The sequence below is a fragment of the Protomyctophum bolini genome (assembly GCF_963924005.1).
Source record: "Protomyctophum bolini genome assembly, chromosome: 18".
Lineage (NCBI taxonomy): Eukaryota > Metazoa > Chordata > Actinopteri > Myctophiformes > Myctophidae > Protomyctophum > Protomyctophum bolini.
This window is the reverse complement of record NC_137879.1, coordinates 22,008,305-22,152,483: the sequence shown is the minus strand read 5'-3', so window position 1 is coordinate 22,152,483 and position 144,179 is coordinate 22,008,305. Positions and strand designations below refer to the sequence as shown.

The 144,179-nt window shown below is 42.7% G+C and overlaps 3 protein-coding genes and 1 pseudogene across 10 annotated transcripts; 3 read left to right on the top strand and 1 right to left on the bottom strand.

Annotated features, from left to right (window-relative positions):
* The first annotated feature begins 12,965 nt into the window (after positions 1 to 12,965).
* LOC308333194 (actin-binding LIM protein 1-like) lies at positions 12,966 to 53,904 on the top strand. 7 transcript variants are annotated; one of them, XM_080789415.1, is made up of 24 exons: positions 14,887 to 14,961; positions 19,278 to 19,367; positions 20,212 to 20,349; positions 23,505 to 23,688; positions 24,041 to 24,150; positions 26,819 to 26,945; positions 27,041 to 27,134; positions 32,479 to 32,566; positions 32,972 to 33,030; positions 33,358 to 33,423; positions 38,855 to 38,923; positions 40,197 to 40,367; positions 40,462 to 40,497; positions 41,408 to 41,540; positions 42,686 to 42,760; positions 44,206 to 44,253; positions 44,504 to 44,650; positions 44,840 to 44,922; positions 46,248 to 46,350; positions 46,467 to 46,531; positions 47,146 to 47,214; positions 49,386 to 49,460; positions 50,738 to 50,818; positions 53,310 to 53,904. In XM_080789415.1, coding segments are annotated over exons 2-24 (2,136 nt in total). In that variant the 5' UTR covers positions 14,887 to 14,961; positions 19,278 to 19,366; the 3' UTR covers positions 53,424 to 53,904. The 7 variants fall into 7 exon arrangements, with proteins under 7 accessions (XP_080645536.1, XP_080645538.1, XP_080645539.1 ...); XM_080789410.1 differs by lacking the exons at positions 14,887 to 14,961; positions 19,278 to 19,367 and adding an exon at positions 12,966 to 13,066; XM_080789411.1 differs by lacking the exon at positions 19,278 to 19,367 and having other exon boundaries at positions 14,899 to 14,961.
* On the top strand, positions 28,003 to 28,893 carry LOC308333066 (uridine phosphorylase 1-like; annotated as a pseudogene). The gene has a single exon. The product of its transcript is annotated as a uridine phosphorylase 1-like (transcript).
* Positions 53,905 to 58,241: 4,337 nt separating the features above from the next.
* On the top strand, positions 58,242 to 126,566 carry LOC308333191 (myosin phosphatase Rho interacting protein). Its single transcript, XM_080789404.1, has 25 exons — positions 58,242 to 59,132; positions 63,692 to 63,769; positions 66,788 to 66,853; positions 92,752 to 92,903; positions 95,319 to 95,403; positions 99,224 to 99,455; positions 99,825 to 100,365; positions 102,192 to 102,333; positions 102,944 to 103,060; positions 108,613 to 108,669; positions 108,805 to 108,873; positions 108,961 to 109,050; positions 110,822 to 110,931; positions 111,095 to 111,133; positions 112,876 to 113,656; positions 114,159 to 114,275; positions 115,269 to 119,000; positions 119,651 to 119,798; positions 119,931 to 120,036; positions 120,356 to 120,515; positions 121,271 to 121,378; positions 122,098 to 122,184; positions 122,492 to 122,654; positions 122,942 to 123,012; positions 125,014 to 126,566. Exons 1-25 carry the CDS (start codon positions 59,013 to 59,015, stop codon positions 125,083 to 125,085), a joined length of 7,443 nt encoding a protein of 2,480 aa, XP_080645530.1. The 5' UTR covers positions 58,242 to 59,012; the 3' UTR covers positions 125,086 to 126,566.
* Positions 126,567 to 128,220: 1,654 nt separating this feature from the next.
* Positions 128,221 to 130,607, bottom strand: prr35 (proline rich 35; the record flags this gene model as incomplete). The annotated part of the gene is made up of 2 exons (XM_080788682.1): positions 128,221 to 129,031; positions 129,199 to 130,607. The coding sequence occupies 2 exons, from the start codon at positions 130,605 to 130,607 to the stop codon at positions 128,221 to 128,223; spliced, it is 2,220 nt and encodes a 739-aa protein (XP_080644808.1).
* Positions 130,608 to 144,179: the final 13,572 nt, after the last annotated feature.

Here is a 144,179-nt window from a genome sequence, read left to right as displayed (position 1 = left end):
TTGAAAAAAAAAGTTAGCCTCGTTTCTCATCATTTTGGACCGTGGGCTATAGCCCATATCGTACGGCATACTATAGCGCGCCGTTTTTCATCATTTTTGAGGATTTGAAAAAAATGACGAAATGACAAAAACGATGGGTTATAGCCCATGTTTTTTGAAATTTTGAAAAAAAAGTTAGCCTCGTTTCTCATCATTTTGGACCGTGGGCTATAGCCCATATCGTACGGCATACTATAGCGCGCCGTTTTTCATCATTTTTGAGGATTTGAAAAAAATGACGAAATGACAAAAACGATGGGTTATAGCCCATGTTTTTTGAAATTTTGAAAAAAAAAGTTAGCCTCGTTTCTCATCATTTTGGACCGTGGGCTATAGCCCATATCGTACGGCATACTATAGCGCGCCGTTTTTCATCATTTTTGAGGATTTGAAAAAAATGACGAAATGACAAAAACGATGGGTTATAGCCCATGTTTTTTGAAATTTTGAAAAAAAAAGTTAGCCTCGTTTCTCATCATTTTGGACCGTGGGCTATAGCCCATATCGTACGGCATACTATAGCGCGCCGTTTTTCATCATTTTTGAGGATTTGAAAAAAATTACGAAATGACAAAAACGATGGGTTATAGCCCATGTTTTTTGAAATTTTGAAAAAAAAAGTTAGCCTCGTTTCTCATCATTTTGGACCGTGGGCTATAGCCCATATCGTACGGCATACTATAGCGCGCCGTTTTTCATCATTTTTGAGGATTTAAAAAAAATGACGAAATGACAAAAACGATGGGTTATAGCCCATGTTTTTTTAAATTTTGAAAAAAAAAGTTAGCCTCGTTTCTCATCATTTTGGACCGTGGGCTATAGCCCATATCGTACGGCATACTATAGCGCGCCGTTTTTCATCATTTTTGAAGATTTGAAAAAAATGACGAAATGACAAAAACGATGGGTTATAGCCCATGTTTTTTGAAATTTTGAAAAAAAAAGTTAGCCTCGTTTCTCATCATTTTGGACCGTGGGCTATAGCCCATATCGTACGGCATACTATAGCGCGCCGTTTTTCATCATTTTTGAAAAAAATGACGAAATGACAAAAACGATGGGTTATAGCCCATGTTTTTTGAAATTTTGAAAAAAAAAGTTAGCCTCGTTTCTCATCATTTTGGACCGTGGGCTATAGCCCATATCGTACGGCATACTATAGCGCGCCGTTTTTCATCATTTTTGAGGATTTAAAAAAAATGACGAAATGACAAAAACGATGGGTTATAGCCCATGTTTTTTTAAATTTTGGAAAAAAAAGTTAGCCTCGTTTCTCATCATTTTGGACCGTGGGCTATAGCCCATATCGTACGGCATACTATAGCGCGCCGTTTTTCATCATTTTTGAAGATTTGAAAAAAATGACGAAATGACAAAAACGATGGGTTATAGCCCATGTTTTTTGAAATTTTGAAAAAAAAAGTTAGCCTCGTTTCTCATCATTTTGGACCGTGGGCTATAGCCCATATCGTACGGCATACTATAGCGCGCCGTTTTTCATCATTTTTGAGGATTTGAAAAAAATGACGAAATGACAAAAACGATGGGTTATAGCCCATGTTTTTTGAAATTTTGAAAAAAAAGTTAGCCTCGTTTCTCATCATTTTGGACCGTGGGCTATAGCCCATATCGTACGGCATACTATAGCGCGCCGTTTTTCATCATTTTTGAGGATTTGAAAAAAATGACGAAATGACAAAAACGATGGGTTATAGCCCATGTTTTTTGAAATTTTGAAAAAAAAAGTTAGCCTCGTTTCTCATCATTTTGGACCGTGGGCTATAGCCCATATCGTACGGCATACTATAGCGCGCCGTTTTTCATCATTTTTGAGGATTTGAAAAAAATGACGAAATGACAAAAACGATGGGTTATAGCCCATGTTTTTTTAAATTTAGAAAAAAAAAGTTAGCCTCGTTTCTCATCATTTTGGACCGTGGGCTATAGCCCATATCGTACGGCATACTATAGCGCGCCGTTTTTCATCATTTTTGAGGATTTGAAAAAAATTACGAAATGACAAAAACGATGGGTTATAGCCCATGTTTTTTTAAATTTAGAAAAAAAAAGTTAGCCTCGTTTCTCATCATTTTGGACCGTGGGCTATAGCCCATATCGTACGGCATACTATAGCGCGCCGTTTTTCATCATTTTTGAGGATTTGAAAAAAATGACGAAATGACAAAAACGATGGGTTATAGCCCATGTTTTTTTTAATTTTGAAAAAAAAAGTTAGCCTCGTTTCTCATCATTTTGGACCGTGGGCTATAGCCCATATCGTACGGCATACTATAGCGCGCCGTTTTTCATCATTTTTGAGGATTTGAAAAAAATGACGAAATGACAAAAACGATGGGTTATAGCCCATGTTTTTTTAAATTTTGGAAAAAAAAGTTAGCCTCGTTTCTCATCATTTTGGACCGTGGGCTATAGCCCATATCGTACGGCATACTATAGCGCGCCGTTTTTCATCATTTTTGAGGATTTTTAAAAAATGACGAAATGACAAAAACGATGGGTTATAGCCCATGTTTTTTGAAATTTTGAAAAAAAAAGTTAGCCTCGTTTCTCATCATTTTGGACCGTGGGCTATAGCCCATATCGTACGGCATACTATAGCGCGCCGTTTTTCATCATTTTTGAAAAAAATGACGAAATGACAAAAACGATGGGTTATAGCCCATGTTTTTTGAAATTTTGAAAAAAAAAGTTAGCCTCGTTTCTCATCATTTTGGACCGTGGGCTATAGCCCATATCGTACGGCATACTATAGCGCTCCGTTTTTCATCATTTTTGAGGATTTGAAAAAAATGACGAAATGACAAAAACGATGGGTTATAGCCCATGTTTTTTGAAATTTTGAAAAAAAAAGTTAGCCTCGTTTCTCATCATTTTGGACCGTGGGCTATAGCCCATATCGTACGGCATACTATAGCGCGCCGTTTTTCATCATTTTTGAGGATTTGAAAAAAATGACGAAATGACAAAAACGATGGGTTATAGCCAATGTTTTTTGAAATTTTGAAAAAAAAAGTTAGCCTCGTTTCTCATCATTTTGGACCGTGGGCTATAGCCCATATCGTACGGCATACTATAGCGCGCCGTTTTTCATCATTTTTGAGGATTTGAAAAAAATGACGAAATGACAAAAACGATGGGTTATAGCCCATGTTTTTTGAAATTTTGAAAAAAAAAGTTAGCCTCGTTTCTCATCATTTTGGACCGTGGGCTATAGCCCATATCGTACGGCATACTATAGCGCGCCGTTTTTCATCATTTTTGAGGATTTGAAAAAAATGACGAAATGACAAAAACAATGGGTTATAGCCCATGTTTTTTGAAATTTTGAAAAAAAAAGTTAGCCTCGTTTCTCATCATTTTGGACCGTGGGCTATAGCCCATATCGTACGGCATACTATAGCGTGCCGTTTTTCATCATTTTTGAGGATTTGAAAAAAATGACGAAATGACAAAAACGATGGGTTATAGTCGATGTTTTTTGAAATTTTGAAAAAAAAAGTTAGCCTCGTTTCTCATCATTTTGGACCGTGGGCTATAGCCCATATCGTACGGCATACTATAGCGCGCCGTTTTTCATCATTTTTGAGGATTTGAAAAAAATGACGAAATGACAAAAACGATGGGTTATAGCCCATGTTTTTTGAAATTTTGAAAAAAAAAGTTAGCCTCGTTTCTCATCATTTTGGACCGTGGGCTATAGCCCATATCGTACGGCATACTATAGCGCGCCGTTTTTCATCATTTTTGAGGATTTGAAAAAAATGAAATGACAAAAACGATGGGTTATAGCCCATGTTTTTTGAAATTTTGAAAAAAAAAGTTAGCCTCGTTTCTCATCATTTTGGACCGTGGGCTATAGCCCATATCGTACGGCATACTATAGCGCGCCGTTTTTCATCATTTTTGAGGATTTGAAAAAAATGACGAAATGACAAAAACAATGGGTTATAGCCCATGTTTTTTGAAATTTTGAAAAAAAAAGTTAGCCTCGTTTCTCATCATTTTGGACCGTGGGCTATAGCCCATATCGTACGGCATACTATAGCGCGCCGTTTTTCATCATTTTTGAGGATTTGAAAAAAATGACGAAATGACAAAAACGATGGGTTATAGCCCATGTTTTTTGAAATTTTGAAAAAAAAAGTTAGCCTCGTTTCTCATCATTTTGGACCGTGGGCTATAGCCCATATCGTACGGCATACTATAGCGCGCCGTTTTTCATCATTTTTGAGGATTTGAAAAAAATGACGAAATGACAAAAACGATGGGTTATAGCCCATGTTTTTTGAAATTTTGAAAAAAAAGGTTAGCCTCGTTTCTCATCATTTTGGACCGTGGGCTATAGCCCATATCGTACGGCATACTATAGCGCGCCGTTTTTCATCATTTTTGAAGATTTGAAAAAAATGACGAAATGACAAAAACGATGGGTTATAGCCCATGTTTTTTGAAATTTTGAAAAAAAAAGTTAGCCTCGTTTCTCATCATTTTGGACCGTGGGCTATAGCCCATATCGTACGGCATACTATAGCGCGCCGTTTTTCATCATTTTTGAGGATTTGAAAAAAATGACGAAATGACAAAAACGATGGGTTATAGCCCATGTTTTTTTAAATTTTGAAAAAAAAAGTTAGCCTCGTTTCTCATCATTTTGGACCGTGGACTATAGCCCATATCGTACGGCATACTATAGCGCGCCGTTTTTCATCATTTTTGAGGATTTGAAAAAAATGACGAAATGACAAAAACGATGGGTTATAGCCCATGTTTTTTGAAATTTTGAAAAAAAAAGTTAGCCTCGTTTCTCATCATTTTGGACCGTGGGCTATAGCCCATATCGTACGGCATACTATAGCGCGCCGTTTTTCATCATTTTTGAGGATTTGAAAAAAATGACGAAATGACAAAAACGATGGGTTATAGCCCATGTTTTTTGAAATTTTGAAAAAAAAGGTTAGCCTCGTTTCTCATCATTTTGGACCGTGGGCTATAGCCCATATCGTACCGCATACTATAGCGCGCCGTTTTTCATCATTTTTTAAGATTTGAAAAAAATGACGAAATGACAAAAACGATGGGTTATAGCCCATGTTTTTTGAAATTTTGGAAAAAAAAGTTAGCCTCGTTTCTCATCATTTTGGACCGTGGGCTATAGCCCATATCGTACGGCATAATATGGACTAATTACGGAAAATTGCGGAAAAAACGATATGTTATAGCGAAAAGTTTTTTGAATTTTTTAAAAAATTGCGGAAATTGCGGAATTTTGAATTTAGAATCTTTTTGATAAAATTGCGAAATTGCGGAAAAAAACATGGGTTATAGCCCATGTTTTTTGAAATTTTGAAAAAAAAAGTTAGCCTCGTTTCTCATCATTTTGGACCGTGGGCTATAGCAGTTACACAGTTAACAGTTTTGTATTGAGTTGTGCTTGAAATGTACTTTAATTCTCCAATCTGTAAATACATTCTTCAATCTATCAATCTATCAATCAATCAGTTTTGGTTAAAACATAACGTTTTTTTTTTTTGTCAAAGCGGTTAAATCACTATGTAAGGGATATGTCTGGCTCGGTGGTCATTATCCCTTGCATAGTCTTAAAGAATAGATTCTTCAATCATGAATGGTGAAAACAAAACATGGAAGTAAAGATACAGGCCTAAAGAAAAATAAAACCAAAACCCAAACGTATCAATCCAGTTAAATCACCTACATACTCACAATAGGAAGGAGCTGTGGGACAATAAATGCAGAAACATACACATTCATCATGGCTATAATAACATAAAACGTGTAGGAATAGAATAGTAACTATATGGCAAGTGATTGGATTAGTTAGAAATATAAAAACAAAGTTAATCAAAGGACAGTCAATAAATGTAGCCTATTGAAATCCATTGGCTTTGTTATTGATGAACAACTAGTGCTTTTTAACTCTGCAAGTTGTGCATGTATGTATGCATTAATGTATGTATGTATGTATGTCTCTTCACTCAACCTATAGTGGAGGATACAGTACAGCTACAAATCCTTTGATGAGCCAACTTGCCCACTAGATGGCACTGCTGTCCTATCATCTGCTCTCATATTCTATCATCTGAAAGGAGGTGTGTTTTTATAAGCCAGACACATTCCTGATGGTTATTTTAAGTTACAGTACAGTACAGTACAGCACAGTAAAGTACATCCGGTTGCCATTGGAGAGAAGTTTAGGAATAAGGCTATAGTTTAACCATTGCTTTACTGAGGTTAAGGTTAGGAATAAGGCTATAGTTTTATCATTTTGATGCAAGTGAACAAATAGATTCACACACCTCTTATGTTGCAACACTTCCAATTCCTGAACAAAGACATGATGATAATAGCCTAATAATTAATAGTTAATGCAGTGGAGAGGCTAAACACTGTTAACACAATATCCTGTCAAAGTAAAGTCGCTGTTCTGTTTTCTTTCATTTTAATAAAAACATAATAAGTTGGTACAATAAATGTACAGCATGAAAATATACATTTAATGTCTTCATACAAATACTGTGGAATAAACAAAAATATCATATATGTTGGGAGGGAAGCATTCACACAATATACAGAGAGAGAGAGAGAGAGAGAGAGAGAGAGAGAGAGAGAGAGAGAGAGAGAGAGAGGGAGAGAGAGAGAAAGTAGGACGTGCGACATTGCTTTGGTCTACTCACAGTGGCGAATATATATTTCAGAGCGAACATTTTTAATCAAAATATTGGCTTCTGGCGAGGTCCCTGGAACTACATATTTTGAGATGGGGGGTCCGTGGCCCAATAGAGATAATTCTGGGGGTCCTTGACATGAAAAAGGTTGAGCACCACTGACATAGAAACATGGGTTTTCAGAAAGAAAATAGGATTTAGAAGCCATTTTTTATCGACCTCAGTCCAAAATGGGTTAAAAACAAAAAAGGACTTCAGCGCCAGCGGAATAAAAACATCGTAGGCTACTACAGCAGCTGCAGGTAATCAAATGAATAATAGTCTGTTAGATCTAGGTGTGCCTAGATCAGTGGTCCGGGGAACACATTGTTAGATCTCGGCTTACACAATGGAATAAAAAATAAGTGGTCTCGAACAGGTCGGTTACCACTCATCATCTCCAGAAGGGGAATATTGAGCATCATCGTCTCCATAGTCGTAACCATGATACCTCGGCAGCTTGAGAGACACACATCTGATAGAGAAGCGAGCATCCGGCGTCTCTCCCGCTTTTTCCCACGTGTCCGTCTCTTCGCAGTAGCACTCGATCGTTATGGCATCTCTAGACACGAACAGAGAGAGACCGACGGGTGTGAAAGAAATGTCTCGTATGGACCAGAAGACACTTTTCCCCCTAGCTCTGGTCCATAGCGTAAGCTATGGTACTTTCAACTTCCTGCGCACGCATGAAAGGCTGCACTGCCTGTTGACTGCTGCTGACATAAAGATGACACTACTAGTCCATTTGTGGACCAATTTTTATGGGTCACTCACGAGTCACGACTGGACTCAAGAAATGTATTTTATTTTTTCAAAGATTTTATTTTTTTGAACATTTAAAAATGTCAAATATTTGTATAAATAAAAAATAAAAATAAACATCTATGAAATCCATGAATATAATAAATAATTAAGAAGTAGTGAAAATAGCCAATCAACAAGCACGCGTCGCAAGCTTGTAGGATCCCCTATTTTCAGAAGTTTGGGTCCTGGTGCAAATGTCTAATCTCTCTTCTGGGCTAAAACGATTTAGGGCTCCATGTTCGTCACCGCTAAACCCCTTATCCCTAAACTTATTTTTTTACCATAATAAATAAATAATTTTTTTTTTCTTTTTTTTTTTTTCTAACCTTAATTTTATATATTCGGTTATTAATTTTAAAAAAATGATTCGAAACTATATTCGGATATAGAATATTCGTTGGCAGCACTACATACTACCAGTGCTTTTTTTGCTTTGCAACACCATGCCTTTACTTGCATGTGAATTATTTAGTTTTGACTGTACTTGTAGTACTGTTCTACATTTGTCTAATAAAATATTAATTTAATCAATCAATCAAACCAATCAAGAGAGGCCAAGTAGGAGCCTGAGCAGTTTGTTTTGGGAGGTCTGGAGCCTTGTTTTAAGGGCCCTTGAGGTGCATGGGAGGTCTGGAGCCTTGTTTTAAGGGCCCTTGAGGTGCATGCATAGTCAAAGAAACCTTGTACGAGGGCTCCTGTTAAGGAGGAGATCCTATAAAGGAATCTTGTTCTTTGATTTACTTTTTTGATTACGTTGGTGGCCATTTTATCACCGGAAAGATTAGCCTTCGGGATGGAACCTAGGTAGGTAATTTCATATTTTTGTGTGATAATATTGTCACCCACTATACTGACTGACCTATAATCATAATATACAATAGCACAGTGAGTCTCAGACTAGGGTCCGGGGACCCCAGATTTGTGTTTTGTTTTTGAAACTAGCCGATCTACGAGCTTGTTGGTCAGCTATTTTCAACAAATCAGACCTTTAAACTCAATCAAATACATTTTCATATGAAATATAACATCGCTTCTTTTGTAGGGTCTAAGGAGTAAACAACAAGATTCCTAGTATACAGGATCTCCTCACTGGTCGACAAAAACACCTTGAAGACCCTAACAGGAGCCCTCGTATAAAAGAAATTCGACTATGCATGCACATCTTGGTACCACAGCACCTCAAAAGCCTATAAACAAGGCTCCAGACTTCCCAAAACAAACTGGTCAGGCTCCTACTTGGCCTCTCTCCCCGAACCCACCTCACCCCTGCCCACTTTGACAGGCTAGAATGGCTTAGGGTCGACGACAGAGTACAGCATCTTGCAATGGGTCTGGTCCACAAGATTCGATACATCACCAAGATACCCATGAGCCTAAATACTTCCATAACACCAGAGGGAGTTCAACAAACCAGGTGCAACCCAGATTCGGCACAAACAAGGGACTAAATTCATTTTGCCCCTATGCCACCAAAATGTGGAACGCCCTACCAACAGTCATTAAGACGTGCAAATCTCACCCACCCCCCCTCATCCTATGTTTTTTCCCCTTTTGCCTGTATGATTTCCTGTTTTTGGCTATAGACCAGCAGCCGACAGGCTTCTTTTGTTTAAAGAGGGAAATTTGGTATATAGTCTTTTTTTATTGGCCTAAAATATTGTCTATATACATACATTCATGAATCCACTTGCTGATATTGGGCAATGCTTTATAGGGGCTTCTTAATTGTGACCGTTCCATTAACATCCTATGGTAGGCAAAATGTCAAACTTCCCTTATGCCTTTAAGTAGCACGTGACATGTCAAACTAGGGGCTTTTCGTGATACTGAATACATTTAAAGTTTTGCACAAAATTCACTCATTGGGCTAAAAACAGCCATAGCCACCAAATGTGCTGACCTCATCAGATTTTGTGCTGATCTTCTAGGGTCGGGTCCCAAGAAACCCCTATAAAAATTGCCCAATACCGACAGCCGGGTCAGCAAGTGGATTCATGAATGCATGTATATAGACAATAATTCAAGCCAATAAAAAAAGACTATAGGGTATGCTATACCAAATTTCCCACCCGTCCACCCCATCTGCCGGTGTATTTGTACATCTCTAAATGTTTCGCTGAATTGAAAACGGTGGTGGGCCCCATTGTAAACAAGTGTAATGAATTTATGGTGTCGTCCACTCACAAAGACAGCTAAGCATTGAAACGTTTCCTTTAATGGCAAGTCAGAAAGTGATCTATTCGTGCCCCATTGAGCCATACATCGTATGTTTACGACGATGCTAACACGCTAATTCAATTAGCATCCCTCCCTTGGTCAAAGACGTCCAAATTCCAAAATAAAAAAATCGGACAATTTATACACAATATGTTACACGTCTTCGCGTTTCTGTGGTCAAGAAATGGCATTTTACCTGTCAGCTGCTGCTGCTCGCCGTGTCTCCATCTAGTCTCCATGTATGTGGCATAAACACTAACAGGCAGCGAGACATATACATGCAGTCCTCCCTTAATGTCGTCCAAAAAATATAAAAAGCCGAAACATAAATGCCGATAGTCAGCTAGTCCTTACAAAGTATCTCAAAGACCGTGATTTGATTGTTCGCTGTGATAAAGGAACAAAAATGTGATGATGAACAGCAGAGAAATAAAATACCAACGATAGCAGTCAGTCAGAGAAAAAAGTAAACACAGGAAGTCAGTTGGCAGTGAAATTCAGAACAACTCTATGTAACAGCGCCACAGCACATTGACACCCACGTTGTGGCCAGAAATGTCATTACGTCCGTAGTGGTTCAACAATGTGCAAACACAGCAGCAAGATTTGTGAGTTGCTGTGATAGGAGAAGGATATCAAATGAAACACAACCACCCTGAAGACTAATCATTGTGTATATTCCTGCACTATACCTGCATCGAGTTATCTTGGTACACAGAAGTTGATCTATTGAAGATTCTGACCTTCAAAGTACATAATTTTTGTTTTGATTGTATTGCTGTATTGTTGTATTGTTCTTTCTGCTTTGGCAATGTAAACGTATGTTTTCTCATGCCAATAAAGCCCTTTGAATTTAATTGATTGGTTCAGCCGCTTCAGCACTACCATAGAATAAATGGGAAACCGTTTAGTTTTGGTGTCTAAAAAGGCCCCTCTTCGTCGTTTGAGATTGGGTCTACAACCAGTCAACCACTGTGTTGTCACTGTCCCAGGTTTGCCAGCTTGCCAGCCTAGCTGTTGGGGACAGTGGTGTTAAAGGCATAGCTCTACTCAACAACTAACAGCCAAACATAGCCCACATCTTTGTTGTCAATGTGGGAGAGGGTGGCGTGCAGAGGGTGAAGCTTCACAATTCACATGGTTGAGGTATACCGTGTACTGTATGTGAAACTACATTACTACTAGTGTTGCTGTAACCTATTTTTTTGTGGTGTGCTCATCAGGCAGAGATGGGCTGTATGTATTGGTACATTGATACTTGTGTTGCATGAACCACTGTCCCGCTCTGCCAACTGACAGCAGTATGCCTGCATCAAAATAGAAATAGACATACAGTATATAGGCGGCTACTGTAGACGTATTGAGTTACTATTACTGTATAGAAAACTATAATAACAGTGTTTCAGGCTTACTCTCTAGTGACAGAATGCAAGTGTAATCTTGAGAGAATGGTAGAATTATAGGAGTGTTCTGTCCACACAAAAATCCTAGAGTTAATTTATCCATTTGTAACTCTAGAATATCAAATGCAACAAACATCAACGTACAAATGCAGCCAAATGGGTCTATTATTTAGTTATATTTGTACACGCTGATATCCCTATTCATGAAAATGTTTGAATGAAAATGTTTTAATAACACTTGATTTTATCCACCAGCGTTAATTATTTCTTTCCTCAGTCACCAGAAGGACTTATTGTGGAGCATGTAGCGTTTTGCTGCATATGTAACAAAACGGTTGACATTCATACCGCTCATAGTCAAGCCTAAGACCATGAGTGATATTCTAGCTGAGTATTTTTCAAGGACACAAAGAACAGCTGTCATGAATGTGAGCAGCTCCAGTGCGCGCGTGCATGTGTGTGCGTGCGTGCGTGTGTATGTGTGCGTGCGTGCATGTGTGTGTGTGTGTTTGTGTGTGTAAAAATCACACCTGTGTGAACTGAGTGGTGCAACTCCCCTCTCCCCCCCCCCCCCCTCTCCTCTCTCTCTCTCATTAGCAGGCAACAGTGCAGCACTAATACTATCTCTCTCTCTCTCTCTCTGGCACAACAGCGCCCCTACTGGTACCCTATAGTCATATACTGGTGCTCATGGCCACATAGGCGCATAGGCAGACACGGACAAAGCTGTTCCTTGGAGTGGTTGCACCACTCAAAAATGAGATAGTACCGGAACCAGTCCACTGTGATGTTACCATTAGTGAATAGTTTGTGGGTTTAGTGGTTACTGGTTATGGCCTCTCATTTGCTGTTTTCTTTAGTTTATATTTTTCTTGTCTTTTACTGTGGATGGGAAAAATACAATAAAAAATATTTTTTATTTAATTGATAATAATTAATAAAGAACTGTTCTATATATATTAAATGTTTTTATGAACTGTTCAAGAAAAGCTTTGGTCCTAATGCTGTTATTAGGTTACGGTCCATGGTTAAGGTGCTAATCTACACACTAAATTGTTGGTTAGTAAAAAAATCAGTTTTGATATTTCATCAAAATAACTGATTCATTATAAAATAATCTCTGGTACTGCTGTGGGTTAGCCTATAAAGAAGCTTTAAATATGAAAACTACAAGGCTGTAGTTTATAATCTTCCACGCAATCACAATTAGGTATTACTGCAGGGACTACTTTTTACACGACACACTGAGCCTGAGATAAGCCATGAAGGCTAAAGGTAGGCTGATATGGAGTGTATGGAAACACTTCCTACAGGTCAGACCCTCTGTTTGCCCTGCAGATAAACCCTAAAAATATCCCCTTTCTTAATCTTCTTAAAGGGAATGAAGTAGGAATTAGGCCTTTACAACCTGACAGTCAACTTGACATCCAGTCAATCAGTGTCACGCTCTTAGAGAGTAGCTTTAATACCTGGCGTTCGAGGAAAATAATTGCCTTTTCGCGAGACTATGTTTTCGTAGTTTCAGTTCCACTTCCAGTTCATGTACGATGATCGCTAAGTGGGAGTCAGCATGCAGCCCCGGCTGTTGGACACAGGGCCTCGGCGGTGTCAACATGCCTAACCTTCCCAACATCAACAGCCTTGGCAGGATCTGTGGCCCCAGCGACGACGAAGAGATGGTGGTTTTGGACCGGGCCAAATGGAAGAACTCGGTCAGGCGCAAGTCAGTCATTGAGAATGGCGAACTGGCACAGGTTATTTACCTCATCCCCAGGCAGGCCATGATGGAGCAACTTCCTTTCCTCAACCCCGATGACTACATCCTGTGTGAAAGCATGCATCCTGACAACATGCCGTTTAGTAAGTATCATCTATCTCTGATCCTGCTTTCCTGTTTTACTCATTACACACGTGTTGTGTTGTTGCATAATAAACAATGCAGTGACAGTTGTCTGACCGGATGCAAGCAGAGTGGGAACAAAGGAAGAGTGAGCACCTCAATGTAAAATGTTCTAAAATGTCCAAAATACAATATTTGGGGGGGGGGGGGGGAAAGAAGAAAGTTATTTTAGTATAGATAATTGATTAGTTCATGGAGTACGCTAGGTGAAGACCATCTGAAGAGGACCTAATGATGCCTACCCTCCATTACCAGTATTACTGTGGATAAATGTAATGCATATTTTGACTGTGTCAGCTTGTGTCAACCATTTCAAAGTGCTAGAACTTATTTTAATTTATTCAATCGTACAATATTGTACAATAGTCAGCCCCAAGCCATTGAGTTTCAGAACAAGCCAGCTTTCTATTGCATGTCTCCCTGGCTCCCCATCACTTGTAAATCAAAATCTTCACTAATAGTCACTAGCAAAACAAAGTAATGCAAAATTAGTTACTAACATCACTCTTTTTCAATGTGTCAAGTGGCAGTTTGTCCAGAAATTGGTTATTACTTATTAGTATTACTTTTTGCAAGTATACAGATAATAGTAAAGCCATTCAAACAAATGCAGCTTGTGCTGGAAAATCCAGCATAATGGGTAGGGGAATGCATATTTTAGGTGCCAAGGTTTTCCAAAAATCTTTTTCCTCGTGGTACTCACCTTAATACTATGCAGCCTCCTGCCCGAAAGGAGGGGGACAAACAGACCAGGTGCAGTGTGGGTGGCATCTTTCACGATGCTGGTAGCCTTATTCCTGCACCTGCTGGTGTAAATGTCACTAATCCAGCCTTCTGCCTGGGAATTAGTGAGGAGCTTTTCTGAGTCTTTATTCATAGGTACAGTGGAGAGAGTCAATAAACGTATGGAGAAAGAGTGTAGGAGAAAGAGTGACATGCAGCAAATGGTCCGGCTGGCCGGGAATCAAACTAAAAGAATTGCGGTCAAGCATTTGAGGCCATGTAGTATGCTCTCTAACCACTGGGTTGCCCCCTCAAAAGCTGCAATTCTGATGGATTGTCATCAGTATTGTCATTCTGTGTGATGAAAAGAAGACGTCTCCGTCTCTTAATAACAGCAAATAATGTACTTCAGGGTAACAGTCACATCACAATTTTAGGGAAGGTATGAAGGAGTAGGTGAACGAATTAAGTTACAGTAAATAAAGAATAAGAATGAAAAGTGTAAGAATAATTAATTTTACGATTCGATGCACAGGATACATTACATGGAACTTAAGTACTGTGTCAGGGATGTAACTCGATACGTCTTCAACCCATATTATCATTCAATATGCAACTCTGGATCCATAACACTGTACTGTACGTGTGTGTGCATGACTGTGCATGTGTGTGTGTGTGTGTGTGTGTGTGTGTGTGTGTGCGCTTGTGTGTGTGCGTGCATGCGTGCGTTCGTTTCATGGCACATATACACAACATGTAAGAGAGGCTGTGATATCCCTTGTCGCCCCCCCACAGCACTCCCACTGTTTCTGCAAGTGAGATTCCATCTCTGTTACGCACGCACGCACGCACACACGCGCGCACACACGCGCACACACACACACACACACACACACACACACACACACACACACACACTTGCTGCATACCTTCTTCTTCTGTTTCTTCCTCACCTCCTGCCCCTCTCTTTTGCTCTCTCTGTCTTCATATTGTCCCTCCCCCTCTCTCCCCCCTGGCCTGGCTGTACGTAGTGTGTTCTTCCCCTTGCTCAGTCCGTTGTGATCCACTGTGGTGGGAGTTACCCTAGAAAAGACAGACGTACAGGAGCCACTGGTCATGGTGGAAGAGAAAGGTATACCCACATTTTCTCAGGGGCTGAGCAGCATGGCTGGGAGAATTGCTGGTTTGTTATTGTGCATGATGTGTGTGCTTGTACGTTTGGACCCTCACGGTTCCATATTTAGTTAAATTAATACTTAGTATTTGTGCCTGAATCTTTGTTTGTGTTAAAGTTTGTGTTTAACTTAACATTTTATTTGTAATCAACTTGTTTCAAAGTATGCAGTTTTATGGTGGTCAAGTTCCTTTGTTGCAAAGTCTTGCTTTTTTGTTTGTTGTACTGTATGTTATAATCATGACTCAAAGAAATAGTTGTAAGAGACACCTGGATAATTGATGGCATTTATCTTTTCAAATAATGAATTGAGACATTAGAAAAAAACATGATTGTAGTTTCTTTCACCTTGCCTGTGATCAATGTTTCACAGGTTTATTTGTATAGCACATTTTTTACATTGACCTAAGACAGGTCATTAATTGGAAAAAGTAAAATCATCATTGTTGATTTAATCTCAATGTTTACACTTTCAGAGTTAAATGAACACTGAGGATTTGTATGTTCTTGGCGGTGTCTTGTCTATGTAGAACAAATGTTTGCCCTTGCTGTTAACGTTGTTACGTGGTTAAGGTCTATTAGTTGGCTGTGAACACTTGTCTTATTGTGGTACGGCTAATTGTTGAAGGCTGAGTGGTGAAAGAGGTGAAATGAGTGCAATGCCTGTAATAGAATACGTAAGACGTGTAGCACTGTGACTGACATAGCTGCAAAGTGCTACAAGTAATGGTAGTCATGCAAGCTATTGCAGAAGGGACCACATTTGTCCTGACATTTCACTTACAGGTCCTATAGCATTAACCACTTACGCCCTATTTAAAAAATAGCAGATCTATAGATCTGCTATTTTTGAAAACCCTGAACCCTCTAGTCTATTTTCTTTTCTTTCTTTTGACTGTCAAACATATTTGAGAACCTATGATTTTTTCCCCTTTTTTTTGGGAAAACTTTTAGAAAATCATTGCCTAGAATGACAAAGATCCCAAAATAGGGATGGCAGGGTTAAAGTGGCTAAACTGTGATCTTCTCTACCCAAGTATGATTGGAGAGGTAGGACATTCAGACACTCCATAATTGTAAGCATCTCAAGCTTCTACAGTGTTGTTTAATTACTAGGAAGGCTTTGCAGTACGTGATTTAGTTTTTTAACTGTATCTGAGTTGCAGTCTGAGCTGGCCAGTCATTGGACAGTGTGATGTGAGAGTGTCTAGAGCAGCACATCATATTCTAGTCGATGATAAGAAGCAGTTGAGACGAATAACAGTCCAAGTCCAAATTTTATTCTGACCCCTTCCCGAAAAGGCCTAGCTGTCCTTATCCATCATTTATACATTATGGATAATTAGTGTAGACTTAGACTGTTATTCGTCTCAACGGCTCGATTATCCTCAAACACTTTGTTTAAATAATGCAGAGCAAATTAACGAGAATTACTCCCAATCAAATGGGACACTGTACGGCTGTGTAATATACTAGATTAGAATCACTCATTGGAGTGTGTGTTTGCCTTTAGGGGACTATCGGTTTGCAAACACATGTTGCCTGAAATCCCTGAAACTGAGCAGTATGCGAGACCTGAGAAATTCAGGCCTCATATAGCAAGGCTATACACAACTATCAGAGGTCAAAGGGCGTGTCTGTGACAATACCATGAGATGTCTTCAATCTTTGATCATGTGAGGAATGCAACAGGCTCATCCCTTCACATTATTATCTGATGAATTGAAAATGGAGGACCATTAGGTAAACAAGTCTTAGTGCTTTATCCGCTTAGTAGTTTTTGTATTGACCTGCACTTTCCTTGAACTGTGTTCTGCAAACTGTTAATACAATTTTCAATCAATCAATCAATCAATCAAACAATCAATCAGTAAGTTCTGGAATGTAAATTTAGGATTGTGTAAGAGAGCGCAGATTCTTAAGAAGTCTCATCATTTCTTGAAAGTCCCTATTCATTTTTATATCGCTTCATTGCAGTTCCAGTAAGCAAGTCCACTGCACGATGCACATACTAGTTTTTTGTTCAAAATAAATGTCTTTAGTTGTTTTGTTGATGCATTAATAAAGTTGACACTATCCTGCTATTAAATCAAATCACATAAAACTGGGGGAAAAAAGTTACGGACAATCCTGTAGGTAATCCATGTCTTAAACATCAGCTATTTTCAGCCCGCGACATAGTTGCACGACAATAAGGCTAGATGCTTATTATAGTCTGCCCCATACCTCTCACACACACAGGGTTTACAAGCTATAGTGGTATCCACGATTAGCTGTCGCTCTCGTGTTTCTCCATCCTTCTAAATGTACCTTTTGCTAATACTTAACACTGTCGCAGCCTTGCCTTGCTTCTAGGAGAGATCAAGAAAGGCAGAGTGTTAGGACTGGTATGCTGTACTGGACAGAAACCGATGTTTGAAACCTCCATCAGGGGGCCTGCTTTCTAGTTTTGCCTTTCCTTTCTACAGAAAATAATTAATGTATTGTTTTCGTGTGAAAATAAACTAAACTAAAAAATCTACTATACTGTTATACATAATGTAAAATAATGTAATAGTACAATATACAGGCACTACAATAAAAACAATGCAATATATGAAGGGAATACAGCTAGTTGAAATAATAAGAATAAAATAATTAAAACACAATTGATGGTTTTCCTGGACAAGCTACCGAAGCCAGAAAATATGGATGTTGTCAAATGGATGTTGTCTCTCTATGTAGCCTAGAGCTAATACAGATTGTACATTTTGATCAGTTATGTATTTCTTTTCGTTTATAATATTTGTTTCACACTGGCATGATTAACAGTGACATATAATGTCTCATCTCAACAATGGATTCTGGGTGGATTCTCTCTGTGTTCATCGGGGGTGATTTTGTGTCCATGTTTTTCAAGGTACTTCCCTAATGGCAAAACAGCACTCATCCATGAGGCTTGGCATTGTGTAGATATCCACAGCCGTGCACAGTAAAAACCTGTTAACTCTGGAGTGCGATGGAGCTAACCCATAGACTGTGTGTGACTGGCTGGAATGAACCTTTATCTTAACATTTAGGAATGCAAGGCCTCTTAATCTAGTTTGTTGGTACTTGCGTGTCACCATGGCAACAAATCTCTTAAGGGGTGGGGTACACAAAGAGGCCCACATACCAATAATACTTTCTTAGCAAGAAGAAATAAACTTCACGTTCATAAAATGATCTTACTTGCAGTTTGCCAGTGCGGAGGGAACACCTTCCCACGTAAGAGGCCAATTATTTTCAGCACAAATGGCTATTGCAGCTGAGTAAGTTGGCCACTGTTAGTTGGCCACTGCAAGTTGGCCGCCTGTTATACATCTCTGGATTCCATTTAGGAATGTATGGGAATTAATGAACAGGTGTTGACTCCAGCAAACCTTGTCCAAGCCAGACTGCAGCAGATAACCTTAGATAAGGTGCATCCGGGTGTAGAAGCGAGGGGAAGGGAATGACAAAGGATTGGGACAGAGAGAGACGGAGAGAAAGAAAGAGAGAAAGCGAGAGAGGGAGGTTGAACATTTATCACAGACCGACTGCATAATGTGTGTGTGTGTGTGTGTGTGTGCGTGCGGGGAGGAGGTCGGAGCGCTCTTCAGTGTGCCACATTCTTTCCTCTCCTAATCACATTCAGGGCCTTTCAAGTGGGCGGTGATTAGATTATGATGGCATCCACCGCCTGCCATTATAAACACCACAGAGATAGAGAGGTGCGTTAGGACAGCCCCCCTCAAAAAAAAAAGAACCATCCTCAACCAATGTTTTTTTATTTTGTGGTGTATTTTCCACACAACTATAGCTGATTAATCTAGAAATAAGACTGAAAAAGCTCTCTAGAACAAACTAAATAGCAAACTGTACTGTAGTAAAAACCTTGTCAAAAGCATCGGACGATCAGATGAAAAAGCACGCAGGCAGAGAGGTGAATTTTACGAGACATATTATACAGTTTACATCAAACAGTTAAATTCTGGGTGGGGTTGAGATTTAACATAGGAATAGCAGATGGCTGCCTAGTAGTGCCTACGTGTGTTTTGATTCACACCTGAGAGAAGCTTCAAAGGAGTAATGAAAAATGCAGAGTACTTGACTGAGTGATTGCTTTCAGACCTGCAGTCAGACAGACTCCTTACCAGCCATGATTGATTTACTTCAGAGCTAAGTAACATTTGTTCACGAACATGCATGATATACGGTAGTATGAATTATTGGTACCCAGATACGACAATTTCAACCCCTTGACTCTGTTACAGATCTGTAAGGGTCCGTTTGGAACCCCCTCAAGGAACCCAGAGAGTCCCTGGACCGGACCGCACTTTGAGAACCACTGCCATACACACACAGTAAAATCTTCAGTTTTGATTTAACTCTGAGAGTATACAAAAGTTATCAAGCAGTCAAGTTGGTGTTACTTTTGTAAACTCTCTGCTTTACAATTGGATATGTTAACACTTTGTACTGTGTACAAAAGGAGCTATGAATAATATTTATATACTGTTGATTTGTGAAGTTAGAATTCATTTAGAAGCTGAGAGTTCACAATATGCTGCCCGTGTTTACGACCTGTTGGTCGTTTTGGCAGGAGAGGCCACTGAACAGCCTGCAGGCCTCAGAACATTTATATAGCAAAGCACTCACTGTGTGAGCATGTGTGCTTGTGCGTGTTATTGTTGATAATTGTTGTGCGTGCATGTTTGTATGTGTACGCTTGCATGCAAAAAAGAGGGGGAAAAAGGCAGCAGGCTTGCACATTAACCTCGGTTATGTAAACACAATGAGGAGCACATCTCTGTGGGATCATTGTAATGAGCTGCTGAGGCAGAACGAGTATGGATCACAGAGAGAGAGACTCAGGGAGCGAGAGAGAGAGAGAGAGATAGTGCTACTATAATGTGTGTGGACGTGGACGGTGGATCAAACTCCATCTTTGGTTTTGATAATTTCTCATTATTCTTCAATCCTCATGCACCCGCAACAAGTTTCACCACATTTGTAATGAACTCCAACATGGTATAGCCTACAGTACAAGTGGTGGCTTGTGTAAAATTGTAACTGTTTCTAATTGCTATGCAGATAATCATGAAAGGTAAGGTGAAAGGCACTACTGGCTAGGAATCGCATCTTTCCTGTTACTGTCTATGACTATATTATACAGATGGTGTACTAACTGTACTTCCTTTTGTCCAGTGGCACAGGATGGGTACCGCCCGTGTCTTCCAGCAGAGAAGCGTCTCATTCTTTGTCACAGATGTGGGGAGTCATGTAAGGGAGAGGCGCTTCGAGTGCAGTCCCAACACTTCCATATAAAGTGTTTTACCTGCAAGGGTGAGTAGTCTTTATACTGTGTGGCTTCTACAGTATGTTATGTATCTTATTTTGCTCATTATATAAATAATGCCCACCTTTTAGCCAACCAGAAGAACAAAATCACAAGGCAGGCAGTAATAGCTTAAAGGGTTATTTCAGATTTTTTTGATTACTTGCCATTAAAGTGGTTGCAAAGATATTAATTGATTCCCTGAGTCCCGTGGTCGGAGTTCTGGTCTTGTTTTGGTGAATATTAGGTAGGCTATTAGTAGGCTAGTTCTGGTCTTGTTTTGGTGAATATTATTAGGCTAGTTCTGGTCTTGTTTTGGTGAATATTATTAGGCTATTAGTATGCTAGTTCTGGTCATGTTTTGGTGAATATTATTAGGCTATTAGTAGGCTATTCTGGTCATTTTGAAATAGGTCAATTACAAATGACGCTAGTTTTGTGGAATCATTCATTTTTAATGCATGGCCCCAGTGACCCCCACCAAATGCCTGGAACTACTTAATATTCACCAACACCAGACCAGAACTCCCACCACGGGACTGCAATCAATGAATACCTTTGCAACCACTATATGAATGGCAATTATTTCCTGCAGCTTTAAGTCCAGAAATCTGAACTAACCCTTTAATACTACTTTTTTTCTTTTCTTCTAAAAGCCCCATTAGCAGTGCCTAGAGGCTCTGTTGGTCCTTACAACCATGCAGAAATAAAACGGTTTGTACCAACCATCACCAACATTGCGTATTCTATGACTAGGGTACGCAATGTTGGTGATTGTTGGTACAAACCGTGGGGCTCTAGGGCCTAGAGCCCCACCCTCTCACTAGTGGGGAAGAAAATGAAAATAGACAACTTAAGTGTATTAGTGCCATAATCAAATTATGGTATATTATATGGATTATCACATATAAACAACAGCAAGTACTTCTCTGCATTTGACCCATCCTATTAGGAGCAGTGTACAGCCACACGGGGCGCACAGGGACCAATAAGTGCTTCAGTGTCTTGTTCAGGGACACTTCGGCTTTGAAGCCTGGAGGAGCTGGGATCGAACTGAGTGTCTTCTGAATCCTAGGCAGCGGTTCTAACTCCTGATCCACTGCTGGGAGGGAGAAAAAAACCCTGAAAAGGCCATATGGCCACCAAGATCAGTAGGGTTCGTCTTGCAATTTGCCTCTTAGGTGATGTGTACAGTGTACATACTAGGTCTGGACAAAAGGTCCATGATTCACACAAATGGTTCATCCTCCAGACAGCATGAAAGCACTCTGCAAGATTCACGGGGCAATTAGGGCCGTGCAAATAAAATCGATAGAGTATGACGACGCCACGACGGTATGAATTTTCAAAATACAGCATTGAATATCCATCCCCGGCTACACCGCTAGCAGGTTTGTGTTAAACTGTCGCTCAGGCTTTAGCGTTTATCAAGCAGCCATGTTTTTTCATGCCTTTCAAAAGCGAGAGCACCCAAATAGTAGCCTAATAATCACTCAAATAAATCAAAAGTTCAATCAATCAATATGAATGTGACATTATGTTTTTTTCATGTAATGTGCGGTACATATGGACTACTAGTAGGTTCAGCTCTATTTAAACATTTTATATCCTTGCCAGCAGCCTTCCCAGCCCTAATGGCAATTATTAGGCAATGGTAATCCTCACATCTTTTTGATTTCAAGATATCTTTTTGTGTGCAAGTGGAAATGTGACGGGCGGCTAGAGGGAAGGCAGGGGGTACAGTACCAAAATCAGTAGAGTTCATCATGTGGGGTTCAACACTCACATGATGACTGATGAAGGTTGAGATCATCAGACCATTTCTAAACCTTCTGGTCCATATCGTGGTCAGTCTAGGAACAGTATCTTACACACTTTACTGACCTCAAACACCCTGGTGCAAGGAGAACATCTCAGTGTTGGACAGTCCTCAGTGCAGGCAGGGTTATGGTGCTGTGAAGAGACAAACAATTGTCCTTGCTAATGGACACTGACAGCCCCCTTGTGTTGTACCTCTTTAATTTCGCAGCGATGCTGTTTACGGCTTCAGAGAACACAATGGAGGCTTTTCACAGACCGTGGAGCCGGCAGACATTTTACAATGACATGATTTTGTCTGCTCCACCAATTCTGTTCATGGAGCTTTTCATTTGAAATTGAAAATGAAAGAAAATCTGTTTTCAAAACAGTTTTTGATTTCAGTAGGCTTGATCAGTCTCCTGTCGGTAATTGTCTTCATATGCCAAGAATTATCCATGGCTAAAACATCTTAATCCCCCAGTTCAGTTGAAAATAGGAGGAGAAAATGGGAGAAAAACAATAGCAACAAAAACTATAAAACAACAATAGCAAATGGAGTTCATAAAAATGTAATAATGAAAGATTAGATATAGATTGTATTGTGTTCTTACACATCATGGCTTCTTTAGTGCATTCTTCAGCAAAGCCAAGAGATGACAAGTTTTCATTATTATTCTTATAACAGGCCAGCTTTATTCAATCTTTAAAATAATAGCAGCTTTAACAGACACAGTCTGCGTTGTGATTCGCCGACAATAAGACAGGAATAGAACCACGATAGTCTGTCCCTGGCGTCAGAGTGCATTCTATTGTGTCAGGAGGCTTTTTAGAGGGACGGTGCCGGAAACGAGCACCATCAAATGACTCTGGACAAGCTGAGAGATAGCTGTGGCTGCCAAAAACCAGTGCTTCCAAATCTATGCTTGGAAATACACGCTCAGACGTGGCCATATTACTGTATACAGACCGCATGCACACGCACGCACTCGCACACACACACACGCACACGCACACGCACACGCACACACACACACACACACACACACACACACACACACACACACACACACACACACACACACACACACACACACACACACACACACAGTACATTCACTCCTATCCAGATGTTCACATACAGAAAGCAGTCTCACACACTCTATGGTTCAGACGTATTACAATGTTTTGGATCCATATGCACTTATTCTGGATTTGAAATGATATGATACGGTTTAACGATGTTAACTCACCACACCCAAGCACTGTAATTAGAATTTAAAGCAATTTAAGGTATACAGCTGAGAAGAGTTTACATTGTGTTGTAATGTGTGTCAGATGTGTTATTATTTCTGTGTACTTGTAGTGTGTGGAAGTGACCTGGCCCGCGGAGGCTTCTTTGTGAAGAATGAAGAGTACTTGTGTACAGTGGACTACCAGAGGCTCCATGGCACCCGCTGTACCAACTGTGGGGAGTTTGTGGAGGGGGAAGTGGTCACAGCCTTAGGAAGGACATATCACCCTGCCTGTTTTGTATGCACCTTCTGCAAGTAAGGATATGTGTGTGTGGGCACAAATAATGTCCAGTGTGCAAAATGTATGTTTAAATTAAATTCTTAAAAAAGTCTGAATCCTAAAATGGAAATTTACAATTTACATAAAAAAGATAAGGGCACAAAAAAGCAGTCCCTCCATCTAGCTAAGATGTAAAAGTAATTTCGTCAACTCAACTCAAACTTTATTTATATAGTACGTATCACAACGACCAATGGTCAACCAAAGTGCTGTACAGGTTTATAAATAGGGGAAAAAAAGAACAGTACATATGCAAACGTAACATAAGTGCATGCCAACAATATGGAATATTGAATATGAATATCGTCTTTATGTCTGCACTTACAGGCGGCCCTTTCCTGCTGGGAATCGTGTCACGTTCACTGGGAAGGACTGCCTCTGCCATTGTTGTGTCCAACCGACCATGTCTCCCACCCCAAAAGACATCAAATCACACAGTGAGTGTTTCAAACAGACAATAGTGAAGTGACAATTTAAGGACTTTTAAAGACAAAGAAAGAAAGAAAGAAAGAAAGAAAGAAAGAAAGAAAGAAAGAAAGAAAGAAAGAAAGAAAGAAAGAAAGAAAGAAAGAAACCATTACTTACAAAATGTAATGCCTCAACTGGACTCTATTATTTTGGGGGCGCCCAGTTCAAACTGATTAATTTGCGGGGTTGCAGCCTGAAAGTTTGAGAACCAGAGACCGTCAGTGTCGGATACCAGACTCGCAGATTAATAACTGTCCTCCTTAAGAGTCATGGGGGAAATGTTTTATGTTTCTGTATGTCATTATTCCCAGTTGCTGTTTTAAATGGAAGCCAAGTTCAACGGGTGTTGGGTGTTATGTATGTATATTGCAAGTGGTCTGTATCATTTTCAGTTTAATTCCGATTTAATTTTAGCTTGTTCAAATGCAACAGTGGCAACATTTGTGCTAGGGTTGTGCTGAATTTCGGAGCTTGTCCACTGCTAGTTAACAGGGCATTGATTAAAAAATAAGTGTGCAAGGGAATTAATCATACATCAAAAGACTTCAACAGGGATCTTGTAAACTTGTACAGATCCCTGTTGTAGGTTTACCTGCTACAGGTAAAAAAACAGTTCCAGGTCAACATAAATCTGTTACCTCATAAATCAGGTAAGTCTCCATTGATCCCTGTTGGTCAATGAGAGTTACTGACTCTGCCCGTACACTTTACCTTGATATTATTATGGTAGGGATTATGCAAGTTCTCAGTCACAAAACTAATAGCCTTGGAAACCCAGACGTTTTACAAAACTAATGGCCCAAGAGGGTCTCTCTCTAGCAATCATTTAAAATTACAAGGCAATATTAATGATAATAGCAAAACCATGCGACACGAAAGGACCTACAAATATTTCTCTAAGCTTTGGAAATAATAGGTTTTGGTGTTTTGTGTGTTGGCTTTTGGAAGCTGTGCAGGAAACCATAACAGAGGTAGCCAAGACACAAATGACAGAGTAACCCAAGAATAGGAAATGTCTCCAGCAACAGCTGTCAGATAGTAACTGAACTGTACATATCACCTAGGAATGGAACTGGGGGACAGACGTATAAACACTTTTATGAGATAGTGAGGCTCTTAATTTATTTTAATTAACTAACAGAATCCCATTTGTTATAAAGGTTGGATTAATTGGCAAGCAATGAAATAAAGTCCACTCTTGATGCCTAATTTAAGCTCCATCGTTCGAAAATGTAAATGAAAATGTAAATCTGTAATGTAAATTTTGGAGCATGTAGATTAGCTATTTTAAATTGCGGTTTCTGTCGAAATGCGTTGAACAAACAGGCTGAGAGATGCTCTCATATTATCGCCCCAACCACAGAGATACTAACTACGCAACACACGCACGACACGCGCACATGCGCGCGCACACACACACACACACACACACACACACACACACACACACACACACACACACACACACACACACACACACACACACACACACACACACACACAAGCACATTCTTGTTGAGCTCAATGGGCTCTTTGTAGCATGCCTCAGTAGAAATGCTCAATCAGAAGGGGAAGTGATTATCAGATAAAAGACTCCGATAAGTCTTTGGTTTTGAAATGCTGAGATTTCCTGCAGTTTTTACTGCAGTTCTTTATGATCTGGTTTAAGATAATCTTCCTATTACCATTTGGTAGAATTCAGTAGTATATAATTACGTATCAGTCTATAATTATGGGCACATATTAAACTATACACCTTTTGTAGTCCTTAAACCACAATGCTGAATACTCAGTTATTAACTCTACTAGAAAGTCAAAGTATTAGACTTGGAATGCCATCTACTGGTAAAGGCTATATAAGGAATTTAGGCTGCTACCATTATTCGAATGGTTTCGTTTTTGAATAAAATATATTTTTTATTACAAATAAACGTGAAAGAATTTAAATAGATTATTTTGTTATGGACACAGAAGCAAATGCATGGTTCCTTTTTAACTTGTGTAGATTTAGTCTGACTGCAGTGGTAGATGAAAATAGCCTATAACCAGCTCACAGTTGCGGGACATTGTATAGATGGTCTATTTTCCGTACTTTTAAGTTTAATTTAATAACGCAGAAAAGTTTGAAAGTTCTTGCCTACAATAATGACATTGCCAAAATAGAGGCCCCAGGTTTAAAGTCGTTAAACAACATGTTCCAGTTGAGTATTGGTGTATGTATATATTACCAGTAAGACGCGCAAACGCGGGAAGCGAACGCAGTATTTGCGAACGCAGTATTTGCGAATGCAGTGAGCACTTACTATGAGACCTAGCAGATCATGTCTGTCTGTCTGTCTGTCCGTGTGTAACGCTTTTGTGCCCATATATGGAGCTGCTTTGGGGACTCCTTATATGGTTATGGCTGAGTCATGGTGACATGAGTGTGATGGTGTGGTCCAACTTGTGCCCATATATGGAGCTGCTTTGGGGACTCCTTATATGGTTATGGCTGAGTTAAAAACTTAACTTAAAAATAACTTAACTTAAATATGTACGAGCTGCGTTCGCTTCCCGCGTTTGCGCGTCTTACTGGTATTAGTGTATTTATTGTTTTTTATCCAATTTCCTTTTCCTCCTTTTTCTGGACTTTTCTAGACTGTGCAGGTTGTGGTAGAGACATCAAGAATGGCCAGGCCCTATTAGCCCTGGATGGACAGTGGCACCTGGGCTGCTTCAAGTGCAAAGTCTGTGGCAAAGAGCTGAGTGGAGAATACATCAGCAAGTGAGTTTCTATTCTATTCACAGCCCCTTCATATGGTATATACTGTTGTAAGGACATCTTGTGACATTACTCTGTAAATCCCTGTGCTCCCTCAGAGATGGTGTGCCTTACTGCGAGAGAGACTACCAGATCCACTTTGGAGTACAATGTGATGCATGCCAGCACTTTATCACAGGGAAAGTCCTAGAGGTAAAGACATGTTTCCAGCTGCCTTAAACCTAATTAAACATAATGTGAATGTCAAAGTTGAAGAGTTCAGTTCAGAAATTCCAGGCCTATATCTGAATTGATACCTGAAATGCATGGTTTTGGTTTTCTAAAATATGCATACCCCAGCCCCTTAATTACCATTCCTTACCAGTATTGTTTTATGTTGTAATTATTGTGTGACTTTCTTCAACTTGTGGATATCACTTCTGGATTCTACCCAGTTTGAAGCTTGGTCAAACACACTGATGGACTCTGTGCCACACGATGTTAAAAGAAAAGAAAGGAAAAGAATAACCGTTTTTTTAAACGGTTTTGTGGCAGCATGATTCTACCTCATTTTCATTCCTGCTTTAGTATTGTTACCATGTACAAGTATCTTTACTCATATGTGGAGATTTCTGTAGGCCTATCTATCTATCAGTCCTTGTCCCTTTTTCCCATGTCATTTTATGCCCATATATGGAGATCCCTGATGTCATCAGTACTGTATATGCCTATATATGGGCATGTTGATCATATAAGGAGATCTCTGTATGTGTCAGTCCTTGTCCCTTTTATGCCCATATATGGAGATCCATGATGTCATCAGTATATTGGACATTACCCCTTTGTGCCCCTATATGGAACTGACTGATTTGTTTGCTGATGCCATGGCAACAAATTGAGTTGTGCGCAGTGCAGAGTGTAGCTCGTGTGCGTCACGCGCACATTCTCTGGTGTGTGCCGCCTGATGTATGTGATGTCAGAGAGGTCCGCCCACTGCATGGTCAGACTCTCTGACATCAGCATACGGAGATCCCCATATATTTGGACAGACCCATGGAAAACATAAATTAGGCCAAGTAAAATGGCGTCAAATGATAAGCGTAAAGCGTCTTTGGTTCATTTAAGCAACCCACACCTGGACACCATGAAAGATGACGTACTTTACCACTTCAATCTTGGAACCTCCTCTCACAACTTACCAGCTATGTTTGGCGATTTGTGTGTGTTGCGGGAAGTCCTCTGAGGATGAAGGAATTCAACGAGTACATTGCTGGTGTGCTCGGTTGTGAAGGGACCGACCGCTATGCCATGTATAAAGTTGGCCCTGTACTTTCAGTCAGCCATGGAATAGGCGTCCCATCCACTTCCATAATGCTCCATGAGCTTATAAAGCTCCTTCATCATGCACGTTGCACAGATGTTACAGTCATACGCATTGGAACCTCAGGCGGAATAGGTCTTGAGCCCGGCACTGTTGTGGTCACCAAGCAGGCTGTGGATGCCCAATTCATGCCCAAGTTCGAGCAGGTGATCCTGGGGAAGACGGTGGTCCGTAGCACCAATCTGGACCATGGCCTGGCTGAAGAGCTCCTCCGGTGCGGTGAGGAGATGAACCAGTTTGACACGGTCATTGGAAACACCATGTGTGCCATGGACTTCTACGAAGGCCAAGCCCGTTTGGATGGCGCGTTCTGTTTCTACACGGACACGGACAAACAAGAGTACTTGGCCAAAGCCTCAGAGGCCGGAGTCCGCAACATTGAGATGGAGTCTACCGTCTTTGCTGCCATGTGCGAACTGAGTGGTCTACGAGCAGCTGTGGTCTGTGTGACGATATTGGATCGTCTAAACAAAGGGAGACCAGGTGAACAGGCACAGCTCTAACGAGGTTCTCCACAACTATATGCAACGTCCTCAGATCCTGGTCGGTCACCTCATCAAGAAGCAGCTGAGTGTGTCTGGCAAACCATAATCTCAAGACAGATTCGGGACATTGATAATATTGATGTTATCCAATGCAAACATCCAGTGGAAAAATCACACCCTTGTGAAGTGAGGGGCGCTTGTAGTAAATTAAACACCACTTAAACTAACAAACCCAGAGGAATGGAGTTCTTAAAAACAAACAGGCATCAGATGAAGAAAAGGCAGGCAGAGAGAGATTATATTCTTTTACACTTCAATTTCCCCTCGGGGATTAATAAAGTATATCTCATCTCATCTCATCTCATCTCAGTAACACGGCCTGGAGGCCCACAGGCTGACCACACCGTAGTGACACGGCCTGGAGGCCCACAGGCTCTGACCACACCGTAGTGACACAGCCTGGAGGCCCACAGGCTGACCTCACCGTAGTGACACAGCCTGGAGGCCCACAGGCTCTGACCACACCGTAGTGACACAGCCTGGAGGCCCACAGGCTGACCTCACCGTAGTGACACGGCCTGGAGGCCCACAGGCTGACCTCACCGTAGTGACACAGCCTGGAGGCCCACAGGCTGACCTCACCGTAGTGACACGGCCTGGAGGCCCACAGGCTCTGACCTCACCGTAGTGACACAGCCTGGAGGCCCACAGGCTCTGACCTCACCGTAGTGACACGGCCTGGAGGCCCACAGGCTCTGACCACACCGTAGTGACACGGCCTGGAGGCCCACAGGCTCTGACCACACCGTAGTGACACGGCCTGGAGGCCCACAGGCTCTGACCACACCGTAGTGACACGGCCTGGAGGCCCACAGGCTCTGACCACACCGTAGTGACACGGCCTGGAGGCCCACAGGCTGACCTCACCGTAGTGACACAGCCTGGAGGCCCACAGGCTGACCTCACCGTAGTGACACAGCCTGGAGGCCCACAGGCTGACCTCACCGTAGTGACACGGCCTGGAGGCCCACAGGCTCTGACCACACCGTAGTGACACAGCCTGGAGGCCCACAGGCTGACCTCACCGTAGTGACACGGCCTGGAGGCCCACAGGCTGACCTCACCGTAGTGACACAGCCTGGAGGCCCACAGGCTCTGACCACACCGTAGTGACACAGCCTGGAGGCCCACAGGCTGACCTCACCGTAGTGACACGGCCTGGAGGCCCACAGGCTGACCTCACCGTAGTGACACGGCCTGGAGGCCCACAGGCTGACCTCACCGTAGTGACACAGCCTGGAGGCCCACAGGCTCTGACCACACCGTAGTGACACAGCCTGGAGGCCCACAGGCTCTGACCACACCGTAGTGACACAGCCTGGAGGCCCACAGGCTGACCTCACCGTAGTGACACAGCCTGGAGGCCCACAGGCTCTGACCACACCGTAGTGACACAGCCTGGAGGCCCACAGGCTCTGACCACACCGTAGTGACACAGCCTGGAGGCCCACAGGCTGACCTCACCGTAGTGACACGGCCTGGAGGCCCACAGGCTGTTAAGCAACAGTGCTAACACTAACACTGCACTCTGCCGCCTTGTCGGCCAATGTGGCAACTAGTTAATCTATTTTCTCTCTTCCTTGTACGACACCGTTGCACCACCTGACCACCATGAGGCTGATTAGAACAATTGGAATCGAGGTTAATCCTTGGCAACGTTTTACGCCATTCTGTGCAGCTGTGTCTGAGATTAGCTTCTCACAGACACACGGATGGACAGGGGAGAAAACATCATCCCCGACCCCTGCCCTTCCGGCCTGGCTGAGATAACAATTTGAATCTTTGACCAGGGTTTGGAACGGTTTCATCATAAATCCACACAATTGTCTGCATGCTGGTGCCCCACCTCAAGCACCTGGTACCTCTCAAACAGTCTGAGTTTACCACTGTTTATAAAATATAAAGAACATCATGTGTTAAATGATTACATTCCTTTAAAACAAACGATGACAGAGCTGCATTTTTATGGAGTATTTTAATGTGTTGTGTTTTCATGTGTGTTTATGTAACTTTAAAATGCGGTTCTGCCTTTCTTGGGCAGGTCTCCATTGAAGAAGAAATTATATCTAATTTTGACTTTCCTGGTTAAATAAACTGAATATTCTGAATATTCCATAGCTTCCTCTGGACGTGTGGCTTAACCCATATAATTGACTAAATGCAATGACTGATGGAAATGACCAGCAGACCTTGGTATTTTAAAATGAAGCCAGCATGTTGTACACATTACTAAATACTGGTGGATGTTGTTTCAGAGGAGGGGTGGGCCTAGATGCTGTCATGTCGCCAAGCCCCTCCATTCCTTGTGTCTGAAAACATCTGGCATCGATAGTCCATTGGGAGATGGACTGTTTGCCCTTTTACATATTCTCAACCACAAGCATGCGTAGCATTCAGACATTTTTATACATATCCGATATTATGGCAGCATGTTGGACATCTAACAAGAGACTCAATTGATCTCCTCCCCCTTGACATTGATACTGAACGCATCTGTTGACAGACTCAGAAGTGCTATGGTAGTCTGATTTAGAGGTCTGCAGCTCTTTAGAATCAGAAAGTTATATACTGTATAGAGGGGGAGAGGAAAGGTACAGTACAGGCCAAAAAGGGGAGTGGTTGTGGGAAATAGATTCTTATTTTGGAGAAAGAGGCATTCTGGAAATGGACATACTCTAGTCGAACACACAAGCTGCTTGTTGGAGGTAGGATTATTATTTTCTTTTTACAGATTGTATGAAATATTGCATGGTTTAATATTTTTTTCTACTTTCTAGAGTGCTTTTGGTATGACAGTATTACTTTTGGTATATGTTAAACAGGCAACAGCAGTGTTCATTGAAGATGTGGTGACACAGTTGATGCATACTCTGTCTGAGGTTAAGGATATTTATTGCTTTTAACAAAGATAACTGTTTCCGTTTTCTTCTGGCACTGCACTTAATGAGCGGTGTGGAGCTACTGTATATTGAAGTCTGTTGAATTTTTACGTAGACTGTCACAGCCTGTCTTAAATTAACGTTAAACATGAAATGAAACATTGTGACATAAATCTGTTGCAGTAATCATTACTGCTACTCATTACTGAGTAATATAGCTCATGAAATATACCCAAATTGAGGGAGGAATCTCTTTCCTGAACGGTTTGTTTACCAGAGGAAATGTCTTGTTGTACATTACCACGGCAACATGACGAACAAGGGGTGACGTAGGGTCACATCTGGGTGAAGTCATGCGTTTCTCAAGCATTGCATCAGACACTGGCAATATGACTTTTGTAGATACACCCGAAATCTCTCTTAATATCTATCCTCTCTGTTGGAGGAGTTTCTGGGGTGCTGTTGGGTGGATGTGGGTGTTGAGGTGGTTTTGTCCACGATTTAGACAACTCATTTCACTCCCAAGATCCCTCATTAATCATTATATAGTTTTGCAATTAAATTCCGGAGTTCTGGGCTCAGATTCTATGCAATGTGCCAATTTGTAAAGAGATGTACGCGGAATCAGTGCAGACCTTTCAAAGACTGTTTACACATTTCCTCATCTATTTCTGGCCGTTATGTGAATTTACACATGTAATGTCATCCATGCACTCATCAGAGGACTGTTTTATTTGTACTATCATCTGCAGGCAGGAGACAGACACTATCACCCAAGTTGTGCAAGATGCAGCAGATGCAAAAACGCATTCAGAGAAGGAGAGGAAATGTTCTTGCAAGGTGGGTGTGAAGAGTGTGAGGTCTTATTTGACACTGGAATAACAAGCTTTATCTCTCTGGAACTGAGTTGTGTCTTTGCCTTGGCTGACTTGACTGCTTCTTGGTTGAAGTTTGTTACAGAGGTCACGTTTCAAAAGGTCTGTAGACAGGAGGTCCTATTCATGCTTCAGAAGATGAAAGCATACTGTCTTCATAGAATTTTGACTAAATACTTCTCAACACACTGTTATGTAAACTCTGTCCTCCGAGTGGTGTCACCCTGAGGGGCTTGGTGGATTAAACATTTGTTGATTCATTCTTTGGAAAGAGAAACGAGTTTTCACTGTTTGACTAATATGTTATCCCACAGCCATTTATGTTTTCAGGCTATATTTGTATGTTGTCTAACTCTCCCTCTGTCTACAGGATCCACAGTGTGGCATCCAGACTGTAGAAGCAACAGCAGAACTGAAGAGCGATACAGGGTGAGCTAGCTTCAGTCAACCTTGTTGACATAAAACGTATGAACAATGAATGCATTTGTACTACTACTTTCATATTTTAGTTTTTGTGTGTTAAATAATATGATATATTGGTATTATTGCATGGGAGGACAATCATTTCTAATATTAGTAATATAAATATCTCTAATAATGACTGACCAACTTATTATCAAAGACAATGCATATTTATTGAAAGGTTCCCATCTAACCATTTCCATGTTTACATTATAGTACTGATCTGAACATGTTGTCCATAAGTACATTAAACATTAGCAAATGTCATGTTTGTACACATTTCTCCTCTTCTAGATGCCCCAGTCCAACAGATCCAAAACACCCGTCCTTGATTTCTTTTACCCCCCATCTGAACTACAGGTCTGAGAAGGCCTGAGCTTTGCTTCCAGAGTGAACAGGCTGTACGGTCATTGCTTGAGCTTATTTTACTTGCTTGAAAGCAACATAAGAACACTTTGAGTTCTCTTATAATCAAACCAGTCGATATCTTCAGCTCTCTCTCATTGGTTGCTGTGCTGTCACACAAACCACCCTACTAACAATCACTACACATGACGCAGTAAAGGAAAACATAGCCAGGTGGCATGGTTAAAAGTGCTTTGTTTGGTGTTGTTCCTTCCTAAACAGTAATGTACAGCATATTTTACCGTGTAAACACATGTCTAGCTCACCATCATGGCATCATTGGTCACGCTGTGGTTTTGTAGAAAACACATTGTGTTTGTTTCTAGTCTGTGTTTCTTGTTTTTAATTGACGCTGTTGTTCTGTTGAGAGAATGTCTATTTCTGAGTTGTATCATCAGTTTGTTTTCAATTAGTGGTACATGGAGTTCTCTATCGTGTTCGAGACTGGCTCTCCACTACATATTGTTCAATATGTACGGGAACTGACCCCACAGGGCAGTGTTCATGGATATCTCTTTAAGACACATCATCTATGGTGGCCCTGCCCAGATGCCAATCAGCGGGCTATTTAAGCCCCATCTGTGCAGTGCCACTTCGATTTTTTGATTTCCACGAGAGCAGACGTTTCGTGTATCTCAGCAGTTTTGACACTATTAAACAACATATATATATATAAATATATATATTTAGAACATGACGCTGCGTGGCACACAGTCCACTTACCTAGGTAAGAAGAGAGCCGGTCGTCCTGACGACTCCTCTCTGGGCGCCGCGTAGCTGCACAACAACAACGACAACAACAGCAACAAGCTGAGTGCCGAATCTGTCTTGCGGAGGAAGCCTCAGTTTGTCCGTGCGACCGCTCCTTGGTGAAACCTGCTCGTTGGGGGAAACCTTGGAGACGGCGTTCGGTCCGTGCGTCCAACCCTTGGTGAAACCTGCTCGTTGGGGGAAACCTTGGGTCGGCGTTCGGTGTGGCCAAAGGGTCCAAGCGTGAAGCCAACCACGTTGGTGGAGCCTGGGTTCCCTGGCTGCAGAAGCGCTGTGAGACCCCGAGCGAAACCGACCTCGTCGGTGAACCTCCTGGTTGATCATCGCGGCTGTACACCGTGGCGGCGGGTAGCGGGGTAGAACCCAGAGGAGCTGACCTAGTCGGCGTACACTGAGGCCATCTACGTTCGCTGATCGTTGCCGCCGCGGTCCGGTCCGGCCAGACCACACGGCAGAGAGTGTAAACAAACAATTCCAGCGTGTTCCAACTTCCTCATTGACAGGTTGACGTGAGCGTCATAGTGTAGGAGGTATGCTCGTCAGGGACGGCTGCCCAGACTGCACTGTGCCTCACGGTTCACAAGAGGGCGGTGTGGCTCAAAGATCAGGAGACAAAAACTCCAGATGACCCACCGTGTTAGGCGCTGCAATTAAATCGCTTACTCTGTCACAATTGGTTCTGGTTAATATATACTTATATGCTTATATATATATACCTGTGTGTATCAATACAAGCATACAGGTATGTGTATCACGCAAGCTGATACACTACCAATGTATTGTACAGTCTGTACAATACAGTACAGGCATATATATATATGTATGAATGAATGAACCATTGTAAAGCGCTTTGAGCACTTGGAAAAGCGCTATAAAAATGAAATTCATTATTATTGTTATTATTATAAGTATGATAATGGCTACAACAACACACTATGCATGTGGACTTGTAGGCCTACTGGTATGATATACAAAAGTTTGGAAGCCTCCAGTGTGCTTAATGTCAGATTGTTTTGTGCTAGAGCACCTCAGAGCGGCCGAGCAGTTTATGTACAACCTCTTCCAGAGGTCCATAACTCTGCTGGTGACACAAAACAAACTGTGGACATTGATTTGGGGACTCTGTCCTAACAAAGAGAGAGCACACTGAGAATCCGCGTCATGGGGATGTCTTAGGGTACCATGTTGCCTTGATTCGTTTATGCAGCATTGTGGCTTACACCCCGGTGATGTAGTTCGGTATTGTGGATCTGGGTTCAGTGACACAAACAGAACGTGCTGGGTCAGTCGAATGTTTCCCTTTATGTTGGGCAGTCATCATAGCGCACTATACTGTCGTATTTCTGGCGGGGCGTCAGCTCACGCGACAGTGGTGTAGTTCTGTCACAGACAGGACATGCTGTGTCTGTCCGACGTTTGGTAACATAGACATGACATGCTGGGTCTGCCAGGAAGTATGCCTGAATCTCAGCCATTATCACACTATAGGCCAGGGCGTATTGCTGACGAGGTCAGCTCATGCGTCCGTGGTGTAGTTTCACGGTGGAGCCGGGCTCGGTGACACAGCCGAGCGTGCTGTGGCTGTCGGGCAGAGCACACGATACAGTGTACAATGTGTCACGGCGAGCCGTTTATGCACCTAGGTGTGACTCTGCGAGGTAGAATCCGGTTACCGGTCTGAAACCACAGAGAAAGCTCTTCTCATCCAGAGAAGTCACGAAGTCATGGCTATCTAGGCACAGCTAGCCAACAACAACAGCAACAAGACTGAGTGCCGAATCTGCCTCGCGGAGGAAGCCTCAGTCTTGTCCGTGCGTCCGCTCCCTGGTGAAACCTGCTCGTCGGGGGAAACCTTGAGACGGCGTTCGGTCCGTGCGTCCGCTCCCTGGTGAAACCTGCTCGTCGGGGGAAACCTTGAGACGGCGCTCGGTGCGGCCAAAGGGTCCCAAGTGCGAAGCCGACCTCGTTGGTGGAGCCTGGGTTCCCTGGCTGCAGAAGCGCTGTGAGACCCCGAGCGAAACCGACCTCGTCGGTGAACCTCCTGGTTGATCATCGCGGCTGTAAACCGTTGCGGCGGGTAGCGGGGTAGAACCCAGAGGAGCTGACCTAGTCGGCGTACTCTGAGGCCATCTACAGTCGCTGATCGTTGCCGCCGCGGTCTGGCCAGACCACACGGCAGAGAGCGTAAACAAACAATTCCAGGGCCAACCGGCGGGGTATGGCTAGAGGTGCTCAGCACACCGAGCCCACTCCTCAGACCTGACAGTTCAGGGTACCCAGCCCCCACATGCTGTCTCTCGAGACAGTGGCGGTCAAGTCAGGTGGACCCCTGAGTAGGTTCCACCATGTCATGGGTTGTATCTCTCTCGAGGTCGTCCTCAGACGAGCCCTCCTTTGTCGTTTCCGGTGATCCTGGTTCTCCATCTGGCCAGTTTGTTGGTACTTTGCGCTCCTGCGTCGTTCTTGAGTACATCCACGGATGTTGGCGTGGGACGTCCTCGTGACCGGTGCCCGTTTGTTGGATCCCACAGCACTAGTTTGCTGGCTGGCATCTCTTGGCAGTGAGCCAGCTGGTGCCTCCGCCCCTTAGGGCTGAGGGAGACCACGGTGCACCGGGTGCTCGCACATTAGGTCGGCAGCCCCCCCACGGGAGGTGGTACTGTCTGCCTTGCGGCATGAGCCAATTAAGCGTGGACACTTGGGTGGCTTCTCGCAGGACAGCATTCTTGTTGTTAGCAGTGTCAGCCACAAGAATGTCCCTATCAGTGCATGAAGGAGGCTGCCACTTCCTACATGGCAATGGTTAGGTGGTGCTGGCACCAATCCCTGCACTATAATAATAATAATACCATACGGCCTGATCAGAGAGTGCATGCTCGGGTAGACCATGGTCGAAGGCTGGACTGTCCCACCGGATCACAGGGGTGATCCAACAGGGACAAGCAGGCAGGAGTGCCAGTGTCGCCTGGAAGGCGGGGACACTCTGCCCATGGGACGACAGCCCCCTGGTTGCTGTAGAATGGTGTATCTCTGACAGAGATCTACACAGCAGTGACATGGGCGACTGTCTACATTCACCCTGTCCTACCGATGGAACGTGGTGGCACCCGCTCCCCCTGTGGGAGTCGCTCCTGCGTGCTACTCAGCGGTAGGGTCACCGCCACCTTGACCGGTCAGGTCGGCCGGGCATCTGACGGGCTGGCTTGAGCAGCCCTTCACCCCGGTGGTCACTGGCCTAGCATCGTGCTGGGCCAGCGGAGCCTAGGTGGCGTCTTGCGCCTAGGCCACGAGTATTACTTACTTGGTATGAATACTGAAGTTTTGGAGCATTTTGGCAAGCGCCTGTGACTCATGGCGCTCACCACTTATAGGCTCGGATGGAATTCAGGTTTAACTGCCTCGGGCTGCCGCGGGGGCAGCTGGTCTGCTTATTTCCTCGCGGTGTGTCTTATAGAGTTCCCGTACATATTGAACAATATGTAGTGGAGAACCAGTCTCGAACACGATAGAGAACGGAGGGTTACACTCTCTGTAACCCAGGTTCTCTGAGTGGAGAGACTGGCTCTCCACAAAAGAGCCGCTCCGAAATTCGTGTCAATCAAGAATTAATCGAAGTGGCACTGCACAGATGGGGCTTAAATAGCCCGCTGATTGGCATCTGGGCAGGGCCACCATAGATGATGTGTCTTAAAGAGATATCCATGAACACTGCCCTGTGGGGTCAGTTCCCGTACATATTGAACAATATGTAGTGGAGAGCCAGTCTCTCCACTCAGAGAACCTGGGTTACAGAGAGTGTAACCCTCCGTTTTGTTCACATCTGGCAAACTGTGAAAGAAAGACCCTCAGCATAGTTCAGCAATCATTATTGGAAATGTCAGTAGACAACTGTCTTTTGACAGCAAGTGACATTTCAAGTAACGGAATGTGCTGCATGACAGGATGTATGTGATTGTGTCCTTTCATTAAACCAGGACTTGGCTGTCCCTAGCATGATAGTCTTGCTTTGCCAACTCTTCCTCCTGACTTTGTTTCAGGATATACAGGAAGAAAATCTAGACTAGTTGAAACTGTTGTCAAGTGGTAATGATGCAGATAGAAAAAAATCACACCCGTGTGAACCGAGTGGTGCAAGTCCCCTCTCTCTCTCTCTCTCTCCCCCCCTCCTCTCTCTCTCTCTCTCTCTCTCTCTCTCTCTCTCTCTCACATTAGCAGGCAACAGTGCAGCACTGTCTCTCTGTTTATGGCAAACAGTGCCCCTACTGGTACTCATTATACTGGTGCTCATTAACGTCACATAGATAGGTGAACACAGACACACACGTCACATAGATAGGTGAACACAGACACATGGACATTGCTGTTCCTTGGAGTGGTTGCACCAACAATGGGCAATTTTTTTTTCTTTAACCAGTAGCAATGCAATACTATTCAAACCTACGGGGGGTTGGTTAATTGTTGTTTGTTTGCCTAGCTGTAGAATACAGAATGAGACTGATAGAGAGGAGGGAGTATCATGTTCTGGGTGTACTGTACAGTACACTCCATCAGATCCAACTTCATCATAACTGGACTTCTACAGTTACTCATTTTAACATAAGTCATTTTCTTGCAGTCTACCAGAAGTTCATCAGAGAACTCCAGACCAGGCTCAAGCATTGGGTTTCCTGGTCACTCTATATATGTAAGTTCTTTCTAATGTCTTCAATGTCAGTACAATTCACCATGCGCTTGATTTGATGTTAATTTAATTTATTTAATTACACTGGGGATTGCCATATTATGGTGGATCATTTGTGCCACAATTAAATAAATAAACACAATTAACCACTTTAACCTTGCTGTCCCAGTTTTGGGCATGTCATTCTAGCTGAAAATAAAAAGATTTTCTTTTGTCTTTAAATGGCTAACTGGTTTGTTGGTTAAGTGCCTTCCATTCTTCTCTTGGCGATGCAAGAAAGATGTATTGGCGCTGCACTGCGGCGACATGGGCATAAGGGCTACGCTTGCATGCGGGCCCTTTGTCTAAGACACATTTCTTCTCCTTGCATGCAGGCCCTTTGTCTAAGACACATTTCTTCTCCTTGCATGCGGGCCCTTTGTCTAAGACACATTTCTTCTCCTTGCATGCAGGCCCTTTGTCTAAGACACATTTCTTCTCCTTGCATGCAGGCCCTTTGTCTAAGACACATTTCTTCTCCTTGCATGCAGGCCCTTTGTCTAAGACACATTTCTTCCTCAGTAGACAAATAATAAAGAACCTTCCTTCCTTCCTTCCTACCTTCCTTCCTTGTTGCCTCTATCTTTCTTCTACACCTCTTCCTTCCTTCCTTCCTTCCTTCCTATCAGAGAGGCAGATTCCTGTTTGACATTGAGCTACTGTAGGTGTAAAATAAATAACATATGGTGAAGTCGCAAAGAACATTTAACTGGCTCTTCAAATGCTATTAAAGTCAACATTATGTGATTAACATCAATATTGACTGAAAAGTATATATATTTTAAATATACAGTATATCAATTGTAGTGTCTGCTCAGAAAGTGTAAGTAAGTAAATAGGTGGTTTATTGTCGGTATCAGCCAAGAACGAGGGTGTCTATCACCTTTTCAATACGCCTGAGAGATGGATTGCCGAGGTGACGCACAACACTACCATCAGCTCCCAGTATTTACCACAGTGGTAAATCTTGCACAACTTAGTCAATTCATGCTACTCATACACTGAGTTGGCGGTGCCTGGGATCAAACCCAGAATCTACTGAGCTACCCAGACATACACTAGACAACACCCAGGTGTGAATTGGATCCTGTGCTTTACAATAACATGATTTATTTGTTTCATGCCGAAATCCAACAAATGGCACTGGACAGACCCTTGACTCCTCACCCTGCCCTAATTAACCTTTGCCCGTCATTGTATTTGTCTTTCCCATCGCTTCCCTCTCTTCCCTGCACAGGCAAAAGTAGACAAAGAAGTCATTGATTACAAGGACTTAGCAGCCATTCCCAGAGTCAAGGCTATATATGACATAGAGCGTCCTGATTTGATGTCCTATGATTCTAAGAACAAGGACTCAACTGCATTGGATAGCAAGGAAAACGGACTGTGGGGGCAGAGCCCTGTAGAGGTACCATCCAAGTCAAAACAACTGATTTAGATTCTCTTATATTTATGTCACATTGTTATGTATAAGAGAATTCTGTATTTTATTTTTGTTTCAGTCACAAAGGACATCAACACTAACTCCAACATCAGAGGTAAGTTTGATTCATTTCTTAATATTTGCTTTTGGCATTGAATAAATTAAGTAAAAGCTTCTAGATTAACACTATGCACGAGAATGATACGCACACCAGAGTCCATGTAGTGGTGCCGGTCCACGGGAGAATAAACTGAATCGTGGTCTTCAAGGGACAAGAAGTGGCTACACACACTGGTAGCCAAAGTGCCAACATTATATTACAGGACACAGAATGAATAAACCAACATTTATGTATGGATTATGTATTGTGTACTGTATGGTATCATACCAAACATTGGTTGGAGTACTATAATAAAATATTGGCACTTTGGCTACCAGCGTGTGCGACCACTTCTTGTCCCTTGAAGACCTATTCAAAAGCTTCTGGTTTACCTCTGTAAGAGGACAATTGATTAAATATTGTATATTACTTACAGCAGGGGTTCTCAACGTTTTTGGCCCGGGGACCCCCGGAAATGCTTTGGCAATGTCTCGGGACCCCCGCCCCACCCCTCCCGACCCCCAATATAAATTGACTGTTACAATAACCTTAATAATAGAGACAATACACCATAAATAATCATTAGGGAAGGTGTATGCATGTACTATGTGTACTATATGTAAACTCTTCATTTCCACTTTACAGCCATTCAGTTGCAATATATATATATATATATATATATATATATATACACACACACACACACACACACACACACACACACACACACACACACACACACACACACACACACACACACACACACACACACACACACACACACACACACACACACACACGGGTTGAGAACCCCTGACTTACAGTATGCCATCATACTGGCCCCCAAATAATATGAAAATGATTTATGCCAATATGATTTGCATAAATGTTTTATCTTGTGTGGGTGTCTTTTTATTCTTTTAAGGAGAGTTATGATCTGAAGAGGATCATCATGTCTAGATCCAAAACCCAGGGATCGTTTGGAACGTCCACAATGAATAATCGCCAGGGTTACACTCCCACAGTATCACGCTCACCACAACACTTCCACCGGCCAGGTGAGAATACCTCCTCAGAGAAACTCATTGATGTCATGTTTCACAGTGCTCGCCTCACATGCAGAGTTGTCAAGTCTGCTTAAGATAAACGACTCTGGGCTTGTTTTTCTGTTGCATTTATTTCCTTTTTGTAATTGTAAACCAGTGGCTTTCATCAATATTTTCCCATCTGATAATATTTAGTTTAAAAAATATTCCAAACTTATAAAATAAAAAATAAATATGATTTAGAAAATAGCAATTACTCACAACGCAATGCAATGTATTGTATTGTGAGCTTGTAGATCTGCTATTTTCAAATATCCAATCATGTATGTACAGTAAGTGCTCATGTGGCCTAGTCGCTTCTTTTGGGATTTTCATAGTCCTGGTTGCTTGTTTCTCTCACAAAATCTAGCAACACTGGTGCTCACAGTGTCAGTTCTAATAAGTACAACTAATCAAGAAGAAACAAGTTGTTCTAGGCACAACAACATGCCCCTTCCCCCTTAAATAGAACAAAAACCGGACGAGCTACAACTTTTCTGGACATTGATCCACTTTGGGAAAAAATGGTGAGCATGAGTGTGAGCTTTCAAGGCTGCTCCACTTCAAAGTGCCAGATGATTACATGTACGGTAACTCACTATTATTTGATAATATATTTTCCACAGGGGTGGAAAATATATCATTCTGGCAGATGACCTTGACCCCCAAGACTTTGAACACTACCAATCTTCAATGGTAGGAGGATCATAGCTCCAAAATAGAAAGAAGTAAATTGGACAATTTGTGACACAATTATGTCTGGGAAAACTTAAAATCGTGACCTCTGACCATGACCATGACACAATTACCACAAACATGTAATTATTTAACCTAGTAGGGACCATTGCCCACATTCCTGCAGCCATTTCCCCACAAAAATGCAAACAGACAGACAGACAGACAACCAAATTAAATTAATCCTTGTGGGCGGGGTATCAAAGAGTGTGACTGCGTCTGGCTTCTAGAAGTCTATTCAACATTTTTCTACGAGCTTGCTGTTCCTTTCACGATGACACCGAATCGCTGATTCTTCTCAACTGCTCCTGACTAAACAACTTCCCACCTCCTTTTCCTTGCCTTCATTAATCTTGCTCCACTCTTTTGGAACTGGTTGGCAGGCTCTTTGCTTCCTGGCTGTAATGACACCTGCCTCACTTCCCCCTGTAATCACCACTTCCTCCCTCACAGCAACGGTAAGCCCCCACTCCCCTGTGCACATGTCTATCCTCCCCTCTTCGCTCCTCTGCTGAATCATACCAGAGTTGTTCCTTAAATGCATACATGTACATTGATATATAATGGCCAGCAGCAGTAGAAGAAGCTTAGATTATAAATATATAAGATTATCATCCTTATATGCAAACAATAGCCCGAGTCACTCAGTGCCAATTAAGGTACCATGGCAACAAATATGTCTGTGTCCTTAGATCAGGGGTTCTCAACGTTTTTGTCTGGGGACCCCCGGAAATGCTTTGGCCATGTCTCGCGATCCCCTCTCCCCTCCCCACCCCAATACAAATTGACTGCTACAATAACCTTAAAAATAGAGAAAATTCATCATAAATAAATACTGAAACTATATATAATCATTAAGGAAAGTTTATGTTTAGTTTAGTTTGTAGCTCACTAAGGGATGGTTTTGAAGTTCAGTTCCTGAGGCTTCAACAATTATTTAGCTATACACAATAACACAAGAAATCATTGCCATTTCCCAGGTTCCCTGCATGGCTGAAGGAAGGCAGTATGTGCAGGGCTGGTAAGGGAAATGTGCCTTTGCAGACCCCTTGCCTTTGGTAGAAGACTATGAAGACAGCCGCATTTTTTTTCCTGAAAATAATCTGGGGACCCTCCAAAATAATTTGGCAACTCCCCGAGGGGTCGCGACCCCCAGGTTGAGAACCCCTGCCTTAGAATGGCAGTGTGATATGAAAAGGTGTTACAGTATGCATTCCAATCCAAATACATATATTATATGTATTGTATTATGTGTATTGTGAGTGTGTTCATGTTTTGACTTTTTTGAGGCACTGGGCCATCTAGTGGTCAACATTTAGTAGTCTGCTCTCATCCTTTTTACTGTATACTTCAAGATGTTCCTTCACATCCTTCATACATCTTCCTTCTTCTGTTTCATGTGATTCGACCTCCTCCCAAATTCAAGGTTTCAGTGCTTTCAGTGAGAACTGATTTATTATGATAATTACATTTTATTTCGGTTTAAATGGACTTAGTCCCCAGTGACTTTCACGCCTTTCAACAATATACTTCTCCTCTCATAATTTTTTGTTTAACCTCTACTGTTTTCCCATTCTATGTTTTAGTTCCCCCCTCTCTTTCTGTCCCTTTCTTGTCATGTTCCTCCCTATCTCAACCGTACAATTACATTCCAATTGCCTCCCTTCTCCCTCCTTTGGCTTTTACCGTAGTACTACTCCCTTGATGCATGGTATCAATCTGATAATGTGATGTCACTACTGTTCACAAGACATTATCGTAATCTTTGTTGTTTTTTGGTTGCAAATTAAATTTGTTCTCTCCCACGCTGATCTTAGTATTGCTTTCCATGGCACCGGTTATCTGTCATGATAACATCAAAGAACATGCAATGTTGACTTTACTTTTCTGTTTTCATCTGCAGACCAAGGCATGCACATGTATAGGAAACCTCCAATATACAAACAATATGGTATGTCCTCTATTTTTCAAACATTTTCAAGACATTTTTGAATATTGAAGAAATGGTTTAGAAAAGCATCATAAAAAGCCAACTCTTTCCCATCAGCGAAAGCATAAAATTACAAATTTCATTGGTATTGTGAAAGGTTTTTTGATTCAGAGGTTTCTGATGATGGCCATTGGGGTGACAGCCTGACCTATATCCACTCACGGCTGCCCAGTCACCGTTAAATCACTTATTTTAATGCCTAATCCTCCAGACTCAGCCACCATGCCAGCCCAAAGCAAGTCTGCTGATGACATCATCAAGTCCGCTAAGTTCCCTGCCGCTTACGCTCCGAGCCCAGACACCACACCAAAGATTGAGACCGACTCCTGGCCCTGCCCTCCGTCCTTTCACACCTTAGGTAAAACCCTTCCACTGAGTTATTCCTCTCTATACCATTCAGGAAAGACCCACCCTTAGACATACCCTACAGTACCTGCCTCTTATTGGCTTTCAGGCAGAAACTGTTCGAATTAGATACTGAAACTATTACATGAGAAGAGCTCAAAGGGATTACATTGTGACTGTCCTTTGTAACTCTGTTTGTTAGGATCAAAGGAGCGAAGTCAGTCACCACCAGAGGAAGATGAACACCAGAAACGCAGACAAATGCAAGACGAACATCTCAAGAAGGCAAGTCAGTCATAATCACAATGACAAATCCAACAATAAAGCCCTCATTTATCAATGGAGTGTAAATTCTGTCTCTGTCGAGCGTGGGCCACATCAACGTCTCATTTATCAAGTGATCCTTAACAGCCGATCCTAGCTTGAATTTGGTCGGAGCTTTGATTAATATTGCGGGTGAAACCGAGCATCATTTAAACAACACGTCATGAATAACCGGAATACTACCAAACATTCGAGCATCGCGTCGGGTTTATCCTTAAACGAGGAAGTTGCACATACGATAACTCCTACCTAACTACTGTACTGTAGGCTACGTGTATATCTATTCTACATCCGAGCATAGACATGGTAACGCCCCGCCTGCCTCTGAGTGGCCTACCGACACTGCCCTTCTAGCCCGTCTATCCCCCATGGTCTCACCAGACTGTCCTCCGATCCTTGAGGTTACTCCGTGGTGGGAAATAATAGAATAATAAAAGTACAAGAGAATTGCAGCATTATTGGCACACGTGACAGTAACTTGTAACTTAAAATTTTGTAGAAGAGGCAAACTAATAACTAAACTAAACTTGTGCTGTTTGCTTTGATTGAATGTACTATGGTTGGATTTGGCTGTGTTTTAAATTAAAGTGTTAAGTGTTAAACTAAATACTATTATACTAAAAAAGATAAAGATCAGGGGAAAAGAGAGTCACATTATTACAAGAACTTTACACTACAATAATGTTTCAAGTTTACACATGTATACAAATAAACAGGCCAACGGCATAAACAATATTAGTTTGCCTCTTCTACAAAAATAAAAGTTACTGTCGCGAGTGCCAAGCTGTCATTCTCTTGTATTATATCGCACTTGTATTATTTATATATTTCCCACCACGGAGTAACCTCGCGGCAGACTATCCAGCATGTATCTTCCACCTCGGAGGAAACTCTGGTGCGGTCGGCAGTGTCGGTAGGCCAATCAGAGGCAGGCGGGGCGTTACCATGTCATGTCACCATACTATGCATATAGTAGAATAGATATACGCGTAGGCTACAGTACCCAAGGGATACTTCTCTCTCGATAGCTCCCGACCACACATGGTGTACGTCAAAGTCCAAAGTCACGTTGGAATGATAAATGCAGAAAATTGCAGTGATTTTGGCATACGCCCATTTTTGCGTTTGATAAATAAGGGCCTAAGACTCACTGAAAATAACCAGCAAAATGGTTGACACACCTGCTGAATGATACTCCAATAACCAAAACTATGTTATGTCTCAAACAAAGTGGTTAATTTAATATTGCACAATATTCTTATATGCTATGTATTTGTGTTTTACAGATACAGTCTGGTCTGGGACAACTCATTCTGAAGGAGGAGACGGAGAAAGCAATGAACAGAGAACATTACACCTGTACTTCATACTCTCCTATCTCCAAAAATGGTAATACTATTATAGAATAGATTGCGACTAAGCTAGTTATAATGCTTTTGTTTGAAAGTAATTAAAGTGGCTCATCGTAGCAGAACCTATTGCTGAAATGATTAACTTACCCCTAGATCAAAATACCTTCACGTCCAAAACATCGTCTTTGCCTGGCTACAGTCATAACGGTCACCGTTGGGTAAGAGCTGTCTGTCATTATTATTGTTATTGTTGTTACAAATATCTCACTCACTGACAACATATTATCACTGCTTGAATTGAGTACAATTCTTGTCAATTGTCATAATTGAATTGAGATGTCACAGCTAGAGTCCTGCTTTTCCACTGGTTTTCAAGGTGCTGGTGTGGTGGTTTTCCAGTTCTAACATAAATAAATAAAGTCTGCACACTGCTAATGTGCTTTCGATAGATCTTTATCAGAAATAAATCAGGAAATTGGCACACAGTACACTCATATATTCTATATATTATATGGAAATCATCAAAACTCTGGTTGGCTGAACCATAATTTAAGTGAAAATAATTGGTTGTAATGTTTAGGCAAAATTGTGTAGGCCTACCCACTTCCTAGAAACAACACACAACAAATATAGATATATACCCCCAAGAAACACGAGAAGTCGGTGAAGACAATAATAAAGAGGTACAATAATGAAGTAAAACAATACAGTCAGCTCAGTCATTTCTCACCAGTATAAGAAATGTATTGATCTCTGTATATTACAGTTGATTTGCATATCGTATCTTATCATAATCCCTAATTGCCTCTTAATTCATCTGTTTCTCTAACAGCCACAATCAACCAATTTCACCCAGTACAACAGTCATGGGGACTTGACTGGTGGAGTAAAAGGTATGCAGGTCCTGTCCTGTTACACTAGATACGATTCATGTACTTCTGTTGTCATTTGTCATTTTAATGACTGCTACTATATTTAGTTTCTCTACCTCTCTTCTCTTTCAGATTTTAAGGTATGTGCAGGAAAGTATATATTCTTAGAGCAATCCTGAATGCTGTGTTCTGCTGCCAATTCCTGTTGTCTTTACAGCATTTTGAATGGATTGATTTAACATAACAATCATTGTCTGTGCTAGAATGTTTGAAGATTAATTATAGACTTTAATGGCCAACTCGATTTCATTAGACCACTTTTTTTAAACACATCAGAAATGTATCTACGTACCTTAACACATTTATGCAGCATTTTGCATTATGACATTCTTAATGGTCACACTATTTATAAAATGAACCATTGGTCTAGTATTGAGTTGAGTTCTTTATAAGTCTATAGTTCAGTCAGGACAACTCATGAATGGATGGAATATATATTTATTGAATATAAAAAGAGCAATATATTTATTATGGTTAGGCGATTAATTGGATCTGCTTTTTAGGTACTCAGATCAAGCGCATCAGCACCATAGGGACTCCGAATCGTACCTAAACAGCAGATCCAAAACGACAGGTGGTAGCTGGTGTGGAGGAGGGTGAACAGCAAAGGTTTAGGCAGACAGCAGTGCTGCAGTATCAGTATGTGCAGCAGCAAACAAGCAACCAGATTGAGCAGTGCAAACCTCCAGTTTAAATAGCCGGTATGAAGATGGAATGAGTGTTTGTTTGGATGAAGTGAATCATGTGCATGAGAACGTGATGCTGAGGCGGCCCAATGAACGGCTGGCAGCAACAGCACCGAGTGTCCTGACTGAACTTGCTCTGCGCATGTCTGTGACAGGCTGCTCATGTAATTAGTGCTGCTTAACAGTTAACATTAAATCAGACAAAACTAAAATTGTTAAAAGAATAATAAAACACAAAAGAATAATCGTCACACATAGCCACCAGATATCACTCTATACAAGGATACAGTGTGTGTGTGTGTGTGGGGGGGGGGGGGGGCTTTTTGGTCAAATCCAAGCCTACAACACCTTCAGATATTTTAAAAAACAAAGTTAGGTTACCAGTGAATAGCAACATGCCTATTCACTGGGGACTATGCAAGGCAGAGGCGTCCACCCCCCTGAGTCCAGTGTTGTTTTTGGCGGCAAATTTCTATTTTAGTTTTAGTCATAGTCTCTTGAATAGTTTTCACTTAGTTTTAGTCACATTTTAGTCACCTGGAATGTATTAGTGTTAGTCTAGTTTTAGTCGACTAAATGTCATGCAATTTTAGTCGACTAAATCTACAGGTGATTTAGTCGACTAAAATGTGTTTTTGGCGGGCCTTGATGCCATCGTAATGGCAGATTTTATAATTGCTGAAAATAGCCGATCTACAAGCTCACATCATGTCGCAGCGCGACGCGTTGTGAGCTTGTAGATCGGCTATTTTCAGCATGCAACCAACCAAGTGTAAAATTACTTATACTGGATCTCTTGTCCACTAGTCCCTTCCTAACATTTTAGTCTCGTTTTTATTTCATGACGAAATTGTCAATATATTTAGTCTTAGTTTTAGTCGTCATAGCTTAGTTTTCATTTCGTTTCCATTTAGTTTTCGTCAGTGAAAAAAGGTAGTCGACGAACATTTTTCGTCTTAGTTTTAGTCGACAAAAACAACACTGCCTGAGTCCAAGTTAGACTAGACAGCTAAAACACAATGCACATACATGTATGTATGTATGTGCACAGAAGTACCCTTTGTTCACCACCAAGTGTCACTGTTGCACAGCCTAACACACGTACAGCACAAATATTATCAGATCTACAAGCTCACAACGTGTACAGTACTACGAATAACAGTACAGTACAGTACAGTACAGTACAGTACAGTACAGTACAGTACAGTACAGTACAGTACAGTACAGTACAGTACAGTACAGTACTACAAAGTACTACGAAGTACAGTACAGTACCAACAGCACCACTCACTTCAGACAGGTCTGATTTTGTCTTGTAGACTACTTTGTGTTTGATGTTGTAGCAATTAGGCTTTTAGTTGCTTACAGTAGCTTCAATTAATCCTACTTGGACATTAATCCAATGTGGATATCCCATTACATGTGTTTGCTCCGTTCTCGCTCCATTTTTGTAGCTCATCCATGATGACCAACGTCCATTAGCACGAATGGACAGAGGAGTGTCTATGCCTAATATGTTGGAACCAAAAGCAAGTATTGTCCATGCTGTTCTTTACTCCACATTTCTTTGCATCACTTTCTCACATTCTCTTTCTCTCAGTATCTCTCTCTCTGACACACAAACACGCTGTTAAGTTACCGTGACTAAGACTACATTTCCTGTCAATAATAATACGTGTAAAATGTAGTTCATTGGGAGGTAAAGGGGAGACACTTTAGCGTGCAAGATCGAGGACCTGTACGAAATAGCCTGCATCGGGGCCTGAAGGTATATGCTACTCACTACAAATACTTAAAAAATACAAATAGATTACAAATCTTGGGCTTTCTTGCAAATCTTTTGAATAAATAATAAAGTGTTTCAATTGGCCCTAAATTATATCCTTCAATGCATGTCAATGGGATTTTAGTATACTAAAATGAACTAAAATGACTAACCATAGTTTGTAGCTCACTAAGGGATGGTTTTGAAGTTCAGTTCCTGAGGCTTCAACAATTATTTAACACAAGAAAAACTGATTATCATTGCCATTTCCCAGGTTCCCTGCATGGCTGAAGGAAGGCAGTATGTGCAGGGCTGGTAAGGGAAATGTGCCTTTGCAGACCCCTTGCCTTTGGTAGAAGTCGATTACAATCATATTATGAGGAGATGTGTGTTGCAGCTCCTTGCCGACTACAAAATGTGCCATCTGTGCCGTCTGCCTTGGTTTGGAACATGTCCAGCAAGCAGTAAACTGATCCCACCTCGTACAGCAAGTGCTCTCACTTGTGGAGGAGGCAGCTGCTTCAAGACTTTGACACTGTGGCCAAACCAAAAGGGCCTTCATCCTCCCCCCCATGTGGTTGACACAGTGTCAGCATGGCATGACATCCTGAGCCAGCTTGTCTTTGGGTGAAATTGTGGACATGTAACCATTCTGTCTTTTTCAGTACAAACACTACGACCCTTGGGAAACAACCCAATGGTGTCTGTGAATGCACATTTCTCACATCACCATTGTGTGAAGTGAGTGACATGAGTGAAAGGGAACTTCACTGGAGGTGGTCATTGCATTGTTACATTGATCAAAACCGAGGCTAATGATTGTTTTGTAATTAATTAGATTTATTAAAAATAAAAACTTGACTGTGCACAGACCATGTACTTTGCATGCTTTCCAATTACCTTGGTTATCTTATCTCGTTTTGACTGATCAAATTAAATCGTTACCTCATAACATCTTGAGAACATTCATGTCTTAATGAGACATGTATGTCTTGCAAATGCCTTGCATAAGATTCTCAACCAAGTCTTTCCCTTGTCCAGGTCTATCCATTTGAAATGCTCACTGTGGCCAACAGAGGGCGTGTTAAGCTTCCCCTGGATGTTGACAAAACAAGGCTTGAGGTAACACTGTATAACATTATAGTCAGACAACTCCTCCAGCAGCATGTTTCACCCATGATGTATATATTCTAAGCTTTCACCAAACTGTAATCTTTTTTTGGATTAACCACATGAACCCTAGCATCGCTATTCTTTCTTAAAATAGATCTACAAGCTCACGACACATTGTGAGCTTGTAGATCGGCTATTTTCATAGAAGAGATTTGGTGTCGAGGGAGAGGTCAAGTTAACCCGGGCCTGCATGGGTTGGCAATCCGGCCTTACAGAGACATGTGTGCACTTTTCTATTTTTTTAGTTAATAGTAATTAGTGTATTCTCTTGACTCTGGTTTTATGAACAATTGAACATTAGGTAACAAACACATCAAGTAGTCATGTAATTTGACAATGCTGTACTACTGTAATAGAATAGCCTACTGGACAACTCACCCCGGTGAGTTGTCTTCACTTTCTGACATGGCGGGGTGAGTTGTCTGTACTTTCCGCTGGGGCAAGTTGGGCGAGTTGGTAAAGGGAAAGGACGGACAGCTCACCCAGAAAGTCCAGACAACTCACCCCGGTGAGTTGTCTTCACTTTCTGACATTACGGGGTGAGTTGTCTGTACTTTCCACACATTACAGTAATTCAATTTCGGATCTAACTATCGGTTCCTACAGACGTGCGCGGTCACGCGCTAATTATTTATTTAACAGTAGAATCCGGTGAAACACTGTTGTAAGTAAGGAGTAGTGCGTGGCGGCTCTAGGTGATGTTGGTTGGAGGGGCTGCCTAAGAAATCTTATGCTACGGGGCCAATATACGATAGTATATGCTGATTGATTGATTGATTTATTAACAGTTTGCAGAATTACAGTACAACTCAATACAAAAACATGCTATCCATTGTTCACCCTATACTACAGCATGTTCACAGAATACTGGTCTCTACTCTACAGCAACAACAGCATCAGCATCACATTCCACAACAACCCAGTACCCATGCAGTGCTACTCAGAAAATCTATTACACTATGCTACCCAACTAGTTCAACCTGCAGCAATAGCATCATATTCCAGATATCAAAGTACAGCAATGACACTACTACAGGCCTATACTTTGTTACAGCAAATGCTCCACAACAACAGAAGTGCATCATGCCCACAACAAACACTCCACTGAACATGTATTTGTATGTACAGATAGCTGCTCAGCCTACTGTCATTAATAATAACAGTACACATGCACGCACGCATGCATGCACGCACACGCACGCGTTGCGCGCCCGCACGTCGGTGCCGTTTCGAAACAAGCAACTTGCAAGGCACACACATGCACGGCTCCGAAACAACACTAACACAGCCTCTCTCTCTCTCTCTCTTCCCAACTCAATGAGTGATCGAGCCACTTTCAATGTGATTAAACCAGCGATTATGTTTCTTAACTTTGTGAGATGAATGAAGCAGACCACTCTACCTTTCTGTAGGTCCGGTGTGCGGTCACCGGTCAGCTGTCTGCCCCAAGCAAGAATTTCAAACTCACAAAACGTATTCTTCGTATCCTTTCCTTTTGTTATATGATCCAAAATGGACGATATGCTCCCAGTCTCTTAACTTCATTTTCCCCTCCACGGACACGGGACAAAACGGATTATAAAGTAAATAATAAACTTATTTCATTTAAAATACCGCCATTCTTTCAGTTTCACATCATATCATAAACAACCACACACGAGCAGGTGCTGTGATTGGTCAATAGCCAATGACCTCACGGTCTGAGGCGGGCATTAGGGGTGAGCACAGCCCTCTATTGGCTCGGGGGCTGAGAGATTTTAGCCCCAATGGCAAGTAAACCAAGCAGGCGTGTCTTGGCAGCTGTCAATCATTCAACGCAATGAAAGCCAATGGAAGCATTTTGGGCTGTAAAAAATCAGCCCATTTTGACCTATTTTGTGTTTTTCTTGTATCTATTTGATGCTGTTGCTGCTTTAGATTATACCAGAATATAAAAGTATCTATTCTAAAACATTTTAATAATAATTTCTCATCTTTACTCCATAAGATAGGGGGGGCTCAGCCCCCCTTGCCCATACATACGAGCCATCCCTCTCTCTCACTCTCTCTATGCAGCATTGAGCCCCCCCCATTTTCCCCTCACTGTATATGTATCTTTTCCCTTTTTGCTTCCTATATGATGAATTCCTGTTCTGTTTTTTAACTACATAGAAGTGTCTATTTGTATGTCTCTAAATGTTTTGATGAATTGAACAATGTGGACCCTGTTGTAAACAAGTGTAATGCTTAATTGGGTCGTCCACTCACAGTTAACAGTCTTTGTATTGAGTTTGTGCTTGAAATGTACTGTAATTCTACAAACTGTTAATAAATATTTCAATCAATCAATCAATCAATCAAACGTGGGGGGATAATGTATGTGCTATAAGGTGAGTTGTCTTGTTACCCTGTAATATTACTATGCAATCAATAAATCATGACTGTCTTCTCTACTCTGCAGCGTCACCTGGCCCCAGATGTGTTCTTTAACATCTTTGGAATCGAGATTCACGACTTTGACCAGCTTCCACTTTGGAAGCGTAATGACATGAAGAGGAAGGTCAAGCTCTTCTAGATGGATTTTTAATGTATTATTTATCCTCATTTAAAATATATGTTGAGTTATTTTGTGTGCACCTGACACAAAGAATTTATTCTCTTTTGCCTTAACAATGCACACACTTCCTTTTTACTTGGGCATATACTGTAATTTATATAGTAGCTACTGTAAGGTAGCAGAGTCAAATTAATTTGACTCTGCTACCTTACAGCAGAGTCAAATTCATTTGACTGTGTTTTAATGTAGAATTCAAACATAAAAAATATAAATAAGAAAATATTAAATGGGGCTTACTAAGTGGTAAGTATGCATTATGCAGTACGTGGGCCTATACTGTAGTAGTTTATAAGCACAGAAGTTATTGAAAGTACTTTTAGGGATCTCAGCAGGATAGAGATAAAACTACTGCATGTACACAAAGGCTGCATTTTCTATTTTACTTTATGTCCCTTTGAAATAATGTAATGCTTTTGTTAAAAAATTAAAAATATTAATGATCTGAGAATTTATCTCTTACTGTTTTCATTTCACATCCCTATAGAATCAATGTTTAGTGTTGCTTTTTTATTGGGGCATTTTAAACAGTAAAAAGGCATCCAATAGCAAAGTAGTTAAAAATGGCCTGCCATAATCTCTGGCTGTCACGTGAGATTACTTGGTCTTTGATTTTATCAGTGTTTTCAGTTCAAGCATTGTTTAATATGGTCCACCCAGTGGAATTGTATGCACTTAAGTCTCTCAGTGATGCAAAGTAACTGGATACATGAACTAGATCCCCAAAGAACAAAGCAATTGTGGCAAATTTAGGCGGTTACTGTAGCAAGTGTGGTACATTTTGTACATAATATTTTAGGTGGGGGATACTTATTTAAGTTATCCATTTCCCATCTCAGAGGTCAAAATGTGGGTCATCGGACAGTTCTTAATTTAGATTACTGACTACATTTACCCTCGATTTTCACAGTAAATAGTAGCCTACCTGGTATTTCCTAATGTATTTTGAAAGTGGTACTCGACACCATGTTGCTATTTGTAATTCATGTGAATATATAAGAATGCACAGCAACACAGAATTAAAAAGAAATAGCCCATGGTAACTTGGACATTACACACTCCTCAAAATACCTTAATGTGGTTGATAATTTCTTTGTACAAAAGAAGTAGCTCTCTTCAAATGTCTTGTTCAGTTCCTTTAATCTCCTCTCTACTATACTCTAAAGCTGAGTATAACGTAATAAAGGCTTTGACTTGGGGTCAAACAATGTGAAAAAGAATACCACAAAGTGTCTTATTGACAGTGTTGGGCATCGTTACTTTCTAAAGTAACGTCGTTAGGTTACTGGATTACTGCCCATAAAAATAATCCCTTACCGTTACAGATTACCTTCTGAGAAAAGTAACAAGTTAGATTATTTTCCGTTATTTTCCGTTACCAGACAATTAAAACCCATTTTTTTATGCTTGCGCAAGTTGGTTACATTGTATTAGCCCTACTGCCTACCGTCAATGCGCCGCACGGCCCGGTTAAAAACGAGAATGATACACATGCATGAACTGACCATAGACAATATCCCCTTTACAACTCTCTTTATTAACGAATATAAGTCGCCACAATCGCCAGCCTATACACGTAGGACTGGACAGAAAGAGCTATAGTGCAGAGAGTACAGACAATACCAGACTAGGCTGTTGCGCTGCGCTCTGATGCCCTCTCCACGCCGCGCACCGTGGCCCATGAACAACAATAACAACTCCACGTGGACCCACGACGACCCACGTATGAATTAGATAGTTTATAAGAAATGGCACGGCGGCCATCCTTGCAGGCAGTGACACTGTGACAGTAACATAATGAGAATCCTGTAGGCTGTGTAACCTGTTCATTTTGGGGGGCATCATCAACAACAGCCTGTTGATGAATGATGAATGATACTATGAAACTTAACAATTCATTTACTAGTACTCACCTAATGACGCCGCCACGGTGGATCATATACCATGTTTAACGTAATTCCGAAGTGTTTAGCCTACATTGTTTAAGTCATAGACGCATGCGGTTTTTATGAACTTTGGCTAAAAGCGTGTTGTTTTTATTATTCCACTACCACCCGGCACCACTGTCATGGTAACTGGCTACAACCGAAACAACTTCCTCTTCCTCTTCAAAATAAAAGCTGCTTGTAACAATACTTTTATTTCTTAAGTGAACTAAATAAACTCCGCAGACAGATCGGGGCTTTATTATTTTTAAATCTTGCCAACAGAATGAACAGGGACACATTATAGTAACGGGATTACTTTGTTGTAAATGTAACTAAGGAACTAACTACTAAATTGCAAAACTAACAAGTTACTTTATTCCAATCCGTTACCAATAAAAGTAGTCCCTTACATAACGCCGTTATTAATAGCGCCGTTACACCCAACACTGCTTATTGAATACATTTTCAGAATTAATTAAAATGTCTTGAAGTCATTAATTCCTCTAAAACATTATAACAGATGACATACTAACAAAGGTAGAACTTAATTTACTGTGAGAGTACATTAGTACTACTAGTTCAAATTTGATGGTTCTCTAAACCAAACCTTTTCATGTCAAGGACCCCCAAATTCACACAAATTAGCCCGCGGACCCCCATTTGAAAATATATGCCAGGGACCCCCATAAGAGAAGATATTTACGGCTCTAACAGTGATTCTCAACCTGTTTAATTTCAAGGATCCCCAGTTTGACATGCATTAAGCTACGGACCCCCACTAAATGTCATTTCCATCTCTGGGACCCCCAATTTATATTGTAAAATCAATGTTAATTTAACTCAGAGTTACAGACCCATACGGGTCCATTTGGTTCCAAACTATCATTTAGCTGGGGAACCCCTGGAAATCCCTCAAGGACCCCTGGGGGTCCCCGGACCCCACTTTGGGAACCACTGCTCTAAACATTAAATTCTCACCAGCAGGTGGCACAAGCAACCTTACAAGGCAAGAGGAATTGTTTGTGTTCTATCTTTATCATGACCATCTGAGACTCTGACCATCTTCACTTGAGGTTCAACATGAAAAGCATCCCAGGTTCACCGTCACCAAGTTCAAATGTCAAAAGTGTAGTGATTTCAGTGTTGAACTTTAAAGCACACTCCACACCAATGGTTTGCCATGCAACTCCTTGAAACGTGCAACTATTTGTAACTATTTTGCAACCATTATCCCCAATGGCAGTTGCAAGGAGTTGCATTGGTGTGGTTGACCTTAAAACTGTGTTGTTGCAAGGAGTTTTGACTATAGTTGCATTGGTGCGGTCCAACACAAACGGCATAAAATAAACAATGATAAAGTACGCAGATGTGTTATACGTTGTATTACTTCTGTACACAGAATAGCCCGATATTTTAGTCATCTGTTATGGATGTCATCAAATGTTTACAGCTATCAACATTATAACTGAACCGTATAATGCTGTTGTGTTTTTGTACATCCTCTTCAGTATTGGTTTCCAGCCATGTGTTTCACATGAGGCCAGCCGCCAAAGCACCATTGATCTTTCATGATGCACCGACATGCTCTACATCCAGAAATACTGTATTTACAATTTTACACAGCTCCATCATTGACCCAAACCAGTTCCTTGAGTCCAAGGTTGAAAGCTAACCCATGCAAAAAAAGGAACTGACTTGGAACTACGTACTAGACCAGAGAGACCAATACCACACAAGCACTGTGTACAGTTAGGGTTCATGTCCTGGTCGATGAGGACACCGATTGAGATACCCATAATAAAACGCTGGAGACAATGATTAACTTTTATCCCTAGTAATGTTTTGGAGTCTCCCACGCGCTGTCATAGCAGTACAGATAGACAGCACTGTATGGGAATGATCCAGCATACTGTATGCATTCGACTGCACAATTCAACCACTAAATTAAGTGGTTTGGCAGTATATCTCCATTGGTATAAATTATTACTTTGCCCTCTAATTTAATAGGAATTAGATTGCCACTTCTATGACATAAAGACAAAAAGGGTTGCTTAACTTGCTTATCAAAGTGAAATGTTGAATATGGCTCACATTTAATTTCTACTAAACAGCTCGCGAATATGATATGATATAGTAGGCTACTTTGTCAGTTTGCACTGAAATTTGTTTTGCGACCCAGCGGCCTATGCAACACATATACACATTTGACATAACACAGGACAAAAAATAAAATATAGTTACATACATAGAAACATAAGGGCAGAGAGCAATGTCCACAGCTCAGTCTAGTCCTGGCCAAAATCCTGATTAAGCCTCAGAGTCAATTGATGGACAAAAGACCTCTTCAGTCTGACATTATTGTATGCTGGAATAAATAGTCACCTACAAATACAATATTCACAAACAGCTCAAGGCTCAGACACGATCGAGGCATGTTGCATTAAATAATAATATTTATTATTATTATTATTATTATTATTATTATTATTATTATTATTATTATTGAAACTGCTCAATCCTCGGGGCTCGTTGGGGGGATATGCTTTTAAAGCCCACCTACCATGATCCATTCCAAATGAGTAGAGACCACAGAATATCTCTGAGCTTTTCCATTGGATATGATGACAACACGGGCCCCACTTTGTGGGCGAGTTGCACGTTTCTGGTTGGCTCACGTCATTGACACTCACCGCCTCACTCTGTTTTTTTCCTGCGCCCCCCTCGTCCCCGCGCTGACTGGCTGTCCTGCCTGTCACTCACCGCGTCCAGTTCGTTTCAGCCCCGCCTCGTCCCCGCACTGACTGGCTGTCCTGCCTGAGGATTTTCACGAACAAATACACAACGACAGAATGCGTCCAAGTTTGCTGTGCTGCTGCTGTGTATCGCGTCGGACCTATAACACCATGGACCTATAACTATCACTGCATGACCGCCGACTGCACGGCGCTTCTCAAGCTGGACCGCAGCGGTTGGTCTGGATGGAGCGTGTAGAAGGATTGTATTAATGATGCATCATCCAGTATTACTTCTCTGAGAGAGAGAGATACAGCCTCAGTGAGAGAGACGGAGAGAGAGGTGAAAGTGTAACTACTGTGTAATGCCGCTGCGCTCTGCGTGATGGAGGCCGGAATGTCACCTGTGAAGCCTCGTAATATCCACAACATCTTCCTGGAAAGCGTCAACGAGGAAGACTCACTCGTAGCCTAGCTAGTGCACGCCCGTCTGCGCTTACATAAACTCATTGAACAACTTTTGGGGGAGGCATACCTAGCATTTAGTGAGAGAAAAAGTTGCAACATAAACATCAGCTGAGCGGTGGGAGGCACCCCTCTCACAACATGACTATCCTCGATGTTACTTAGCTCATATTTTAGTGGCACATATTCACGTTTAAAGAGGTGAGATTGCCATCAACGTTGACATTCTAGACAGGTGGATGACGTACGAAATGAAGACCATCTCTTTGGTCATATGATAAATTATTATTGTATCATATGTTCATGATCTTATCATTGGGATTAGGGAACTGGGTCGTTTCCAAAGGAATTTTGAGTGGATATTTTCACCAAGTTGGTGCAACTAGGAGCACCACCAACTGGTGCAACTATACGAAGATATAACCATGTCCACTAAAGATAATCCTTGTCGGAAATTTCAAGCCAATATTTTCAACAAAAGTAAATGTCAGAACTGTTTCAAACCCAGGGAATCCCACTTGCTGAACGACGAAGACTTAAACAAGGTAAATATAGTCTTACTTTGCACGTTTAATTTAAAGTATATATGACTTACTGGTATATGAAATCTCCTGCACAAACCATCCATCTTTTAACGTGAAAAGCAGTGTAACCTTGAACGTGATGTTCAAAACAATCTTGATGTGTCTAGCATTATAGTTGAACTTGAAGTACAAAGGTTAGGTTAATTGGACATAATTGGTTACCAGCTCGAGAGGGCGGATATGTCCTAATCATGGCCCTAATACGTTTCCACCAGGTCCAGATGTCAACCATGTGAGATGAATCTTGAAATGACATTTTTGGATTATTGCTCCCGATAGGACCTTCAGTAGGCTAGCTAGTTTACATGTTTGAAATATCCTTTCAATACAATGTTCTATCATTTTATTTAATGACTTGTTGTCTGACTGTTTTCGTGTTTGATGTACGCACTACGCACCCCATCCACACCAGGCAAAAGTGTAGTTGTCCTGGTGGGGGTGGGGGTCCTGGGGGGTGTCGGCGGTGTAGGAAAAAAACACTGTTTTCTTGAACCAGGGTGTGAAAGAGGTTTGCTTCAGTGTATGTTCTTTGAAGTGACAATGGCAGCCTCCTCATATACTGTAGTGTGTAGCCTAGGCTATAGATGGAAATATGTACACAATGGATAAGTTATACAAATGTAAACACAACTTGTTTGGCTTCAAAGTTAACCAAAGGACAGGCTAGACATGAGCTTGACTCACACACACACACACACACGTTATGCTAACTGTGGGAGTGATATCTTGAGCACTGATTTCTTTAAGGGATTTGGGAGGAGAGCTCGATCCATTTTAGTATTTCATGACCAGTGTTGGGCAATATTACTCAAGAGAGTAATATGTTACTTATTACATATTACTCCTTAAAAAGTAATACTATTATATTACTTGGAATCAAGACTAATATATGACCTATTATATAATATTACATATTACTTTTGCGCACCCCCCCCCCATAGAAGAGTCACTAATCAGCCAAAAAGGCTATAAAATAAAGCAGCAATCTCAATGTTTTCAAACGTCAGCCAACAAAACAAAAAAGTATGTAATATGTGCTATTTTTTTTTACAAAGTAATATGGTATAATATTACTGTTTTGGCAAAGTAATGCCTTACTTCACTCTTTAATAATATTACAGTAATATATTAGCCTACTAGTAACTTGTTACTGTTCATAACAAACTGCCTCCCTGCATGAATGGAAAATCACACCCGTGTGAACTGAGTGGTGAAACTCCGTGTGGGGGTCCCCGGGGGGTCCCCGGAACTTCCAGACCCACAGGAACATGCCCAGGGTGCTGGCCCGGTTCAGGCGAGCCGCCCCACGTCCGGAACAGTTGCGAAATGACAGTTACTGTGTGAAGGTCCCCGGAGGGTCCCCGGAACATCCAGACCCCCAGTAACGCGCCCAGGGGGCCACCCCGCGTCCGAAACGGTTGGGAAATGACTTGGTTACTGTTTGAGTCGCACTACTGGTTACCGTTATGGTCCCTCTACTGTACTGCACTGTACTGTACTGTCACTGTACTGTCACACCCGAAATCATGTAAAGGCTGCTAAAAACTCAGCTTCCCATCATGCAGCTGTGCACAGTGTGAAGCTCGGCACCAAAAATCACACCCGTGTGAACTGAGTGGTGCAACTCCCCTCTCCCCCAAATTTGTGCATGTACAACTTCCTGGTCTCAATTGCACATGTTTCTTTTCTTCCATGGAGCAACATGGAGTCCACAGTACGGTCTTCGCTTCCTAACCTTATTTAATTAACCTTGAATGAAGGCAGGAAGTCAAGCGGAAGTGCAGTGCTGAAGGCTTTTTTTTTTTTACAATACAATACAAAACAAGACAAACAAACAAACACAAACAACATTATTAATACAACAATACATCAGAGCCAGGGGGGATTACTAACAGAAAACATTAAAGAGTGAACACAAAGCAACAAGTCACTCATGCGACTACTGGCCAATCACAGCACGTTTTTTTCCGGGACTTCCGTTACGCAGCTTCCGCTCATTGAAGACAAATGCTTTGCAAGGAATCTTGAGAAAATTGTGCCTTCAATTGTGACACGCACCCCAGAGCCGGAAGCAGCGGCTACGTTTATGTCTATGCTCAGCACCGCCACATGGCTGCTAAAAACTCAGCTTCCCATCATGCACCTGTGCACAGTGTGAAGCTAAACAGCGCCCCTATTGGTACTAGACAGACAGACATACAAAGGGACACACATTGCTGTTCCTTAGAGTGGCTTCACCGCTCAAAAAGATGGGAGGTTTAGCTTCTCGCCTGGTGGAATTCTTGACCCACAGGCTATCAGACTTTGTCTCGAGGAACTGCAGTCAAAGAGAGGTTATCACTTACACTCACTATGACAAACCTGACGGGGAATTCATGTCGCTTGTTATTGTGAGGGCCTACTACACACCGTGGCTCTGTAAATCTCATTCCACCTCATTCCTCCACTATTTTGCCCTCCCCCACCCCACACATTACTGCTGGGGCCACATTTCTGCATGCACTATTACATAGTAGTCAGTGGTCACTTTGGGGGGGGGGGGGGGCAAATGGAGCAAACAAACACACAAATGACTACATTATGATTAAACCATTGAAGGGTAAAAATAATAAGGAGATCTGACCTATATATCCGTCTCTTCTACCACCACCCCTCCTAGGAGACCTCAGCGTGGGTCTTGTCTGGCCATATGAGGGGAAGAGGTGCCTGCCCCCAGTCTGTCCTCTACTTTTCTCTTTGTGTTCTTAAATGCTAATTTTCCATGGGTATGGACCTAGCTAGCATGCCAGTATCAGCCTGGCTGCCCCCCCTGCTCTCCTCCCAGACCCCCTAATGCCCTTTCCACTGTAAAGTATTATTATCAAATAACACAGGGCCTAATCCATCTGTCATCTGGCACATTTGGAATGGAACCCTGCTGTGTGCCAAGATGGTTTCTGTATCAATATTTAATATACAGCAGCTCTGAGACGTGGAAGAGGTTGTCTAAGAGCAAATACATTATGTAAATGATGTATCCCTAGACTTGGGTGAAAGTTCCTGTCCATCACAAATTCTATTCTTCTTTGTGTGTATTTGACCCAGTCTGATCACCAAAGAAAACATTGGCACTGTCTGTACTGCACTGTATGCATGTCAAACGGGCTGAGAATCTCCACTAGAGCCGTACAAATCTTCTCTTATGGGGGTCCCTGGCATATCTTTTCAAATGGGTGGTCTGCAGGCTAATTAGTGTCAATTTGGGGGTCCTTCACATGAAAAAGTTTGGGAACCACTGACATATGCAACTCAAATTGCGCTGAGTCGGCAGCAGCGTGTGTGAGCCCCGAGGTAGGCACTATCCGAACAAGTGGCCTGACCATGTGATGTGCCTGCCTTGAAATGTTGTGGTTTGCAGAATTCAATAGCAAAGATCCTGTTGTATGGTCATCCTCTGTCGAAGGCGTTCATCTGGGAACCATGTTACACATTACTGTAATCTCTGTGAAAGTGGGTTCATGTTGGATTAGAAAATGACCTCTGTTAGCTGATTGACCTCAATCAAAACCACTGGTTGAGAGAGTCTTCAGGCTTGTGAGAATATCAAAGCTTTTAACCCTAATGTCAAGTGCACTTAGGTCTGAAATAGAATCATGTAAGTTGTTTGGATTTGTCTGTTTATGTGTGGGTGAGATTTATTAACCTTAAGTACGCTTAGCAAAGCAGCAGCAGTTATGCACAACAAAACAATTGCCCTTCTGATCCAGCTCAACAAGTCTTGGCAAGCTGCCTACTGGTGTCATTGTCACTGTGTGTAGTGAGTCTGTGCCTATAAACCATGCTGTCCCTAATTTGGGCAAATGTTCCATAATATTGTTCTTTCCCCCCCCCCCCCCTCTTTCCCCCCCCTTTAAATTCTTTATTTTTATTTAAAATATAGCTAATACAAGCTCACAAGGAAAGTGTTGTGGTGCAACATCTATTTTCGCTATTTGTCATACAACGAGTTATATTGTGGGCTTAAATAGTTAAATTACCACCAAATCAGGCCCTTGTAATTAATTAATACAAATTTTAGGCCCTTGCTACTACTAGCCTCCCTTACCTTTCGTCCCCTGCTTTTCTTGCTCACTCTCTTTACACACCAACCCACCCACTTAGGGGATCAGAGAGAAACATCACGTGTTGTGACCCTTTCCTTTTTTCCATGGCAGCATGGTGCTCTGGAATGCAGCCAGCAGTAGACTGTAGCTTAAGCCACACAGCTGACTCCAAGCAGCTAGCAAGTTGAACCAACATACACACTCGCCTGAAGCTGAGCTCAGCTAAACGGCGTCCTGTATAATAGCGTTGCGTCACTACCCCATGTTATCTGATATCAGACATTAGATAGTAATTGTTTTCACAGTAAGACACTATTATACTGACTTGGTGATTGTATCTTTAACCCATTTAGGGGATATTTTGCACTCGGTGATATACAGACTGTATTACAGTATGTCTTTCAACTCTCCTGTAATTAATTTTTCTCTCCACTGTAGGCAAAACCTATATATGGAGGATGGCTGCTACTTGCACCCGAGGGAACAAATTTTGACAATCCTTTGCACAGATCCCGGGTAAGTGTGTTCACCTCCTTGAGATGAAATGACAGTGAAACATGAGCCCTGCTTAATATCTTGAACGCTCTCTGAATAACATAAATTTTCCTTTACTGAAGGAATTTGTGGCTGAGCTAGATGCCATTTATGATGTGTTCTTTTAAAGAATCTGTTTAATTTGGCCAGAATCCGATGCTTTGACTCCCACTAAGCTGTCCCTTGTTTTCCTAGTCCATATCTGGGACAAAGGGTAGCTACACCTCTTAGCATTGCGTCCTATGTGGCAAACACTAGCTCCAGAATGGACATTTCTGGGGAAAAAAAACTTGAATTTTTTCTATTCTGTCCTTTTTCTGGATTGAGATTTAAATCCCTGAGAATGAGCACTTTGCACACTTTAATTAGGGCTGTATTTTGCGTGTCTTAAGTACCAGGTCTTATTACTTAACTTAAGACCTGGAGGCGTGATCAATGCCATTTGGCTATTCTGAGTGGCCAAAGAGCATTGACCACGCCTCCAGGTCTTAAGTTAAGTAATAAGACCTGGTACTTAAGACACGCAAAATACAGCCCTTGAAGTGTGCAATGTGCAGTGTGTGCTTGCTATACTGTGCAGTCTTTCCATAGTGTTTGTGCCCAAATTACACCCCTAACAGTAGACCTGATTGCATGTGGCTTCCGAAGCTGTGTCACAGAGTGGGCAGCTTCCTGTGGGGGGTTCAGCTCTCCCTCCCTGGAAAAAAAGAAACCTTACCAGTACTTTCTCATGCTGTAATGAGCATAATATTGACTTGATCACAAGGGGAGTAGGGATGGGGGGGTAGTTTGATGGAAGCCTCATACTGTTCCGTTGCATGCGCTATCGCGGTTCCCATATGATATGGTGATAGGAGAGTCCCGAAAGATGTAGGGAGGACATTGGGAAAAGTCCCTGTTCCCATCGTCCTGCTGATGGCTTCCATATGGGGTGGGGGTGCATCCCTGCAGCCTTCAGGCCCTACTACTGTCAACAGTGAGTCAGATATCTCTAGAACTACCACCCTCCCCCCAACAGGCACACATTGACATCGCTTAAATTCTCTTAACTACATTAACCCTGGCGTTTCTATTTTGGGCAAACTTTCAAAAATCGGTCAATTTTCTTTTCTCTATTCTTCACAAAATACATCCACAAGCTCGCTCGTAGCTTCCTTTAATTGTCAAAGCTTGTAGATGGCCTATTTGTCATACGACAAAGTATATAGGGCTTAAGTGGTTAACTGCTTGTAGTCGCGTTCGCCCCTCTCAATGCACCAGTTGGTGCTGAGGTAAGCGCATCCGTAAGATTGAGAAGGTCAAGGTTCCCTCAACTGAAATTAAAGGATAGGACAGGACAGACGAGCCAGTGACGGAGAGAAATTAGGTGATGATGAGTCATGAGAAAGTGTGAAGTACTGGAGTTGTTTTTATGTGTTTTTGGAGTTCTGGAATGAGGTAGTCGGCAGGATGGGATGGCTGTCGTCGTTGTTCCAGACTCTTTGGTCCAACAGGTTATGGTTCTGTTCAGTTCAAGGAAAGCATTAACGGAAAAATCTTGAGTGTGATATTAAGTGTTGAGAGTATAAAAATGGACCCATAAGTGTCAGGACTTTACTGTGTTGCAGAGACTATCATTGCGAGTTGGTTATGGGTTTTCCCCTCGCTTGGCCCTTGAGAGCTTAATGTCACCCTTTTAATTTCTTCTGTGAATACAAGTATAGTATGATGTCTCTTTAACTTGGGCTCTGTATGAAATCTATTGGCAAGTGACTGTATTCAGATCCCCCTACAAGGGTCACAAAGTACTTCCTCATTGTTTATGCATGGAACCCACTGTGAAATTGAGCCAAGAAACTCGACACTTTTAAACAAAACGGTACTTTAGGGAAGGAGATGGAATCCTGATATGGTTAGCGAGAAAGGAGATCAATGAATACCATTTTAACCACATAAAATGAATCCTGACATCCCTACTGTATATTTTTGGGCATGCCATTATATCCATACATTTTCAAAATAGCAGATCTACAACCTCATGAGCTTGTAGACCTTGTAGATCAGCTACAGTATCTTCGCTATTTGTATTACGACAAAGTATAAGGGCTAAAGTTTAATTACTTATTGCATAACACAATTGTACAGTATTGTATAGTACAGTATTGTACAATTGTGAGTGGTACAGTAGATGTGGGAGTCCTGGGTTTAAATCCAGTTGGATTCTTGTTTTGAAAGCTCCAAGTTAACATTTAGTAGAGTAGCTACACCTGAAGACAAGATTCCTTAACAACTTAAACGCTTTGTACCTCTGTACTTAGCGGCCAGGTCAGCTCTTAGTCCCCCCCCCCTTCACACCAAATCTATTTGCTGAAAAACTGAAAGATCTACAAGCTGTGAGCTTATTGATTGGCTGCAAATGTTTCCCCCGGAATAGGGATTCTAGGGTTCAAGTGCAGTTCTCTTTTGGCCTTTGCTTTAGGAGGTGGGATTCCCCTTTGCATGAGCGGTAGCTCTTTGGTTTCCCATGTGGAAAACCCGGGGTTGGATCTCTGTGGTTTCTTTTGCACTTGTGTATGCTAAGTATCAGTTCAGGGTTGGAGGCACAGGCTCGTCATTCTGCCTATCAGGAGGGTTTGCCTAAGTCTAGGCTTTCACTGCCTCCAATATGCTTACACTCCCCCCTTTGTTTGTCTATTTTCTATATTTGTTTTGTCTTTTCTAATCTGTACAAGTAGATTATTGATCCACCTTCATAATAATATTGTCCAACTTGACACACACACACACACACGCGCACACGCACACACACACACACACACACACACACACACACACACACACACACACACACACACACACACACACACTCACACTCACACTCACACTCACACTCACACTCACACTCACACTCACACAAACACAATACTACATATCTCCAACTATGATAACTGATATTTGAAAGTATAGTCATTCATGTAATGATATGTCTAATTAACTGAAGATCCCTCTTTTTCTTTGCAGAAATGGCAGAGGAGGTTCTTTGTCCTATATGAGCATGGCTTACTCCGCTATGCTTTGGATGAGATGGTGAGTCAAAGATACCTACTTGTTGCCCCCCGGCCGGGTTGTGTAGGGGCAACAGGGATCTGTTTGGGTCTGCATGACATCATTTCATCATGTCTGTGACATAATCCGTGCCTGCATTATCAAACGATAGATTTGTTTGGGGTAGATTGGACGCCTGGAAATGTGAAGGCCACTGGTTCAAACTTCATCTCCCTGTTAGCCCCCTGGCCTGGCCTGCCCAATATGTCGAAGTGTCACTGAGCAAGACACTTAACCCATATTTACTCCCCCCATGCACTCAACAAGGCCATCTGAGCAGCCACCAGCTGGGTGAAGCTGCATCTTTCTGAATTAAACCCACAGGATTAATACAGGTCTTCCTTTCTCATGTTGACTGCACATGCACTAGAAGAGAAACATTTAAGAGAAAAGGAGATATGTCTCTACCCAGTACCCACTATGAGCAATACTTGAAACATTAAGTGAATTTCTTTGGAAGGTTTGTTAAATGGTACAAGCTAAATGGAATAAAAACCTGAATAAAAGAGGCTTGCTGAAGGAATTCATTAGCGTAAGATTAAGATGTATGTATTCAGAGGAAAACAGAAATAAGGTATTCGTTGTACTAATTCCCGATTTTTGAGCATTGGCGTGCGAGATGCACCGAAGAAGATTCTAAACGCTAGTCTGGTGTTGGGCAGTGACATTCCCCCTGTGCCACTCAGGATAGAGTTAACCATGGAACACATCCTTCAGTTGTTGCAGAAAGGTCATTAGATTATGACCACCCATGTTGCTCTTGCTCTTGAACGTGTGCTTGTTTTAATGCTGACACCAAATTGTAGTATGAACAGAACTGCATCCCCTTTGAATGGATCCTTGTGGCTGTACGGACGTGCAATGTACAGTATATTCAGGCCTTAAGTTTGGTATCGGCAATAATCAATTGCCTATAGCTGGAGTAATGATGGATGGATTTAGTATATAATGTAGCCCACTATGGATTCAGCAGCCATTATGACTACACCGGTTAAACAAGTTCATTTCTTTTTTTTTCTTTCTGAGAGCTCATTAGCAGATTTAAACATCTTTGCGTCGTGCAGGTGAATTGTTGGCGTTCTTCCATTCTTATGAGAAGGAATACCTGTTTTGTACATGGTGGGCCCAATGCCGCAAGGGCCCGGCTGTCATCACAGATCACACTGTCAACAACACTGCCACTGGGGATGAATATGTTTGTTAGACATAACAAACGAACATCGCAAAAAGTCAATTGATTTGAAATAAGATAATTGCCTTTTCATTTTCAGGTCATTAACGCAGGTGTGCACTAGGGCTGTTTGCGTAAGGTGCTAAAACAGGCATTGTTCAAGAGCCCCATATGGTGAAATCCCCCCCAAAGGAAAAACCACTTAATGCCACGCAAATCCAAGTCACCACATTACGGATGTTTGCTGTGTCTTATGTTTATATAACCTACGTGGTACATCCCTTTTATTTTTTTAGCTACGTTTTTGTTTGGCCGATATACTTTAATTCAGCACTGGCCCCTGAACATTCATATTCATTTGAAGCTCTGTGTGTGTGTGGGCAGACAGAATACGGAGTGACCCAGACCAGTGTTATCTAACATGTTGGAGAGAAGAGCTCCTTTGTCTAAACTTGGAATGTTTTTGAAGTGAAAGTGGGAACGCATCGAAAGGATGAAAGGACACTTGTAGTTTGTGTGTGCGCATGTGTGTGTGTGTGTGTGTGTGTGTGTGTGTGTGTGTGTGTAAGTCACTCATCAAGGACAACTAGGAGATATTTATTCTGCAGAAAACCTGCCACATATAGGCTAAGTAGGGTACTGTTCATAGTCACAGTGCAACCAAGAGCAGAGGGAGATTTACATTATCATAGATATTCATAGGCATCCATACGCCAGTTCTATGTTCCTAAATGTTTGATTCAGCTAAATGTCAATTTTTTTCTTAAATGAGAGGCAGGGAGAGGGAAGGAGGTCGGGAGGGAGGCATATCACGGAGCCTGTGCATTAAGTCTAGAGACGAAGGAAATGTCCTACCATCCTTGTCACTCATCATCTTTTCATCTCCTTTCTGTATGGTGGATCAAAGGGAAGGAAGGGGGGGGGTCAGTAAAGGTCTGGAGCTGGAAATATCAAGCGGTCCTAAATATAGACTCTCAATTGTCACTCCAAGCCCACTTGAATAATTGTTTGCCATTGAATAAACAGTGGTACAATATTTGCTGAATACATTCATTGTATACTTGGCCAGCATACAGGTGTATCTGCCTCAGGTCCTTTGGTAAAGAACACAGTTGAAATTAACATTCAGTGTCAGACAGCCTTTATGTTTCTATCTTTTAAATATCACCACTATACTGCAGTCTGAAAATAGTGGAACAGGGCGGGTGTCGATACAGTTCAAACATATTTGGCCAAATACAGTATTACACACACAGATTGTCATATCACATTGAAATGAATGGATCAATCCAGTCAAGTGGCTTTCCACAAAAATCAAACAATACACAATGTTTTGGAAAATCCAGTACCGGTATATACTGTCGTAGTCAATAGGCTACAAATGCCAAACCACTTGTCTGGTGCTTTTTAAAAGAATATATCAACCGTAAAGGTATGTATTGTAAATAGACTATAGGGTGTTGGTTCAGTAATCTCTCCCCTGTATCTCTAGCTCTTTAATAGACGGAAAATAAATTTTCAGTTATGTCACCAATTTCATCCATTTGGGGAAGAAAACCCATTATCAGCTTAAAATGTATAAAGTTTCAATTTGGCCAGATAATCTTTTCTCTCATCACTTCCAATTTCACTTGTTTACCCTGTATCTTGTACGAGTCCTCTCTCCTCATTGGATGAAATTGGTATCCCGGAATGTTTGTTTACTACAGAGCTGGAGAGACGGGGAGAACAATACTATATAGTATATAATTATTCAAAAGAGATGCACATTGGGATGCACATTACACACGTTCATGTGGAAATAAGGCAAATAAAAAAAGTATCGTTAATGTTGTCATTTTATCAACCAGCCCCTGGCCCCTTGCCATCCTGCTACCCTAATAGACAGGGGGTACATAAGCACATGGCCGTTTATCCAAGAGCTTTCTCCGACCGAACCACACTTTTACCACACATCTCTATATGCAAAATAAATTCGGCACGCTCCCAGAATACATGTAGGCTACATTTAATTGAAAGAAATGTCTTAATTACTGTATAAATATTGTTTTACATCACCACACGATCCCATGGAACAACTTTCTGTGACGTCAAAATCGTCATGTTTGCCAAACTCTCCACCAGCACAGAGCCTCCTCCCCCTTTCACTGCTCCTGTGTGCTCTCTACAAACAACAAAGTGAACAACAAAGTGAACAAACAAGACTCATGCTTGCCACCGCCAACAACTGGACTGGAATACATCATGCCACGAAGAAAACGCACCGCACTTTCTCAATACACGCGTGCCTCCAAACATTTGCGAGCCAGTCGCGCCGGTGTGTGTGTGTGTGTGCATGTCAGCTTCTCCAAACATTTGCCTGTGCGTGCTTAATCGTTTGCACGCCCGTGCATCGTTGGTGTGTGTGTGTGTGTGTGTGTCGCGTCGCCCTCCAGCTGCAATTGCGAGTGTGCGCTGTGTGCAGGGCACACTACTGAGTTTAAAAACACAGCTGAAACATGAAGTGGAGTCTGTCAACTCCCGCAATTTCCTTCTTCCCATATTGCGCTGCAACGTAACTAGGATGTTCTAGTTTTCATAATGTGGCCCATATGTTCAGCTATTTGAGTATCCCTGCCCTATGGCCTAGGCTTGTTTCCATTGAGTATCCCTGCCCTATGGCCTAGGCTTGTTTCCATTGAGTATCCCTGCCCTATGGCCTAGGCTTGTTTCCATTGAGTATCCCTGCCCTATGGCCTAGGCTTGTTTCCATTGTGGTCCTTTGTATAATAATCGCTATCGGCAGATGTGACCCTCACCCTGCATATAATCAGTGATCGATCATAATTTCATAATCGTGCACCCCTACTATATAGCAATACCATGGAATTTTGAAAATAGCAATTTTACAGAAAATTACAGAAAAATACAAATTTCTTTGCACGCACGTACAGTATATATGTTTGTGTGTATATAAAATCACTTGCATTCCCTTTAAAATATTGTTTTGCTTCGGTTTCTGTGATAACATACCTTGTTGTTGGAGATGCATTATGTTTCACAGAACTTGATTGCCAATGTATATGTGACTATTGTCACTAAATTGCTAATTAGAAGAAGGCAGGTTTCTGTGTGTCACAGTGGGGCCGTTTAGCCCTCAAGCTCTAAATGTCAAACTCAGTTGATCAGCTGGTGCTGTCAGACACCTCAGGGCTATGCTGTTATCAGCCTGCTGCAACACGAAGCAGAACTTAATGCACAGCGCAAGCAGCACACATACTGTATGACACAATACTCTGTTGTTGGTGCACATAGTCCTAGCTGTCAAAACCACAACGTTCTGCTGCTTTCTTAAAGGAGTAGTTCACCCCAAAAATATCTTATTTTCTATAATTCGATGACTCGAATGCGACAAATTCGTGCATTCAAGGTTTCATGAGGTGTAGAAATTAAGTCATTTTGTGTGTGTGGGGGGGGGGGACTACTCCTTTAACCAAGAACTGGTTTCATGACATGAAACCAGTTTAGCTGTAAAATGCTAATGAATTCCATCTTAGTGGCAGGTACTGTACAAGGCCCAAAGACAAGAGTCTCATTTTAAATCTATGGCTGGTGTTCTGCAGACCTGTACCATGATTGCAGATACAAACACAAAACAAAAGCACAGTACGAATTTGTTTTATGCAAGAATTCTGGGACTTGGTTTCAAGTGATGTCTAACTATGTGATTATTTACCTTTCATTAGAAGTCGATACATTTGCAACAAATGTAGTGTTCAGAAGTTATATCTATCTATCTACTGTATAAAAAGGGATATTTGCGTAAATTGCGCATTACAATTTTGGATACACTTGAATTCATATACAGCGATAATAGTAACTGTCAATTCAGGACATGATGAGACTCGTGTCCTGAACTGCACGAGGCATTACAGTATCACAGTGTTAATTTAAGTAAACAAATATCATAAAACACTGATTTAAGCGCAGCATTGCAACGAAAGATATGGCCTCAACTGAATATTGTCAACTCTGGGTGACATAGAGGAGCAAGAGCTCCTTCCACCAGCCCACATCAGAGACCCAATCCAACCAGAGCTCTCTGGGTTGGGTTTATGAGATGAGAAGGTGCCCCTGTGTTTTCCTCCCGGCATAGTTTTATGGCTCTGGTGTCTTGGTTCTAACCAGACCCAGATGGGCTGCGGTTCCCAACCTGCAGGATGTGGCATGACTCTGTGGGGTGGGGTGGGGTTGTGGGGGTATAAGGGCATGACTCTGTGGGGTGGGGTGGGGTTGTGGGGGTATAAGGGCCTGGGAGAGATCACGCTCCCTCAGAGCCGTCGTTTGGGGTTGCCCCATGATGGTGAACACACACAGCCACACACACACACACACACACAGAATGAAGCCACCGCTATTATGGGCCTGCATAATTTGTACAGAAATTGTACTCCGCATTATTTCGCTAGATGTTATGATCGCACCTTATAAACCACTTTATACTTGGTGTCACTATTTTAGTGGACACAGTGTGTGTGTGTGTGTGTGTGCGCACGTATGTGTGTGTATTGTGATTATTGTCACCTGCAGTACGCGTTATGAATTAAATCAAATTATTGTTTTATAATAACTAGGCATATCATGGCTGATATTCCAGTGTGTGCTATATGACATTTTGTGGAACCAAAAATGGGATGGATGTTCAGGAGGAGGAGGGGTAATTGGAAAGTGGGAGATAGTGTAGGTGAGGTCAAAGTTGGAGATGGATACACAAATACATACTGTAGAATATGTGCTGCCAAACAAGGCTAATGCTTATTCTTAACGTTCTTTTTATACCGTATATGTCAGGTAAAAAACTTGCTCGATGAATGTAAAATAATAATATTGCTAAGAAAATAATCAATAGTTGCAAATATCAATGTTTTCTAGTGTACCTACGGTACACACATTCTGTTCCCCAGAGGAGGCCAGCAGAAAGCTATTTCAGGCTTGTGTTGTCAAGGTAACACATTTTTGTCTCTTTGTCCACCAACGCTGGTCCACGGCGAGCATTACATGTGACATGGAGACATGTTCTCTCTTTTGTTTAGAGCTCTCTCTATCTCTCTCTCTCTCTCTCGCGGGGCTACAGGCTTCTATTCAGTGAATGCTCTGGAAAGCAAAGTACAGTAGTGTATGGGCCAAGGCTGTCTAGGCTCATTCATATGGTCGACAGCGGCAAGCCATTCTACAGTGGCAGTAGCGGAGAAAAGAAAAAACATCAAACACAGCACTGCAATGAATGAGAGCAAAACAGAATAGGTCAAAGAGTTTGAGTCCTTTTTTAGTTTTTGTGCTGAGCTCTACAAGTTTGTGTGTGTTTGGTGCGCATGTGCGTGTACTGTATGTGTGCACTGTGCAGGGCACTCGTGGATTCCTGTGTGAATGAATACACCTGGGACTGAGAGCGCTTTGCTTTGTCAGGAACAGGTGTTGGGTGCTGCTTGGAGTAGCCCTGGGCGTTCAGACAGCAGCTCTAGTGTGGTCACTTCCAAGGGGGTTGGAGAGACAACTTGGCATCGCAGAGGAAAACATTACGATGATACTATAACTTGGCACTGAATTAACTTTTTCTTGGAAAGCATATTGCTGTATGTGGCACGTACATCTGTCTCCTGTGGTAGTTTGGTGTATATTATGAGGAAAAACATAGAAAGGCAAGCCCCCCCCCCCCCTTTTACACAAAGTCCATTATCACCGAGCAGTGAACGCAGGTATGTGGGTGTAAAGAGGACTCCTTCCGTCCCCACACAGATAACATGAGTGTGAGATACAAGGCTCAACACAGACTCTCTAATAACCACCTTGCTATGTGGTTCAAAATGGCAGCGGCAACACCTAGATCCCATCGACCCTGTTCTGACCCGACTAACACACCCACTCACACTTGGTTTCTTTCTTTCTCTCTCTCTCTCTCTCCCTCTCTCTCTCTCTCTCAAAACTAGTTCAGGAATACAGTTGCAACACCCACATTAAAATGACCCCTTATCATGTGAGCAACACTGCAACACCCTTAGTGTTGAATTAACACCCATGGTTTTGCTGTATAGTGTATACGCTGAAATGGCTTTGTTTGGACTGGACGTGCCGTTTTCTCCGCTCACAGTCTTTTGATACTGTATGCTGAGGTTAAGAATCTATGCAGAGGATGAGGGTGGCTCAATTGATTTAATAGTCCTAGTGAAATGTTGTTTTTCACTTCTTTTCCACTGTTGAGACTGTAGAGAGTAATGTTTATGAATGTTGGCCCACATCAGGTTTCTTTTTTCAGCGACAGCGCGGTATTCCTTGGCTGAGTCTTGGTCATGTGGCTTCTGTTTTGATACTGCTGTGATTGTGATTGATTTCTGGGTCCCAGTTAGTGTACTTTGTAAGCCGAAACTCTGCTCCAGTGTATGTCATTATGTGGCTGTGTGTATGCTAAAGAGGTATGATGGAGGTATTGTTGCTGTTTTTTTTGTCTGCCGATTTAGAAAAAAAAAACGAAGCCATTTCACAAGTATGATGTTATACCTGCAGGTGAGTGAGACTGTGCTGCATATCGAGTTGCAGGACACAAAAAGGAAATCAGCATGGCCCCCTTTTAGCCATGACGTGGCATGCAAGGAAGTATGTTATGATGTTTCTATAGACATGACATGAATAAAGCTACAGTATGTACTTTTTGACTGTTGTCTGCTGCAGTGTGACTCCTGTGTTATCTTGTTCACATCTGTTGTTATTCCAGTAAGAACATGGCATTCTGATGTTTCAACTGTTGAGGTCATTCTCGTTTCATCTAAGCACAATTCATTTCCTGTGTTTACTGGATTTCAAATAGTGGACCCCTTGCCCCATAACACCGTCCAAAAGCTGAGATACTTCTGAGAACAAAATCATTCCATCTTCCTCAGTTGGATGCATTCTTTTAACTTGAGCCACACATTGTAGATTGTCTCTCCCTGACATTTCTCATACATGAATATGACCTCGGCCAGGGATTGCCCTCAGACTTACTCTCTGTTCCTCTGAAACATAAAATCGAAGGCTATTTTTAACCAGTTTCGAAGGCCTTTTGTCTCTGAGTCGGTACAGCAACGGGGAGGCCTTTCTAGTGGATTGGGGGGCTGTTTTTGCTGTGTTGTTGCCTCGGGCGCTCTGTGGTGGGACAAACTGGAAGCTGACTCCCCCTTCAATTAGGGCTGCTCGCAGGCAAACTCCAGTCTACCACAGCCAGCCATGGGAAAGAGTAGAGGGGAGAGGGCTGGACAACAGAATGATAACGAGGCACTAATACCCTAGAGTTGGGGGTTTGAGTCACAATTAACCCAATTATTTTCCTGCATGTATGCATTATTCCTATTTATAGTTTGCTTAAAGGACCTATAACATAAAATTCAACTTTTTCACTTTGTTTACAATGTCGACCATTGTTGATTTTCCAAGTTGGAAAGCCTGGTTTTATCTAGCATCAGTATTATAATGACTCAAATATTAAATAATCTGCATTTCAGCTAGAACTTCTTTCAAAGTCCAGAAAGTACTGGTTATATCAGAATGGTGATTGAAGCTCAAACCATTAGAAATAAGTTTGAGGGATATAGACATTAGACAATATGATATTAAATATTAAAATGCATGTTATTTCTGCTTTAAAACTACTTTAGTCAAGGCTGATGGATTGGTCTCTTTTGTTTTTAAGTGTTATTGTGACAAAAAGGCTTCTGGAAGTAACAGAAGTTGTTGACTGATGGTCCAATGTGGATAGATGTAGACGGAAAAGGACTTGGAAGATTGAGAAAAGGGATGGAGAGGCAAAAAGGAGGACTGGATGTTGAATGACGACTCCCCTGGTATTGATAGACGGAGTAAGCCGCCCCAAGCAGTTCACTGTGGTCATTTACAGAGCAAGGATTGCGGCCGCGGGAGAGGCTTGTTTTGGTTTTGGGGCTAGATAGGGTGCGTGAGAGTAATTTTTAACCCCTGCCCCCCCACCCAACCCCCCGGGTTCCAGTAGGAACTGATCTGCTGGAATGTAAACAGCCGAGGATTACAGTGGGGTCACTGTTCCCGTCGCACAAAGCCGCAAAAACCCTGGGAATGGCCATACTCAGCCTCTAATCGTCAGGAACTACTACTACTACTACTACTACTACACTGTAACCACCTCTCAAACCTACACCTATCTGTAGCAAGAAACTCAAATCACTCTCCCAGGTTGTGGTTATATTTTGCACCTTTTCACATTCCCTTTTCCATTAGTTTGAAAGTCTACTACTGTTCTCATACAGTATACCATCTTATTGCACTGTGCGGGTGAAAAGAAAAAAAACAAGGTACTTCCAGCTTCCCTGCGTTGGCTGATCTGAGTGCGTGGGAGGGTTTGTAGGGTTCGATCATACTTGCAAAATATGGGGGAGCCATACCTTTGGTTGCTTTGAATGCCAGCATCAGAGTTTTGTATTCTGTGCGGGCAGCGACTGGGAGCCAATGGAGGGAGCGGAGAAGGGGGGAGACGTGTGAGAATTTTGGCTGGTTGAAGACCAAGCAAGCTGCAGCATTTTGGATCAGTTGGAGAGGCTTATGTGCACATGCCGGTAGGCCAGTAAGGCGGGAGTTACAATAGTCAAGTTTTGACATTGTCTGGATTAGGAGTTGGGCTGAGTCCTGGGTGAGGAACGGTCTAATTCGTCGTATGTTATATAGAGTGTAAACGTACAGGATCGACTCGAGTGACAGCTGTGATGTGTGTTTTGAACGAGAGCTGACTGTCCAGGACAACACCAAGGTTCCTGGCTGTTGGGAATACTCTATGAAACCCTATGAAAGCTGCCATTACATGAACATGTAAAGGACTTTAGGAAGGTAAGGGTAGGGTAAGGTAAGTATCTTCTTATTCCTTGGGGAGGGGGGACTGTGTTGTTCCCTTGCCTGAAGGCTTGTAGCCCAACTCTGCAACGCAGTATACACTGTATCACACTACAAGTACAGTATACACTGTATCACACTACAAGCATTATGGCTAGCTGAAAAGCTGAAATGTATATGATGTAGAAATGTATTAAAGCTGAAGGAAAAAGAGATTATGGGCATATAATAAGGACATCAGGGGTCTCCAAATATGGGCATAAAAGGGACATAGACAGACGGGTACAATGGGCACTCTGACAAATGCCCCGGCACTATAATTCAGAGATATATTGGTCGGATAGGTGGAGCAACATACTGTAGTAGAAAGAGCATAAATAACTACATAATGCTGAAAGTGGCGGAATTTAGAAGAAGACTAAATAAATAATAATTATTAAAAAAAAATAAGTTTGTGCTTGCTGGAGCGAGCCCAAAATTACTTTTGGGGGAAAAGTAACATTATTACTTCTATCAGCGAGGGGTTTCCACTGGGAGGGCATAGCATGGTGTGGTGGAAAATGCTATTGATCCTGGTTCCACTCCTTGCTGAACAGAGGAAACAAGCAACCTGTAGGTCGGAGTAGCTACAGTAATGCAGTAACAAACATGGCCCTGCCCTGTTGCCTTCCCACTCACTCATATATCACACACCCAGAGGCGCAACACTGACCGAACGCTAGGGGGGGATATAGAGCGGCGCCGCGAAGCGGCGCCGCCGAAAAATCCGTCCCCCCCGTCCCCCCCACTACCCTAGGGGAGGGGGGGATGGGGGGGTCTAACCACCAAAACGTGGGGTTATGGTTAGGGTCGGACTACAGAGAGGTTGTTCCAGTGACTCAATGCACATACAAATGCAATGCCAATTTGCTATATTAACATTAGAACGTTTTAAAGACAGATTAATTATTGACGACAATGCAACCTGTGGGTCCAACGTCACTGAAAACTTTCATAATGGCAATTAAATTTACTCACGAGTGCTGATGTGAAATGGAGGATGTAAGAACACACTTTTGTTGTATTAGAGCAGGGTAAATATGAAGTTTTGCGCCAAGGTCTTTTTACATAGGCTGTATGTTATTGTCGCAATTTGGTCCGTCTGAGATCTGAGTGAGGGGGCCTTCCTGAGTGAGGGGGTTTCTGACGGCGTCGCTTACTCGCTTCCCCTCTGTCAGAGGTGGAAGCTACGCGCAGCCGTCGGGAACCCCCCCAAACCGACTGTCCCCCCCCCTCCAGAAAAGAGGTCTTTCTGCTACAGAAACTGTCAGACGAAGACCAAAAACACTAGCGGGGTTCCTATGTTGCGTTATATTTTTCGAAAGAAGCAACAGCTGTACCTATAGTCTCGTACCAGGCCCAAACTCATCTGGGGGGGACCAATGTGACGCTGGCAGGGGACGCGTCCCCCGCGTCCCCTAGGCTATTGCGCCCCTGCACACACCATACCAATATTATTTTAGTTTGAGCACCCAACCAAGCCATAGGAACCGCACATAACTGGAACCCCAGTCTCCACGTTTTTTACACCTTAAGGAGGGGGGGGGGGGGGTCAAACATGGGTCAAAGTGTAAAAAGTGTGAAAATAGATGATCCTTATAGATCTGCTATTTTCCCAATATTTATAGGAGGAACAGAGTGAAACTAAATGTAATGCCTCAACTCCTAGTGCTTGTCAGAGTGGGGGGTCCTTGTTCAAATATGATCATTTTGGGATGTCACTGCCTGAAAAGGTTTGAAAACCACTGCCATACTGTAGATGTGAGTAAGACACACCATGAGCATGAGCTCGGTATGAATGGTGCAATCAGGACAGCACATAACACACCTACATGAGTATGCATATGATAGTGTTTGCTTGTGAAATATGGAAACATGCCTACATGAAGGCATTGGGTTCATTATGTTGAAATCTTTTATTTGCACATTAGCGGTGAAAGAAATGTCATATCCTGTCATTTGTGGTTTTCTGTGTCAGAGAAACTATGTACTGAATAAAATCTGTGATAAATCACACAAGTAAAATAGCAGATTGCTATTCTGCATTCTTATTGTGGACCTACAAATCAAATCCAATTTGTCTCTTGCATTACTTGGACATTACTGCCAGACTGTCCACTTCTCCAATGGAGACTACATGCTTCTTTATGAATAGGCACAAGTTTAGTTGAAAGTCAAAAAATTATATTTTTTTGTGGAAAATGGGCTGGGTGGTACAGTTTATCTCCATGACCACTTCCGGTGTCTATTTCGAACCTGATTTGATCTATACTTTCTAGTTTCTGCCCTGGCTTCAGTCAACACAGTCATCCCGGATATGGCCAAGATAAAGATCTTATCTCCCTCACTCGTTCACTGTTTGGATACTTTCATCACTTCAGTCAAAGCAAACCCTGCCCACTGCCCAGCCCTGTGCCAAGTATGAGCTCTACACTTTACACCTCGTGTGATTAGCTACTGGGCTGTTTGCTAAATGACAACTGTAGGGATGTCCCCATCAAGTTTTTTGCTCCCGATCCGATTCCGAGCGGTATCGGCAGATACTAAAATTTTTGTATCTGCCGATACTGACTTTCCCAATCCGATATTTTTATAGAACACTTTATGCCATATCATTATCCAAAATCACACAAAATATCAAGTTTAATATCATGATATGGATATAATATTGGATGTCCTGATTTATTTATTTATTTGCTCCAAATCCGATTCCGATCATTTGAAAATGATGTGATTGGCCCCGATTTCTGTGATTGGATCAGCACAACCCTATCCTTAACAGTTACATGACTGTCTAGGCCTGTTTTAGTCTGTATTTCACAGATCGCTGGTGGATCTGTCAAACTAGAAAGGTTGGAGTTTTAAATGGGTTTTTTCCCCCGGCTTTCGCCTTTATTTTATATTATTGTATAGACAGTAGGCTGACAGGAAATGGGGGAGAGAGATGGGTGAGTGACATGCAGTAAAGGCCGTCAAGATCGGGAGTCGAACCCACGGCACACTGCCAGACTCTGACTACCGGCCAAGGTGCCTGGACCGCTGAGCCACGGCCCAGGCCCAGTTCACCCCTCTCCATACCATCCATGGAATGTCGAACCTGTGGCCAAAAGGCTTAATAAGTCTAAACATATTGGCTTCCAAATGACTGTCCCCAAAACACCATTGTTCTCCAGTGTACTAATTTGCGGACAGTTCCAAGTTCTCTCAGTTGATTAGAAGGGCAGAAAAGAAATATTCCCCCAAACGTTTTCAGCTTTCTCCTTTAACCCATTGACGCCTGGTGTAACGTATACGTTGTTCTACCCTTGATGCCGGCCGCGCTCTCTGTGTCTCATCAGCTATTGCTATACATGTAGCAACATAACTATTTAAAAAAAAAATCATCAGAATTTGAAGGTTTTCAGAAACCTTAGGTCAGGCCCTAGAAGGCGTTCCCAGATTTGGCCTCAGGCATCAATGGGTTAACAGTAGCATTTGCTATGGACCAAAGATGTCTTGCTGATAGTTCAGTATGCCAAGGGTGGGCTCTTGAGTTTGCTAAAATACAAAAAAAATTACATTTATTCAATGTTGACAGCACCTCCAGTAAATGGGCCACCATTTCACTCACAGGATAAGGAGAATAGTTTCTCACGAGCTGCCACTGCCCCGTTCGCTGGAGATTCAGATCTCTGGTGGCAGTGAGCTCATGGCCTTTTTCGATATGTAACTTTTCTTTTTTAAATCTGTGAATTTGTTTGCCGTTTGGGACAGGAAACAAGTTCCTGGTGTCAGTCTGTTGTTGCCTCATGATGAGAATTCTATAACATATTCTTTTTTTATTTCATTATTCACAGTTTTGTGCCGTCATTTTCTCATTCTTTTGAATGATTTCAATCTATTCATCTTGCAGAGAAAAGTTGTCTCTATAGCTTTGGCTAAATGTAGTCCACTCTTTCTGGTTTGGTCCTCACTTTAATTTTTCCCATCACTCACTCTGACTGCCTTTGCCATCCTCTTCCTCCTTCAACCCCCATTCTTCCCTGCTCTGTCGTTCTTGTATCTCCGTCTTCCATCTTTCACTCCACCTCTTTCTCTTGTCTCTTTATTTCCGTCTCTCTCTCTCTCTCTCTGTTGCTCTCGCCAATAAATCATTTGTGTTGGCGAGGGCAGGCAGTGGTATTGTTTAGCATGCACGCACGCACGCACGCACGCACGCACGCACGCGCGCACACACACCCACACACACACCTTGCCTATAAAGCAAGACATGGCCTGACTGACTCGCTCAGTTTGGTCCAAACACTGGACCAGGACACCGACAAAATAGTTCATTTGAAGCCTCAGGGTGAAGGGTTTAGCCAACTCTGAAACAAGCGCTAATAAAATGAAACACTGAGGGAGGGGTTGGCTGCACAGAACATGGGACGTGTTTTTGTGTGTGTGTGACTAGGGTGAGGGGCATTTAAAGGCATTTTTTCCTTTCAGATGTCCTGTAGTAGCTTGAGTGAGAGACAGACAACAGTTTCATGAAGCAGCATCTGTGTGTGGCTCTGTAGTCAGACCCAAGGCTGCCAGTGCCCTGCTGAGCTGTGACTGTCTCTAGTTTAGCTTCTTTTAACACGCTATGCCAAGAGTCTCTTTTGTAGAGATATTTATTTCAAGCGCCACCTTAACAAGTATCGTAGGATTATGGCTCTCATGACTGTAACTGTATGTGTTGCCTGTAGGATGAGGGGCTGTGAAGATCAGCTTGTCAGCCATTGCAGTAAGATATCTTGCCTGGCTGAAATCCGTCTGTAACTTGGCCCAGTTTATAGTTTATACGGTCGTGTGATGGTCCGCACCCAGTACAGCTGGCCTGTACTGGGACGGTCTTTCAGAGCTGCGACAGGTGCAGATGTAGCCCATTTGTTGACCTTTCAACCCCATCACCTCGCCTTAACGATCTGCCTATCCAGCCACCTGTCAAGGCCTGGCCTGTGCAGCTGAGATATTATTAGGATAACATGGAAATAAAGAGCTGGATCTGGAGACGATTCCTTGGCTTCCATGTCAAATGGAAATACTGGCTATATCACAGAAGGCATAAACTGAGAACTGAGTACAGTATATGTGCAGGATTTGATGACACATTGTGTAGAACACAGACAGGCACTCAATAGCATTGGAACCAGCTGTTCATCTACTATGCTGTGCATGTACTGTGTTGTTAGTAGAAATTAAGCTAGAATTAAGGTTTTTGTTCTTCAGATATGCCTGGGCCTGATTACATCTACAGTACCATAGTGTGTGCTTGTAAAAGCCTCACAACCTGCAGTGTAAGTACATTGGCCAGCATTTCATTGTTGTTGGGTGAGCTACTTGCTCTTTAATAACCCACTCCAGCTTCCTCAGGACTCCTTAGGTCCAAACTTCTCACTGCCAGCAGCCTTGACTGGCCCAGCTCCAGCTCTAGCACCTAATCAGCTTAGAGCTCCCGTACCCTCTCTCTGTGCTTTTTGTTTTTTTCTCTGCAGAAACAGAAAGGAACAAGGTCCTCACTGAACATTTCTGTAATTTTCTTGAAATGTTCACTATTGTGTGCTAACATGTACCGTCTGTACAAAGTCACAAACATATGCATCGCATTATGACAATTCTATTTAACTATCAATATTTAATATCAATGGTCTTTTGTCAGGTGTGTGCTGTGAGAACAAACAAAGAGGTAGGAGAGCACACCGATAGTGGGGAGGTGCTGACCACGGGAGACGGAACTTGTAAAGGAAGGAGAGGTCGCACAGCTCATAGTCATGATGCGAATTTTTATTTATTTAAAGACCAACGTTTCGGCAAGCAATAAACCTTCTTCAGGGTATGAGGCGTGCCGTGAACAAAAAGTGTAACTCAGCCTTTTTTCGGCCATATGTCACATTACCAAATGTAACCAGATGAGCAAGGTAATGTTTTTTACAAGGAACACTGACAAATTATACTGTGGGAAATGCACAGGTTCAAAAACTTGAATGTAAAACTGTCCCATACTGTTGGTGGGACGATCATAATACAATTCAGGTATGAAGCTGCGTATAAAATTCAACCCAGGGCCCGCACTTTGGACATCCCTGGTCTATGGGTATGGGTATAACATTGATAGATGTTGTGTTCAAGTAAATTTTGTTTGTAATTTGTAACGCCACTGATGGTGGCTAATACAAAACGACCACCCTACTGTATGTTTCTCATACTGTGAGAAGTATGAGAGTCCCTCTCCAAAAATAAATCTGTGTTCAGCCATGACATCTGCCAGGTTTTCTAGAAACCTGGAAGAAGAATCGAGACAGAGACGATTGTACATCTAAAAGATGGTGACGTCTTGAGGCACATGAACCAGAGTAATAGATGTTTGGATTCGTTAACTTAAAATCAATAGGTTCTCCCGGTCTTACTGCATGAGATAAATATTGTTTTGTTGTTTGCTTATGACAATGCATTATATAATACACAATAGCAACAACTTTCCCATCTTGGTATCTCACATTGACTGGTACTATGTCTTGAATTACAGTACTTGGAACAGTACAGCTAGCTACAATAGCACACAGACCTGTAGAATAGAATACTGCCTCTGGGCGCAGTGGAAAAATTGGTTGGGAATGCTGCTTGATACCTCAATTCTGGAAGAGAAACCCTCCCCCATATTCACTTCTCTGCCTTGCCCTTGTGGGCTAACTTGTGTCTGCTTGCAGTTGCAAGGTCTTGGTGAATTTGCAGCCTTTATCAAAGTAATTTGAAGCCTGGCTATGGCTCGTAATTGGTTCATGCATATCATGAAAGGACCAGAAATAATCACGTGAGAACATATACCACAAGCCAACACTGTTTAAATGCCTGATTGATTGCTTGTTGTTTAACAATTTTGGAGAGGTGCTCACTTTGTACTGTGGCAGCAACATCACAATAAAGAAAATTCCCATTCACCTTGGCCCGCTTTCCAAAGTGCTGCGTCAGAGATCAACATGGGACACTGCAGTGATCCATGCCCTGCTTGTGTGTGTGTGTGTGTGTGTGTGCGCATGCTTGCGCACTGAAGTAGTTGTGGGTTGCTGAAGGAGTTGACACATCTTGAAGAACTTTAAGGTTGATAAATGTGTGTTGTACATTGTGGTGCAGTGCACAGGGCAGGATATACAGTTGAGATCATAGTTATACTTTGATAGGTTGCAATTATTTTTTATTAATGACTGGTCCTCGCTGTTGATTGAAACTAAAGGCGTTGTGTGGCCGTTGTTGACAGACTCCATGTTTTTTTTTTTTACTTTTTTTTACGGAGTAAAGCTCTGCCATCCTAGGGTTTTATATCACCAGTTCCGTCACTATAGAAACAGGGTCAATGGCCTTGACCTACGTAGGCATCCAATAAACTCATTCATTGTTTTCCTTTTGTTATTTTATGTTCTCTGTCCTTTTCTTTTCACTCACTCACCCATGCTCAGTGGCATTTTGGTGTACATTTTATGTATTTTCTCAAATTTCTCTTCATTTGAACTGCGTATAAAATTCAACCCAGGGCCCGCACTTTGGACATCCCTGGTCTATGGGTATGGGTATAACATTGATAGATGTTGTGTTCAAGTAAATTTTGTTTGTAATTTGTAACGCCACTGATGGTGGCTAATACAAAACGACCACCCTACTGTATGTTTCTCATACTGTGAGAAGTATGAGAGTCCCTCTCCAAAAATAAATCTGTGTTCAGCCATGACATCTGCCAGGTTTTCTAGAAACCTGATAGTTGATAGTTGAGGGTATGGGATTGGCTCAAAGAATCAACAGGGTAGAGGAGAAGAATAAGACCGACGCAGATTATGTTTTTAACAAAGGTAATGCAGCAGAGAAGAAACGGAATTCACTCTAGTCAAAATATTGATGAATTGATACTGACCCAATCAGTATCTTTCCAACCAAATAATGTTGCCTGCTTATATGATGGCCAACTTTCCCCAACTAATCAAGAGAATAAATGAAACGTTGTGGAGGGCACATGGAGGAAGAACCCAGAGCATTACAGACGGCAGGGAAAGATATGAAAGCAGTGAAAGTGAAGGAGACGTGGTGTGACAAGTCTGGGCAAACAAACACACTCCACTCAGACGTTACCAGTAGTCTGTCCAACGATGACACCATGCCATCCACCCAAGCACCTGTTTCTGCAGCCTGCCTGTCTGCACTCTAACCCTAACCCCACCCACACACACACCCACACACACGTCTCTACGAAATCCCCTGTAGGTACAACCTCATCCCATACTTGGAAAAGCAAAGCAACAGCTACCGGCCTTGGGATAGAATTTTATTCTACCGTTAACCCCGCTCGAGAGAATGCTTCATCCTCCAACTCACCCTCGTCTTCCTCCTCCTCCTCAGCAGCCTGAGCTTTGTGCCCGAGCAGCAGGCCTCGCAGTGTATAACATTAAAGCCGCCCACGCTTCTCGCTGTCAATAGAGTGGCGTTTTGTCGGTGTGAAATGAGAACGCCGCTCTCTTCTATACCTCATCTGATTCTGAGCCGCCGTCCACAGGCCTGTCTTAAGTTAAAATACCTGATACAAACTAGTGGAAACACTGACCGTGACTTTTTCTGCAGACATTCTTGAGCGCATCATCATAAAAATAATGGGACGGAGTGTCATCATAACATAAACAAGCGCTATAGCAGTTAATCTATATTTTATATCTATCTCCGGGTAGTGAGGCCCTTAACACAGTGACGGCAGCATTTGGCTGAACATCCTGAACACATTCCTCTGTGTGTGTGAGAGAGTAATGCCTGGAAGGATGAACTTGCCCTGACAGATATCAACCATATGGCCTGGTAGCTTCGTGTGCCTGTCTGTACTAAAAACACAGATAAGGGGATTAGAGTTGGTATTGAGAAAAATGGTGAGTAATAATGATATGCTCGTGTTTCGGTATCCAGTCACATTACGATAGCAGACATGACGTAAGGACCGTGTTGATCGCAATAGTAGCGATTATCAGTCGGCCGTTGCTAATACTGGGTTTATTTACTGTATGTGTGTGTTGAGTTGTCTTTTATGGTGGACTCCTGTGTATTTGTGTCTGCGTTGTATGTGTTGTATTTGTGTGCACGTGTGTATATATATTATATTATGCATTTGATTCTCCTCTGGAGCAAAAGACAGAGGATGACCCTCTGGCACCATGGGACGTTCCCTGTGTAGCTGGAAGCTCTCTCTAGTAATAATAATAAAAACTATATTTATATAGCACCTTTCATACATAAATGCTGCCCAAAGTGCTTTACAGAGCAGAACAAAAATTATAAAAACAAATTAAAACAGGCAGGCAGTTAAAACAATCGGCCAATAGCAAAGAGCATAAAACGGTGTCAAATCAGTACAAAAATAAGAACAGAGATTTTAAAACTCAACTAAAAGCAAGAGTGAAGAGATGAGTTTTAAGCTGTGTCTTACAAATGTCTATAAAGGGTGCCTGTCTGAGCTGTAGTGGCAGTTTACCCGTTAGAAGCATAGAAGCAGAAGGCTGCCTCACCATATTTCTTAGTAGCCACCTTTTTTTAGGGAGTTCGAGTAGGCCAGCAGTGGAGGACCTGAGGGGCGGTTAGGGACAAATCTAGGCATACAATCATGGAGATAAGAAGGTGCAAGCGCTCTAGCGTGTGTTTACCCCTGTTGTCATAAGTCGCTAAGGAAAGATTCATTATATCATTGGCACTATCAATAACATTCGGAAGAACTTGGACCCAAGAACAGACCTGATACTAGTCCATATTCATGAGTCAGGATGACCAGCGCCAGGTTGTCAACAATACTCCTTTTGCTCTCCATCTCTCTTTGTGATCAGTTCCAAATAGTTTTGAACAGAACTTGATGGATTGGAAGCTACACATGGATTTCATCAGAAAGACCAGATCTCTTAACCTGACGCTGCCAGATGAGGGCGGTATTGGGGAAACATATTCCCCAACACAACACTCATCTGGGATCTCTGACGGAGTTGAGCTGAGTCCGATCTGCTTCGTACCGAACCAATCAGCGTGAGCTAAAGGCGGGATATGCGCAAAAGTGGATGTGAAGCTATATAGACACGTCAATATGATTGGTTGTGTTTGCACGCCCACACTTGAAAAGAAGGAACAGCCCCGTCATCGAATTTGCTTCCGCGATCCCAGATCCCAATAAGCTGTGAAACAAATTTGTGTAGCAAGCTTCTTGGATCTGGCAGCGTCAGGTTACAGATCTCTGCCCTCCTCAAGAGAGGTCTGGCGTTGTTAGTAAGCACCATAGATAATACCGTTGCTGCCATATTTTAACTTTTTTCTTAAATTAACGCCCTACTCAATCATACTACAGTGTGACACAAAAGCATCAAAATAGCAGACAAGATTTGAGGTTGTAGATCTGCTACTTTTGCATTGAGTGCTGAAAACGGTTTTGGACATAATGAGGTTTCCACCCGACAGACAATATTATTTTACCACCCTCATCCAGATAATAGGATAACAAAGCATGAGTTCATGCCGTGTGACGTTTGTCACTGCACAAAACTGTACGGTAAGCAAGCAGACGCTTGTCATGAAACGGTAAACAAGCAGACGCTTGTCATGAAATGGAAAGTGTTAGCAATCAGAATGCAGGTGTTCATAAATTATGTTGCAGTTAGAAAGCAGCTGTTCATAAATTATTAACACCTGCTTTTTGATTGCAAACACATTGCACTCGTTATGAATTGTTATGGATAATGAATCATCATTAAACAGCACAATGAGCAGTATGTGGCAGAATCCTAATTCATGACAGTTAAATAAGTTACAAATTATTTTCAACTGATATTGCCTGGAAGAGACAAAGAATAAATCAGTGAGTATGGAAAATTATTCACCTCAGTCAAACTGAAATTGATCAAAAGTAGAACCTGCTGGTTGGTGTACTAATCAATAGCACTATAAAATGTGACACAAGGCCATGACATTCCCCTGTGTCCTTCTTGATTGTCAAGTTCATTTACACTACACAAAGTGAAGTTACACTACACGCCTGTTTTTTGTGTCCAGAACATCACGTCAGTGTAAAAAAAAAAACAGAGTTCAAGGCAGAGGAGTAGAATTTGCTTTGCAACCACCAAAGTCAAATATCATCTGAGGGTCAGCCAAAGGAAGCAAATATTTTTCCTGCGTGTCATTAGTGGCAGAATGGGATGTTTTTCTAAGCCACGGAGCAGTTAAGGGTGAATTACTGCCGGGCACGTAGGCTTGTTTGTGGGGCGCTTTCTAATGACCTATGTCCTAATCAGTGGACAATCCATTTCTAATGAACACATTCAAATCAGGGCTCTGTAACACATCTGGTCAGAGAATACAAGCTCATTTTGATTAATTAATGTATTCATTTTAGTTTTTATATCACCTGCACAAATTACTCTTACTTTCACTTTGCATCATTATTCTATTAGAGTGCAAATAAACAGGACAAAAAACCACATGACTGTCCTGTAAGTATATTATTAAGTAGTAGTAGTAGGGTTGTGTCACTGCACCCGCCGTTGACTGGCCACTCAGCTCTTTTTATTCCCTTTACCACTTCAGTTCATTATGACTGCTTTATTGGTAGAAGGGTTGCCATTATCCTATCACAGGTGCTGTGAAACAAAACAAAAAAACACAGCTGCTGGCGCAGGAAAGAAAAAGAACACCTGCATCCACACTGCAGACTTTATACACCAGACCAGTGCCACAATTCCTCCTCTAATTCGTTACCCTGTCACTCATCTTCTTGAGACTCTACATCTCAAGTTCTCCCATTGAGTCGGCGTTCATACTATTGTCTGAGCGACTTGAGAGACAAGAAATTGTTTACACTGGCTTCATAATTTCCATGAATTGCTCACAAAAGGCTGCTTGTTTGTGCCCTCTTGTCTCTCTTGTGTCTCCAAAATCTTGGGTCATTTCCTCGTGGAAGGGTAAAAGGGGAGTGGCGGCTGACAATCCCACATTGTGTGTGCACTGGTCCTGCTCCACAAAGGCAGCATTGTGGTGTGTGACGGACGTCCCAGAGAGGGAGGCCAGGCTTAGGCTAAGTGACAGAGAGGTGTATAGGGTTTTGGGTAGTGGTGTTGGGGGTCTGGGAGGTGTTGCACCAAGCCCGGGAGTGTGCGCGCGATTTCTGCATGCGGAACTACGGCGCACATACACTGTAGGCTACTGTATACCCATACAGAATGTACTGTAAGCACCCAATCTTCACTCTTTCACAGGACTGCGACAGCATTATAAAAGGTGTTCTACCCCCGCCCTATCTGAGGTGTTATCAGTCTGATGTATTTGTGTGTGTCTGCAGAAGCCCATGCTCCGATGGACTTAAGCTGCTTGTACAGCCATTCCCAGAATCTAATATTTTGTTGTTGACCCTCTGCCCAAGGACATTTGTGTCTGTCTGTCTGTCTGTCTGTCTTTTCATAGACCTGGTCGCTTGTTTCACTCACATAATCTGGCAACACACCGCTTCACACCAAAACAAACAAAGATAGCATTATTTTCGCTAGTCTTGCATTGGAGTTGATTTGGAGACTGGAGTTGATTGATTAGTATTACATATATTAATTGAGAGTTGATATTGAGAATATGGTATCTAGTTCACAGTCACACACTCAAACATGACGAGCAGACTAGAAGTCCACTCTACAGTGGAGTAATTTACCCCCCTCATCACTACAACATGGATAGCATCGCTCCCGACATCGGCAACCGACCGGACATTCATCAACGGGTTCCGACACGTCAATAAGGCGCTAGAGACGGCAAGCGACAGGAGCTTCTCGTCGGGGAGTCTCCTGCGGACAGTCTCGCGACTGGAGACAGCCGATCATCGGGGCAGTGTGGGCCTGGCTTATGACAGACGGGAGTGAAAACAAACTTGGCCTAAACCGTTCGAGCCTGGTGGAGATAAATAACATAACCTTCAAAGAGATTATGAAATATGGGATGTCTGTTCCCAGAGCGATGAGCAGTGTAAACACATGGTCAAGCAGGCAAAATGGCTTTGGGTGAAACCCGACATATAACGGCTCATGAAATGTAAGCCACGGGGCGGGGGCAGTGTCTTGAGTGTACAGGGTTTGATGAGGGCCAGGTAGGGCCGGGCCTTAATTTCCGGGCCTTGAGAACTCTAGTTTTCACCGGCTGCCGGGCTAATAAGACTAATAACTTTAGGGCAGGCCAGTCTAGAGTTTAAATGGACAGGTATCAGTCAAAAAGGGGGACAACAGCGCCTGTTTCAAATATCCTCACCAACAATCTAGCTGCATGTGCTTTGGAGTAATACGAAATCAAGTTCTGCACACTGCTCTTGTTAATAATCACACCAAGGTTCTCATCCAGCAGGATGTGCCTTTAAAAAGTGTGTTGCTTTACAAGAGCAATGTGCAGGTTTTTTGGTCAAATTTCTACTCCCCATGACCACTTTCTCTTTCCCCCCTCACAGCCTCTCCATTTCCTTCCCCTGTCCCTCCAGCTCTCTCCGTGTCTGAGACTGACACGGCTCTCGGGGCAAGCTGACACCGGCCTGTTCAATCTGAACCAGGCCTCAGCTGTCCCGCTGTCTGTCTGTTTGTCTGCCCATCTGTCTGCCAGGCCCAGCTGTTGCCCTGACCTGTCACCTCCGTGTCAGGTGCTCCGCCACACCCTGCAAGGGGTTTAAGGCCACAGGCATTATTATGGACGTCAAATTATAATGGGACATGAATGACACCACTCCTTCTCTTGCCTGGTACTCGACTAAGCTGGCTGAGGAATTTATTATATGCCATGTTTTTGATGTTACAGTATGTGCGACATGAGAAGCACAGTAGAAAAAGGTTCCATGGTTGCTCAGGCTCTGTTTAAAGCTGCCGTCAGTAAGATTCATACTCTATTTGGGATTAGAATCCGGGGCTCCACACTTGCATTTGAGACACATTTTATTCGACTGAGCAAAAATGGAACATCTACTTGGGCTGGACAGGGGACATATTGCACTTTGAGCTTCAGGCAGTACTACTTGTCAACCAATAGTTGTCATACCTGACCACACAGTCTATATTTGGATGTAGACCACTTCCAACCACGAGTTATATTGTATTAAGTTATACACAACAAAAGTTTCAGATGGCAGCTTTAGTCTCTTATCTGGTCTGTTATAGTCTTCGCTCATCATGGTCCAATCTTTTTCTCTGTAAACGTTATGCATATTAGCTACCATTCCCTTTGATCTAAACCTTTTGTTTGACAGCGTGATCCATCGCTGCTGCATGGGCCATGTTAAACGAAGGGCGAATTAAGCTTATGAAAGTTCCTCCATTTTAGTGGCAGCAACAGGGTAAATGTGGCCTCTCAACCACCCTTTGGGTGGGATTACCGCAAACTGTTAACCATTGACTTCTTTTTCCACATCAAGGACCATCCATAGGCTTAAATTGTTCCGTGACTGACAGGCTATGGTTAAGCCTCACATGTTAGGCAGCCAGATTTCTTCAATCACTCGCTAACTTGAACCTGATGCCTTTTAATTTCATCCCCTACTACTCCATCTCTTACTGTATTCAGATTGTCCGATGGGTGTGATTTATTATCCTTGGGTCCTTGTTACTGATGGCTCGAGACCTCTGTGGCATTTTGGTGCCTGTAATTCTACCCATATTTCTAGCGCGGAGAAGGTAGGAAGCAAAGGTTGTTCAAACAGCTGCCCGTGCCCAGCGCACGGGCAGCTCGCGTACTCGTGTTACTCTATTGAGCAAATATAAATCCTTCAATGAACATGAGCTTATCAGGGGCTTCTCCCATTGCTGGACTAAGTCATTCAGAGGTCAGACTAAGCAGAAGTCAGATTCTTCAGGTGATAACGTGCACAGAATATCTTTCTGCTTTGGACATGGTGTCTTTACAAGTGGTCAAAATGTCACGCAAGCATTCGACTGGCACGTGCAAATAAGAGAAGTAGAATATTGCTGTGGAACATGACTGGTTCAGCAGAGATTCATTGAGCCATTCTATGAAATGCACGACAAATATATCATACTTTCCTGAGTCGAGCCAACAAGCCTCCATTGATTGTAAATGAGCTGTGTCCACATTGCACAAAGCCATTGTGTATTTACATAAACTTGCATGTAAAGTCCTGACTCAGTGTACACAGGCAAGTATTATTCAGTCAGTCCAGCGGTTCGAGTTATTTATGGATGATTGATGGCTGTCTTTGTAGTCGTAGCATAGTTGGCTTCTCACCTCTCAGAGAGATATCACACAAGATTAAAATGAACACACGCTTCCTGTACGGGCACTTCTCTCTTGCATGATGATTCTAGGATCACAGCCAATATGATGTCCTGCACTTCTTATTGATTGCTTGTAATGTTATGCCTGATTTATACTTGGTTGCACATTGTGCGTCACGCATCGAAAATAGCCGATCTACTACGCTCGTAGATCCGCTATTTTTAGTGCGCGGCCCCAGCATGCAACTAAGTATCAATCAGGCTTTAGTCAACTAATAAAGCAGAGTGATCTATAAGAAGTAAGAAAGAAGTCCATAAGAAAGCTCCCAAAATGAATGTAAACAGGTAAACACTATTGATAAAGAGGGTGATCTTTACAATAGTTGATTAATGATCAACAGTACTGTTGCAATGTTTGCAAACAAACTTAATGCGGTAATGGATTACAACATTTTCCTCCCAAATAACCAGCGCTGATTGTTGACACAGGAAGAGAATGAAATACCTCACCCTACATGAACACTTTGGTCCATCTCTCTCCTGTTCTGCAGCCCAGCACGCTACCCCAGGGAACCATCAACATGAACCTATGTTCTGACGTCGTCAATGGAGAGTCCAGGACAGGCCAGAAGACCTCGCTGTGCATCCTGACCCCCGACAAAGAGCACTTCATACGGGCAGAATGCAAAGAAATCATCAATGGGTAAGCAGCGATAATGATCTCTTGATCTCCCTTTTTGTAATCCAAAAGCTCAAGTTTTAACACAGTGGGTTTAAAACTTGTTGTCCAAGGCACGCCATTGGCCAAGTGAAAATCAAAAGGCACACCAGTGTGCTTGGCCGATTGAGAACATTTTCTTTTTTTTTAAATACTGTATAGTGTATACATATTTTCAAGTAATTCAAGGTAGTCAGGGGAGGAGGGGGGGAGAGGGGGAGACTGATGCCATCACTGCCCCCTGCTGTCTCTTCTGGGTGGTACTCCCCAAAGTGCTGTAATCCACCCTGCAATGACAGTGCACATTCTTCCACTGGTCCCTTTCCGAGCCTCTCTTTTACTGGGCCTAACTCTACCCCTCTCTGTCACTGGAAAACATTAGACACTACACTGTGTACCAAAATGACAGACCATTACATACACTCTCAGAGTTAAATTAACACTCAGGATGTTGCAGTGGATACGACACAATAATGGATACGCTGCTGATTGTATGCGTATACACAGACCGTGTGTGTACCTATCCTGTCCAGTGCTTTAACCTGAGCACCGTAATAAGTGGGGTGTAATCCAGCATTTCATCTGCAAGCTCCACTCTATAAATTCTCAATTCTGCACTGCGCTGCCATCCCTGGTTCCTACAGTATTCGTACCTTTTTATACAGCTATTCATAGCCAAGTCCCTCTGAATCACACAGCCCCCGCTCTATTAAGCCACATGCTCTGTGAACGTGGCTCTATGCTTACTCTCCCTCTCCCACTTTCCCGCACCCTTGGTACCCATTCCCTGGTTCTGTGCCATGTAGCAAGCGTGTTGCTGTGGCAGAGGATGTCACCGTCTGACGGAAGCTTGGCCACACCGACAAACACCCAGCTTAAAAGATTCTTTTCAGTTTTTGTAACACCCCCACCACCACCACCGCTGCCTCCTTCCTCGTTTGTGGTTAAGCCTTTCACTCTCTCTCCTCACTTGCTCTTGCCCCCCTCTTCCCCCCTGCAGTGGAGAATTGGTAATCACACGCAGTGAAATGCTGAAAACGGGCTCCAGCACTCTTAACTACCGCAGAGGGAGATTATACGCAATAGCCGTAAAAGTCGCAATTAATGCCCTTTCAGTGACTCCCACATAAATTCAGCTTGCCCTTAAATATTTGGCGTGTATGAAGCTCAATTGACCACAAAAATGACTGTGGTTTTTGCAAGTCATAACCCAGTTGGGGAACCAATTTTAGATGAACCCACCCTCCCCCCCCCCTCATATTCTTTGTCTGCAAGTCTGTAAGAATAATACTGTATTCTCCAGTTGGCAAACAACTTCAATAGTCTGACCTAATGTGCTGTATTTACAATCAGCAACGACACCACCACTGGTACAGTACCACCACTGCACTCTCCAGGTCAATGAACCAGAACATGGGTTTACTGTAATCATATCCTTAAACTGAGATTATATTTCTTTTGGATTGATGTTGAAATGCAACCAGGCTGGTTGCGTTCACAAAGGCATGCCGCATTCGTACGTTTGTGGCCATGTCAGATAGAGGTCTGCAGCCGGGTGTTGAGTGTCACGGTACAGAAGCGCTGAATGGGCTTTCACACTCTTCACAAAGCAGCTGGGACAATGGTGGAATATTTGATACGCCTCAAGTTTTCCGCACCACACGCATTGACTTAATTGGTTCAATTTGGTTCTGGTGATGCGGCTGCCACCATTTCTGTGTCATGTTAATAGTAGTGATTAGTCCTTCTCACTTTCAAACAGGCAAGCATGTATTGTATGTATATATTGTCCAGTTGTGAGCCCTCACTTTGAACTTGACCAATGATATTGAATAGTTTTCCTTAAGTTTCAATGAATGGTTTAGTTGAGATTTTGTTTTAACCTTGAACTATTGTATTACCTTGAGCTGTTGATGGGTTGGGACTGGGAGCATCTCAGGACCTACTGTGCTTATGCCAAGTGCATAACACAAATTCCAGGTTGTGGTGAGCTTGTTAGCTGAAAACATTCTGGCTGAAAGCCGAGTGATGAAGCCACTCCACACATAGAACCATTTAAACCTCACACAAACGCAGCACCCCAGTGCGCTAAAAGCATATAAGGAGCTACAGAAATGCATTAACATTGTAGCAATACTTGTTATTATAATAAACATAATTATATTAATTAAAATAAATCAACGTAATTAGCAATGCATAATTATCTCTAGCTAAATTATTTAAAGTCATAGTATTAGAGGTCATGGACAGGTCTTCTCTGGAACGCATTGACTCGTTTCTGCATTCGTTCAAAGGACATTATTCTTAACAAGCTGTTACAGGGTCTGTTTAGTCTGTCTCGTGGTGGCCTTGCTGTCACTGCTCAGGTGAAGGTTTTGACCTTTTTGGCCGTCTCTGTAGGTGGCAAGAGGCTCTGACCGTCTACCCCAGGACCAACAAGCAGAACCAGAAGAAGAAACGCAAGGTTGAGCCTCCCACCCCGCAGGTAATGCAAGCACTCCACACACATTCCATGTGCTCTCGCCCGCTATTATCACACAGCGTGCAACCATAATTGAGAGCTACTTTTCAAGAAACGATGTGTTTTGGACGGAGCGCGCACAGAACCAATGAGGGGAATAGGAATTTGAATTGTGTTTTCAGGACGGATATTGCCTTTCAAGCATGAGGTCATTATTCTTTGCCTCGTTAACAACCATTCATGTGTCATCCATGAGACGCGGAATACCCGGAGGGAATTAGTACTGTAATTTTCACGTCTACACAAGCCTGCATGGAGCATACTAATCTCCCTTGTAGGTGAAAGACCAATGTAAAGGTATATCACAGCAATAATGGATTTAATGACCAGATGAAGTAATGATGTTTCATATCACAGTGTGGACCACCCACTGTGACGACACAGTCTTTTGATGTGGGGCCAGATTTGCGGTGGGTGGGTGGGTCGGGGGGGTGGGGGGTCTGTGAAGCTCATTGTCTGGGTTCTGTAATGGCAGTGCGGTGCCCTGAATCAGACTTTCCCTGCTCTGAGCGTACACAAACAGCCTCATTTGCTGAACCATTGCAGAGACGCAGTGATGACCTTGACTCATTTTTGTCTGCCCCTCTGTTCATTGTTGCATCCGTTGCCCTAACTGCCCCATATACGTATGCCGGTGGTCATCCTGCTTCAGTTTCTCACATTTCGTAACTCCACTTCTGTCAGTCAATGGCTTAAGTGTCTGTCTTTCTGCTTTGGTTTTCAGCTGCCAATTAAAAATACAAATAACCAATAACTGAGTGGCTAGGGTGAATACTAGCTACTTGGGCTCAAATGCCTGAAATGCGCGTCCCTGGTTCGATTCCCTGCCCGCCAGGCCATTTGCTGCATGACACTCCTCTACTTGCCCTCTCTCTGTATGTCTCTCCCCACTGTACTGTAGGCTCAGAAAAGCACACAAACTGTGGGGCACAACAAATCAAACCTTAAATCCTAATAATCAATAATCGCTGTCATTGTCCCAGTATAACCACTCAGCACTACTACCAATCAACAATCAACAGTCTAAAAGACAACAAATATTTCACCTAAGAAAATGTAGGGGGGGATTTACTGCTCTATGTATAAGTTTGGATATTATTGTCCCACAAATGTCGAATAAGTTAGGCAACTTACATGTCTAGATAATTATTTCTTTGTGTCTGTTGTCTTCTAATTGGCTCATCTGCACTTCCCTTTCCTGTTCCCTCCCACACATGCAATTAGAATCTGATTGCTACCAACACTTATTTCAGAAAATACAGCCTGGCCCAAAACTGGGTCACCACCAGCATTTTGTAAGCAAGTAGACAACGTGTATTTTTCAACTACACAATTCCCACCTCTCTCTTCAGAGAGAGAGAGAGAGAGAGAGAGAGAGAGACACACACACAAACACACACACACGTTTGTTTTAAACGATAAACTGTGCTTTTGCATTGAGGTGTTTGTGTTGAGCATTCAATTATTCATGGAATTACACTGGATTTGCTATGTAATTAACATTAGTCTCAGGTACTAGTTAGTGCTTTTGATCCTTCTACTTGTGCAATAATGAGAGACAGGCTATCACAAAGACATGTCCACTCTCATTATTTCCCCTCCTGCTCACGGTGTCAAGACCAGATTTCCACCTGAATGCTCTCCACCCACTTTTGCAGAGTCTTGCTGCTGACAGATGCCTGGCTGGCTATGTAAATACATCGGGCACAGAAACACCTGTTTGCCTTCTGGGAAGAACCTCGAAGTCAAACAGTCAAGAGACGGACAAATACTTTCAAGACATTTTGATGCTGATTGCTGTCTTGGATTGTTGCCAAAAGCTCTCCAAACGGCCCTTCCAGGCTGATCCCCAGCACTAAAATACCAGCATTCAGCTTTTGCACATTTTTTTTTATCACTAATGGGCAGTAACCTTTTATCTCTGGATTCTTTTGGATTTCAGATTTCGCATATAACATGCCTCAAAATAGGGAGGCCAGGTTGGAAGTAGTTAGGTCTGTCAGTATCTTTTATAAATATTTAACCCAAGAGTATGAACAAGAGCTTTGACTGAATACTAAATCGGATCCATTGAACACAGGTTATATTTTCCTTTTTTTATATATTTTTTATCCCACGATTTTGTAACCCATTTTTCACCCCTGTGCCAATCATCTACTGTGATCCTGGGCTCTACACACCCTCCGCCAACCTGGGGAGAGCAACGGACTTAACTCATGCTCCCTTCATGCCTGAGTGTCCAAGTTGCTCCTTTACACCTGACAGGGGGGAGTTTCCCTGGTTGGACGTAGCACGTGGAAGGAACACGTTATTCCAACCAGTTCCTTTCCCCTCCATCAGGCGCCCCGGCTGGCCAGGGGGAGGCAGTTTAGAGACCAGGATTACTGCATGTTTTAGTGAGGGTATCTACCCTAGGGGACACGGGGAGAACATGCAAACTCCACACAGAAAGGCCCTTTCGTCAACCCTTTCGCCAACAAGGTTATATTTTCCTGAAAAGTAACAGTTTGTTGGACAAGGGCCCCAACATGCATGATTTGGTACTTGGTCTTAACAGTACTGACGCATAAGTACATAGATCACTATATACTATACTATATACTTATACTGACGCATAAGTACATTACATAGATCAAGTAGTCCCTGTTCGCGAATGTCCTTTCAGTCTTAACTTGCCCTCAAGGTTGAAAGGTTGGGATTTAAATACAGGCTCTGTATCCCTGACTTGAGCCTAGTCTACACTCTACAGTCTACAGTGCTGATAGACGGTCCGAAACTTTACTGCACCTTAACTTAAAGGCTTTTTGTGGTCGGCAGGGTGGGGTACCTTCAAGCTGTTGTTTTTCTCCGGGAGGTCTTTAGCCTCCGTATTCCAACGGGAGCTGCTTTTTTAGCCTGTGGTGGTGGAATAGATTATTGGGGGAAGCGTTATATGGTCCTTCTTGTTGCTAAGCAACTATTGGAAAATATTTGTAACACCTACAAGTGTTTTCGCTGTGAGTGCAGTGACTGCAGTCAGAATGTGCCACAGAGAAGCCTACAGTGCTGTAAAAAGTGGTTCCCGGTGGACACATGAACTTAACCTTTCAGCACCTTTTGGGTATTATTAAAATCTCTATCACCTCTTTACCTTCTGTAAATCAAAGTCAATCCAGGTCGCACAACCATGGTGCTCGATGAGATTTTATTTTATTTTAAAATTATTATAATTTTTCTCTGAAAGCCACAAATGTGGCACGGTCATGATGAATTATGAATCGGACTTAACTTGGCACTGCTGAATGCTTCTCTCTCTGCTTCAAATAACTGATGTTCGGCATAGTGGCATATTGGTGTTGATAAGTGGTTTGGTGGATTGGCATGACCATCTGCATCAAACTGCGTTGATGTGTAAATCATAATTGTATCAAAGTGTGTGCGTGTGTGTGTACTGTTATTTACAGTATGCATACACACAGTATTGTGCATATATACTCAAACGTAATGTCTGAATTTGGGTTTTGTTACCCTTATCCTTATCACATAATTATTCCACGCACAGTAAGTGAGTATTCGTCACCTCCCTTGTCCTGTAATAACACAGGTGTGCCTGCCATGAAGGAGCTCTTTGTTGTTTGTTGAACCTTCCATCGCTATCTTTCTCTTTCTCCTGAGATGAACTATCTGACTGCTGAACACACCAAAGGATAGGGAACCAAACAATATGTTTCCTCAATATGTCATCACCAATGCCCCTTTTTTCTTCCCGTCTCTCCCATCTCTCTCCACACACACACACACACAGGAGCCTGGCCCAGCCAAGGTGACTGTGACCGGCAGTGGCGTTGGCGGAGGAGGTAGCATCCCCTGCCTTCCCAGCAGCATCGCCAGTGCTGAGCGAGTGCCGACCAGCCGCGCCAGCCTGTGGCAGGAAGAGGCCCGCTGGAGCCGCACCACCATCCCCTGCAGCCGCAGCGCGTCCTGCCTCAGCCAACTGAGCCAGAGCCCCCCTGGGGTCCCCGTCAGCACCCAGGATGGTGAGGACACAACCATACAGTCACATCATGTACAACAAAGAATCCTGAGAGTCCTCGCAGAGTTACATTTAACAAGCAGGACTTTTCCGTGTAGTATACTGTATGTAAGAAAAGGCATGACGTGTAGGGCAGTCATGATGATTATGACATTTTTCAATGTCTGTGACAAAGGCAGATGAATTGAAGAGTCTGAATGGTCGTTTAGAACTAGTCTTTTGCTAAGGAGCTCCTTAGCTTGGCTGACATGCTGTGTAGGGGGTGGGAGAAGCATTCTGTCACCTGCCGCCTCTTCGTAGTGTGACCAGCTGCCATGTGTTCATTTGGAACACACATCTACCCCGTTACTCCTCTGTCTCTGTGTTTCCCCAGATGGAGGCACTGTGAGCACCGGGCGGAAGGTGCGGGTGGAGAGCGGCTACTTCTCCCTGGAAAAGAACAAGACGGAGCCCTCTGCACAAGCCGTGCAGCCTCCTCAGCACCTATCCCTGTCCTCGTCGCTGTCCTCCCCCACCACGGGAGCCCCCAACCACAGGTACAACTCAGAGTCGGACCCCCACGCCTCCCCTTGCTACACCTCCCCAGACCCCATCCCCTCCCCAGGTTCCCTTCTGTCCCCCACCTACTCCACCATCAGCTCCTCCCAGAGCTCACTGGACTCAGAGCCCAGCAGCGCGCCCAGCTGGGATGGGCGTGCTGGTGGTGGCGGTGGTGGTGGCGGCGGCGGGGGAACAGGAAGCAGCAGAGCGGGACGACCTGGCAGGGAGTACGCGGTGCTGTCAGACGCGCCGCGGGCTCGCAGGCTGAGCTACCGCGAGGCGTTCCGCTCGGAGAAGAAGCGGCAGGAGCTGAGGGCGCGGACAAGGAGTCCCGGACGGGAGGAGGTGGCCCGTCTGTTTGGGCAGGAACGCAGGTGAGAGGTCAATGGACAGATGGAGCCATGCACAGCACGCTGGAACTAAGGCTGCACATCGGGCCCATACTCAGCGTATTGTGACCCTAAACCAGTGATTCTCAAGGACCCCCAGTTTGATATGTATTAAGGGCCACCATTAGATACAATTATTTCTGGGACGCCAATATTAATATCCTCAGTTATTTTAACTCTGAGAGTGTACAAATGGAACAAATTCAATGGAACCATTTGATTCCATTTGTACACTCCGAGTTACAGACCCGTAAGGGGGAATCTGGTTTCAAACCATCAATCAATGTAGCTGGGTGACCCTCTGGAACCCTCTCAAAGACCCTTTGGGGGTCCCTAGACCTCATGTTGAAAACCACTGCCGTAAACCACACAGACGTTCAGAAACGTAAATGCTGATCCTCCTACGAATGACGGTCGAAAACCCTCTGTAAACACATTAAGGGTATAACTGATTGTTAACTTCATGCACAACCCTACATTTGGTGCCATGAAGAAATGATGGTGTGCAATGATTTCCTACATGGTTGGGATCATTCCCCACAATCAGAATTTCTGTCTTCTAGCACCACCTTGTGGCTATTATCTTTTAGGCACTGCAATTTCTTAACTACAAAAAAATAATACCACTGCCTTAGCTCGGCAGTGAGTTACAGTGATTTAAGTGCATGTGTTATTTTGCGCTCTTTTTCTATTTGTCTCTGTGCCTCTTGCTACTTTTGCTATTTTTGGTTTTGTTGTCTTAATCTCTTGCAGGGAGCTTCTGAACTGAGCTTTCCGGAGCCTCTGCTCTTCCAAACCCTTCCATCCCTGTCCTACTGCTGTGCCCTGCTGGTCACGTCATTTAATCTGTGCACTCCCTCAAATCTCTAAAAACACACACACAAACACACACACACACACACACACACACACACAGACTCTGGAATCTGGTTTAAATGCATACACGCACGCTCACTAACTTGATTGATTGATACACTTTGAATTTCACTCATGCAAACACACAAACCCTAATGGGTTCCCTGTCGTCAGTTAATGCTGGTGAAACCACCATTGCAGCAGCGACTGGGATCTTCTCTGTTCTCCACTGCAGTGACTCTCCCTCCTCTTCTCCTTCTTCTTCATTTAAAGTTTGATCTCTCTCTCTACATAACACACTGTTCCTTCATACCTTCACATACCTCTGGGTGGTGGGTTATTCCTCTTGGGGATCATCTGTGTATGTCTATACTTTGCCATATGTGAAAGGAACTGTGTGCCAGAATCGGAGATAGTCGTTAACGTTATTTGTACATTGTGTGCACACTGCAGTGTGTGCCCACTCTGCATTCACATTGAAATGATTTTGGTGCAGATATTGATTTTGGCTCATAGTTACTTCCATGTCTTTCTCTGATCTCAGTTTATGCTGGCTGAGTTGTAGGCTAGTGATGCAGTGCAGCTTGTACTATATGAACAACCAATATGCTATGGCTGGTCCCTTGCATTTTCACTGGGTTATCAGTTGGTTTGCTGCAGAAACTGATCTTTATAGAAATTAATATACAGTAAATACTTAGTTACGTTTCTTTAACCACTTAAACCCTACTTCTTTGACTGGGTCCCAAGGTTGGCTTGTAGATCTGCTATTTTTGCGGAATGTTCACCTCTTATCACATTCGCGTAATAGGGACACTAGGGTTCATGTGGTTAATTTAGCTAAGTTTTCTTCAATCAGGCAATTTGTGGCCTCATTTATATATAGATATGTACTGTAGTGTACTGTGGGTTTTAGTATGTCCAACTAAAAGCAGCGTCTTGTTGATGTCTCTCAGGCGTTCACAAGTAATCGGCCGATTTGAGGACGGTCAGCATGTGGAGCATATGGACACAAGCTCCTCCACTGAGCCCTCGTCTACGACCACCTCCACCCAGAGACAGGGCCGCAGCGAGAGACGCTACCTCGCTGGCAAACAGGTGTGCTAACAAATCTTTGAGAGTCTGTAATTTTGCCCTGAAAAAGTTGGTGACATCCGCTCTATTTTCTATTCATTTTCAGCACTATTAGACGGAAACATTTGGGAATTGTTGGAACCAACATTTCTATCATGACAGATTCTAATTTTGCATGATTGTATAATGTTACTTTGGTTATTTGATATTTATTTGTCTTGATGCCAGGATTTGATCAGATCTCCCTAGGAAGAGATTCTTGATTCTAATCGGTCTACCTGATTATGTAATGTTGAATAAAAACAAGTTGTATTTAAGTGAATAACATCAAAACAAAACTCAGAAAGCAGTGAATGAGGTTCATATAGCTTGATTCTTAACGCTTCTTCTGCTGTGGAATTTAAAAAATAATGGTGCTAGAGTGCCAGCAGATGAGGCAGATTTTACTCTGAAAAGCCCCGCCTTCATTACACCCCAAAACCGGGAGGCATAATCTTCCATTCTTACCTCACGCTGGTACCAATTGTATCAATAAAAATGTAGTGTTAAAACAGAACTGTTAATGTGTAATATGTTACATTAAATGCATGACATCCAACCATATGACAATTTTGCGTTGTGATGTTTTTTTTAGGATATGTCATTGGACTCTGCGAAGGAACGCTCAGTGCCGGATGTGTCCAGCAACATACTGGCCAACGTCAGAAGAGCCAAGTCCCTCGACCGCAGAGACACAGAGTCCTCTATGACGGTGAGTGTATTCACGTTTTTGATTATTAAAAGGCCTATTTATTTATTCAGCATTTGAGCCACGGACCACCATTTCATGAGATTTGGCCTCTCGGACCACAAAGTCACAAACTTAGAATATTGTGCTGTCGTTGAATAAGATTTTGTCCACAATTCCATGCTGATTGATTGAATGTTATTCAGTTTGTAGAACTAAGACTTATTTACATCATGGTCCTCCATTTTCAATTCATCAGAACATTTAAAGACGCACAAATATACACTTCTATAAAGAAATGAAAAAGGAAATCATCATATACTGTACAGTTAAAGAATTGCAGCTGAGAGCGGCTTTGTAGGAGTCTAGGGATACTACATTTCTTAATGGCTGTTGGTAGGGCATTTTAGTAGCATAGGAGCAAAAGGAATTTAACCCCTTGTTTGAGCGATAACAGGCAAACACTGATACCAAGTACACTACAAAGATCCCCGGGGGAGCCAATCAAAGAAGTAGGATTTACGTGGTTAAAGAAACGTAACTAAGTATTTACTGTAAATTATAATGTAGAAATGTTTCTACATTCTCAAATTGTGTGGACTTCTTGTAAATTGAGTAATGCAGAGAATAGGAACAATAATTTAACTATTGAGAGCGTAAATGAAACCGGTTATCAACTCTCTATCATTTAGCTGGGAACCACATGGAACCCCCTCAAGGACCACTGGTTGGAAACCACTGGAATAAAGCATGTGTAACCAATACAAAATCTGAAGAATAATTGTCTTGGAACCCTTGGAGTTCCCTTGAGGACGCCGGAGGCGCTCCAAACCTCAGTTTGAAAACCTCTGCCTAAGGGGAGGTACTGAATGTATTTAACCACCGACTGAGTGCTGTGGTATTTTGATTCCATCATCAGCATATGTAAACAGCTTAATTATGCTCCTTAATTACTGGGAACACAGATAATGCATGCTAATAGTTCTAACTAGAAACTACATTTCGCGGAAATTTTAATGTTTGGCTGCAGCTCGCCAAGTCTGTGAAAACAAGTGTTTTGTAAATTGCAATTTGACCCACTTCCGGCGGTGAAATTGACTTACGGTCATTACCATTGGATTCCTCATACCCATAAAGTGGGTCTCTATGAACAGATCCACTTCCAGGTTGCACCATTGAACTCCACACCCCTCAGTGGGTGAAGTTTCAAATCTCTTTGGTTTCAAGGCAATCAGACAAACCGGAAGTAGGAAGTAAAAAACGAAGTTGTACATTTTTATGAAAATGGAGACCTGTAGCATGCTGGGAACTAGTACTCTAGTTGAGCGGTTACTAATTCAAACATAATTTGAATGTAATCATAATCAGTGTAGATAAGTGACAGAAGATGCTCACTAGGTAGATTGACTTTTGAGGCTAGCAATAGGGTTTTTGAGTGTGCAACCACTCCTCCTATAGACAGCTATGTTTGTCCCTGGCTGGGTCTGTCTGTCTGAGCACGAAATAGTGTTTGGTTTGGTTTTCACAACCAAGTGTCACTGTTGCGCAGTCTAACACACACATATTAAGTTACTAGTGTATATATGATGATTTGGGGTGTTACAGTACAGTACAGTAGAGGGACCCCTAGCTGTGGACCCCCACACGGTAACTGTCATTTCTCAACCGTTTTGGACACAGGGCGGCTCACCTGAACCGGGGCGGCACCTACCGGTACTATACTATACCAAATTCATAACCGTCATAACACATCCACACTAGCATGTTTTCATTTCAAAGGTTATAGCACCTTTTCAGGAATAATCTTTGTCCATACTCCACACCTGAAAACGTGCCACCCACGCCTATTGCAATTGACATTTGACAGCCATGACAACATCAATGATACACTATTCAATGAAACAAGTTAGTGACTGCACGTTTCAGTAACCAAGTAAATGTTTGACAACGCTTGTAGGTTCAAAGAATTCAAAGTTCTGTTGATGTAGTTTGTGGATTTAGCTAATTTCAGGTAACAATAGTTTTTGTCTGTGCTGAAAGGCACAAAATCCTGTCATAGTATTTGGTCACAACCAGGCCTAGAATTGCATCATTTTAGGGGCAAGGTTTTGAAAACAAAACGCCTGCGGTCTCCGAGGCTAGGGCAAGGCCTCTTGGACTTTGTCAAAAGAAAGTGTGTGGGCCTGGGCTGGCCGAGCGGTCCAGGCACCTAGGCTGGTAATCCAGCCTGACAGTGTGTCGCGGATTCAAGTCCCGATCCCGACTACCTTTTCTGTGTGTCTTCCCCCCATCTCTCTCCCCCTTTCCTGTCAAGCTACTGTTAATATATCAATAAAGGCAAAAAAAAAGCCCCAAAAATATCTTAAACAAAGGAAAGTGTATGAATGTGTGGAGGGGGGCAGGAGGGTCCTAAAAAGCCACTAAGCTACTATTACTTACTTTCCTCAGTCAAGGTGTCTTGTGGGCACCCTTGAAAGCACTAAGGGAAGGATGTGCCCAATTGTGCACTGCTTCACAACATACATATTCATTTTGCCCAGCTGAGCAGCTGCATTACATATATAAGTACGCCGATGGGCACCCTCGCCTCATTTTGTTGTAGCTCCTTCAAAGCGTGCCTCCTGTGCATGTAGGCAGTACTACCATTATACTGTAACATACTGAATTGAACTGCACAACATCTGCTAATTTGTTATCCAGATTTAATTCATCACTAGTGGTCAAGACCCAATCAGGAAGTGAACTTGGGTGTTTGACTCATCTTTTTCAAAAGGTCTCTGTTAACACCCGTCCAGACTAACGTGCAATGCCAGAAGAGTCAGAAGAAAATGGCATCAGCCAGGGCTGGACTGGCCATAGGACGTACTGGGCATATTCCCGGTGGGCCGCGACCGTAGGGGGCCGCCATGATATTAAAAAAAAATAATAATAATAAAAAAAAGTCAACAAACGGGGTAAATAGTCACAGAAAAGTAGAAAAAAACCTGAATAGTGCTAAGAAAATGTATTGCTCAAAGAAACTAGGATGACGGGTAAACATCAAACCAAGCATCTATCTAAAGAACATTCTATCTAGCATTCGTGATCGAGCAAAAACCACTCAAACAGCAAGGGTTAGCAAGTGACCTGAGGGGTGTCCAGGGCACTGTGTGTGCAGTAAGCATTGGTCTGTCAGTGACCTGAGGGGTGTCCAGGGCACTGTGTGTGCAGTAACCATTGGTCTGTCAGTGTGCAGTTGGTCAAGTGACCTGAGGGGTGTCCAGGGCACTGTGTGTGCAGTAAGCATTGGTCTGTCAGTGTGCAGTTGGTCAAGCTGGCGAAAGATGCAGCTGCTGACCCTCCTTCCAATTCCAACACCACATGCATGTATAGACACATATGTAAGAACTGACACACTCAGAAACGGATATACACACATACACCAGTCATGTACAACGCCACCCACCCTCCGCCCCCGATATAAATAGCCAGTCGGGGACCTGTTACAGCCACAGTAGTGTGTATACACATGAGAGGCTGACACCGTGAGACAGATTGTCTGCCTATGAAGGGTGTGGAGTGTGAAAAACGCACTCAGCCATCAGAATGACTCTCTGCCAGACCATACCAGCTCACCTGAAGCTCAACAAAAACAAGGTACTGCTATTTGGGTCTGAAATGGATGGTTTACTTTTCTGAGTCTATGAACAGGTTTGAGCTTGGTTTGACTGGTCTGGGGGGAAGCAGTTAGTTTAGGTTTCACAGGATCCTGCTGTCAGGTCAGAGAGAGACCAGTGCATTTTGTTGCTATGAGAGACCAGTGCATATTGTTGCTATGAGAGAGACCAGTGCATATCGTTGCTATGAGAGAGACCAGTGCATATCGTTGCTATGAGAGACCAGTGCATATCGTTGCTATGAGAGACCAGTGCATATTGTTGCTATGAGAGACCAGTGCATATTGTTGCTATGAGAGACCAGTGCATATTGTTGCTATGAAAGACCGTTGCTATGAGAGAGACCAGTGCATATCGTTGCTATGAGAGACCAGTGCATATTGTTGCTATGAGAGACCAGTGCATATTGTTGCTATGAAAGACCGTTGCTATGAGAGAGACCAGTGCATATCGTTGCTATGAGAGACCAGTGCATATCGTTGCTATGAGAGACCAGTGCATATTGTTGCTATGAGAGACCAGTGCATATTGTTGCTATGAAAGACCGTTGCTATGAGAGAGACCAGTGCATATCGTTGCTATGAGAGACTAGTGCATATTGTTGCTATGAAAGACCGTTGCTATGAGAGAGACCAGTGCATATTGTTGCTATGAGAGAGACCAGTGCATATCGTTGCTATGAGAGAGACCAGTGCATATCGTTGCTATGAGAGAGACCAGTGCATATCGTTGCTATGAGAGAGACCAGTGCATATCGTTGCTATGAGAGACCAGTGCATATCGTTGCTATGAGAGACCAGTGCATATCGTTGCTATGAGAGAGACCAGTGCATATCGTTGCTATGAAAGACTAAAGTGATGGATGGTGACCACATCAGTGGACTGATGTTTGCTAAAATGTGTGCTGCAAAATCCTACACAAACATTTTCAGTAAATGTGTAAAAATGTACCTGTGCTGCAATGGATCCAATGTAGTTAATAGTTATTTAGTTACAAGCCCTTCTTATACTTTTCATTGGTTAAATGCAAATAAAAACCACAGACCATCTTAACCAGTAACCACTTTAAATTTGGTGTCCCTATTTTGGTCAAGATAAATATGCAGATCTATGATTTCACAACAATGCATCGTGCCACATTGTAGATTGGCCATTTTCGCTACTGTAATACAACCAAGCGTAATCTATGGACATAATTTATGAAAAGAAAAACCTGTCTCTATCGTTGCTGTCGGGCAGACAGCGACGATAGAGAGACAGGGTTTTCTTTTACCGTATTTTATTTCTTTATATTATTCTAGAGCCAGGTGTAAAGTTAAACCAGTGAAAAAATGCTGTCTTTAAAACAAAATATTCACAAACAAAATGACATTATTGATCCCAATTTGGGGTTTTGAAACATTGTGAAGTTTTGTATGTTTTGTATGTTTATTTACTTAATATTTGTATTTAAAGGACCACTTCACCACTTTTCAAACTATCTTCATGTAATAGGTCCTCACTAATAATCATGATAAAATGGCACCATTTTTTTTCAACTCAGTCTGTCTCATAGGAGGGCTGTGGGCAGTCCACCAGTGACATCGTTAGGCAGATTTCTTTTTTTAATATAGATTTTTATTATCGTGAGAAAGGTGGCTTTCATTTTTGCATTGCAACTTCTATTAGCTTTGATTCCCCATTGATGATGTCACTGGTGGGCGGGTTTCTGAACTGCCCACAGCTCCCCTTGAGACACAATTTCTTATCATTTTTATCATCATTATTAGTAAGGACCTATTTATATGAAAATAGGTTGAAAAGTGGTCCTTTAAATATAATTGAGATATTGTGATATATCTCCTTATGAATATTATGTCCTTTAGGCTAACACCTGTCATCATCAGTACTGATCATCATCCTGACTTGTCTTCCCTCTAGCCTGATCTGCTTAACTTCAAGAAAGGATGGATGGCCAAACTTTACGAAGACGGCATGGTAATTGATCACTTGAACAAACTAACAAAAAAAATCACTTCACTTTCCCTGTATAGAACTCTATAAACCTCAGTCTTGATGTCATTTGACTGGAGGACTGCTAGAATCCAACTAATAACGTTGTCGTTTCCTCAGTGGAAGAAACACTGGTTCGTTCTTACAGACCAGAGTCTGAGGTACTACAAGGACTGCATAGCTGAAGAGGTACGTCTGTTTAACGTCCTTCACCTACTGTTCCTTAACTATGGCCTCAATTGTGTTAATCCCATTGTCCTATTCTGTGCCCACCAGGCTGCAGACTTGGATGGTGAGATCGACCTGTCGACATGTTACGATGTCACGGAGTATCCCGTCCAGAGGTACTATGGCTTCCAGATCCTGGTGAGTGTTGTTTTCAGAATATCACCACATAATCCCATACCATCAATCACTGGTGAAGATGCTTAACCACATGAACCCCTATTCTAGGGGAGAACATTCAGCTAAAATAGCCGTGAACTTGTAGATCGGCGTGTAGAGAGAAAAAAGGAGCAGACTTAGTATAGACCCTGAAGGGGACGTAGTGTATACGGTATAGGATTCACGTCGTAGTATATAGGGTACAAGTGGTTAAGGTAAAACGTGTAGGTATCACTGCGTCGCTGTGCTGTGACCTGCCAGTCTATAAACGGCCCAGAGACAGCATACTGTACACTACGACTGTGGGTATCAGGTTTTGCCATTTCTCTTTTTAAAACAATTCTTTGTCTCTGAAGGATGTCACTTGACCTGTCATCCCTCTGACAGACTGACATCATGGGGTCTAAATCTGCCCAAGAGTTGCCACCCTCGAATATCCCTCTCAAAACACGTTTCACTTAATCATAAGCAACATAACATGACAACATGACAACATGACCTAACCTTCCGCATTGAGAAAAAAAACCTGCTGTGCAACTGCGTTCACTTTGCTAAACTCCCCCTCTTGTTTTGGAAAAACAAAATATGTATGGGCTTTAAGGCTTTACACACTGACAGCTAGCTATGCACTTCTCCGGTGTCCTTATTTATGGGTTCACAGTAAGAATCAGAAGGATGCTCATACAGTAGCATCAACGAGTCAAACATTTCATCACTTTGCTAAAAGACATGCTGGTCCGGACGGCTGACGTAGCCGTCTGGACACCTACAGTAGGCTGGGAATGCCACCTGACAGCGTGTCACGGGTTACACTCCCAATCCCAAAATATCTTATATTGTATATATATCTTCCCTTCTTCTCTGGAATCCTGCCTCAAAGCAGACCAGAGGTCGTTCCCTAATGTCATGCATCAGTAGGCAGGAACTGGGGATGGCAACGAAGGACGAAGTCTGGCGTGGCATTGTGAAATCCATGATCTCGACCGCGTTAGAAAAATGATGATGATGATCGATAAAAGGCATGGATGGTTTCTGGGGTATGGCAAAAAATAGAGTAGCAGAAGGGATCAACTTGGGTTTAGTGACATGAAATTAATAACTCCAGTATTTATAACTATTCCCCGTTACGTCCAGACTGGATGGGGGTTAGATTTAGGATCAGCACAGAACCAAAAACACATTGTAATCTGCATAAACTAAATGGGACACAGTTCCTGTTTTTCCTTTTTTTATTAAGACAGATGCAGACTGGGTAGGCGAATCACAGGACAGGGAATCCCTGCAGGATTTGAATTTAGGCCAGCAGTAGTACACATGGTTCCAGAGACCATTCCAGACACCTCTGGTTCCGGAGAAGCTTCCAGGCACCTCCGTTTGTGAAATCCATATTATACTGTACTGTAGTTAACCTCGCCATGAATTTTAAACATTCTGACATCTTGCAAGCAAGTATCAGCAAAGGAAACAAAAGTGGGGGAAAAGCTGCATAAACGCTTGGTGATCAGAAAGCACAACCTCATTTCACTGTTCATGGAAAAGCTGTGAACTTCAATACTGTTGATGAAATCACTGTAAGAGTTCTTGAAATGCATATTTGGTTTTAATCACACTCAGTCCAACTCCAATATGTAGTTATTTATTCCATAATCACCCAATATGACTGTACCAGTTATATTGTGGCACAAATCCCCTGAACAATGTGGAGGTACAAAAACAGACTAATGCTTTTGACACCCTGTTGTCATCCCTGCAGAGCAAGGAGGGGTCGTGGACACTGTCGGCCATGACCTCGGGAATCCGTCGCAACTGGATTCAGGCCATCATGAAGAATGTGAGGCCCACCATTGCCCCCGATGTCACCCGGTAAGCCTCCGAGGGTGGCTTACAGATTGAAACTTCACCATTGGAAAACATGACAGCTGTTTCTTTTGCTTTTTTCTCATTAATCTCTCTCTTCTTCACCCTCCTCTCTGCTCTCTCTCTCCCACTTTTCTCTCTTCCCTGCCTCAACCAACCTCAATTCCAGGAAAAACATCTCTCTGAAACTGTCCGTTCTGAAGCCCAGGTTGGAGTTGCTTGTGTGTTGAATATATAAACACCCCCCCCTCCCAAACAGTGATGTAATGCCTCAGTAATGTCTGTCCTGGCGTGTTTGTCGTCCCAGCCCGTGTCATGTGATTGTTGAGTAATGTCTTGCTGTCAGTCGCCAAGCCGCAGAGACTTGACGGCCCCACACACCGCTGCCCTATCAGTCAACTGTAGGATCATCCACCAAGCTGCCAGGAACTCAATCCATACTAATTGATATTATTGATTCCCGACAGTAACGTGGCAATTAACAACAGCGTATCATTTCTTACAATGATTACAATGGCAGCACAGAAGATAGCAGAAGAATACAATACAAGTCTCAACAAATAAAAATTGAACTAAACACAAACATTAAACCTATATATAGGTTTAATTAAGGTTCAAAAAATAAGTATAGATGGAATCTCTCAAATAGATTACTCAAACCCTCAACATTCCTAATCTCTCAACGTTAGCCTATGTCTTTAATAATGAACATTATAGTCAGGTTTGGGAACAATCACAGCTGTCACTAAGGGAGTAGGAAGTTAACAGCTGGGGAAGTATTTTGTTACAGCTCTATGCTCCACAGCAACAGAAGTATTCCTATCTTACCTCACTGTTTTTTGTGATGTACATTGTTGAGTCTTGTCTTAAACAGAAATTCAACATCATATTTATGTCCTGCCCTACAAAAAGCAGTAACTACTATTTTAAATATCAAGGGTCATAACAAGTATTTGATCATTCAATACTAAAACAATGATACGCTATCAAATGTACGGAGTATACTGTGCTCAGTATATGCAGCAGGGCAAGAGGCCATCGTCATTTTCTGTTCTTTTCACTACTCTGCTATGGTAATTACTGCTCTTTGTTTTTGTAAGGCAGTAAGGTATCCTATACATGCTTTGCGCTTCACAAACCAATGAGTCACACACCTTGCCGTGCCAGAGTCTGTTCCCTCCAGGGGGAATGTGTGATATTTTTGGCATTTCCTCACAGACGCCCAACAGATACCTCGTCCTTATTCTGGGGTTGTGCCCCCTCTCCTTAGCTCCTCCTTTTACTCTGCCACCTCCACACAACACGATGGAAATAGATTGTTCAGTCAGGCTTCGTTTTTAGCTCCGCAACAGTAAAAGTGCCAACCTGCAGTGTCCAAATGACTGCAAACACATTCCCCCCATATGGCTACTGTGTAAACGGGAATGGACACGGAACCCACAGCCTGGCAACTGCAGGAGAGCCAACAGGCTGCTTAAGTCTCACGAGTCACATTACATATGTGGACACTAAGACTTGATTTATACTTTGTTGCATGCTGGTGTCGTGCACTGAAAATAGCCGGTCTACAAGCTCACAGCGTGTCACACTGCGACACGTTGTGAGCTTGTAGATCGGCCCTTTTTCGTGCAGGAACTGACACATAGCCGAGCATAACGGGACTTAAGTGGAAGGCAGAAGCTGCTTTGATCCAGACGTGCAATTGGCTGAACTAATGACGGTTTTAGTGTTTTGATATGATGCAAAATCATATAATTGCTCATTAAAATGCACTTCAGGGATGCCGCACTGCTAAAAATGTGTGCGCTGATGTATGCCTGTTGACCACCAAGGTATTGTGAGTAGCTTGAGTTCTTGGAAATGTTGCTTTATCATTGGCCAATTATTTGCCACCCTCGAACCATGCAATCAGGTTTTTCCGTTACTAATTCTTACTCTCGCTGCCTTCAGATCACTCCCAGAGGAAAAGGCCACAGGTCGGGTGGTGTTGGAGCCATGTCTGCAGCCCTCCCCTGAGACCAGTCCCAGTCCTGAATCTCCCAGAGTAGACATCCACACACAGCCACCTGGGATCAATGCCTCTGTCCCTGCTTCTGAGCCACGCAAAAGTCGGGTCCGCGAGCGCAGACGAGATGGCCGCTCCAAAACCTACGACTGGTCTGAGTTCAAAGAGGGACAGATTGAGAAGCCCAAGATGGTCAGAGCGGACACAGTGGACCTCAGCTCCACGTCCTCGGCAACAACAACCACCTCTTCTTCCTCCTCGTCCTCCACTTCTTCCCCAGCATCCTCGCCTGTCTCAAACTCAAACGCCTCTTCTTCTCCCCAGACCTCTTCTTCTGTCTCGGCTCCCGCGCTGCCTCACACTGCAGCTCCGGGGGAGCACGTGCTTCAGCATACCCCGCCCAGCGTCGCTCACACGCCAAACACAGTCACAGTCACAATGACTAGCGTGCTAAACAGCACGGTAGGGGTTCATTCACGGATACCTGAGCCCCAAGATCAAGGTAAGATGGAGGTGGACCACCCAAGCCATGAGCCCAGTGGAGACGGCTGTGGGCAGAGGGTTGACAGAAGCTCAGATGTCCATGTAGAGATTGAGCAGCGCTGGCATCAGGTGGAGACAACTCCGCTAAGGGAGGAGAAGCAGGTGCCCATCTCCTCACCTGTAGGAAACTCCAACTCTGACAGACTACCTGCACACGAGCTAGCGGCTCTGCTAGACAAAGAGGTAGGTTTCCTAGATGGTTCAGGGAATGTTGTTTGTTTGGTGCCATTTTAGTTTTAAATACTGAACTGTGAAGAGATTGCAAAACTATTGTAATGAGGCTGTATATTTTTTGTCAGAAAATAAAGAGTCATACACTGTATCATCGTTAAATCACAACACACGCCAAGAGACGTTATATACAGAATTACTGTAGATATCTGACTATGTCTCACGTATAGGGTGCAGTTTTGTCGTCAAAGGTATTGATTAGCCCATTGATTATCCGTTGTATTAGGATGAGACTGATGAAGTAAGGCAAATATCCATGCAGGCAGCTCAGTTCAGGTAGCCCTGACCTGGTGGCTCAGTCACATAGTATATGCATGCAGATGTATGTGTGACTTCATGTATTGAATATATAGACGCTGCACTGTGTCTGCTATTTCACTACCTTCACTTTGCCATGCTTCCAGTACTGTACAACAAAACTGAAAGTGTGTGTGTGTCTCTCCACACTGATTAGTTGGGACAGAAGCAGAAGGAGCTGGATCAACTGCAGGAACAGAACAACCGTCTGCAGGAGCAACTACAGGATGCTCGAGGGAGAGAACGAAGTGCCAGAGAGGGCTATGTTCTACAGGTACCTCTTTCATCAAGCAGGAGAGGATTGGTTCAATTACATGTTTTTTGTTTCTACAAGTTCAATACAATGTATACAGTACATACTTTATAGGAAATTTGTTTGAAATAAGATTTGTGTGTGGCTATTGTTAATATTAACTTTAACCCTGGTGTCCCTAATTTGGATGTCATTTTTTAAAAATGGTGGGAATAGCAGGTCTAAAGCTTACTTGAGCTTGTTGATCAGCTGTTTTCACCATGTGACGTGACACCATTGTATGATTGTGTATAAGAAAGGGTTAAATTCTACTAACAGGTGTTGGGCTTATCTCTAAAATGGATGGATGCATGGATGTGGTGTTCTTACTGTAGCATGAATTTTCACTAACTTTTTTGTGGAGTTTCACATCTCGTGGGGGAATAATTGGTTTGGATTGATATGCTCAAGGTAAGATACTTGGCCAGGAAGCCTTGCGCTGTGCTTTTTCCTGTCACCAATGGTTGTCTGTCCCTTCTCAAGCTTGTTTTGTGCATGTGTATGTGGGTGATGCATGGTTTCTCTAATGACTTTACATCACGCATGTTTTCTTTCTAAAGTGAAATCACATTGTATAGTGCAGGAACAGTATTTTTCGTTGGGTAACATCACATTCACCATTTGGGGTGGGACGCAAGAAGTAAGTGATGGTACAGTATTGATGTGAGCACCCTTCATCTGTTCACCTTCAGTGTTTACTTTTCCATATTACTTCTACCCACCCACTTCTAAGTTTTCTGTGTTCCACCCTGTTTTGTTATTCAACCTCTTCACCTTCACATAACCCCTGAAAAAGCACAGTGGAACGCTTGGGGAGAAATAAAAGGCTTTCAGTATCTTAACAAATGGTGTAAATTTTTTCATGGAGAGGCTGGAGAAATCCTACGTTCTCCATGGTCGCCCCTGAGATGTGGCTCTCCATACGTGACAATGTAAGGTGATGTCACTAACGAAAAAACTGTCAATCTCTTAAAGAGTGCCACAACCCCCGCCTCGCCACACAGAGTGCCATGGCAACGCCTGCACAAGCTTAACCAAGATCTTCAGGGTGAGCTGGAGACCCAGAAGCACAAGCAGGACTTCACTCATCAGCAAGTTCAAACACTAAGGAAGTCCTACTCCGAAGCCCAGGATGCCGTAAACCGCCACGAGGACGATATCCAGGCCCTGCAGGCAAAGTTGGCCTCTGCGATGGCTGAGATCCTTGCTAGCGAACAGGCTGTGGCCCGCATGCGCAACGAGCTCAAGTTAGAGCAAGAGCGCTCCAGGGAGCAGGAAGAGGACTGGGGACGCAGCGAGGCCACCCTGCGAGCCCAGCTGAAGGACAGCGAGGACAGGCTCCGTGAAGTGGAAGCGACTCTCTTGGAAAGGAGCCAGGCCCTCAGGCACTTGGAGCATCAGCAGGCCTTGCAGCGTGACCACCTCAGGGAGGTGCAGAGACTCCAGGAGAGACTGCAGGAGGTGACAGCCCACCTAAGTGCCACAGAGGAGGGTCATGCACTGAAGGAAGAGCGTCTGAGGGGGGAGCAGCGATGCACGCAGGAGAGTCACGAGAGAGAGAAGCAGAGCCTGCTGCGGAGATTGGCTGAGGCTGAAGCCATGCGTTCGGAGACTGAGGATAAGCTGCTGGAGGCAGAGCAGGAAGTTGGAGCTCTGTTGGGGGGAAGGCGGGCATCAGCAGCAGTGGAGGACAGGGAGGAGGTGCTGAGTCTGCAGCAGGAGCTCACCCAGAAGAACAATATGGCAGAAACACTGAGGGAAAATGTTCGCAGGCTGGAGGAAGAGAAAGGTTATCTCACCTGCCGTTGTCAGGAGCTTCTGAACCAGATTGCAGAAGCGGACCGTGAGGTCAATAAGCTACGTGGCCATCTGAAAACAGAAGAGACCAATTACAACACTCTGGAGAACTCTTATGAGAGGGCCTCCGAAGAGTTCCAGAAGATAAGCCTGTTCCTCAGGGAAAAAGAAGAAGAGATCCACCAAACTAAAGACATGTATGAGAGGCTGGTAGAACGCAAGGAGCAGGACTTGAAAGAGGTCCTCATTAAGATGGAAGCCCTTGGCAACAGCCTAGAGGAGACGGAACAGAAGCTGCAGGCCAAGGAGGAGCTTCTCTGTCAGATGAGTCAGGCTGAACCTTGCAGTGCCGAAAAGGATCTGCAAGACAAGCTTGTGGTTGCAGAGGACCGTATAGCAGAGCTAGAGCAGCACCTCAATGCCCTGCAGCTTGGCTATGCTGACCTCCGCATGGAGCGACAGCGAGAGCAGAAAGAGCATGCTCAGGACATACCTATGGGAAGTCCTCAAACTGCAGCCTCTATGTCAACAGAACTGACAGTCTCCTTTGACACTTCATCCAAGACTTCCTCAGAGAGGAACCTAGCTAAGAGACCTCGGATACGTTTTTCCAGTATTCAGTGCCAAAAATACATGACATTAGAGGACATGGACACCAGTCAAATGGACAGTGCTGCTATGGATACAACTCAAGGGGTTAGCCAAGACTTTAAGGCATTAGATTGGACCGGTTCCACTGATGTCACATTCCAGTACAATAGTGACCCAGAGAAGTTTGTTTCCATTATAAATGCCCTAGAGACTAAATTGCTGGCCACTGAGGAAAAGCTAAGAACCCTCACTCAAAAACTAGAAGAGCAAAATTCTGTTGAACCGGATGCCCTGAATATGCCAGATCATCAGGAATCAGATAATAGTCCTGAGCAACAGAAGGTACAAAGTTGTAATAGCGAATGTCACATTGTTACTGCTAATAACCATTATGCCAAGGCACTAATGTGTGTAGAGACAAGTCGCAAGAAAGTATGGGCTATTCTCAGTGGCCGTGATCATGAGAACACTGATTCGCAGCTTCAGTCCCTGTCAGAAATAGAAAATGAGTTGGTCAACGCAACACTGTACATTAGGCAAGGAGAAAAGACTTTGGAGAAGCACTCGCCAGGGGATGTTCAAGACCACACCCAAGACACTCTCAATACCAAGGTCTTGGATGAAGAAGCAGCTCGTGCCTTTGCCAAAACATTGTCATTTGAGGCAATAGTTTTGAACAAAATGGCTTTGTTGATACAGAATCCAATGTCTGACCTCCTACAAGGTCTTGGAGAGATATGTAAAGAGGTTGAGATCATCAAGCAAAGTGATGGAGATTGTTTGGCTATAGCTTATGCTGATGTGTTGACCAGGAAGTTAATGTTAGAGAGCGCTTTCTGGAAGGAAGTGGAGCAGGCAGAGACACAGTGTGAAATATTGCAGGTAGAAAGTCCAAATGCTGCTCAACAGAGAGATGACAAAGTTTTGGCTGAAGACAAGGTCATCTTTAATACCTTTGTTAAGGCTGAACTAGCCTACTCTATTCAAGACCTGAAACACTTCTATGAGGAGAAATTGGGAACACTAAAAAAGGAACTGGCCAAAGCCCATCATAATCTACAACAAAGGGACCAAGCATTGAAAGACATTTTTGAAGCTTTCCACCGGCCTGATTTTGAAAACGTAATTAGAGAGGTCAGAAATAACCAAAATCTGAGTTTAATGGATACTCACCCTCCTGATCTTGCCCCTTATATGGAGCAAATTGAAATGGAAGGAGCCAGAGATCTGGTTGAGGAAATCCTAGATAGACACTTAGCTGGAGGTGTGCCATCTTGTAGTGTTGATTCCATTGAGTTTTTGCAAACTGGGAAAGAGAACCTGGCCGCTGAGCTTCAGAGACAGGCAGCAATCCTCCATAGATTTGCCCAAGAAATAGAATGTGGTGGTAACCAACCTGGACTGGCCCACATGATCCGTTCTATTGCAGGCCACAATACCACAAGTAGCTCTCTTTGTCTGCGTGAGGCCCTTATCCAGGCCCAAGTGGCTTATATTGCCTGTAGGCTACGAGCCATCCATGAGCAAGACTTGAGTCGGTGTCAACAGGCAGGTCAGAACATGGTTGCTCTTGTCCAGGAGCACGCCCGCAGTGTCAGTGCCATTCAAGAGAACTATGAAGCCTCTTTGCAGGATGAGCGCCTCAGCTTTGACGAAACGGTGGCCACTCTCCAGAATGAGAACCAATCCCTGAAGAGTGAGATCAGCCAACGTGTTGTCCAGCTCTCCCAGCAGCAGGAGCAACTGGTCCACCTGGAGGAAAGTTTCCAGAAGGAAACTGAAGCCTTAAGAAAGAGGCACAGAGAAGAGCTGAATCGAGTAGAGCAGGACCGTGACTCCACGGTGCTTGCCCTGATGGAGACGACCTCTGACAACCAAAGAAAGATGGAGGTGTTACTGGCGGACATGGACACCACAGAGGAGCGTCATGAGTGCCACGTTAGGCGACTCGAGGAGCAGTTCCAGGAAAGGATCTGTGAGCTCCAGCTTCTCCACAAGGAGGAGATTCAAAAATTGCACACCCATTACATGGACACCATTCACTGCATCAAAGAAAGAGAACAGGCCGTGGACAGACCTGAAGATCCCAAGGCTGAAAAGGCTGCACAACCGATTTGGCCAATGGAGGAGGGTGAACAGGAGAAAGTGGAGGAGCCGTGGAACAGGTCAGATGTGGACCCCATGGCAGTTCTGAAGGACAGGATCCAGGAATTGGAGACCCAGCTGACCAACATGAGAGATGAACTAGAGAACAAGCACCTGGATGAAGATGTGGCGAGACTGAAAGAAAAATACCAGAGAGACTTTGAAAGTCTTAAGGTTTTTGCTCTTTTTTTATTACTTTAGAAAATAGTTATTTCTCTGTGATTAGTTATAGATAGGTAAAAGCATCTGCAGCTGTAATTCAAATAAACAATTTAGTAGAATGTTAACTAATATTCAAGGATGGATTGTAATTGGGAACAATGCCATGTAACTTGATGAGAAAAGTATTTCTCATTACATGTTTTATTTTAAATATCTCAAAATATCAGAAGAAAAATAAAATGCATGCTGCAGTATGTAATTGAGTTCTTCCTAATGAGTAAAAGTATTTTTCATTTGCATGTATCACTGTCTGTAGTGTAGTAGTAGTACCATGGCCTATCAGGCAGCAGTAGTCTGTAGAGTAGTAGTAGTAGTACCATGGCCTATCAATCACTAAAGTCAGATTCTCAGGGATTTTGATTCACTGCCTTAACTCACTCTTTTGCTAACCTACAGTAGCTTGGCTTTGTAATCACTAAAGGCTTGCATGGCTGCTTGCAACTTCGTATTTAATCATAAAATTTAATCAGCATCATGTAGCCTAGAATGCTCTGGACACAAACTGCGCTGACCGGCTCATTATTAGTCACACATTACAACACAGGTGATTGATAACGGAATATTTAGGATTTGGGCAGTCATGTTAATCCTTCGTCCTCTAGGCCACATGTGAACGAGGCTTTGCGGCAATGGAGGAAACTCACCACAAAGTGGTAGATGATCTTCAGAGGCAGCATCAAAGGGAGGTCTGTAAACTCATGGAGGAACGAGAACGACTCTTGGCTGAGGAAACTGCTGCCACTATTGCTGGTATATAAAATAATACTGCCATTTTAACATGTTTAATTCAAAATCATACACTATAAGTCTACCCAGAAGCTAACAGCTTAATGTTTTGTTCATATGGCTTTTAACTGTGGCTAATGTTTATCTGTGTTTCAGCTATTGAAGCTATGAAGAATGCACATAAGGAAGAACTTGAGAAGACCCATCGCTCCCAGCTATGTGGACTGAACTCTGACATTGATGAGCTTCGCTTACAATATGAGTATGTCGTCTAACAAGAATGGTGCTTTACTGAACTAGATCATATATTGTACCTACTGTATTATTACACGACACATTTAGCAGTTTAACTATAGACAAATCCACAGAGGGGTGCCCTGGGCGCGGCCATTACTGAGGTGTAATCCATGGAGCAGGTACTTCGTAGGCCAGGTGTGGCTAATCAGTGCTGCTGTGCTTAATGGTACACCTCAGTAATGGCCGCACCCAGGCAACCCTCTGTGGATTTGTCTATATTCTAAAGAATCGTATTGTCCACATACAAGAAGTTAAATTCAAATGTGTCTGTGGAACCCTCTTAGGGAGGAGTTGCAGTCCATTCAGAGGGAGCTGGAGGTTCTGTCAGAGCAGTACTCTCAGAAGTGTTTGGAAAACGCCCACCTGGCCCAGGCTCTGGAGGCGGAGAGGCAGGCCCTCAGGCAGTGTCAGAGAGAGAACCAGGAGCTTAATGCACACAATCAGGTTTATACGCAATTACGCATCCACTCACCACTCAAACACACACATCCACTCGCCACTCAAACACGAGCCCGATCTCACCCAAACACGGTGAAATAACACAGATTGGCAATTCCGTACATAATACAAACCCCAAAATCTGTACATATTACACTAGTAGTGTTTTGACTGCGACGGAGGCGTGGCTTTCACCCCATTATCTCAGTTGGGGCAAGTGCACTCCCACAACATTATTTACCATTCTGTGCAGGTTGCAACTCGGACGGGGCTGAGTCGGCTCAATCGAACTTCACAACGTTCGCCACAGCAACTCGCTCGCTTTAGCTCACTTGGTGGTGGCTCTCGTTGCTCAGTTCGCTTGAGTCTATGTGGAGTTCAGTGTAATATGTACAGATTTGGTAGTTTTCTAGTGTATGTACGGAATTCAATCCGTGTTATTTCACTGTGTTTGGGTGAGATCGGCTTGCAAACACACATCCACTCGCCACTCAAACATGTGATCTACATAAATTTACTCACCTCTAAATTAAACTCTACCTTCACCGCACACCTACTGCATGCCTGACCGTCATATTAAAGTTAATGTTAATCCTAAAATCAAATGTGACAACTAACAAAATGGCCTGACTTTGAAGGACCTTTATACTTGCTGCAAGAATAAAAGTACAAAGACACAATCTCGCATGGCCACAAACACACACACATTCACAATCCTTCCTATAGACACAAAGTGGACTATCTTTCTCTTTTGCCTACAGGAATTGAATAACAGGCTGACGGTAGAGATCACTCGTATGCGCTCCTGCTTTAGTGGTGAAACAGCTCTGTCACCACTCACCCAGGGCAAGGATCTGTACGAACTGGAGGTAAACAAACACACATGCACCAATACTGCATATACTGTAAAACTGATACAAAATGCTGCTGCCAGGGTTTTGACACACTAAAATAAGATGACCATAACAAGTCTGTATCTCTGAGTTAACACATTCCACGTGTTATATTATAATTGACAAGATACCGTGACTGCCGGGATTGTTTAATTACCTTTGGAGCATACGCCAAAGTATTTGCACCTTTGATCCATGAAAATCCCCCTGAAAATAGTCCCACGATTTGTTATTGAGCCGATAAAAAAGCCACTCCGCGATCCGCCTCACAGACAAAGAGCAAAGCGAGCCAAGATTGTCCATACCCCCTCGTTCACTATGCATTGGATTCAGTTTCCCAGAAGCCCTTGCAAGCGAGTTATAGTTTGATTTCTGGTTATGTCATCATAACGCGTCACGATGTCCGCGACAAGGACGGATTTCCATAATAATTATCTAACAACGGCGAATTAAACACATAAAGGAAATCGTGGGTTTAGCGTATTACGTGTGGAAAGACAATGAAATAGCTCTCAGGCAGGAAAAACCCAGTGTTCTCACTCACTTCTGTCATACAGCTTTTACTTAATTGATGATTTGTTGTAACCTGTATGTTATTTAAAAAAAACACTTTGTAGCTTGTCTGTATACAAATAATAATATTAACATCTAGTTTTCTTTTGTGGTCTGTAATCTGTTGATCTCCTTCATGTTAGGTGTTACTACGAATCAAGGAGTCAGAGATCCAATACCTTAAACAAGAAATCCACTCACTGAAAGATGAGCTACAGTCTGCTTTAAGGGTATGACAAATCTATTGTGATTTTTGGCGGGAACCCCTTTTGGTGTTTTAAACATTGTTATAATTTAGCTATTGAAAAATAGCAATCTACAAGCTCATAGCGCGCCACCGAGTGGCGCACTACGAGCTTGTAGGTCTGCTATTTTTGAGAAATCGTAAAAAAGTGGCGCAAATCTTTGAATACTGTATATATTCTTTCAAAGTGAATGTTTTTAAGGGTCTCAGGTCAAATGGTTTAACAAAAAAAAAAAGATCCATTCAAGTTCTCTTATTAACAGACCTGGTGTTTAATGTTGACCCTTTTCCAGGATAAGAAATATGCCACAGACAGATATAAAGGCATCTACACAGAACTCAGCATAGTGAAAGCAAAGGCTGACTGTGACATCAGCAAACTGAAGGAAAAGCTCCTCGTTGCTACGGAGGAACTGGGAGAGAGGACAGTAGATGGAGCTGGAACTCCTGGATATGGTCAGTAGAACATGGATATCATTTGGTGGTCTTGGCATAGGAACTTGCGTTTTGGATTTAATGGTTTTGAAAAGCAAAATAGTGTTAATGTGAAGAGCCATTTGCATTGTTCTGCAGTATTTACAACTTATAAACTTTATTTAATATTTATAAAAAATATCGAAAGAACAGCTTCTGTCTGTATTCCATTCTGGCACTGTAGTTGTATTCTACTACATTAAGCTACTGTCATTTCACCAATGAATCAAGTTGGTTATGTTCTTTTTCTTGTTTCTTGTTTTTTTTAGACATCATGAAATCAAAAAGCAATCCAGACTTCCTGAAAAAACGGTCAATGTCACGAGGTGATAGATCAAAGGTAAGAGACTGGTAGAACCATTTATTAGAATTTAAATAATTCCTTCCAAAATTGCTGTTCAAAACAAAGGTCACAACTATTTGAGGATTTCTTATTTATAAATTAAATATTATATGAATAAAAGTAAACTTTAGAGAGCTGTGTCTTGGCACTGAAATAATTTATGTCATGTAACTTTGAATGGTAATTGGATGACCATTATGCTATGGTGATTTGTGACCAGACTGTAAAATGCATTTTATTCCTTATTTTAAGTCTGGGAACATTATCAATAGTGATGCACTGAAAATATGGCCACCAAAATGATCCTGCCGAAAATGGAAGAGAAAAAAGAAAACGCAGACAAACAGAGCCATTGGTCTGGGTGTAGAGCAGCACGCCCGATCACACCAGCCTCTCATGTATTTAACGAGCCAAAACATCAACTACGTTCATAACAAACAACGGCGTCTCTCCTGCGATTCAAACGATCTGATAATGTGTATCAGTCCAGCTGTGTGAATGCAAGATTCAACACCAGACAAACAACAACGCATGATTAATCTGGACAGGTGGACAACTACAACGTTTAAGCTTTAGCTATTAGCAGATCTACAAGCTCATAGCGCGCCACTAGCTTGTAGGTCTGCTAGTTTTGAAAAATCGAAGAGCGACTGACATAGAAGACATTTTTTAGAATCTGATCTCAGGTCAGAATGAAAACTGTCAGGATGTAGAAGACATTTTTAGAATCTGATCTCAGGTCAGAATGAAAACTGTCAGGATGTAGAAGACATTTTTAGAATCTGATCTCAGGTCAGAATGGGTTTATCAGTTAGTTGCAGCCCTACTTGACGGCAATGACATTTACACAATCTTGAGTGAGCCTAACTTCAATTTGTCTTTGTGTTTTTGTAAAAGTCACTATCATTGTACATGTATGTACTGTATGTATGTACTGTATATGGATTCTGTGTTGGCAAGAGCAGTACTGTAAGTCAAAGTGATGTTCATGCATTGTAAGATTGTCACCTGTGTTTTTTTGTTTTTTGTTTTGTCCGGCAGTCTGTCACTGAACAAGTTTCATTGGACAGCTGACTCCCATTGTGGGGTGACCCCCCCTCCCTTCCCTGTCCCAAGATATGCTGTAGGTATAACATGACCTAGAGTGAGCATGCCCTACCCCACATTGCATGAGTTCCTTTCCACCACAACCCTCCTTTCTTTGCCCCAACTTATTTTGCATTACTTTCAAGAGTTTATTAGTGGTGTCCAAGTCAGGCAAAACATCGCAGTCTCACATTTTATTGGAAGGTCATAGCAGAGATGATGGGCAGGTTTAGCCTCAAAACTCACATACTGCCCCATGATGAAAACCCACCTCGTTAGTTTTGAATCCTTGTTCACGTTCACATGAATTTCTGTACAGAATGTTCAGAGGCAGTGTGTTCCTACTTATAGCCATCCATATTTTCTGTGGTTATAGTAACATTCAGTCACATGCTCCATTGCCCACAGCGTTTTGTCAGTGGAAATAACTAGATCCTGGGCTTACAGACACCATGCAGTAGTTCAGCTGTTATGGATTAGTGCCCTGTACAGTATGTGAATTAACTACAGTATATGTGAACTGCTGTCTTTGGTTTTTGTCATTCTTGTGATTGTTTCTTGTTATTTTGTCTGCGTTTAACTTGCACGACTATAACATTACTGTGTTTTCCTGCACCTCTTGAGTAGAGTTAAATCTAGGTGTTATTAACATTTCTTTGCACAGTGAATGTATTCCTTATTTGTAATTTACAGAAACTTTGTGTTGTTTGGTGCACATTCATTTTGGCCTACGGTTGCTGTTTTCTTAATGGCGGGTATATGATGGGTTCATACAATTATTGAAGTAAACATGAGATGTGTTCCAGTGAGTGTACATTTGCCTACTGTACACTACACTACTGAAGTCACTTGTCTGTGAAAATCCTTGTCAGTCAAATATAAATTAAAAGTTTTCTTTCCTTCCTCCTGTAGAGCCTAAAAGAGGGACTAACTGTGCAGGAACGCATGAAGCTCTTTGAGGCAAAAGATTCCAGGAAGATTTAATTTTGAGGAATCTGAAGTTTTTCTTCACACTCTGTTCTTTGCTAGCCTTGCTTTCTGGCCAAATGGTTAAGGTCGTGCCATCATCATTGACCATACATCATATTCTGAGGTTGGGTAACCCCCGTTGTCTGACATGTGAATATGATCAATGAGGAGACTCACAAAGGATAATTTACAATGTCTATAAATACTAAATCTAAATATAGACTGGCTTCAATCCTGTTCCTATGGAGGATTGTAGTTGTTGTTTTGGTCCTAAAATAGTGTCTTCATATGTGTTTACATTATTAAATCAAATTTGTGTAAAAGATTTCTTGAGTAATAAACTTTGTGTAACCAGTCCATGATGGTGAACTGTCACACTTCAGCTGTGTTACCTTTTGAGAGGGATAAACAACAGCATTTTAATTGTATTTTTCCATCCCCAAAAATGCCAAAACAGATAGCAATACACAGTATAAATAATATATATTTCCCAATAGGAATTCATAGACTATCTGCTGTATTTTATTGTTTGGGTTACAATATTTTCTTTATCTAATGATTTTTATGTTGCACCAGTTATGTTGTACATAACTACTGGATGTGGAAGAGTATGGTTTGCCGTTGATTGTTGGGGCATCTGCTGTACTATATCTTTGAGTTTTGATTTGATATTCAACAAAATGTGATGCTTGTTTTAATGACGTATGAGAGGTTTTTTTTAACATTATTTTGAGTGCCTGTGTGTGGAGATGGGTAAAGGGGATGGGGGGGGTTGTTGCACTTATCACTTGACTACTTGAGGAAGCCGCTTCTTTATTTTGTTTTCGTCTCAATGGTGTGGTGACTTCAACCCAACTATTTGTTACAGTGCAAACAAACTTCTTGGCTTCTGTTGAATATGGTAGAACAAACTACAGTACAAACTCTTACTCGCTACTGATGTTTTCTCTCTATTACTTATATAATAGATTTCTGTTTCCTCGTAGTTCTGGGATCGGTGTTTAAGGATTTAATCTTAAAAGTGACACTATTTAGGGCTTTGCATGACTGTATGGTAATTTGAACTCCTGGAATGATTTGCCTCATATTCCTCCTTTATGCTTTAGTGTGGAAAACATTAATAAGCTTTGCCTTTGCAAGTCCTACTGTTTAGATGTTGAGACTGAAACTTTTTATTTCCTTTTTTTTAACTGTAAATGGCTGTCCTGAAGCACTTGGCCCAATCCCTGACCTCTCACTGAAATCTTTGTCTTTGAAATTCAGTAGTCTTTGTGCCTCAACTGAGTGAAGAATACACATCCATTGACACCTGTGCAGCTATATGGATACACACTGTATAGTATTCAAATCACGCCTTGTACATATATGCCACACAGAAAACTTCTGTATTTTGTTTTAAACTTGTATCTTGCTTATTAGCTCTATATGAAATATATATATGAATATTTTTTATTTTCGTTTGAATGTATAACGCCAATAAATGAAGTGTTTCTGAATTTTGGGAGCTTTTGTCAATGATTTAATCTAGTCTGATTTAAAATGTAAAAATACTAACAAGAAGTGTTATACGTAGGGTAGTAACATCACAAAGCCAAGCTGCTGCATTCAGAACTATTTACAGGACGAAAAACATGAGCTCTACTCTAGGATTTAGAAGGATTTCAGCATGTGAAACTGTCCACATGAGGGCGCTGTGGGCTTATGTCATTGAAGCTAATACATATTTCATGCTGTGATTGTTAAGGGTGTAAAAGTACAGTTTAACACCACTTTCTCATTAACTGTTTTAATTTCCAACTAATGGTAGGCCCTATATCAATTTAATAGCATGTGTCACAGTTACTGATTGTAACAAACACGCACACGATTTAGTGGCAAATATGAGATGATAAAACAAAATAACTGGCTGAAATCCTACAACCCATAGTATCCACTTTACTGTTAAGTAATTTAGGAGATTTAGAAATGTAGCAATAAAAAAATACTTAAATATGTGTTTAATATGTTGAAAATATTTTGCAGATTTAGTTTGTTTTGTTTACGGAAAAACATCAGGGATAAAGAGGACAGACCGGAAAATTCATTCACACAGGTTCTGTTGGACATACAGTACAGTACTAGCTTTGGTATAAGGGTGGTGAGAGGGCTAGCGTAGGGTCAAGGCCTCCCCAGTGCTGGCTGCTCATCCAAAGGACAAACTGATAATCTGTCTGTCTGTCTGATGCAGGGTTCCACCTTGGGGCCTTGACCTTTACAGTGGTAGCAGAGAAACGAGGGACAGGTGACCCTGGTGTTGACTGCTTGGCTTATGGAGCCGCTTCACCTTCTGTCAGGGTGGGGGGGAGCAGCGATGTACTTGCCACTAGCAGAGTGTGCTTGTCTATTTGTTTACTGGCTGTCTGTGACAGGGTCACCATGTTTAGATGACCAATGTTGTTCATAGCTCACTGTCCTAAAAGGTTATGCATAGAAATATTTCTATGCTGCCTGTTTGCATACAATTAAGCACAAATTACATTTTATTATTTGGTTCCCATGGTTTTCCCCCTCATGTTTCATTTTTATAACCATAGTAGTTTGATGTAGAATATAGAGGTGAATAAGAGTTGTTTTGTCTCTTGATTTATTCAAAGAAATTCAGTGCATGTAATACAGCAGTGTATAGCTTTCATTAAAGGCAATTTTACAATCCAACATGACATTGTTCATATAAAACATAACCTTTAATCATTTTACATTGATCAAAAAATTTACACTATTTACAAATAATTTAAAAGGATTGTCTCATAATAGTATTCTCTGGTGGACTTGCGTAGTTTGTATTTAAAAAATGATTGTTCCTTTATATTAGCGCTGTACTAACAGCCCTGCACTTTTAGTACAGTAATTTACTGTACTAACAATCAATGTTCCATTTTTAGTGCATTAGTATTTATTCTCCTTTGCGATATACAGTATATTTTCCTTCATTCACTCTTGCCTAATAAGGTGCTAAATGTCCGTAGGAGGATGTGAGTAAGAATTTTGATGGTGTTTTTCTGGTGCAGTGAAAATTGTTGGGCATGCCGAAGATAAAGAAATAGGTGTAACCATTTGAATGACAACCAGGATTCAGTTCTGTTCCGGTTAAAGACAGATTGGAACAAGGTTTTAGGAGTCTGTTGCTGTCAAGGGGCTTGGAGGACACTGGGCTTCCAGTCGCTGTATGGAGGGAGGTCTCTTTGGGGTTTTGGCAGATGAGGGAATGTCTGTGAACACCATGGGCCGTCCGTCAGCACAAAGTAAGACACTGGAGTCTGCCTCACACTTGGTTGTTCTGCCAGGCCACAGTGCCTCGGCTGGACTGGGCCTCAAGCCACCGGGAGACAAAACGTCTGCATTCACTACCGCCATGCCCGCCTGACTCATCTTGATCAGCATGTCCAGCGATTGCTTACGGCTCTCCAGTGACGCCTTCAAGGCCTTCCTCTCGTCGTCGTCCTCTTCTCTCTCCTCCTCCACCTCTTCGTCCTCCTCTTCCGTTTCTGTGGCGTTGTCTTTAAGATTGTCGTCGTCTCTCGTGCCCTGGTCACCGGGGACGACCGTCTCTGTCACATCCTTCTTGACAGACAGGTCAAGGGGTCCTTCGCTCTGGCGGGCTGTCTGCTCCAGTGCCTGGTGGATGTGGGAGAGCTCGCTGCGGATCTTGCTGAGGTGTTCCCAGAGGTGGCCTTGAGCCGGGAGGTCCTCTTTTTCAAGGTGGGAGATCTTGTGCTCGGCCTCCTGGTACTCCTGCAGGGCCTTAGAGAGGTCATTGAGGAGAGCGGCCACAGATTCTGAAGTGCCACCTGCTGCTCGGGCTCCCTCACGACTGTTGGGTTTTCCACAGTGAGCGAGGAAGACAGACTCCCTGTTGGGGCTGGTGGGGGGGTCATGGTACCATTGGGCTGCAGGTCGTGTCTGTGTCATACCACTCTGTAGACTGTAAGGAACAACAACATTTGGAAACTCTTAGTTAACCGCACCTTTTAAGACACAAACAGCAAAAAAGCTAAATGTATTGTACATAGAAAGATTATCCATAATATTATTAAAATGCATTATGAGCAGGTTCAACAAAACCATGATAATTTCAACAAATTTTATTACCTGCTATGGAGAATAAACTTGTCCGTTGCCATAGTTAGAGGTGAAGCATTGTGAATGTTCTTTAAGAGGTCCAAGGTGAAACCCATGGTTGGCTTCTTCTCCATGGGGGCCCCGTGGCTCACTAACGGGGCCCCTGTCCTCTTCATGCCCCAGCCAGCTTTAGTGGTCTCCTTAGCTGTGACCGGTAGCCTGTCCCCTAATCTGTGGCCATGATCCGGGGACTCTCTCTGGGGTGAGGCCCATCCAGCAGGGGAGACGCTGGATGTCCCCGGCCGCAAGGCAGGCACTTTCCACAGGTTGACTTTGGACTGGTACCCTGGGAGGGGGGTGGGCTCCAGGCTATTTGTGGAGGCCTTATGCCCTTTGCTGGACTCATTCTGACCTGAGGCCGTTCCGAAAGTGTGCTCGCAGAGGAACGGGTAGTACAGGCGGGGAGGGAGGAGGGCTCTGTCTGTGTGAGGATGCGTGCTGGAGGCGGGGTGCATGAGCTGAGCGGCCGACGCCAGGAAGGGCAGCTGAGCTAGCTGTGAGTTGTGGGCGGTCACATTGGAGGCTGCATTGGGGATAGCCGAGTTCACATAGGAAAAAAGGCCAGGGCTTATGGGATAGCCCACCCCGAGGAGCGACAGGTTAAGTCCAGTGGGATCCTGGTAGTCCACCAGGTTGGGTGGTGGAGGGTAGCAGGGGATCGAGCTGCCCACCCTGGACTGAGTGCCTTCAGACTTGCCTTTTGTGTGGCTGGTGGTCAGCAGCCGCCAGTGCTCCGACAGCAGACCGGGCGCTGTCAGGCAGGTCTTGGACAGCTTGTATTGTTTGAGCTGGGCCTCCACCTCTATGGAGCGGGCCCTCAAAAGCTGGTCCTCGAGGGAGTACATATCGGCCATCAGAAGTTCAGATTCTGTCCGTTTGCTCCTCTTGGTGTCGGTCTGACTACTAATGCTACTGCTGGTGCTCTCTCTCGTCAGCCCGACGGCCTCTGCTCCTTCTACCCGCCCACCCTCCTCCTCCTCCTCTTCTGCTCCCTGGCTTTCCCTATCCTCTCCTTCCTCCTCCAGGGATCTATGCTGCTGCCTGGGTCTCTCCTCTGCCCCTGTTGCCAGCTCTGCTTCATCTTTCCCAGGTGTATGGATGCCATGGGCCTGCTGCAGCGGTCGCAGCTGGTCTGGGTGCAGAATGTTTCCCTTCTTGTAGGGCCAGTCTGACTCTATGAGCAGTGACAGGGAGTTTTTACACAGGCTGTACTTCATGTGGTTGTATAGATGGGACTTCTCCATGCATGTGAAGGGACACTGGAAGCATTTGTAGTTGTAGGGTTTTCCCCATGGCCGTGGGATATAGTGTGGCTTCTTGGGCTTGCGTTCCTTGTGCTTGCAGGCAGATGTCACCTTACAACCGTCGTCTTTAGACATGGTCGACATAAACTCTGCTGTGTAGTGTGTGGGTGGTTCAATAGGTTGAGTGAGTTACTGGATGGAAGCGATATTTATTTTCCTAGACAAACTTTTAGAATTTGGGTTGGATTTTGATTTGACGCATTCTATTTGTTGTGAAGGTTTTTGGTTTTGATGAAGTTTGGTTGGATGAGCAACATCCTCTCTCTCTGCCAAAGGAGAAGGGCCTGTGGAATACAAAACACATACGATTGTTTTTAAAGTAAGTCATATTTAATACATTCTTGGAAACAGAATTAGTACCATCAATACCAATACATTTCATTTCTTAGTAGAAAGGGGGGAAAAAGTGTTAAGAAATTATTCCCCACTCTATCAAGAATCTTTCCATGCTCGATTTTGCGCGTCTAAGGACAGGGGGTGTTGTTTTGTTTCATTTTTCCCTTTTGAGATTGTAACAGTGATTAAGGACTATACTAAATAGAAATATCTAGAATGAGTTCATGTCTGAGATGAGGTCATGAGGTGTTAAATATCAGCGCACTCACATCATGTGTTATCATGTGAGTGCGTCATATGTTGTCTGCATAAGCCGAGTGTTGCCACTAACTAAACTGCAGGAGGCCCATGCGGTTCTGCTCACACTGTACGTGCCACTACTCATTAGTTCCAGTGCAGCACCAGGCACTGGCACGGCCCAGGGCTGGGGGCCAAGCAGGCCCTCCCAGGGGACACTGCACCTGTGCAGGGGGCCCCACTCGCAGGCCTACGTACACGGGTTCAGGGCTGTGCCCCTGGAGGCCGGCTACAGGCAACGCATGGCCAGGGTGAGGGTTGTGGAGGACGGGCGTGGAAGGGTGAGAGGAATGGGTATACGAGTCCTGGTTCTTAATGAGAGCCTGGCGTCGTGCCCACGGGGCATCATTAGTGCCAGGGCTGGGATCTGGGTCAGGACGCAATTGCCCGAGTTCAACTTACACCCCTGTACTCTTGCCTGTAATAGTTTGCTTTTAAAATAAAGTCTCGTTTTTACCATTAATAATTCATTTTAAGCTAATACAATGCTTATACAGTACACGCACGCACGAGTGTGTGTGTGTGTGTGTGTGTGTGTGTGTGTGTGTGTGTGTGCGTGCGTGCGTCATAGCAAACCATGCATGTATATTGAATTTGCTTTTTGACACACTCTTTCTAGAATTATTTTTATCTTTGTCTTTCTGTTTCTCTCTTTGGTTTCCCTTTGGTTACAATTGCACCACAATTATTTAAAGTAAAATCCCTCTTTATGCCCCCTTCAATTAGCCTAGATGAAAATACCCACAATTACATGATTTATTTTTCTCTCTTTTTCAATTAAAACACGGAAACTTTATGATCTCTCTACTTTAAGCCAGGCCGCTGGGCTTGCCCTGTGGGGAGAGACGATGTGCGACTGTGCGTCCTCCTCAGAATAAAATACCCTGCTGTGAGGCTTCTATTTTCTCTTTTTCCCCAGGTCATTCAAAGATGAAAGTGTATGATTTCCAGGGTCCAGACTGAGAGAACATAAATGTTCCCATGTAGCCCACTTTCTTACCTCTCACACACTGGCTTGCCTGGGAATATTGTGCATATCTAACGAGATGACTCTTTATGACAAAGTCCTGAAATAGTTCTAAGAACTACATGAACTGGGCATTATTTATCCTTCTCAGGCATTACTGTGTAATACAGAGGATTAAAGTTATACCACAGCTCCCTGAAGAAGATCCATTTGATTGAAACGTTGACTCGCCAATAAACAAGTGATGCATATCACCAGTCTGCGGACCGTATCATTTTAGTTATGATTTTCTTTTCCTGCACCTGGACACTTAAGTGGATAGTGGATTATATTTATAATTAATTGTGGATAGGAACAATAGAAGAGACTAAAATGACACTTGCTAACAAAAGTGGCACTTTCAGAGTTATAAATGAACACTTAGGATTTTCAAGCGTAGATGTAGTCAGAGATAGTGGATAACTGCATCCACACTATCCTCAACATGATGAGACATTGTGAGTGTAACACGGGGTGGCAGGCTGTTGACCACCCAGTCTCCCCATTGGTCCCTTCAGAATTGGCCCGCTTGCAACTGACCATTTGATTGGCTAACTTCTGCACCCCCCTGAGGCTTTGACCCGGGTTCTCATAATGGAGCCTAACAGCTGCTATTAGGAAACCAATCAATAAAAATCATTTTTACAGTTCGTTTTTCCCTGGACACGTTATCGGCCACCATTCCATTCACACCCCCGCCTCCCTCCCCACTGATGGTGCACTTTGCACCCTTCACACACACACACACACACAAAACTGTCCCATAGTCCATGCCTGCGGTAGTGTTTTAAGCTTTTAGGCTTCACGATCAAACAAGACTAAACGCTTGAACATCTATTGCGTCAAGTAAGAATTAAGGGTCATCTCACTAAAAGCATTGACTAGTTACAGTACAGGCAATACAAACACTACCAATGACAGCCTATAGAGTAGCAGTTGCAGTAACAGGGCAGATTTGCCCAAAGACATCCTGTGTCAGCTATTGATTTACTTTAAGTGAAATGTGTCATATCTATCCAGAATAGTGTGATGCATACACTGCTGAGCTGTGGGCTGCAATTGATATTGTTTACCATCTAATATATTTATAATCTTTACCTGGGAAGATGAAGATTCTTTTGTCCGATCCACAAAGAAAGATCCTGGAAGAAATAATATGAAACAGATATGGCTTTAATGATTTAGAAAGGCCTAAAATGTAATGTAAATAATTTCAAAGATTTTATCCAACAAATTATTTGATAAACATTTTCAATTAAAACAATTTTCAATTAAAATGTGCTTAAATATAAAAAAGCTATTGTGGTTCAACAGTAATGATGTATCACAAAACAGCTGTTTGATCAGGGAAATAATACCTCCATATATCTTGATACAGTATGTTACAGTTGATAATAAAAAGAAATCTCAGAATTGTGCTAAAAATTGAAATCATAATGTATTTCAATATTTAATAGATTCAATTTATCACAATACAGTGTACTAGAAAAACAAGAAATATACAAACTTCAGGCAAGTTTCATAAGATTTAGCCTGTAATTTAATTTGCCAACAATAACAACTTATATTAAACTGATTCAGATTCTAATTCTTCCATGCCATTCTTCATTATGTTATTGTTTCAAAACCTACAAAACATTCGTTCGTTAGTCACATCAGCTACATTTAGCTACCCGTTGCAAATAAAACATGAACATAGTCACAGGCCTTCTGTCTTCATTTAAACAACACATTAAAAAAAGTTAAATGTTGAATTAAAATATAAATTAAAAAGTTTACAATGATAATTGTTCACGCTTAAATATCATATCATAATATATACTCAAAGTAAGAAGCAAACAAATGTGATATTCATTCATACCTGGACTGTGTCCCCAGTGTATCTGGTTGTCAGTGCTCTGCGTAACAGTACAATGAAGGCAGCCCGCATCCCGCTCAAATGGAAGCGCGACAGCGACTGTGGGAGATATATATTGACTGGGAGCGTCGCCCGGAGGCATCATAATACAGCAGCTCCCCCCTTCCTCCCCTCCCTCCCTGGTTGGTCTCATGTGCTGTCTACCTACAGGATGCAGTGGAACCTCAACAATATTGGCAAAGGTTAGATTGGTCTGTTTTTTTCCATAATAGCCGAGGTTAAACTGGGATTTGTGTTCTATGAGTTTTCATAATAACACACGTGCATCACATGTAAATAGTAGATTAGGGTTGAATTAGACATAGTTTGTTCCATGAGTTCATGACACGTAGCTTTTTTTCAAATCTTAGTTCAAGGTTCAAGGTTGTCTTTATTTGTCTCACTTAGGAGAAGTCATACGATTTGTCACACACGTTACCGCAGTGAAATTTGTTCTCCGCATTTGACCCATCTCTCTTGGAGCAGTGAGCCGCAGCCAAGGAGTGGTGAGCTGTAGCCGTGCCGCGCTTGGGAAAATTCGTCATGGAGATAAGAGTTACTTACTCACCTGCAGAGCAACGACCCCTAAGGCTACTTTGTGTGTGTGCCTGTTTCAGGAGTTCAGGAGAGTTTCAGGAGAACTAAAATAACTAAATAGACTACTAGGTAAAAAGTAGCCTAATTAACTAATAGAGTTGCAGTAGCCTAATAGTCTAATCACAGTGTTAGCTGTAAAGTCTGACATTCAATAGGCTAAACAGCATGTAGTTTAAAAAAAAAATGGAATTTGGTCGTTTTTTTATTGAGACTTAAAGGACAACTTTAGTTTTTTTCAACCAAGGTTCATGTTTTAGGTTGTTATTAGAGAAAGTAAAAGATGAGTGTTAATTTTTCATCATTTGCTGCTTTCTTTACAAAATGATGGTGATTTATTTTTTTATTGTTTACTATAGTCCTAATATACCCCAGGAAATTACATCTGGCCACAGAAGATCACAAGATCTACTGAATGTGAACGTAGCCTACTGGAGGGAAGCCACAAATATCAGTGGCTTTGTCAGTTTGACACATTCAGTAGATCTCGTGATCTTTTGTGGCCAGATGTAATTTCTTGGCTTCTAGTAGGACTATAGTAAATAATACAAAAATAATTTTGTAAAAAAAAATACATATTTAGCCCCTTGTTCGAATGCCCCCGCCCCCTGTCAAAAACCGCAAAAATCCCTAAAACGAAAGAAAGCAGCAAATGAAGAAAAATTAACACTCATCTCTTACTTTCTCTAATAACAACCTGAAACATGAACCTTGGTTGAAAAAAACTAAAGTTGTCCTTTAGGTTACAGCTCCATATGCGCAAAACAAATTTCTGTCAGATGTGGCTGCAATAACAATTTTTGCATGATAATGTCAGTAAGACCTGAGTTAACACGAGACAATTTATTAAACATAGAGAACAGGGTCTACTTCTAAAATGGCAAAACACTGCAGTGAGACTCTTAATCTCCTATTTTCAAAACAATCCCACTTCTTAAAACTAGAAGTAAAACAATTTAACTTAATTCTGAATTAAATGTCCTATATAGCATGTATATTTTGTTTCCATATTGCGCTAGTAAAGTGGTTAAGATTTTGGTTGTGTTAATGTTAGTATACTTGCTTTAGCCCACTTTCAAACTATACATAGAAGAATTTATGTCCCTAAAATTCCTGAAAGACAGAAAATGTATGGCCCAATTATTTTGTGCTTTGAAATGAACTATTGTCATATCATAAAAACATTCTATCAACTCACAACATCATGAGTATGAATCCAACTCATGCTGTATTGCCTGTCAGTAGGCTACCTCTCTGTACACATAACATTCTCATTAATTCAATTCAGAGAGTGTAAAAAAAATTCCATAATGAAGCAAATAGGCACAAAAAGTAACCTTGAATGATAACTGCCAAAAGTACAATGCCAATTGAAGAGATTGAAGCTGTCAATGTGCGATGCAGGGATATTCCTCACATACGCATGTCAGTTTGTGTGACAGTTACGCTTACGGATGAGAGAGCTTTCTTAAAACCCTTTTGTCTGCGCTGAAGCATGCAGTTACACATACAGTTGTTCTTGTCAGACGATGAATATGACAGATGACAAATGAGGGGGAAACTCACCCCCACCTTATTTACCATTGTCATCTGGTGAGACTTATTATAGAATTTGTTTTGAAATGTTGCGTTAATTGTACATTTTCATTGGGTTAAAAGAATGGTGGCAGGTGATAGCATGTGCTGTTGAACATGACTCATAGCACTTACAATATATTTACCGGTACGTACGCAATTCTATCTGTTTCATTGAATGGAGGGATGTGCAGTATTGTGCATACACTTATGTATTGCTGTGTGCTGTGAATTATCAAGCCCTTGCGCAGTGAAGTCTGGAGTGGAAAATAGGTAAACAGGTAAACAGTGTTAAATTAACACCCTGAACCTTTCCCAATCGTTTCTCTATGCCCGTGGGTGTCTCTGGGTCAATCACACTATTCTCCGTGTTTTGAGCACGTGCACTGGCAATAGGAGAGGCCCCTTTGAGAAATGTCAGTGTCCGTGTGCTGGGGGAGTGGAGGTCCCTTCACAAGCCATCAAGCCTGCTGTCACACTGCCACGGCCAAATGGGGAGTGACAGGCCACTCCATAGGGCCTAACCATCTGTACCAAATGTGACAGCAAGGGAAAAGAGGATGTCTGGCAAATCGGGAGGAACGATGGCCAGGAGTGAGGCGGAGAAGAGCGGAAGAAAGTAGAAAAGAAAAGCATTTTTGAGAGACAGAGAAAGCGAGCGAGCGAGATCCATAACTTTCTAAAGCAAAGGCACAAGGGAGATGATGTCAGGTTTCTCCAAGAGAGCGTTAAGAGAAGAGAGAGGAGGCGATATCTCTGCAACTACTGGAGACACTTGGGAGGCTGTGTCAGCTCCTCCTGTTAAGTTTAACTGTGCGTAAGTGGTCCTGTTGTCACTGTGTTGCTATCCATGTCAATACTGTCACCTCCCTAAACCTTGTTATCGCCCAATCTACAACTCTGCTACGGAATGAGGGTTGGGAAACGAGAATCTTGGTACGTGATCTATCAGCCTAGAGATACATGGTCTTGTGGGACCCCTCAAACCTGACATGGATATTCTGTTCCCATGCTAAAATTGTCTGCACTTTTGCCAAAGGTGCTACATTTAACCTATGTCACTTAATGTTATGTTGTCTTGTCTCATCTTGTGTCATATTGTTGTTGGCCCATTAGCTGCCGTTTTTTGCAGCGGTCCCTGAACAGAGACCAGTGGAGCGGGACATTTCAGGGAGGGTCTGGGATGCATCAGTCAGGACTCGCCGTGCCAATGCAGAGCTCTCCCGGCGAGTTTACGAGAGTTTAGCGTCCTTATGGAGAGGCATCTGGGGAGGCTGACAGTAGCACTCTATTATGACTCAGAGAACAAAACTGCAGGGCTGCTCCGACACCACTGCCAGCGAGATCCAGCTGTGCAGACGCCTCGTGACACACACACACACACACACACACACACACACTTGCCTAAAGCACATCGCATGCACACGCTCCGAAACATGCGTCATTTTTGAGAAAATGTTAGTACACATGTTTACACATGTGTATACTAGTGAAGATCTACATATGTATATTCTCACAAAATGATATGACCATGCATGGAGGATATATATGGTGTAAAACAAAGGAATTAATAGATAGAATAGGGTAGAATTCTGCATAAATGAAGGACAGACAGCACAAGAGAAGGGCTAAATGATGGCCTCTTTGCCCAGGTGAGTTTCCTGCAGCCTTTCTCTTCCAGTGCCTGAGTTTAGGGCCTGGGGTGGAATAGCTAACAGCTCCTCTCTTAGCCTGCGCTGCTGGGCACATTAAGTAAACTCATATCGCTCTCAGACACTATTAATTATTTACTGCCCCCCTCCTTTCTTTCCCTCTTTCACCTCGTTTTCAAAGGAGGAGAACAACTCTTTTCAACTGCCTTACCAACACACAGCCACAGAGGGGAAGGGGAATGAGGGGGGGGGGGGGGGGGGGGCACTACCAAATGCCGTCGGTGTCATCTTTTAGTATACTTTATCCTCTAATGGGTTTTAAAACTTAAAACCATCAGTAATGGCTTGGGATACGTCTTTAATATGCTAATAATAATTATTCTTACATGGTTGTTTCATCAATTTATCTACTTCATACAGTGTATACTGCTCACTGTGTAATTGAGATGGCAACTAATTTAGACACTGCCGATTTTCTCAGACACTATGACGTATCAGTAACATTATGAAGTACATCTTTGTGATGTCACTGAGATGTACTTCATAATGTTACAGAATTTTTCAGACCTCGAGTTCTAGGCAACACAGAATGGAGGGACCTTTTTATTATTTCCAACTCTAAGATATATAACAACTCTAAGATATATAAATGACATAGTAAAATGTTGAAAATGAGTGTTATTCCCCTTTAAGGTTAACTGCCCTCAAGAGTATATCAAGCAGCAGTAAGTGGGCGAGTGTTGGCCACATTCCAAAATAGCCTCTAAAGTGAGCTGCGTTTATATGTGAAAAGCGCAAATGCCAAAGTCACAAGATTTTCCACTCCAGATATGCCCGTCCCTCAGTCACAATGAACAACATCGAAGAGGAATTGAATCGATAATTTGACACGTGATGCTACCACAATGGACCTCAGCCTTTTGAACACAAACTGGATTATTGTACATCCATGTTCCTTCTACATGTAACAGCAAGCATAACTGCCAAGACAATTCTCTCATAATATGGGGTCATGGTATAAAACAAAAACTCCTGCTCTATACCATTTGTCTGTATCTGCCTTCACAAATTTGTGGGGTCGGTCTGGGGCCTGTTTCTTACAAAAACTCATTATATCGTGAACGCAACATCCAATTACAAAATTGGAATTGCATGTTGAGAGGCCTCTATGGAGTGCACCTCCACATTTGATTTCATTTCTGCCAATAGGGGAAACCACAAACGTTAACAGTTGTCCCGTCTTTTGTGCAACCTATATTTCCTCTGCAGCTTCCTCGTGTCCTGCAGGGAGCTGCACCCGTCGCCTGAAACAGCCTTGGGTAGACTAGACTAGACACCTTAGGCTGGTGCAGATTTGAGCTCAGAGGAGCGCACTTTTATAGTCATTTGTCAAATGGAGAGACATTGAGCTGTCACTGAAAATATCCCTGTGCATTACTGACAGGAAACGGATGGTGTCTTTGGTCTCTGGGTTCAGCTGATCGAGTCATTTCGTCTCCCCCACCCCCCAACACACCCTCAGGAGGCGGGGTCTCTGTTGCCAAGTCACCTGTGGGTGTGTCACCTGATGGGGGACGTGGAATGAAAGGAAACAGATGATTCTGTCAGTGCACATCAAAGCGCCTGTCTGTCTAAGCACTGACCTTCAGGGTGCATTTGTGTGTGTTTGTGCTTGTGTATTTATGAGAGTGAGCACATCATTTACTGTCAGTTTATGTGCTTTGTGAGTCTATCAGTGACAAACCGCACTCAGTGCGTGCGTGCATGCGTGCGTGCAAGAGAGAGAGAGAGAGAGAGACAGAGATGACTGTCTATCTAAGTGCAGTGTTCTGTACAAAGTATCTGCTGTGGCTGGTATAGGTCATTGATATATATGCTTCTAAAATGCAGACTACTGACATTGACCTCACACAGTTTCCCCACACGGAATTTCAACATCACCGACAGACACATACTCAAGCCCATCATCTCCTACACAGTTATGTCTGCGGTCCATTTTGACGCTTTCAGAGTGTATTTGCTGTATAGCATCCATTAGCAGACCAGTTTATAAAGCGTGATTTCTTTCTACGTCCGAGCATAGACATGGTAACGCCCTGCCTGCCTCTGATTGGCCTACCGACACTGCCGACGTCCTCCGAGATGCAAGGCTACTCCGTGGTCGGCGTGGTGGGAAATAATTACAAGTAAAGTACAAGAGAATGGCAACACGTGACAGTAACTAGAATTTTTGTAGAAGAGGCAAACTAATATTGTGTTTAATCTAATTATAGTAAACTAATACTAAAAAGATATTTATATTTCCCACCACGGAGTAACCTCGTAGCCTCGGTCCCATCCCATGCTTACTTATCTGCAAAAAGAAAACCTCGCGGCAGACTATCCATCATGTAACCTCGCCTCACCAGGCTTCCCACCACCTCGGAGGAAAGCCTGGTCTCCGTTTCAAAAGTCTGTATGATCCGGTCGGGAGCCAATCAGAGGCAGGCGGGGCGTTACCATGTCTATGCTCGGACGTAGAAAGAAATCACACGTTTATAAACCTACAAATACTTTATGTGTTATGTGTTGAGACCACAATAGCAGTATTAATGCTTGAACTGGGGCTCATATTCCCTTGGCAGCATGGCTCAGTGTAGTGCCACCTCACGGTGCTGCACTCTGGGGACCAGAGACAAGAGGATGGTGTCAGCCAGTGGTCCCAGCTGCAGTCACTGTAGCGGACACCAACGAGTCTTTCCCATACTGCCCCGGGTAGACCCCCCCCCACCCCCCCTGCCCCCGCCTCCAGGTTCCTCTGTCCCCGGCACACACACACACACACACACACACACACACACACACACGTAACATTACCAACAAAATGTTAAGTCTCAAGGTAGATTTTGACACCAGGCAGGCTAGTTCTATTAGTAAAGAATAACGTTAAATTCAATATCGGAAATAAACAATGTGCATAACGTTAACCACGTAAGTTCTATAGTTAGTCCAATTGTCATTGCTTCTACCTTTCTGCAAAGTGCAAACCGCCCCACTTTTAGTTTATAACGACAGTACTTGTTTGTCATTCTGCGTAGCGCATTATGCATTGGGCAGCAGCAGTGTACTTTCAGAACGGGGGGGGGGCGGGGGAAGGGGGGAAGCTACCTGGGGCAGTGTAGGAAAGACTTGCTCGCGTAGCGGACACCCTAGCCACTCACTCCCTCACTCCCTCACTCCCTCCCTCCCTCCCTCCCTCCCTCCCTCCCTCACTCACTCACTCACTCCCTCCCTCCCCCCCCCTCTCTCTCTCTCCTCTTCCCCTTCCCTATGCTGCCCAAAGCCTTTGCCATACCCTCACCCCCCGGTCCCTGTGTTTAACTGGCAGTGGTGTGGTTGGATCGATGAAGGGGATCTGAAAGAGAGAGAGAGAGAGAGAGAGAGAGAGAGTCTGTGCTTGCTCTTGGAGGGTGGCTGTTCGGTCCTGGCTGGCCAAGCGGGAGGAATTGATGGAGACAGGGACCGAGGCCCCACAGCTCCATCCCCTAGGGTGCCCTGGCCTTGCAACTACAAGTCCATGTTTTAGCATACCATATGTTTGCCCCCACCCCTCCCTGTTAGCAAATACACAAGTCAAGAAGCTATGGCTAGAGGGAAAGTCTTGTTTCCATCTTGCTAGCTGTCGCTCGCTCTCACACTGTCACTCTCACTTGCAAACGCTGTGTTTCCCGGTGTTGTCTTCATTTGCCGTATTTGGACTGTATCTCTACAATTTTACTGACACAGAAAGCGCTTAAAGTGAGATTTGCATGTGGTCCAAGTTGTTGTGAATTTAACTTGCCTGCAGTGATGTCTATTAAAAGTATTAATTTGGTTTGAGTGGTGAATAAGAAACTGGGAATAAAACTATAAAAGACAGACAAACGCATGAGAGAATAGAATGAAAGGTACAGAGCCTGAGAAATACTGTACTAACCAACTCATCTAGCAATAACAGTTATAAGTTCAGTTCTCATCAGGTTATTAAGGTTAACAGCCCTCAGAGTATGTCAGCCAGCAAAACTATGGCAGAACTTTGACAATGAGCAAAATCTATTAAGAATTAGCAAATGCTTCGATTCAGTTGGGTTATAACAGCATGATCCAAGATAGTTGTAGGGTACATCAGAACCACCTATCCATCTCATTGAGATGCACTTGCTTTGTCATGTGCAGTCTATTATCTGAAATAAACAAGCCACTTTTGGTCTTTTGCGTTGTATTGGTCGAGCTACCGCATGTATGCATCATCCATTGCTTTCTCTACACACATTCAGCCCAAACGACCCAATATGCTGGAACGCATAAGACAGCAGGTTGTTTGGGTAGAGCTGGATTATAATGGATAAACAGCATCCCAGTAACAGACGGTTTCTGATGATGTGGACTGGCAAGCGCTTGAGGTGTCTCACAGCCCGGGGCTCAAGGCTTAGAAAGAGTTTTTCCCTGCGGCTGTCAGAGCCTGAACACGGACATGGCCAAAAAACGAAACAAAAGAACAAGAAATAGATCAACAAAATAAAACAAAATTGCAATAATCATTATAATTACCTTTTTTATAGTATGTATCGTTGTTAGCACAGCCTTGCAGTACATGCCACCAACATTACAGTTCTTGTACTGTACCTGTATGAGTGAGTGACTTGAATATGTCCTTAATTAAACGTAAGCTTTTTCCCCCTTCTTCGCTCTCTGGTTATGTTTTCCAGAGGGTGAAAAACAGATGGACAGTGTGTGTACGAGGTCTGTGAAGCTAGTCATTCTTCCCTTTGGGCAGAGAAATTGGTCAGAGAGGGACAGCTGTCCCAGGGCAGCACATAGGAAGTGAAACCACAAACCGTTTGAGGCCCCCTTAAGGGACAGTCGACTCAGTGACCTTACCATCCAGAAGTAGACAAGCAGATAGCTTGCTGGTTGTCTAAAATGTATTACAAGGTCAGCATGGGTTCATCACAGTAGCCTTGAAAGACTCACTGGTATGGACTCTAGTCAACAGTCAACTTTAGTTGACAAAGAAAACAATTCAGGAAAACATCACATTTTGCATCTGTTATCTGTCATCTAAATAGCATTTGCAAAAGTAAATCTAAATAGCAACACAAGTAAGTAACCATTAACCGACATACATCTGCACAGGATAGTGTAACTATTAACTGGCAAAGAAAGACTAAAGTAAAGGACTGCAGGGGATGAGGAGAATCTGAAGAGGACAGTTTTTTTAGAGTGGCGGGAAATGGGAAATGAGTCTGCAGTTGTGACTACAAGGGTGAGTTTTTTCCACAACTTGGGAGTAAGGAGCGAGAAGAGTCTAGGATGTGTGGAGCGTTGACCAGGGTGTTTTAGGCAGTGGTGGTCAAGTAAAAATATCAATACTGCAATACAGAAATAGTTGAGTAAAAGTACAAAAGTATTGGCATTACATTGTACTTAAAGTACCAAAAGAAACAGACTTCCTGTGCAAGCTGATCTAACTGAGCGGAAAGAGGTGTGGGGTTGGCACATGTCCTGAAGGTCAGGACTCAGGATGTGTGATGCTCTTTCTTGACTGCTACACTATCACCAGTGTTTCGGTACTGGCTGCGGGCAGCACTGGAAGCCAGCGAAGGGAATGCAAAATTGGGAGATGTGAAGATTTTGGGAAGCTGATTCAATTATGGTCATTGGTCAAGCTATTCACATAGTACTTCAAAAAACATTATTTGACAAATCTGACTGACAGGTTCTATTTTACATATTTATTCCCAGTGACATGTTGGTTAGTGGTTACATTAATTGGGCCTTTGCTTATTTGGTATACTATACGATCTCTACTGCATATGGTTGATTTCTGAATTTGTAAGTATCGAATTCTCCCAGTAGGGAAGTGGGACTTCTGTATCTCTGTACAGTACATGAGCACTGCCACCATTAGAATGTGGGTGCATTTACTCTAACTGGAAACATTTACTAGTTTGATCAAAATAATTTACTTAATTCATGACTACAGGATTCCCTCAATATAAGTCATAAAATATGCAGTGTTGGGCTGTTGAGGAATTCTCGACACCGTATCCTGATTACATCTTCATTGATTCTTTGTCTTCATTGATTTTACTAATGCCCCTTGTCGTGTTTACACGCACGTGCACACGCAAGCACATACAAACACACAGACACACGGACACACGCCTCCTGACCTGAAAGCCTGCCTCTCTGACTTGTCTATCGACTCATCGACTCATCAGTGACCTTCCGTGGGATTGGGGATTCCAGGCCAAGTGACCAAATCACTG

Coding starts and splice junctions, on each gene's coding strand:
- LOC308333194 (XM_080789410.1), top strand. CDS start 12,988: ATGATGGAGCAACTTCCTTTCCTCAACCCCGATGACTACATCCTGTGT. Junction 26,946..27,040: donor AGTGGAGAATACATCAGCAA/GTGAGTTTCTAT, acceptor GTGCTCCCTCAG/AGATGGTGTGCCTTACTGCG. Junction 49,461..50,737: donor CTAATATGTTGGAACCAAAA/GCAAGTATTGTC, acceptor TCCCTTGTCCAG/GTCTATCCATTTGAAATGCT.
- LOC308333191 (XM_080789404.1), top strand. CDS start 59,013: ATGTCCACTAAAGATAATCCTTGTCGGAAATTTCAAGCCAATATTTTC. Junction 59,133..63,691: donor ACGACGAAGACTTAAACAAG/GTAAATATAGTC, acceptor TCTCCACTGTAG/GCAAAACCTATATATGGAGG. Junction 122,185..122,491: donor AGCTACAGTCTGCTTTAAGG/GTATGACAAATC, acceptor ACCCTTTTCCAG/GATAAGAAATATGCCACAGA.